A 106702-nucleotide genomic window follows, 5' to 3' on the forward strand; every position below is an offset into this window, starting at 1 on the left:
TTTTGGTCTTTCAGCTATGCTTACTGTGAAACGCAGAACTCAGTGCTGATTCTTCGGTAGGGTAGCGCCATCTCAGCAAAGAGAAGTGAATAGAAAACATGGATAGGCAACAGTGAAACGCAGCGTTTAAAGTCCAGATAGCAAACATTGCCAGGGTAAGGAAATAGAATGAGCTTGCATTCTTTTGCCCTTCTGGTCTGGGCACTGCCCAGGGATCTCTTGCCTAATTGTGTAAAAGTTCTAAGATACTACTGTTGCCTAGGGTGTCAACATGCTATGTTACTGATATACTTAATTGAACTTCGGGAGCAGAAAGATTGCGAGAAATCTGCTGTCTTCTCCAGTGCATTCAAGTTCACTTACAGTGCCTCCAAGTTTGCTTACAGTGCATCATCTCCTAGAAGCTGGAGGGGGTTTTGCTGCATCTGCAATACTGTAGTCATTTATGCTTTTACCAGATTAGAATTTCTATTTTAAATGTTGCCAAATTAGGTGGGTAACATATGTATGTCCTTGTTAATAATGTGTATAAAGTATTGCCTTGTTCTTGCATGGCATTTTCATCCATAGATGTTAAAGGAGATCCACATATATATATATATATATATACAATGGAATAACTGTTTCTGTTTTATCTTTTACTTTGTTACCATTTTACTCTGGAGGATCTAACCTTTCCCTAGTCCGTGCCTATTTGAATGAGTACATAGTATAACTCACTGGCCCTTTAGAAATGGTGCTGTAAAATATGTGTATTTCTACTGAAAGAGCCTACTGAGGTTTGCAATCCCAGTGCAGGATCCCAGCAGAGTCAGCGTGGTTAGCCAAAGAGCTGCCTGGCCAAGGTGCAGGGTTCACCATGTTTATCCTGAAGTAAAAACAAGTAGCTCCTTGTCTCACTGCTAATTTGCACAGATGTCTCAGTTTTGGATCCCTTTTTTTCCAGGGAAGCCTTGGCAAAGCAGATGGAAGCTCAGTGAGCTGCCACTACCAAGTCAGTCTTACCTATGCCATCAGCCTTGAAACCCCTGTCTATCTCCTTAGGGCTCAGAGTAGCCATAAATGCATACACATACTCCTGAGAACTGCCTCCAGCCCCTCTGTATGTGCCTGTTGCTACCTCGGCAAGGCCAAATCCACCTCACATCCTTTATGCGGTCCCCTGAGGGTGCTGATATGGTGTGTGCCTGACAAACAAGGAGTGGATTTTCCAAAATGAGTGGTGGTGGCTGTGTGCAAAGGCACCTCGTGAGGAGGAGTTCCCTTTGCTTATTGCTCTATGTGTGGGTAGTTAGTAGTTCACTGCAGTACACCAGTACCTCCTAGATACTGCCTTTGCCAAGAATGAGGGCAGGAGCTTCAGAGCCTTCCTTGGCCCAGGGGATTCAGGCATATGTATCTCAAGAGGGTGCTGCGGCTGGTGCGTTATAACATGGGGATTTAATTCACCTGCAACTATGTTAACTTGCCAAGGGGCCTGAAATGGAGTATTATTTGGGTGTGATAATCACGGCCCTTTCCTGGGAGGAGAAAGATCTGGGTTGCAGTCTATGGTTTGAGAGCTGTTACAGATGTCTGAAGAGCCCTCAGAGCCGGGAATGTTCCCCAGTCTCTTGTCTCTTAGCAAAGGGCCTTCACTGGTAGACTGCAATGTCACACTGCCTGCCTGGGAAGTGGATCTCAAATTCCCTCCTGCAGAATGGCACAACTTTCCCAGAAAGCATGACGGGGGCTGCTTTTCGTAATAGCCTACTCTCTGGTGGTGAGGGCGCTGCTGGCAGAGGAGAAATACAGGGCTCAAAGTCACTGCAATAAAAAGGGCAGGGAGCTTGGGTCTCCCTCTCATTACAGAATAAAATCTGAATTACTGGGTGGGGGGTTATTTATTTTCCCTTTCGGGCAGACCCATCGTTTCCCAGTATGTAGCATTTTTTGCACCACCTTGCAGAGGTGACAAAGCTTATGGTAAGGCTTCAGGGCATGCCGTTGAACCTCCTAAAGCACGCTGCTTGCGAAGCACAGCCCTGGGCGGATACAATGCAGATGAAGCCAGTCCACTGCTGGCCACATTTTTAAATGAAAGTGAGAGTTCTGCTCCATTTTCTGAAGGCTCAGTGTAGGCCGTTCGTCCTTTTGCAGTGCAGGATCAGTAACTTCAGTAACACAAGGAACGGGATTTCCAATATATGCTTTTCTTTAGCACTGCTTGTTCACTAGCTCGGATGGATCCCTCTTCCAGCGTATCGGCTAGCCTGGACCTCACTCTGAGACAGCCTTTCCTTCCCACTGTATGTATGTAACTCGGGCTATAAATTCCTTTCTGGGAGGCAATGCCTAAACACCAGGTGAGTAAAATGAAGTTTTACAATGCTAATTTCTTGCATGAACACAAAATTAATAATCCTCCACTTTAGCAAAACATTATGTATAAAAATTGAAGCTTGACAATTTCAGATTCAAGAGAGTTGTTTTCTCAAAGTGCAGGTAAGTAACCACTGAAATGATTTAGAGATGGTCCATCTCTGGGAAGTTTTTCTAACAAGTATTTTCTAGTGGAAAAATTAAATTATTGATGCAAATCCCATGGATGTCAAAGGAGAAGTTCATAATAAGCCAGTTTGGCTTTATAATTTGTGATCTTATTGTGTATTTATGCAAGATTTTTACTAAATACTCCCTTAACTGGTTGCTGAAAGGTGTCTTAGCAGGACGTCTATTCAGCTAAGGAACAGCACCAATGAAGGATTGCCACTCTCCAAGTCTTGTGCATTGCGGACCGCGCCAGAAGGCTCTCCTCCTCTCCACAGAGAGTTCATCTCTGTGTTCATTTATTCTCAGGTGAGTTCTTATGTGTGTTATTTCGGAATGAAAATTGAGAGAGCTGCTGGTAGGGCTGACTGATGAGTCACTGCTCCATTCATCCGGATTTTTACATTTTAAAGATTGTAATTTGCATAATGATTTAACTGTAAGTAACCTATACTTCCGAGATTGCTGCTTAACTACGCATCCTGCTAGGAGATTGTCTTTCCAGACGCTGATATTAAATAGCCTGAACTGTAATTCATGGAAGCATCCACGTCCAAGAAAGGTGATTATCATAATTCATACACACCTGCTTGAGGAGAATAGGCATTTCAGAGATATTTGTAAATTTTCGGCTACAGATACACATAGCTCATAGATGATAGGCTAGTCAATAACCTAGTGTTAGGGGACAGACTCCAAAAGGAGGGTTATTTTGACAATACATTTCCTTAGATACCTACAGGTACTGAGGTCTAATCTGAGCAGTTCAGTTGCCTGCCTCGTATCTAAGCTTGATCTGATCCTGAAAAAGAGCAATTCCTTTGCTATATGCTCTCATAGACCTGGCCTTTAGTGTGTGCTCAGGCAAAGCCTAACACCAGCAGGATCAAGCAGCATGCAGTCAAAACATTTAAGACTGCTTCATTTAAAAAGCTTGGCCAAAGGAAGTGGTAATGTCTTTTAACATCATGTCTCAAAGGCTAGAGCATGTACCAGTGTGAGATTGGATCCTGTGGTCTCCTCTCTGTGGCAAATAGGGGAGTGGGCTCAAGGCCACATCTCTGCCTTTCCAGAAACCACCGAGCAAAGGGCAATCTGAATGCCAAAGGTGGGTGGAGGGGGCACTCTTCACCTCCTGTGTGCAAGCTGTTCTATTATGCGAGGGAGAAATCATGATTTATGAAGGATTTGGGGGATGAGGGGAAGAGGAGGGAAGAAAAGAAAGAGCAAGTGAGTGCATGATTGTGTAATCTCCTGGCTAGTAGCCTGACGCTGGAGATGAGAGGGGAAGGCAGCAAGAACACTGGATCTGAAAGAAGTTTTGTATCATATCTAGGGAGTGTTTAACATCAGACTAATCCCCCACCAGGTTTAGCTGATCATTAACTAAAGGGAGCTGTGTTTGTGTAATCAGTTCGTGACACCGACATCTCACACAGATTCAACAACCACCATTGTCAAGCCTTTCTTTGACTTTTGACACAGCACAACCAAGAGGCAACCCCGTGTGCAACAGGGAAATCTGAGCTACTTGGCAACAGTCCCAGGCTGAGGCAGAGAAGTGCCCAGAAGACTTGTCCGCAGACCAGTTGGATCAGTATTTGAATCCATGCTTTGTATTTTACAGTGCTAAGAGGAAGGAAGGGCACCCAGCTAAAGAGATTACACAAGGACATGTGGGACTGGGCATGCGTGTTCCTCTGGAAAAGGCTCCAACAGCTGCAAAAAGCAAGTTGTACACCAGGCTTGGACACAGGCAGCCAAGTGCCTGAGCTCAGAGCCAACCATAACAGTTAACTGCGCAGAGCCAATGTTACGAGTTGTAAGAGGCATTTTCCACCTGGCATGTCCCTACTTACCTCCACGTCTCCAGCTCACCAGAACTCCGACTTTGCTGTTTGATCTGACAGTTTGCCCAAACAGCTTAGGATTAATATAATACAATATTTTGTTACTGACAACCAGCACCCCAAACTGCAATTATTGGCTAAATCTGTCCCAGTCACAGTGATTTCTGCTCAGGGTCAATGTGCCTGTTTGTACAGGGCCCATGACAATAATTTCAGCTGGACTTGTGGAAAATACTGCAATATAAATAAAAAACAAAAGCCATGCAGGATTAAAACAATGTTTAAAAATCAGAGGAAGGCCACCCTGAAACTGAGGAGACTGTCCTCTCAAACCCTATTCTTCCAGTTCCTGTTTTGTTTTCTGGTATATGACCTTCCTCTAATTAGATTATTTAAATCTCTCAGAATACACAGAAATTATTCACACTTTCCCCCAGGCATGATTACATTTGACAGCCCTATCTGGTGTTTAGTAAATACCTCTTTATTTTTTTTCCTTTTTTTCTCTTCCTCTTCTGATGTTCTTCTGGAAACCACACACATTACACCAGACATCAAAGCTGTTCCTTCAGAAGCAGTGCTATGGGCAGCAGCATTGCTTTTCTGAACAAAGAGCATGCTAAATCTCCCAACAGGAGAGCCATTTCAGGCAGAACAGCCATTTCAATAAAACAATAAGGAAGCCTTAAATGCTAAAACTAATGCAATGGAAGGAAGAACAGCCAGATAAGACACTGCTTTTTATCACAGCCCCACTGGAGACAAATCGTCTTGCAGCATGACTTCTTTGAAGGGTTTTACTCAGCTGAGCTGTCTCATTGCCTTCACAGTTGCTCACATAAAATAAGGTGAGGATTTGATCCACTGTTACAGTATAGATAAAGCAAATTTGGCGTAATCTCTTCTCCCCTACAACTGAAGCCCAACAGAAGCGTAGAGCCAGAGGGGGTGTCAGAGACAAGATAGACTTGTGATTCAAATCGCAAGCTAGTATTTGATGCAGGGGGGAAATTATTATTTGGATTTTCAATTTCATCCATATAAAACTGAGGATGGAAAACAAGGCTGTGGGAAATCACTAGGAGAGCTGAAGGAACTGAGTTTTACTCACTATCACCACAACAACAAAGCAGATTTTCATGTGTTACATGGAGTGCTTGGTGTGGTGTCCAGTCCTGGGAGGGCTTCTATGGATCATTTTCTTGCAATCATATTGTCATTTATTTCATCTACAAAGTCTCTCCCAAACTGACCTCCTACACCTTTTCTGAGGTTTGCTTTTTATATTGAAGCAATGGCTGTGACCTTCAGAATGTTGTACAATTGTGGGAGTTTTTGTTTGTCTGCTTAGGAAACATGTTTTCTCAGCTCTAATAGCTTCTCTTCCATTTTAAGGGTATTTTTTGAACCAGAAGAAATTCATACTCTTCAAGAATTTTAAAACAGGTATAAGTCTGAAAACTGCATAGTCACAGAAATTATTCTTCTGTTTCATCATTTATAGCTTAGAGGACATGACAACAAAACACATAAATGCAAAACTTTTTATTTTAAAGCTTGTTACTTGTGACCTTTGATTAGCAACTACTGCTGTATTTTCAATTACCACGGTATAAAACATTTTATAATATCACTTTCCATGCAAACAAGAAAAGTGAAACTTTTAAAAAGCTGGATATAAATGGTGAATTAATATTTATTGTGAATTAATATTTATTGTGAATTAATATTTATAATTAATATATGTATTGAAATATGTTTCAGACACCCTCTTTGACCAACACTCTGATCTATGGATATTAAAAAGGTAATGCAGAAACCAGATTCTTCTAGTTATTATATTTAACTTCAAAGTGCCTGCTACGGGAGTTGGCAATAATTTTGATAGAAGATCAAGTAACATAGGTTCAGTTGCTTTTCTTGTACGAAAAGAGACAAATTTCCATCTGATGTTGATGAGTGTAAATCCCTGGAAGCCAGTAAGAGTCATGCTGTTGTACAGGGAAGGATGTGGTTCATCTCACCTCTTCCCCCACTCCAAGGCCCACCTCTTTGCAATGAATTGCGCTGTAGGCTGGTGGCTGGTACTGAACAAGTAAGCAGTACTCAGTAGGCAGTGCTCAGCATTTCATGCTCTGATGCTGGAGGAAGAGTGCTGCGCTCCATGCGAACCGTGAGGAAGCAGCATCTTGCACAAAGACTTAGAAACAAAGACAAAAGGTTACTAATGATTGCTATTTATTTTGTTAAGTCAATAAAAAGTGCATAGTACAAGCCCTTTATCCCAATCCAAGTACTCAGTAAAAGATTACTAGGAAACCGCAAATGGCACAGATGATTTTTTGTTTGGCATAATTCAGACATTTTAAACCACCGATTTACATTAGGTACATCACACCATCACTCTTCCTTTTTCAATCATGAACATTACAAGGCTAAGTGATCTGCAGACAACACATGGATACATACGATTTCTCATTTCAGAGTATAATAATTGTGTTAAGCAGACTCTAAAAATGCTATTGTTTTAACAGAGTTCTAAGCTAAGGTATAATTGTAAACTTCCCTCCGTATTTCCCAAGTTGCTACAACTTGCATCTCTTACTAACCAAACTTAAAACCCTCATTACAGAATTAATCATATCCTGAAGCTTCATATACCACTAATCTCTTCCACACTTCTCAAAATTTACCGTTAACATCTGTAACCATGATACAATTATATCATTGCAAACTACATCACTAAAGGCCAGATTTCTGCCACCCTTATTAAAGCTGCTACTAGTACATTATCTCAGAGTAGTCCCACAAACTTCAGTGCAACTACTTGATGAGTAAGGCACTATTTAACATGAATAAGAGTGGCAAAATACAGTCCTACAATTAGTTACTTTTATTTTAATTGAGTGGTGATCTGAAGGTTATACCTTGGGGAGAGTATCTGAATTTAAAAGGCATTTATTTTGACATGGGATAGTGGCCTAGCTCTTTAGTAAAACATTTTACAATAAAATATTTCCAATTTTTTTTCTTTTACATAGAAAATTTAAAATAGCAATTTACATGAGGAAAGCATACATGTATAAAATCACTGGGACAATTACTTTGAGGAATTTCAAGCAAAGACAGTTCATTTAAACGTAAAACACAGCATTGCTCTGAACAAAAAGTTCATTTATCAAGACTGTTACTGCCGGCTGTACATGGTGAGTTTTATAAATACACACACAGACAGTAAAGTGAGACTGATCTGCTGTAAATCTCACCAACTTCCAACAGGATGAGGAGTGACACCATCTGAAATGAAGCCTGTTTCAGTTGGCTTTTTAATCAATTGGAAGCCTGTTTTATGCACCCGATACTGAAGAATTCTGGCCAAAAATCCTTGGAGAAAAGGTCAGTGTGGGAGATTATATATATTTCCTTGTTGGGTCAATAAAATGATGCTGTATTACTTGTTCTGTTCCAAACAGTATCCCAAACATAAACACACACAGAAGGCAAAAAGCAAACACATCAGACTGCTTGTCCCAGTGACATCTTTACACAGTGTTTGTGGCCTGTACACCATTAGACATAACAGGACAAATTCTCTCAGCGTCTCTGCTGCAGCTCCATTGCTGTACATGGCACTGCACTGATGTCACTGAGAGCACCTGCCCAGTCTTCTTTTTCTTTTAACTTTGTTTTTTTCACATGTGCCCCTGTGCTTGGGAGCACGCTATTCCACAGAAACTCAAAGGGCAGTTCCATCAAATTACAGAAGCCTTTCTTCAGGTCTATGCTGTACCTTTACAAGGAGGCTTGCCTGCCATTTACCCTGAGGAGGAAAACCCTGTGCCTGTCAACCATGGGATCTGATGTGAGATTTTTGTTAGAGCCCGTTAATACAAACCTTTGTGCATCTGAACAGTGAGTCCCTTCAGCTCCGTAACTAAAGTCCTCATGAAATAAAGGTTTGTAGGGTAAGGCTTTGAATTCCCATATGTCTGTTCTACTGACCTTTATGGAAAGAAGCTTCATCTTGGTAACATAAAAATGTTCTTTACAATTATTCTCATCAATTTTTCAAATTGATCAAGAAAAATATACAGTGTTGCTTTTCTGTACATCTTTAAAATGTTCTTAAGTTAATGTACATAAAAAAGTCATTCCCATTTGCCACAATGGGAGATGTGCACAGGTACGTGCACAGCCACACATATGCACACATAAACACCCCACACATACACACAGATAGGGAGAAGACATGCCATATGTAGTCACCTGCAAGTTTGTTATTCTACAATTACAACCAGTAGATAAGGATGAAATGTTAAGAATTGCTGATAACATACAGGTGAAAAAACCTGAATATCCAGTATATGCTGTATAACAAAAGTTGGTAACCTTGGTAACCTCTTGGTATTATTTCATTCTGCCCAATATACCTTACATCATGGCTAAAAACTTCAGATACCAATTATTATTAAAAGACTATACCAGGACAGAAAATTCTACCAAGTTCTTCTCACGAAATTTTTCTTTCATAAAGTCTGTAAGTAAACAAATCTCTTTTTGATATATATATATATTTTGACAACATATTGAATAAGATATATCATTTATTAATGAACAAGATTAAATTAATTTCTTTTTTGGTGGTGTAATCTTTTGCGTAAAGTTCCCAATATACGTGTCAAAGCTCTGACAGTGGCAATTATCACATTCACTTGTATGCGTGCGCCCACACACACACACAGAGTATAATTCTAGTGGACAATCCGTGCTTTTGCCAACAACCCTGAAAACTATGTTAGTGGTCCAAAGACCAGACTAAGAGCTGCTCTGAACCCAGGGCAAATATAAAATAATTGCAATTTTTCACCACAGAACTAAGCTAATAGTTGCAACCATAGTATAACTCTCAAAAGCATACTGGAGAAAAAATATGGGTTAATCTGAAGAAAGGCCAGTAACCTTCCATTATCATAGATGCGCAGGGATTTTTTTCCCTTTCTTTCAATGCATATCAGAAATCACTGCAAAGAAATTAAGATCATTGTAACAGAAAGAGACCGAGTGGAATGTCCACAGTAACAGTAACAACCAAAAAACCCCTGCAATGCCTTACCATTACTCAAATTACAATCTACTAGGAATTGTAATAACATACAAAGCAAAAATTAACTTAAAATTGAAGTCGCTAAAAGCAGTTTGTGAAGATAACTGCTGAATGGTAATTCTGCTCTATATAAATGAGAAAAGAAAACAGTATTGAATGGGGTTTAGGAGTAATCTGGTCACTTCGTTCATTTGGTCGTGCAAGGTTTTAGCTACTGAACTTTTCCAATATTGAATGCTCTAGTCCACTGGCGGGGCTGGTGGTTCTTGTCCCTAGGGGCGGAAGGAGGAAAAGAAAGAAAGAAAACATGCACAGGATTAGAAACAGTGCTTCACCCAAGAGAATTTAGCAATAAAAGAACTTGGAAGAGTTACATTGTGCTTTCCTTTAAGACCTTTCAATATCTCTTTCAATATTCTGAGTAAATGAGCATTAAAGAAAAATACTGTTTCCTGCATCAACAGGGATTTTTCCGTGATCCCACATCTAGGACAAAGACCACCTCCCCAGTTTCATGCTGTAATTTTGTTTACTGACTTCTCTTAAAGCTGTGATTTTCCCCTTGTACATAAGAAGGCAGGAAGCAGTTCCAACCAGGAACAGCCAGTGTCCAGAGGACATTATGACCCAAACTTCATCACCCGTGCTTGCTCCATCCCATGGCAGGCCTCGCTTGGCTTTCATGATTTTACTTTCACCTTGTTTTTACTCATTGTCATTGTTAATGGAGTTCCAAGAAAACACAGGGGGAAAAAAAGTAAGGAAAACCTGACTTTAAAATAGTCTGTATTAAAAGAAGATACAGTTAAGCTATTGTAGAGTCTCTCTGGAGGGCATTTGGAGATGTACTTACGTTATGTGGGCTGGTTGGCTTCCCAGCTGTGTTGGATCCTCTCAGATTACTAGGTCTCAGTAAGAACAAGACAAGTGCAATCACCACCCAGGCCATTATTATCATGGCAAAGCTGATGCCGTTGTCAGTGGAGGAATTTGGTCCTGGCACTGCAGACAAAGAAAACTCAAGTTATAACACAGAGTGACAGCAGAGTTCTTTCCCCAAAATGAAAAAATGAAAACACAAATGCACATATGGTTCACAAAAAAGCCCTGAAATGTTTTTCAGCTGACTTTTCTGATTAGTCCTTCCTTTTGGCTTTGAGACAAGTAATTCTTGGTTAGTGTTACATTGGGTTTTTATCACATATCTTCTGCCTTGAAAAAAGAATCTATTTCATAACATTTCACTGGAATTCTCAGAATTACCATGAATATTTCTTAGTTCACACTCATAATGAACTGGAGATGACAAACACACATTTTGTGTTTAAGAAATCAAACTCGATTTTTAAGAAATCAAAACTGATGCGAAATATATTTATGTGGGAAACCCCCCCATCTGTATGTTTGTTTTTTGCCTGTTTGAGGCAAAACCCTCAAAACCATTGTTTGAAATGAAGAATAAGACTAAAGAGACGAAAGCTTAGGCTCCATTGTTAGGCCCCACACAGAGAACATACTAATTCCAGCAAGAAGGGAGCAAACTAATGGTTGTAATTTTGTTGGCTACAGTAAGTTATTTATTGAGAGTTTGTCTGAACAAGTGTCAGTGTGAATATGCCAAATCTCCATGACTGATGATCCAGGTCATGTGGTATTTCTGATAGCATCAAAGAAAACCTATCTGTCAGGAGGGGAAAAAATGATGATGAGATACATGAAAAAGTGAAGCCAAAGAATACAGCATAAAACTTTTACACCTCATTTCCATATGAATGCCTGAGACATCAAAACATTGAAATAAAAATGAGAAAACTCCCTAAGACTAGAGATGGCTGGTTAGCCTTTTTGGATCCAGAAACTCTTGCTAATACCTGCAGATTTGAAAACAACAACTTTTCTCCTCTGAAGCATAATTCCAAATAATCAAACTAACTAATGTTGTCAGCCGAAGTGTAAGCCAATGTATAGTTAATGATCTGGTTATATGGCTCCATTGACAATAGTATCTAAAGACCTAACATCTTCATTAATGATATAGATGATCAATTAATACAGAGCAATTAATACAAAGCTATAATGAATAACTTCAGAAAGAGAAAAGCTGTTCTATTTTATTACTCAATTTGAAAACTAACATCTGGGAAAACTCCACAGAGACATTTATATTGTTCAGATTTTTCAGTTGTCCCAATTCATTTGGATCATCTCATCATGGAGTCAGGTCTGGATTCAGTACTGGCTGGAAGTTGGTCTTATTTAACATTTGCTAGGTAGCTTACACACAGTGAACTGCTGGAGTGATCTCCTTGAAGGTTAATGCTGATACCAAAGAACCACCCCGCCCTCTGTCATACTGGGCAGCATTTTTAACAGAGGCTCTTCTATGAAAATGGTTTGTTCGCAACACAGCAGAGGGGCACTGTGCAGAAGCTCGTGGTTATGACATTCACAACACTGCTGTTCTGTGAATAAGACTTCATGAGTTGGGGCTGTTCAACTGATGTCCTTTACTGACATCACATGCACCCAAAAATGTCAAAGAAAAAAATATTTATTACAGAAGTTCATGCTTCTCACAGCACAACCACCATTCACATGTATGAGCAAACAAAACTGCCATACAGCTCTTGCCTTTTAAATGCCCAAAATTCAGACATTTCAAAACTTGAGAGGTTGCTAACGTAGAGGAACTTTATGACTAGAAGTTTATACAAGTGACAATTCTTTTGGACATATGAGTGAATAAAGGGTGCTGTATATGAGGAGAAGGTATAGTGCAAAGAAAATAAATGAGAATGCTACAACCCTTAATTCATTAAACTCTAACATATAATTGATTCAGAGAGCATATGGAATTGTGCAGCTAAGAGTTTAGACATGCAACTGTGTTGAGGGAAAATATTACTGTTATCACCATTTGGCATGAAAAGAACAACTGCTTTATTCTGGGCCTTCCAGACAACATTAATAGCCACCTCAGACTACCTTCAGCAGCACACAGGACAGCTTTGGCACGTATGTTCAGTAGAACATGGAAAATTCTGATCACCTGTTAAGCTGGATTCCCCATACAATGCAGAGAAACAGGGTCAGACTGCCTTCTGGAATTTTTGCTGAAGGACAGTGCACTTAGGGTCTGTGGTTAAGCAAAAGTTGGGGTAAGTAAATGCTGCTAGGTCAGCTCATGCTGCAGGTCAAGGAAGGCAGCAGAAGGAACCACAGAGGGAAACCACACGCATTCGTGCAAGACAACTTCTTCCAGCCTGCATTGTAATACAGTTTAGATGTAACCAAATGAGCTGAAACATGTTCTGAACTAAGTTAAGCAAGACAACAGCTAATCTAGCACAGCTTGCCCCTGTACTACCTACTCAAAGCATGCCAGATACTAAAACAGCCACAACACTGTTTACACTATTCAAGAACCGTTAAACGGACACCTGTCACAAATGACCATGTGTTTTAATAAGGATGTGAGATATTTCAGAATCTGTTACTTTAATCTCTTAACAGAAGGAGATGAGCATAAGCAAAATTTCACATAAATGGGGAGAATCACACTTCTCAAAGCTTTGCACCACAAATCAAGAGAACAGAAAAGAAGCTGTTTCAGCTACTGGGAGCAATAATATGTAGAAGACAACAATCTTCTGCTACAAAGACCTCCATCACTAAGCTCAGAAAATAATCAGATAAGACCATCTTGTGGATAAAGAACAGTTGAATGAAGCTGAAACCAAGCAGAATGGAATTTATGTTGATAGGCAGAATAAAAAAAAAATCTTATTTTGAGAGCTCACAGCCACAGTGCTTTTACCTAGAATTGATATTTTGCGGGAAATTTAGAAGTGTTTTTTTGATTCCTTGAAGAATAAAGGCTATCCTCTAGGAGAACCTGTGAGTGATATTTTATAGTATTTCCAGATGGATAGAAGATCATCCTGTTCTGACCTCACAGATAAATGTTCCTGCCACAACCCATTTGGATGGATGGATCTGGTTATTAATCTCCAGTGCCTGGGAGACACCAACTAGTACAGAATGTAGCAGTACATATTTCTGAGCCACTGAGTGGCATTAAACTTATAGTCTCTAACGTGCCTTTCAACACAACACTGAATCCAGCCCAAGGTCTTTGTTTTCAGAGTATCTGGTCCCCTGGGCTCAGCACACCTATATATCCACACACTTCTGAATGAAGCCTCTGAACAGTTCTGCCCCTGTGGTTACCTGGAATTATTTTATACTATAACTGAATTAGCTTCAGGCAGAAAAAAGCATTATGAGGACCCGGTCTGAGATTGTGGGATGAACTCCCATGGGAGCTAATGACTGGCGAATCCCATCTGTTGCCCCATGTACAAGCCACAGTTCTTTGACTTGCTTTTTCCTGTAGAAACAGAGACAAGGCCACATAAACTAGTCTTTTCTTGGAGAGAAATGGGAAGAGGGGGAGGCGAAATCTTCTGTGACAGATGTTTGCCGCCTCATTCAACGTTCTACTCGAAGGCAGTCAAAGCTGCTAAAATGGTGAGTTTGGTAAAAATAATTTCTAAAGATTAAAGGTCAACCACCTCCTGATCGTGCAACTGAAATCTCGAGAATACAATATTAAAATTAATAAATGTCCTTGTTAAATACTCCTCACCTGAATCTAGTTCTTCTCTCGAAGTGCTATTTTTCATTCAGAGTGAGGTTGTACTCTAAAGAAAGAGAGGAAAGATTGCATTTCTTCTACTGTAAAAGTATGTTCTGTGTGGTGCTCTTTGTCTGCCCTCTCAGGGTAGAAGTATCTCCTTTTGGATCTTCAGCTTTTTACTGTTTAACACCTGCACGTGGAAAGGCAAGAGCAAGCTCTCTGACCTGTGCTGCCTGTTTTTTACAGTGTTTTTAGCCTTGCCTGTTCTCTGAAAGAAAGGCAGAAAACCGTATGAAGAGAAGTATCTTACAGATGAGTCATGAGGGAAGACAAAGAGCCTGTGGGACCTTCCCTGCAAGCCGACACTCTCAAAGGCAGGGATAAGGAAACTGAAGAAAGCCAAAAGGACTTGAGCAGAGGAAGGGAGAAGGGAATTACCAGAAAAGGGAGGGAAGAGTTGGCAGACATTTCAGGCTGCTGTGACTCCCCTAGATGAGTACAGCTCAAGATGAATCACAGATATGCATTCATTTTAAAATACATAAAAATTTGGAAGTAAAGTAGACAACATTTGAGACAGTCATCTCTGACCATATTACAAGGTAGCAGAGCATGAGAATAGTGTTGAAAATATGAATGTGGTAAATCCAGGTCACAACATCTGGGAGTTGCTAGAACACAGAGTAAAAACCGAGCCGGTACTCCCTCATTTCCTTTGACATGGAAGGCTGGCTGCAAAGGGCCATGAGCCATCAGAGCAGCTCAGTACCAAGTGTGATCCTCCCTGGGCTGGATGAACTGCTGATGTTGCAACTGCCACACACTCCAGAGAAATCTTCCCTGCCCCACCTGCATTAGACAGAATTCAGAAAAGAATTATCACTCTTATTCCTCATTTCGGGGGAAAATGTAAGATCTTCTGATTTGCTGAGCATAAACAATCCCAACAGAATATTAAATGTGCTGCGTATTCAAAACCTGCAGCCTTTTTTCTGCAAGGCAGCCACTGGAATGGAGGGAACAGCCATCAGGCTCTGATACATGCTTTATCGTCACAGCAGATATTTGGATAGAGAATCAGCAGAGAAAAAGCCATCAAGCAGAGTGCCCAAATGCTCTCTGAAGTGCTGCTCATATCCTCCTGGATGTAAGAGTACAAATCCATAAGCACTGGTTCTGACCGTGGCAGGAAACTCTCTGCAGGGCAGTCACTGCAATATAGTGGTGCCAGCAACGATAAATAAGAATTTAGAGCTAATAACATGAAAATGCAAATGAGGGAGCCTTGGAGTCACTGCTTTGATCTGGCTCTAAAAACCTAAAAAGATCTGAAATGAAGGGTTGAAAAAACAAACTGTGCTCAGGAAGACTCAAAGCAGGGTGTTTCTGAGAACTTCCAGCTGGTAGCAACAGCGTAACACATGACGCTGCTGTGACACTGGCTGAACCGCAGTCGCCAGTGCCGCCCAAAGCAAACCCACATACATCTCATCAGTTATTCCACAACCCTGCAACTTAAGAATTTGTGTATGACAACATTCCCAGCTGTGCTTCCAGATGGAAGACGAAATCCTGGGAATGAGCAAATGGGTGCTAGTGAAACAAGCTTCTCCATATTTAAGTCCTGAAATAAGGAATCAAAGTCAGCGAGTAACAGGAAATGAAGCTGTGGGACCTAGGGAAGAGGAGACCCACCTCAAACATAAGCTCATCAGAACAGGATGAAGCAATGGACAGAAGGCTGGCCCAGAATTGTTTTAATCTGTCTATCTCTGAAAACATCTCTAGAAGCTTCTCCAGGCTCAGACTGTTTATTTTTGCCTTTGACTCCTGAGAGTCTTACAGAGTTCATGTTGGCCCAACCACAAAATCACAGAAGCGTCACAAAATAATCTGACAAATAGGCAGTCAGTGTCATTGCATCAGCAGAAAAATACCTTTGCTGGAACTAAATTTAAGGCAATATAATAGCACAGGAAAGGATTTACTCTATAATTTTTGCTTTGGTTTTTGAAACAAACCACTGGTTTGGAACAATTGCTGCCAAATTGCTTGCATCTGCACAGACAGTTATAGCAAGGATCTCTTTCAGGATGGAAAGCTATTTGCCACAAACCATTGACATCCCCACTGTACTATAGCTTGGTAGCATGAAAGCTATCCCACAAGCTTTGTGCCCACACATAACAGAACTTACTCATTTATACAGTCGTTAGCCTAAGAGTTTTGCAAATGTTGATCATGAAGACTCCCAAGGCTTGAGTGAGAATGACCTGTCATCGCTTGGTTTTGACTGCAGACTAAAGCTCAGAAAGCTGCACAGCCCGTCTGTGCCTATTTCTAGTACAGAAAATATTCTGCCTCCTGTTACCTGCCTCTTTGCCTCTCCTACACGTCTCTGACTAAATAAACAAATAAACAAAACCCCCCAAAAACACCACTACCAAAAAAACCCCAAAACCCAACAACCCAGACAGAGAAGTCTAATGCTTGGGAGTCCAAGAAGTCTGCCCTAGGACAGGTGCATTTGGGAGAGAAGGGATGCTAGGAGTCGCAGACACACAGCATAACTTGGAAAGCCCATAAACAAAGAGTAAAGCCAGCAGCACTGAATGGCATATGTGCACCCCACCCTCTTTTTTTCAGGGTTTATGTGGGAAAGCTCATAGCTTTTCCCCTTCAACCCAGCCCAGCAATGAATCTGGGACTCTTTCACACTGGGAGGGCACAGTGTAAGCCCAAGCTAGATGCCCATTCCTAAACAGGTTTTACTGGGGAGGAACATGAGTGAACAAAGGCATGCTTTCTCCCCAGTATCCTAGAAACCTTGACTGCACTGCTCCTCGACCTGTAAAAGACACAGGCACCAGTGGCTGTTGCTTCCACAAACACTGCTTAGGTGATCCCTACTCCCTCTGAGCGTTACAGTAGTCCTAATGCAGGCTAATTGAGTGAATTCATATGCTCAATTGGTAAAGCAACATAGGAAAAACAGATCCACTTCATTTTTATTTATAAGCATTTGGCAACATTCCCCCTAGACTATGAAAAGTATAAACAGAGCACTCCAGGGCGAGCTTACATTACTGCATAAGCTCTGCTTCCCTGCAGATGCTGGTAACGTTTGACTGTCCTAGTAAATGCTCACAGTTCAGGAGAGGTTTTTTTGATGTATTTCATGGCAAATTAAAAGAAGTTTACACATCAGTCCTCTGCTTCATTAACTACACAGACACCAAGTCAACAGAAATGCTGTCACGCTGTATGTCAACTTACCAGTCAGAGCTGGGGGGGAATCTCCTCCCCCTCACAGTGGAGTAGAGGGTTCACAGTATTGACAGCAAGTCACTCAGCCCCAGTTGTGAGCACATGTACATGTCAGGTTTGTGCTGAATATCCAGTCTCCTGTGGTTAGGCTGCTATGACTGTAAGGAGGGCAAATACAGTCCCCTCCAAATTTTCTCCTTTGGGAAAAAATGAAATCATCCTATTTGGAGGCTAACGGTAAGATTCAGTAATGCTTGGGGCCCAATCAATGGTCATGCTGGTGTATTGATACCTCCAGCCTTCTCGCTGTTGCTGTTTCTAGACAATGCTTCCAATGTACAATGTTCACCTGCATCACACATTCTCAGAAATTACTTCCCACATGTAACAATTTTAGTGCTGTAGTATTTGATTTAATGTAATATGTTCCTATAATACTAAATCAACTGCTGCGTTTTAGAGACCAGTCGCACTGTATTTTAATTACTGTTTATTTTACTTCCATGCACCTGATCTCAATAGTTACTCACATTCCTGAAGGCATTCCGTGTCTGTGCAGTATGACTGGGATTGTCTCAGCTGAAAGAGAGAAAAAGAAAGGCACGACAGTTAGCAATGAGCCTTGGTCAGCTTTCACCGGTGCCATGATTTAGTATAATGTCAGAGCACAAGTTCAAGATAAGGAAGACTATAACTGCTCCTTTACTGCATCGCACTTAGGTTATGGTGCACGAAGGCAGCTTCTGAATGCTCTTTACATAACCTTTATTGCTTCCACACAGGTTGCAACCACCAAATGCCTTTTAAAGTTCAAGTTAAAAATCTACAGTGATACACACATTGTCATATACAGATGTACCCTCTACATGCGTTTTGGGATTTACAATAGATAGGTGTTACTACTATTATCCAGATCAAGTAACATTAAAATACTCTGTAATTACATAACAATAAATGATCAGACTGTGATAACGGTTATGCAACGAGAAGCTGAATTAAAATTTCATATTTAAACTTAGCACTTACTATTTTTGCCACTGAAGATCTTTTTTTAAAAGCAGATTTTAATATGTATTTTTCTGGTTTCCTTTCTCTTTACTGATGGGTAAAATTTAAAATGCTTTTAACAACTGCAATGACTATTTGCATTTCCAGGCTAGGTGAGCTTGCTAACGGCAAGAAAAGTCAGCACTGCAACCTGCAAACCAGTATTTTACAGATGACAGAGTCAAAAAAGAAAGACAAATATCATATTCTTTATCAGGCAAAGAGAGGTAAATGGATGGGATTTAATCTGCTGCATTATGAAAATAGGTTCTATCCTCTGCCTAGGTAGGTAAACCACGCAGCTTAATAATTACAGTACAGAATTGTTACAATGCCTTGGATAGAAATGACATTTGCGTTTTGGCAGGCTTTATGTCACAGTAGTGTCACAAATCCCAACACTTTGTCACAGCAGGCTAATCTGTTTATTGTTAGTGTAAATATACAAATGTAAAAAAGAAGAAAAGATGGTGTTTCTTCTGAAAGTAATACATGAATAATTTCTACAAACCAAATTTCCCCTTGTATTGGCATAACTGATTTGCTGTATGTAATCGTACTGTTACGCAAAGCACATCAAGGAAACAGAGGAGCAACCAAATGAGGAAGATGTTTGGAAGAGTCTAAGCTCCTACCTTTATCATGTAATGATAAATGATTTTCAATGACTGACATATTTAAGAACGAAAAAAAAAATGTAATTGGAGATTGATCACATTAATTCTTTCATTAATATATTAAGATCTGCTAGCAAATGTATTGAGACTACAAAGAAGTTCCTCAGGAAGTACTGGGAAGGCTGGATTTAACCTTTCAGCTATTTCTATAGTTAAAATCAGCAGCGGGGAAAATTCAAACAAAAGACTTCTACTTACCTTATTAAAAAAGAATTCAAAAAAGTCTATCAAACTACGCATATTTTCTGCCCTCCTTATATAAAAGTAAGAGCTCGTTTTATTTTCAAACTTTTGAAGTCATTCTCAATGGGGAGGTTTTATGTTAGCAGTAGCACCGATTTAGAATATCTGACACTGAGAGATACCTTAACTGGGGAAACTGGATATCACTATACTCACATTTTAAAGAGATTGGCAACATAATTATCTTCTGTTTGTATAAGGGTTTAATTCTGGAGAAGGCTTAGTTTATAATCCTTACTTTGTGAAACACAGTTCACAGGTATTCTTCAACACAGAATGATGCCCAGAATTAAAATGGGCTATAGGTATATAATCAGAAACATTATACAAACATCTAGTTATCCCTCTGTCCCTAGGATGGTTTGTACTCACAGAGTTTACCTAGTTTGCCCAAGACAGGCAACACCGCCTTGGGGTGTTCTACCCACAATATCAGCTATCTCCCATTGTACGTGTTACTCTCTGCCCAAATACAACTTTTTAAAACCATGCAATTTCTATAGAAGCCAACTCAAAAAGTGGTGCGTGTACTTCTTGTTGCTGTTAACATCCTGCTCTTTCACCTGCCTACCAGATGGGCTTCCACTGCCACCACAGCAAAAAAAATTATGGAGCTCCAGCTCTGATTGACACGGCTATGTTAACCACCAGAGAAGCTTGTTTAACAACAACAGAAAGGTATTCTGGCTACAGCTATGCTTTTCTTGAAGAGTGATCTCAGCCACCACCATGATCACACTGTGCTTTGTCATCTACCATCCCCTTGACCATTTCTTCATGAAGAGCCTACCCACTGTAGGAAGCCACCTGATTAAGACACAGTATGTATTAAATCCTAGAGATTCTGTGTGCCCAGAGCGTGCAACTCAGATACTGAGTTTTACCCTACAGGCATCCTTGGTTACTTCTCAAAAGACAGAATGGGCTCCAAGGCCTTAAAATTAAAAGTACTGCTAGAAACTCAATGATAGAAATATTACAGTAAGCAAGCAATCTTAAGAAAAATACCATTATGAGTTGATCTACAAACCTCTGCTGAAAAAAATGCTTATATGAGATTATATTCTGCCAATATGGAAAAAAGTCTTCTTATGTATGGAGGAACCATGTACAGAGGAACCTTTACAAAGTTGATAGCCATTTGTACTTTGTCTTATAGTGGGGCTGTGCTTTCCAAAGGGCTTGGACAACAAATATTCCACTTTTTTAATGGGGATTTAGAACCTAACTGTACAAGGTAGATTTAGAAACATCAAATGATGTGAAACAGTTACAAGAGAACAGCATAAACCCTGTATTTTTTATAATTTGTATAAAATTCCTCTAAATTGAAAACAATACATAACCATATAATCATGCTGATTTAAAGATCCCACCTAAAAATATTACACTTCATATTCTCTGCTACACTCATATCCAGCAAGACAAGTATTTCTTAGAAATATTTATCAGAAATATTCATCAACTACTCCAGGTAATACGATTTTTTTTAATAAAAACTACTTGTGCTGGAGAAGATTTGGTCAGAACAGGGCCACCCACAGACTCAAACAGGTTTTAAGAAAACATAGATTGCATGGTAAAAACCACACTCAAATACCTCCTCATGCTCACTTCCCCTCCTGACTACAGGCACATGCAAAATCTCAGTAACCCATGAGCAGAAGCTCTAGGTCAGCTCTGTAAACCATGGAGCCACGTAACAAATCTGTTTTTAAAAGCTCAGTGACAGGCTACATATTGTTCTCTTGGGATGAAACATGGCAGATGATGGAAAATGAGCAGCAGTGGAAACAGGTTTTTCTCAATTCACACAGATGAACTAGTTCATAACTCTGAAACCCAATACAAATCTGATCCCTCGTGGTCACTCAATTAGTCAAAAGATAAGAAATGATCCTGGCACGAGCATGAAATGCTCACCTAAGTTGAATGGTTGGGAAAAGTACTGCCTTTTGCTGAAACAAGAATGCTGCTTCTACCAATTAGCTCTCTCTTGATAACTATACCCTTAAGGAACATAGCAACTGTTGGAAAAAACCTGAATGTGAGACATTTCAATCGCCAGGTAATTGAAAAAAGAGCTGTTATCGGGGACTTGAAATAAACAGTCCTTTGTTTTCAGATTTTCTATTCCAATGTGAAGGGGGAGTTTGGATGAAAGTTTGTGGAATAATGGTAAAAAGTTGAACCAGACATTCCCTCTTCTCAATGAAACCCTCAAAAAGACTTTTCAAATACATTCAATATTTTTCAGACTGGGGACAGAGTTGATGAGAAAAATCTCAATAGAGAAGTCACTCTTAGAATACGTTGGCTCTTACATACTTAAAGGCAACATTATTAATGGTGATTTTGGTTTTATTCATCTTTCTGAGATCCTTGTGTTGTCAGAAATGCAAATTTAGTGGAAGATTAATAGTTGACTGCCTGATCTGACACCTGCTAACAGCATCAGCCTTTTCATGTTTTTCAATATATTCTGGAACAGGCCCTTAAGAAGAACACAGAAATTAGGTGAGTGAAGCATTGGGGCTTATTCAATAAAAGAGAGTGAAACATGTTGCAAAACTAAATATTTACAGAAATTATTATTTTCTTCTATTTAAATGAAGAGGATTATATCTGAATTTTAACATTCTCTGTGCAGTTTGTCATCCAAATACAGTAAATGGCTTAGTGTATGTGAGCCAAAAATTAACTAATTTATCTTTTATTGTCCAAAATGAAGCAAACACAAATTGCAAACATCATGGCAGCTAAAAGGGAGCTAACAAGGCTCAAAAAATTTCAGTTTTAATACAGTGCAAACTTACAGGCAATACAAGTAAAAATACTAATTATAAATGCACATTATTTAAAACACAACCATGAACTTTTAATTCCCTCCAAGTACATTTAAAACCTTGAATAGCTTAACTTAAAATAATTTAAATTAATAATCACCAAACCACAAGAACTCCTGGTTAATATGAGTGCTTGGTTTCTACGAAGCCCCTCATAAGTTCATGGAACCAGGAAGCACCAGTGGCTGAATTAGGGCAAATCAGTGTCCACTCACTGGCATATTTTGAATGTAAACCCAACACAATGCCAAGAAAAAAAAGAAATCGAGTAACTTCTAGTGGTAAGAGAGAAAAGGGTTTTTCTTCAGTCTTTCCCCACAGCACTCACACTTTGCACCGCAAAAATAAAAATAGCACATTTCAAATGGCTGCTAGTTCCAATTTGAAATAGCTTTTTTTTTTTTTAGGTTTGGGTTTTTTTTTTCCTTTTTTGAAAAGACACAGCTTTTAGCCTCAGTTCACACTAACAAACACTGTTGAGATCCTACTCCTTTGACACCATATATAAAGTACAGCTTTAACATGCCATCTTGTGGATCAACACTATCGACCCATCAAGCATACCTGAAACCTGACCGTGTTCTGCTGCTACTCTTACAACAGATGCCATGTTCTGACAGAAGCCTGCAGTTTTTAGCAATGACAGCCACCACTTTTCACAATCCCAGCTGTGGACAAAATGGGAACAGTCACAGTAAAGGGATGCTGCTATTGCGCTCTGGAAACTTTCTTTGTGAAGTCGCTATATTAAAGTAAAGTCTCTATTTTTTTCATGTGCAAACCTACTGTGGGCACACAAACATACCACTGTGTGGTGAAAACAAGGCGTGAACTTTAACTGCATGTTAGCTGCTCCACAAAATCACTGAAGTCCAACTGAAATAGTAAACCCTGTGAAACAGCTTCATCTAGCTAAACAGAGAACTTGTTTTTCCAATATAGTGACCTCAGCCACTGGGATCGTTTCAGTCTTCCCATGAAAGAAGTGAAGCTACTTTGCATTTACTGCTCATCACAGATAGCTACTGTGGAGAAGGAAATTCAGACTTCTGCCTACCTTCACAGTAACTCATGCTGGTGTCAATTCCCTTGCTTCCTCTTCAGAGTTTTCTGAAACTCTTCAGAGGAGTTTTCAGGATTTGCTGCCCCAGAGTCCAACAGCCTCACAAACCCTGGGGCTGGTCCCACAATCTCTGCTCAGACTTCCTTTTATTTTTTCAATTCAAATAAATAGCATCTTGTCTAAAACCAGATTAAGAGTTCCTACTCAGTATGAACACTTTTTAAGACTTAAATGTATTATTTAAGAGTTGAAAAGAAAAAAAAAAAAAAACCAAAAAAACCCACAAAGCATACAAATATCAGAAAGATACCAGTGATCAGACAGGTCACCAGTTTGTCATTTTTCAGAAGAAATAATGGCATAATCCCTACTCAAAAGCACTTTCTAACTCCAGAAATGGTGCAACAAAGAGGTAGCAAAACAAGAAGAGGACTAGTGGCAGGAACACAGTGCAGTAATCAATGAAGTCTAGTGTGAATGGTAGATGAGATGAAAGTAAATTATTTATACAGGGATAATTAAAATAATTGCCCTTTAGAGTAACTTTTGAGACAGCTCAAAGCAGAAATAAGTCCTCAGAAGAGACATGAATGAAAAATTAGTGAGTTCATGAGCCAGGTCAGGGAAAGATCTCCATACAAGAAACTGTGATGGAAGAAAGCCCAGAGAGATGTGTGAAAGAAAGAGATAAGTTAGGTATAGAGATAAGAGAGCAGAAATCGATAATGGTGGCAATGAAAATAAAACGATAGATAAGTAGGAAAGCAAGAATAAACACCTAACTTGATATGGTCATTTATCCCATGAATAAAAGTAAATTTAAAATGGAATCATAGACTGTTTATAGAAAATTTTATGTGATAAAAAGGGCAAAATATCATCACTTGTGAAAATAATTTTTTTCACTTTAGACCAGTTGTAAGCTCTGCTTTTTTTCTCCAACGATGCCAGAAGATGACACCATCATGGCACACTCCTGGTTGTGTTCTCATGCTTCTGGGTAATGAAATCATTGTTTAAGCCTTGCTGGCAGTCACGTCTGTTCTGTCCAAAGTATATAAACGATTTAGTAAACAACATAAATTGCTGTGGTAGGTTAGGCCAGTCCTGAACACAAGCCAGGTTGCAAATTGAATTGTAGCATTATCTGTAGAGCTCAAATTTAAAGACGCAAAAAATGACACCTACATGCTTTATTCTGCTACAAGCTGGCAAAAAGAAATAAAAGAAAAGTAACAGGGAAAGAGGAACATACTGATGGAATTAAATTGTCCCTTAAACAACATGAGCTTCTCTTGGAGGAACAAACAAGGAAAAAGTGAACACTGCCTTCCCCACTCCTACATTTTCTATCAGCATATGCAGAATTACAATAAAATAAGCGATTGTTCATATGACGACAGACTAAGAGTCTGCAATAAAAATCTGGAGTTTGGTCCTGTGAGGTGAAACGTAATTTTTTCTCAGGCAAATGGGAGAGAAGGATGGTTGGTACCTTTCAGAACGATATTATTAGATTACAAACCAACTCTTTAAGAAACAGAACAATCAGCCTGTTATGACAGAGGGAGAACATCAACTTTCATACTGAAAGACATGGAATTTTATGGAGGAAAATGCAGCAGATAAACAAGTCAGAGAGACCACTGCACAAACAGGAGCCCTGATTTGTGCAAGAACACATTCTTCCCTTTATTTTCTCATTTCTCCTGTTTCACCTCAGTATCATATAGATCCCCCTTTTCCGTACTTCCCTCACTTTCCTAGAATTGCATGACTGTTTTATAATCTTGCTGGCCTTGAGGACCTGGGATATCACTGACATCCTACTTTTAGTGAATGCAAAGCAAAACAGGGAGAGTCAGGGTAAAGAAGCAGTGTGATAGTCAGGATCATTACAAGGAACTCACAGCACCTCTGCATGAAATACTAGACAGCAAACGGATGAGACAGAGATTTACACAGTATTATTACAGAGGCATCTGAAAACATTCATGAACAACGTACACAGATCTCCCAGGAGTTCATAAACAAACTTATACCTAAAATACAAAACCAGAATACATGTGGGGGTTTTGACCAAACAGAGAGTATCTTCTGCAAAATGACGTATATTAGCAAATGAAAAGGGTACTCCCACATAGACAGCCTTGAGGAAAAGACTGAGAACTAGCAGTTCTAACACAACAGTACAGTTTGCTCTAAGTATTGACTACATCCACATGTGGCCTGAGAGAAAAAGCACAATTTTCTCCCTTTTCCTCAAATGAGATGGCTACAACACAGCTTTGATCATCAGAGTTCAGCCATTCATAATACGGGTTATAGCTATTAATTACTTCTGGAATATCAAGCTGACAGAATTTTCAATGCATAATTTTTCCCACTGCTTGCAATACTGTCACAATATGCATGCTTTGAGATGGTCAGGTGTGACTGACATTTCAATATATATATTACTATTTTTTTATATATATATACTGGTTAAGAAGCAGGCACTTCCAGCATACTACAAAGCTCAGGAATGGGAAATGCAAAGAATGACAGGCACCTTCAACTTTTGGTTAAGTCCTGATACCCAACCCCTGACTGGTCAAACTGGTCTCCAGGGGACATGGACCCGAGTGGATACCACTTTTCATGGCTTTTTTTTTTTTTTTTTTACATCCCCTTAACTCTCTAGAAAAGGGTCTCCACTTCCACAGCTCGATCTAGAACTAGTTCCTAGATTAAAAACCATTAGCAGTACATGAATTCTGTGATAGAGTTTTGGGGCCTTAACCTGAGCAGCACCAGCACCTTGAGCACCAGCTGAAGGAGGGGAAATGGAAGTCAGTGGAGCAAGAGTACCTCAGGAACAGGCTCATGCCCTGCCACTCCAACCTTGTGTTTTATTCTTTGGGTCCAGTGCCTTAGGAGGTGCATCAAGTCTTTTCCCCTGCATTTCAGAGGGATAATAGCTTCTTTGTCCTAATGAGCAACCTAAAGTTCAGCTGTTGGGAAAGGTCCTTTTTGAACCAGCTTGAACACCAAGGGAAAAAAGGGGCAAATGAGAGCAAAATGCAACTTCCTGCTCTTGGGGTGGTTGGCTAGGAAGGGCTAGAGAAGCAGTAGCAACTGCTATTAAAAAAAATAGTTAGAAGGCAAATAAATGAAACACTAAGAAGTCTTGAGGGCAACCTCCATATTTAGAAGGTCACTTTAATTTATCGCAAATACATTCAGTATAGTTCTACTATGCTTTCTGTAGAAGGCCAAAAGTGAGCTTAACTCACTTTTTCTGGTTCCCTGAAGGACTATTTAAGTTGGGCTTAGCTGTGCTGGCATCTTGAGAGCTTTTCAACCATTTGTGGCACACAACACTGATCTATTTTAGTCATCTGTGTTTATTCTGTGCTGTTCGCACAAAGTCGCCCTCAGCCAAGATCCATGGCTGTGCTGGATTCTATTTCAGACTATGCCAGTTTATAGCAGTAAAACTCTAAAATGACCTGGCCAAGAGAATTATGTGGAAACTTGGTTGACAAAAGAGTGTTTGAAGCAATTGTGTTGAAATAGCTTGAGAATTTGCAACTTTTGCTATAAAAGATCTAGTGACACCTCAAAAGACAAGAGAGATTAAAATAAACAATGTTTTGTTTTGTATCCCCCAGAGTTTCTGAGACATTCAAGCCTTCTGATATAGAAACATAACTAGACACGGGCCATTACTTTGCAATTAGCTACAGAAGAACAAAACACAAGGTTGTAATTCCCACAGAGGTTTGTAAGGCCATTAAATCTCTACAGTAGAACTGCTGGCAGTTCATCAAAACGGGTCCTTTTGTATTACACAATTAGAAATGCTTTGGGTTCAAGAACATACTGCTCATTTTCAGAGAAACTAGTATGAGAGAATTCTGAAGTCACAGTTTCTGTAAAGCAAATAATACTGTATCAACGGAGGAAAAAAAAGGACATTTACATCATACAAAGCTATGTGTGTTACTGGCTTGCTTTGATATTTCTGGCCACCAAGTGGTCACAGAAATAGTCTCAGGCTTCATGGAAGGTGCTCTATGCATGATTATCCCCCTCCCCTAGATACACAGTGTTTTCAGTTTAGTTTTCAGACTTGAGCTGAGCCTTGAGCTAAGATATTCCATGGATCAGCCATGCTTACTCAGAGAACATGGAAGTCCAGAGGAGTAACATCGTGGAGTCAGATTTTTATTTTACAAAAGAAGTGAAAAAAAGGGAAATAAAAATGTTTAAATATACCATCATTCTTATCTGGAGATTTGCTATTTTCTGCCACAACTAAAATAGGCACCATTTCCTGTGGATACCACAGAATGTCTTTCACTGTGACCCTTTCAAACAGCTGTCCCCTTGTCTGACAGAGTCCCCCATTAACGTACTTGATGTTGTTTGTTGTTCTTCATTCTTGAACTCTGGCTCTACTTGCCAAAATAAGTTTTGCAGATAGAGGAGACTGAACAGGAGATAAAGTCATACAAGCTAACAGACCTGTCATTGTCTTTTGACAACTCTTGTGTATCTGCAGAGGATGGAAAGTCTTGTGATATTTTTCTTCTATGCTTACTTCCTCTTATGGAAGTTCCCAATTATCTGCTATGCCATAGAGTAAAAAGCAAGCCCAACATACAATAGTCAAATTGTTACACAACAACAACAAATCATAACAGATGTTTCCACGGGTATTACACACTTGAAATTATATTTATGAAGTTACAGCCAAAGACTTTAGATTTCTATTGTTTCCCAGGAATATTTGGAAATCATAATATTTGCTTATTATTTACAGTGGCCATACTACAGAAGTTTACATGTGTGAAGTTTTCATATTTTGACACCAAGGAGAACCCTGAAAAATCCACTTCAGTAAAAGGATAGAACATTCAGCGTAAGAGAATTTAATGCTGCCTAAGTATGTATATGTAAGTTCTAAGAACTGTGAGTATGAACAGTATCTCCCAGATAACCTCATAAGCAGCAAAAAAATCTTTAAAAAATACCATGCCATTATAGATATACAGTTCACTTCTGTAAAATCTTCATGTATTATGAATTAAGAAGAAAAAAAACCCCACAACAAAACAATTAAGTAGGTATAGGGAGCCATTATGTGTATACAGCATGTTTGGATTTCCACACACACACACACCCCCGTAGGGGTTCTGTAGGCTGAACAACTATTGATTGCCATTCTTGTGTCACAATGGTTTTGGAGTAAAGGTTTTGAGGATCCAACTTTTAGAGGTAGTGGGCTCCCAGTCTCCACTGAGATTTGTGGGGTTCAGCAACTTTGAGAACTGATGTTCAAGGGTTCCTTTTAAAACAAATAGTAAAATTCCTGTTTGTTTATGTTGTGTAAGACTGAGTGAAAACAGCAGCTCAGAAAGCAAACTCTTACTGAAGCATAGAAATTACAGATGCAATAATGAAGCCTCCTACTAAAATCATGCAACAGGTTACTTGAGGATAGTCTGGCTGCTGACTGAGACTTTTGAGACTTTTCCTTTCTAGATTCTATTGAATTATTGCAGCTAGGGATTTGCTCTCATAAATATTTAGGAGCATCTGTTTTGCTTTTTAGAATAGATGAAATCTGGCATTTCCCCTTACTTCTCACAACTTCCAGTGCTAATTGCTATGATCTTTTTGGAAGCTGGACACTGAGCAATAAATTCCATTCGTGGAACTACACAGGAACACTATTAGACTGGTCTTGGTGACTGCCCAAGAGTGTGCACCTGTAATGTGCTCTGTTTACATTCACAATGCAGGAACTAGTGTGCCTCCAGATGATCCATCTGCACCCACCTTATACTGTATGGAGCAACCTGGGAACTAAACCTCACAGACCTTTGTGGCACTTCTGACTTTGGACACAACTCGCACCATTCATACCTAGAATCCTCCAGTCACAACACAAAAAGAACTGGCTGACTGGTTCCATTGCCTGTCAGTATCTTCTATCAAAAAAAAGGAAAAGATCAAAAAATGCTGGATGGGGGTCAAAAGTCTGAACCGTACTGGTTCAGAGTTGCATCTGACAAGCCTTAGAGGAAAGGGTAGGCATCACCCCCCTTCCTTTCTCCCTCCCAACTTCCTGGAACTTGGTCCTGGGGGTTCCTTTGTCACCATTTTATCATGTACCCAGAAACCTCACAGTCCAGAATCAACACAGCTGTGGGATATGGCACAAATGTCATGTTGAGGACAAGAGGAAAACACTTCCTGTGAAAGAATACGCGTATGAGCATCCATATGGGGGTAGCAGGGAGAGCTCAGAAGATTTTGAAATTGTGCCTCAAACTGGGAAGCATGAGTTAGGATGGCTGGGCCCTGACGTAAAGGCTCCACAGAAGCCTCAATTTTCTACGCCCTTGTGCCAACAGCACTGACCTTTAAACAGTGCATAAGCAGATTGAAGGATGCGATTACACCCCTGTACTCAGCACTTTAAACCCATATCTGGAATACTGCATTCAGTCTTGAGCTCCCCTGCACAAGACATTGACAGACTGAAGTGAATTCAGTAGGGGTCACCAGGGGCTGGAGCACTCAGCCCAGAGAAGAGATGGTTTTGGGTAGATCTAGCAGAAGTGCCCCACTACTTACAGGGAGGTTACTGAGAGGACAGAGACAGGCTCTTCACAGCGCTGTATGGCAGAGGGTATGATACATTCAACTAAAACAGTGGATGGAAAAAATTCTCTACCACAAGGACTGTCAAACATAGGAGCAGGTTGTCCCAAGAGGCTATGGAATTGCTATCCTTAAAGGTTTTCAAGACTCAGCTAGAATAAAAGCCCTGAATGACCTGGTCCGAATTCACTGTTGATCCTGCTTTGAGCAAGAGGTTGGCATAGATGACTTCCTGAAGCTCCTTCCATGCTAAACAATTCTGGTAATACCAGCAAATGGGCACACATCCCTTTCACTTCTTGCACCTCCATATCCCAAACAAGTCTGCTGCCTGTCCAGCAGTAAGTGAATCTATTTCTACTTGTGAGTACCAGGAGAGCACTGGCTGTGCCACACCAAAGGGAAATAGTATTAAGCCCATAAAGCACATGGAATTGTCTACGCAAACATGCTCTATTTCTCTGGTGTCATTTTGGACTTTGGTGCAGGTGGCCACTACACGATGTGGGCTGCTTGGCAGCTCTAGCTTTGATGCCTAGCTCAAGGGTCTCATGGTATACGAGACGACAAGCACTGGTCACTTCTCCTTGTGGGGATCATTTTGCCTTCTGCCACAGTCACTGATGTAGCCCTCCCACCATGAGAACGTAGTCTGGGGTATTTTGGCTCCCAGTGTGGCCTGTGTCTTTCTGGGGAGGCATTCTATATGCACAGGCCCAGGAGTGCAATGCGAGACCACTATGGCACAGGTTCTGCACTGCTGTGTTACAGGCACATGTGGAGAACTCTGCCTGTTCTGACCAGAGTCACTCTGGAAAATGGGGCCAGCCAAGCTCCCTGAGAGCACGCACAGGTACAGCATCTGCCTCACTTTAGGTTCTTCCCCTGGCACTCTAGATGAAATAGTGTAATGATGCACTCCAATGCCAACACCGTGTGGACACTTAGGACTTTATGTTTAGGGTGAAGCAGGGTTGTGTGAGTGCAACCCACGCATTTGCAAGAACAAGCTATATATATTTCTTGCAAAGTGCTGTTTAAAACAAGTTTGTTCTTTTGGGGATATATGCACGTGGAAGAGGTTTTATTTTAAGGGCAAGCACACAAATTGATTCCTTATTGCCAGACATACATACTTTGGGGACTTAAACATTGCCACTACTCTCAGTGTCAGCCAGTGGATGCCATATTTTCCTAATAACCTTCCTAAAATACTGATATGAAACCTCTTGGAAAAGGGCCTGATCCTAGAGAGGATGCTCTTCACACATACTGCCTTGAGCTGTTGATGTACTCAGTAACTTAAAAGGACGTTAATTTAGGCCCTAAGAAAGAAAATGGAATAAAATCAAATTTATGAAAATCTACAAGGGGAAGTACATCAACTGAAGCTGATGTACAATGTGATCTTAAAAAACAGTTCAACCAAATTAGAGTTGTCATCAAGTTCACTTAATTGCTCACAATTCACAATCGTTACAGTTATTTTTAAAATGTACATACTTTTACTTAGGAAAAAAAAATAGCACTTTGTAGCTTTTTCTTCAATGGGCAGTGAACTAAGTTCCATACGGAGGCAAAGAATCATTACTATTTTACAGGTCACAGTTACAGCAATGTAAAATAACTTGCTTGAAGTTGCTCAACCATATCAATGACATAGCAAGAAACAGAACTCAAAACTCAAAATCACTGGATTCTCAACTTCAGAATTTTTTAAAGGTTAGCTTTAAAAATTTAGACATTGTTATCTTGACATATAGGTAGCGGAACTTCATGTGTGATAGATATTACCTTGAACTCAAAGAGTTTGCGGGGTAGCTTTGGTTTTATGCAGACTGAAAAAGGGTTACAAAGAAACATTTCAATAGAAACACTGCCAACAGTGTCCTGGGAAATAACCGGAAAGCTATCATTTGTATTAACTATTCAAAAGCTCATTATGAAGTCAGATACACAGATTCTAACTGTACGCACAACTGAATAAGCAGAATCAAAAGCATCAGTAACTGCAAATCTGCATAGAGCTGAAGTAATGTCTGAATATCCACCCTTCCAAATATCCTCATGTTATCCTTACCAGATTAATCAGTCTTCTCATTGCATGTTCATGCGAGCAAATGCATTCACAAGGATCAAATCCACCTTCTGCCATGGTTCTCTGGATAAACCTGAACTTGTCTGTGAACACCTAAGAAGAATAAGAATAAAAGGACAATGAACTCTTTTTCAACTGACCTTATTTTCCAGAGACTCTCACCTCAAGTTTCAGTTTATTTAATGCAGGGCAAAAAAGAAAAACAAAGCAGGGTAATCCTATTATTCCTTTGGCAGCATGAATGAAGAAGTCTGGTATGTGCAGTTAAATTTTGATGTTGCTGAAAGCAGTGTCTCACATGGGCTTCCTTAGAGAGCCAAATATCTTTTTTTGCAAGAATTTGCGTCTCCTCTGGGTTTTCCCACATACCACAATGAATTACACCCTAACAAACAAGAACCACGAAGATTAAATTCTGGTCTCCCATCTGCATAGTGGGACTCTTAAGTGTACGAATACTATTTGAAAAGTCAGGGGAACTTGTACTCCTAAACCCTAACAAACTGCTGTCATTCTCCCTCTGGATCAATGTACAGGAAAGTAATTTAAAACCTAGTAAGTTCTCTTCTAAAGGGAGAAACAATCACCCTTGTTGTATAATGAAAGCAAGCAGCAGGGGTGCGAAAGTGGATGCACCTGGAAACACTTTAAAAATGGAGCTACACACACTAATTTTAGATCAAAGAAGTAGGTTATTCACTTAGCAATACAGCAAGTTCAAAGAAGCTGTAATGGACATGATAGGGAATCAATTCTAGGTTACTAACCTGCTAAAACCACTTATACCAGACATGTCAAGCGTATACAAGCATATCTTTACTATTTACCAATAGCTTCCTCAGTGACTTAATTGATGGTCAAAATGGGTAGCAAATTGCAAGGCATTTCTACTTTTGTGGTCAAATCAGAGATTTATTTCTCTCAAATAAGGACTCTTACAATGTATTAGATCAGTTCTGTGTAATGATAGTTTCAAAACATTTTTGTTCATTTGGCATCAATAGAGCTGGATTCAGATTTTGTTTGTGTTGTACGCACTGGGGCCCTACTGTAAGATAACTGGCAAGCTTAACAAATGCAGCAGAACAGATCAGATACAACCTCTTAATTTCCTTAAACAAGTAATTTATGAAGGTGCAAGCCATTTGTTAAGGGTGTGCTGAATCAACAGATGTGCTCTGCAGTCATCATCTATAAAAACTTACAGCCTTGATCACACATAAGCATGTTTGAACCTTACTAGGTGAAAGAGGAATAACCCATATGGCTATAAGATATCTTCATTCAACAGAATGTATCACCACAATAGTTCTTCCCCCTTGGGGAAGAAAGAGGTGGAAAAAAGAAAATGCACTTCAGAAGTCCTTCCAATGCCCACTACTCTTCTGTATTACCCTCTGCCATTGTGGAGAGAGCCAGGTAGCAAAAAAAGCTTAAGAGATAACCGTATCTTCATTATAGAATCTGAACATCAGTATCCTTTATCTGCTAGGGCCTCCACTTTTTAAAAAGAATACTGAAAACTGAAAAAGAGCAAAAAGAAAAACATTGATGGGAGGAAGGAAAGGCTTTTTGCCTAGATACTAAGGAAGAGTAATCTGGCAATGTAACAAGAAGACAACTGAGAGATAACTTGATTATGTAGCATACAAGTACCTCTGCATAGAAAAATAAACCCAAGTTTTGAGAAGTTCTTCAGTGAAGAGGTGATCAAGAACCAATAACTGAAAGCTGTAATCAACCAAACTTAAAAGAGAAGCAAGGCATATATTTTTACCACCACAGTAACTTACTGGTGCAACAAACTGCAAAAGAAGGGGTGGATTTCCCATCTTCCAGTGCATTCAGATGTGCTTCAGCCAAATACAGGTTACTGAGTAAAGTACGGAAGCACCCAACTTCAGATATAATGTGCTCCAATATACAGGAGATCACAGCAGATGATCTAATGATTCTTTTTGTGAGTTAGTTATAAAGGTACTACACTAACTTTTACAAAAGCATCTCAGAACCACTAGAACTGCACGTAGCAGTAGAAGAAAGTTTTTAAGTACACAAGCTCGCTGGATGGTATGGCACAACAACCAGAATAGCTTTTCTAAAACTATGTTAGCATGAGGAACAGGTAAAAGCTCTGATTGCTAAATAGTACAAAACGGTTTCTCTAGCCATAATGCTGACAGCGAAAAGAAGGTATTTGAACCAGTAAAGTTGCAAAACAATATTTAATTGTAACTTGAAAGAATTTAGGAGTCAGTAACATATAGTAATGTCACAGCAATTAATAAGAGGATTATTTATATACGACTACAAGAAATCGAATCATCAGATACGAGTCATGACCAATGACACCAGGCTAACACTCTCTGCAGAACATACAACTGAAAAAGATTAGAGAATAAATGGGGAAAATTAATCTGTCATACAACATCATAAATTTAAGTGGAGGTGCTCTAGAAGGAATTTAACCCGAGGCATTTGAATTTTACATGACAAATTACCTTAATGAGCTAAAATAAAGCAGAACACATGACACCAAGTAAAATACCATCCAAGCTTTCAACAAAAGATCCCTTACAAGCTTTCTCATCTTCACATGATGCTGAAAGGAATCATCCTTTATCTTTCCTTCCTCCAAGCCTGTAGCAAGCTCTTTCATCAACAAAGGAACGAAGAGAGACCATCTATTTTGGGATCAGCACTATGTTTTCCCCTGATAAAGATACTAAACTTGGGTTGCTTTATTACTTAAAACAAACAAATAAACAAAAAAAAAAAAAAAAAACCCAACAAAAAACTCCAAACAAAAAAAAAAAAAAATCAAAACCAAACCAACAAAAAAATAAACCAAAGCAAACACAAACCAAAACCCCCCATGAGGTAAGTGATCCCCCTTATGCAATTATTTTTTGGCTGCGAACTAGAGGAAGTGGAAATTTTATGGTTGATCAGTTATAAAGAAGAGAGAATTGCTCTGTACTGTGTCATGATTTTCACTTGTAAAATGACACTCTCATGTCTGTATTCCTCATTAAAACATTCTTGGCTTAATAATTGTATTATTTTTAACACATGTTGAATGCATAAAGTATGAAATATCAGCTAAGCTCTGTAATAAAATCCTTAAGTTTACGATGTTTTGTGACTGTGTGTATGATTTGGTAGTAAGAGACCAGTATTTTTATATATCATGGAGCAGGATTCTTTGGCTCCATTGCGTGCTCTTAGGCAGCCCGTTCGCATCAAAATCCTGTTCCAGAACTGCAGTGTGCTTCCTGCCTGCCTCCCAGTACTTGCGATTGTCTGATCTCACGTCAGCAGTTAACTTGTTCTGCCCAGCTCTGACCTCTTTGCTGTGAGTCACACCAGCTCTCCACCTTTTGCAAATACAGTTGTTCTCCATGCAATCTATCACAGAAAATGCTCTGTTCTTTTCTTCACGACCCAGAGAAAGAAAAAAACCAACTTGTAGTTTTATTTTACGTATTTTTCTGTGTGTTTTCCTGTTTATTGTTACCTTGTTTTTCTTGGAATTTATTATAGAGAACTGCTAAGATCACAGCAATTGGCCAGGCTATGATGTCAAATACCTGCAAGTACTCCGACTGAGAGTTAGTTTTCCTCTACTTTAAATTACAGTATTTTGGTTTGGCTATATTACTGCTAGCACAATATTTAATTCAAAGGGTTTAAAAACAGCTGGAAGATACATTCTGTAAATATAACAAAGCTCTCACTGATAATAGCTGAGAAGGTAAATATTATGGCCTCTAGACTAAGCAAACTGATGAAGAGCATAATAAAGGAGAGAATTAGAAAATGTGGACAAATATGGTGTACCATCAAAGAGGAGTCGATATGACCTTTTCAGTGTAAAGAGGCCCATAGAGGCAATCACAAACAGCACTACTGAAATTAAAATAATGTAGTCAAAGCAGGAATTACTACAATTTGGGAGCAAAGTGGAGGATGGTCTCCGATGATTTAAGACAGAAATAAAAGCCCACCATTACCTTTTGACTTGAGCATCTATTCAGAATTGCAGGCAATGAAACCATATTGAAAAATATTTCTAGTCTCTCACGATTTAAAAAATAGCATTCTCACTTATAGTAATTATTGCAAATTGTTTCTTCTTTTATTATCTTCCTCAATCCCAGCCCTACAGCTGCGTATTATATTTTATACACCCTACTATCAAAAAAGCAATCTTTATGGCTACAATCTGATTGTATTTGTGTACCTGGAGACTCTTCTATTTTAAATGATTGCAATGACTATACATTATTTCCCAATTCAGTAACACTTCTCCTGAGTAAATAGTATGCAGCTGGTGAGCTTTGGAAGACAGAAATTATACTCTGCCTCTCTCCACCCTCATCATTACAAAACTGAATTCCTTCTAGCACAAAGGCAAACAAGAAGTTTTGTCAATTTTCCATGTGCTGGATGCTCTCCAATGGGACTCCAATACGATGTTGATTAGCAATCTTCTTAAAGCACACATATTGGCGATCTCTACACCTTGGAATACAGGAGCATGTAAAAATATTTATAATTCCAGTACTCAAAGAAACACTCACTCTATGTGATACATACATGAGAGTCCATGCAGATTTATCATGGACTAAACCTGGCATCTTCAGCATCATAACTCTAAGTCCATTAAGTTTTATCTTTCCTGGATACAAGCACTTTTGAAATGTAGACTATTACACACACGATACATAGAATGGCTGAAGATTACCTCTGCTAAGAACTATTTTTGCTGTGTTGCTGTTTTCTTGAAGATTGAAGGTAAGAAAGCCTTGGGAGCAAAATATACCTTTTGGTACAGCAGACAAGTAACAGTTTGCACATTACTTTCAAGAGAAACAAAACCCTCTTCAGCTCCTCGTTACTGTTTTTCAGCCAACTGTGATAACTGAAAGCACAATTGTCAAATATTTCTAACAAGCCATTAAGTTAATTTTGCTTCTGAGTTCAGTTTGAGAGAAGTGTGGCAGAACAAATGAAAATACATATAAAAAAATTAAAATGTAGGAAGAAAGCAAATGACTTGTTATGCCTCTGCAGGCATTCTGAAAAATGATAAAGGGCTAAAGCAGCGAAAGCCATACGCAAAGCATGAGCAATCCAGTGACCCAAAGATAAAATATTCATTTTAATCTTACTGTCAGAGGCAGAAACCCTCTCTCCTATACTCTTCCATGATCTCCTGAAGGATCCAGGTTTCCATAAAAAGGATTTGTTCTCTTGCCTTTTTACCTGCACTTAAGCCGTCTTAGTATGCATGTTTTCTTACAATACCTGACCCTTCCTGTAATTATTTTCTTCACAGCATGCCCCAAGTTTGGTTCTTCTGCGTAATCTTACCCATCTCCAAATGATCTCCAAGCATTCTCTTCTAGCATTTAAAACATCCTGAACATTGGCCTCGCATAACATAACACCCTTGCAATCCTGCACATGAAGTCCTATCCCAGTGAAACTACCAGGCACTGGGGCTGTGTGACTGTAGAATCCATTAACTCCAGGGGTGGAAACTTGCTTCAGTTATAGCAAGAAGAGATTGCTGCAATCAGTTCCTCATAAAGCTCTTGATCACTGCTTTTATAGGAGTCTTTCTTCTCCTCCTTGGCTACTCTGTTCCCTCACTACCATTAGCGCTCCAGGGGCAACTGTTACCTCAGCCAACTCATTACTGGGCACTTCAAAATACCTCTGGTACAAGTGGTTACTCCAAAATCTGTTCTAATCCTGTCTCTTCTAGAGACTGGACTCACTGAACCCTGCCTGGCCACAGGGTTCAATTCAACATCAATTAGGTATACAGCAAAAAAATTCATACAGGTATCTGCTGTAGGGCAATATTGCTTATTAATGCCCTGCCAACCAAGAGGAGCATAAACATTCAAATCCAGTGAATCCTAGCCAAGCTCTGAATTTTCTGTGTTATGTAATGCCTTTTCCTGTTGATTTCCATCTTCTACAATATTTGTGCTTCATGCACATCCACCCTCCCACAGAATCCCGACTGTTTTGTTAGTCTTTTGCTGAACTACTCACATCCAACTCACTAGCCTATTCTTCAACTTCCTATTATTTCAGTTGTACAGCTAAACTTTGTGAGTAAGTCAGGCCAGGGAATTTTATCTGTTGATTTCTGCATCAAGTTTCTCTTCAGACTGGATTAGAGCACAGAGAGGAAAATAATATGCACGGATTTGGGGTTTTTCTCTTAAAAAAACAAACCAGAGATATGAGGAGATAGGACTGACAGATTTTACCTGCAAAGATCTTTGTGAAATTTCTATTTTTTTCAGTTGCTACTCACAAAAATGCAGCACATTTCATCCTGAAGTTAATGGATGCATGATTCTAAGGGAATAGGGAAGGACACTGCATTAAACCAAAATTAATCCAGAAGCCAAAGGCCTAAGTAACCAGTGGAGGTGGTCTGCATTTTTTATGCAAGAATTTTAAATCACAGGGGTTACAGAATTGGGAAAAATAAGCTTGAAGATTTCTAAGGCAACTTCCTTTACAAAGCAACTTTCTCTATACAAACAAGGCTAAAAATAGGTTCTACAAAAAAGAACAACTTTGTATATAAACTAAAACATTCCAAGGATCAGTTATCTTCTATTGTATTAATTTAAATAATTAAGTAAATATTCCCTCATAGAACTGAAGTCTGAAACACTGCAATGTTATACTTGGCTTTTTTACAATGGTAATTTTTAATCCCTTTTATTGACAATGCAAGAGAAGCATCTCTCCCATCATTTCTTTCACTCTTACAGCTCCATCCTACTTTTGCTGAAACACATACCAGCACTCGCACTGGCTTCAGTAAACCAGGATCTGGTCAGCAGTTCTGCAAGGTCACAGATCTCTAGAGCACTAATGATGATCTTTTTCCACTCGGCCTCCTCCTGGGCATAAACCTGAGTTTTCAGGACAAAAGAAAATCAACTGGCTGACTGGGCAGCAAAACCAAACCAGCAGGATATAAATGTGGGTCTTGCCAGGAGGAGCACTGCCACAGTAAAGTGTGGCTCCAATTACAGCTTTCTTCAACTAATTGTCCCAGTTCAGATCATCCATTTGGCTTTTCTAGGGAAAAGAGCTGCAATGATTTTGATGGCTGATACAATACCCAAGGAGGGTTCGAGATATAGCAACAGTTTCAGAGTATAAAGCAATCCTCCCCACTCACATTATAATTCCAGGGGATGGGGGGAGGAAAGCAGCTGATTTTGTGCTTGAAAGCAGCAGCACGTCTCCCTGGACTTCCAGCTGTAGCCTAATGAGCTGGCAAGTGTATTTTTGCACTACAAGTTTTCTCAGGATAATTAACAAGATCTAAGATGAACTTTTCAGTGTAGATTAAGCTAAGCCAGCTCCTTTCCTCATGTAAAAGTCAGTACTTAACCATGCACACAGATGTATGCAACTGGTGATGTTCTTGTTGGCTTCAATAGAGACATCAAGACCAGTAGGAGCTCCACAAGAGAACTGCCCACCCAGCCACATCCTGCTCAAGGCATGCTGGTGGGTAACTTTGCTACTGTCTCACAAATCATTTGTTAAATTATGAATTAATTTTTCAGTGTCATCCATCTGCTGCTTCTTACAAATGCTAATTTAATACAAAACAACTCCTTAAAAATAGGAGCAAAGCCAAAGAAATGCTGAGCCAGTCACTGAAGGAAACTACAGTGACATGCCAAAATCAGGGAAGTTTTTGAGCAGGGACAGGCTCAGAACTGAGAAGTATGTGCTAAGGAATCTTCCTGATGTTTTTTGGGTTTTTTTATGGTCTCACAAGACTACATCCCTTGTCCCCACAGTACAAGTCCACCACTGTGTGACCACCACAGCACTGTGAGCACTGCTGGGCCAATAGCACTTTCACCCTGATGGGGACATTCGGACTTGCTCTGAGTGGGTCAGAAAACTCTGCTGCCAACTGTGCCACCAGCACTAGCACCTAGAGCAGTGTGAAGCAGGAGCCAGAGCATGACAACTTAAAAAAGACTTACGATTATGGTAAAAGCCCTTTCACAGCCTCGCATCACAGCTCTTCTTTCACTAAGTATATGAAAAAGTTGACACTGCTTTAAAGGGTGGAAGGATCTAGTAGCAACCTGGTAGGAAACTTAATACTGTGGGCAAGGCTAACCAAGGTTACAGGTATGCTGAGGTGCATCAGTTCAGCACAGAATGGTGTATCAGGCAAATACAGAAGATTACACAGATGCTTCTTTCAGTCTAATTAAGGCTTGCCAGTGTCAAGTACAACTCTCAAAGGACAAGAATCCACACATTAAAACCCTGCGCTTACCAGTACCATTTCCCACCTTCCTTTTCATGGCCAGTTGCCAATATGTGAGGAGAGAGATTTCAGGCTTTACGGCTATAAGGCTGATGCCAGTGATCCAAACTGAACTCCCCAAGGGAGCTAAATAAGATCCACCAAGGCTAAAAAAAGCTTTTTCACTTATTCCCATGCAGGTGGCTTAACATTTTTACTGGGCAACACACTTGAAAAGGAGCTAATTATGCACATCCAGTCATGGACCAAAAAAGCAGTCCAGCTATTTTAGAATTCATTTACTGATATTTGATACAGAATGTTATTGCCAAACTTCAGCTGCCAGCGTTTGGTCATCCTTTTGTTAAAATGATGACATTTTTATGGAAGAAATCTTTTGGAATATGAAAACTAATTAAGAGAAGATGTCAATGACAGAGAACATTGTCCAAGAATAATACCCTCTTTCTGCTAAGTAAATGCTTCAGCTTCACTTTAACATTTATTTGTAGCATAGGAGACTGTGATAATGGTCTAGGACAGCAGAGTTATTCCTATTGCACTGAATGTCTAATGGCAATTCAATCATTTCGTTTGACACATTAATGCAAAATGGAGGCTATCCTCTGTAAAATTACTAACACATTGTATTTCAGCCAGTTTACCAAACAAGCCAGGAGGCCCCTCCTGTGGTTTTCAGTAAGGCGAGAACTCTCACTGACTGTAACACGATTTTCCACTGAAGCAGCAAGTAGAAGAGCCAGCTCCTAGGCAAATGTGCTTACCCTCCTGCCCTTGGTTAGTGTGTCTGGTACTACAGACTGCCCCACTGCTTGTGTTGACATTCCTCTTCTCATTCCGCAGCCACAATCACCAACCTCCCAAGTTCAGCACTCCTGCAGCCATACAAGTGATGCATTGCTGCTGGAAGGAACGCCCGTGGAATCTGAGCACTTTTGCACCAGCACTGCGAGGACATCCATGCTGTGCCATGCTGACCGGGCACCGCTTGGCAGGCCTGATTCTGAGCAAGTGGCTACACGTGAAAGAGGGACTGGCCTTCCAGGAGATAGACTTTTGCAAGGAAACAAGAAAAAAGTGTGCTCCCTGCAGATGGAAAACAGCAGAGACAAGCATCTCGCACCAGCCTCCCCATGGGAGTAGAACAGAGAAACCAACTTGCTGTTGGTTACCCTGGCCAAGAAATGTTTTGCACTTAAATTTTGAGCTTTATAATACAAAACCAATAATTTACTTTAAAAGACTAAGTATGGAAAAAGAGTATGTTGCTATAACAAACTATGCAACCAATCCATAAAACATCTCTGTCCTTCTTCCAAGATTTATGAATCAAGGTTGTGATTAATATGTGACAATGGTCCACACACATGCTCTTGCCCCATGGGAACAGTGAGCGAGCACAACTTTGCTTAGTTCGTAAGAGAAAAAGGTTAAGCTGAGACACTCCAGAGCTGCCCTGAGCTAGTCATGAGCACCCAGGCAGCTGCCACCGCTCAGGTGACCTGCAATAACTCATTATTTTGCAGAATCTTTTTTTTGGAGGGTCAATCATTCAGAAGTTTTCAGACATTTCATCTCTTTGCAAAAATAAAGATTAAAAAATTTCTATTATTCGCTCCTTCAGAAAAAGGTACAGTTTCAAAACAAATAAAAATTAAAGCTTTTCCACCATATTGAGCCAGCAAATGCAGCCCTCAACTATGAGCTATGAAGTTTTTTGAGACCTGTTTATCAAGAGTACAATTGTTGAGGTTACAAAATACCTTACTAAACCCTTAAAACTGTAAAAATACATTTAATGTTACTCCAATAACATACAAACACAAAACTATACTGAAATTCTTGGGAATATTTTAATTATTTTTTTTCTCCAGGGACGACATACGTTTCTAATAACTTGCCACTGAGCTAACAGATTTAGCAGGGTAGCAGCATGCTGAGAAAGATAGGACGATTTTCAATTTTCAGATGAAAGCAGCTCTATTCCCTGGCAGCCCTACTCCCAACCCCTTTAGGCCAGATCAAATTTTTTCTGAAGCTAGCGGGTGCCTGTCTTCAACTTCAATGGAAGTTGAATTAGGGTTTCTACATACCTGCAGTAAACAATTTGCAGCTTATCAATTAGAATATTTTTAATCAGTACTTATTCCCGAGGGAATCTGTAGCAATTAACAGGATTTCTGGGCTTGGTTATTTACATATGTTTAGCTAAAAGATGACCCAGTTTTTACCAGAGAATAACATTCATCTCATTCAGCAGACTCACAGGGTAGATTATCAAAAGGAAAGTGCTATGCACATTATACAATCTCCCCTGCATCTACTAGCAACAGATTTTTAAATTTGTTACATTAATTTGCAAAAGGAAAATCTACGGCACTATTTCACAAGATCAGGATGCAACATGTATCTCACCTTCAGCTCCACCGTTTTCCCACAGGAAGAAGGTATTTTTCATCTTGAGACACTTTTGTTCTATGTACTAATTTGAAACTGAAGCATCCGACTATCTCCATGGCTCAAGAAAAGTCTATGCATAAGAATATTCCTGTATTTCATGGAGCTCTCTGATAAAAGCTTTACGTAGTATTTTTAATAGGGGTGCTTAAAGACAGGTGCCATGTAATGAGTCTCACCTAGATATGAAAGTGATGAGCCCCTAAGGACACTGTAACCACTTGCACAAGAATTCTTGTTAAAGTAAGGCCACTCACACCAGAAAGCTTTGTTTCACACTTGATTTAGTCTAACTATTTGAAGAGCTAACCCCCAACTTTTCTTTACATCTTCGTGTAATTTCATTTGGACAGCTGTTTTTTTCCTAAACTAACTTTTTAGTGTATGAAAACTGATATAAGCTGTTTTATCATGTTCTCTAAAAATATTGCCTTGCTAAAAAAATAAAGCTTTTATGATTAAGTAACAGGAAATATATGAATATGTACATGTGAATATATGAACAAAAAAGACCGAAGCTCTATTATTAGAGGTCCTTATTTAACAAATTTGTTGAATCTATTTAACAAAGATTCAGCAAATAAAGCATCGCAGCTGCTTGTATCATATGAATGGTTGGTGCTACATTTTTGTACAGCTTTTCTGTTCTTTCTGATAAAAATCTTTTCTTTTGCAGAAAAGCTCGTTGCCCTGAATCTGACCTTTGTCTAGCAGTTTTATAAAGTAAGAATAAAACTATATTTAGATCCAGAAAGCCATGGTTTTCAATGCATGCAAGGCTGCAGAAGAATCAGAACTAATCTTAATGAAGAAAACTTTTATCAAGCGTAATTCTATCTGTTCCCACCCAAATGGGACTAATTTGTTCCATTATCTGTAAAAATACCAGCTAAACACTTTGACTAAAGCCTCTGAAGCATATTTGTTCAATTAATAACCATGCAAACGTACAACCACTCAATCATGCCAGAGGCTGCTCCCCGAGCATCTTCAAATCTTTCATGAAAAGCTGTACTGATAATCACTAAGGGACCTTATTCTTGCCCCAACCAATCCTGTGGAATAGGTGATGGGATGAAAAGAGGACGACAGGACCACTCTCCTCCGCTGTCCTGCTACTAAAGTCCCACAGAAGTAAGACTAAGACAGCTAACACAGACTGATCCTTCTCATATCCCTGACTCTATTCCTTCACAATGGGGAGCTAAGGGACCTTTTTTCAAACGAGGCTCCTTGGGAACTGGGGAAGCTACTTGTTGGTGAGTCAAGGCATACAAGCAGATAGAAGCTATTCTGGGAAAATAATTCCTTTTTCTGTTTTCTTTTTTTTTTACCTGAACCAGGACTGCAAGACTTGGCTCTGTGGTATAACCTTACAAAGCTTTCTTAGCTTCCACTGTACTTATTTATAGAGGACTTGGGAGCACTGGGATCTTCCAAGAAGCACTCGGCATCTTGCAGAATCAGGTGCCTCATGAACAACTAGATAGATTTTTAGGTATTAATAAATTGAATCTATAACCTTAGAAGTTAAAATGGAAAGCATGCTTAACATCAAGTATAATAGCATGTATGCAAAGCACATACATAATAGTATGTATGCAAAGCAGGCTCACAGGCTCTCTTGATTTGTTTCCCAAGCAGAATACAGGCAGATGACATCCATTTTTCCATATATAAATGCACCTGCCAAAATATTTTTCTATTTGTTACGATAAGTAATCTGATAAATGTTCAAAACATAAGGGTGAGAGTGTGATACTTGGTCTTGTCGGGGCACTGTACACCTTTTCCATTCATACGTGCTTGTAAGAAGAGAAAGAAGATCTTGCTCCTTTCATTGTACTGGCTCTGTGAAGACTCACAATGTTGTTAGGCTCAATTTTGCTATGATGAACTCCAGCATAGACAAAATTGTATGTCAAGTACCTAAAATATCTAGGACGGAAAATTCTGAAACACTAATATAGACTTTGTTTTATTACGTATCTGTTATGCAAATAACAGTTACACATCACTAATTCTTAAGTCTAAATATATGAAAGTAGAAAATGAGAAGTTAATAACAAAACAAGAAGTCAGTTAGAAACAAACTTTCTCTAAAACCAAAACCTGATCTTTTGAAAGCAAGTACGATAGTTACAAAGTGATTAAAACCATACTGCATTTTGAAACTTTTTATGTAGACTACTTCTTTAACAAGTCTATTATTTTTATTTTCCCCTTAGAACAAGGTAAGAACCTGAACTGCAGAACATTGCCCATGTAACCGGGCTGTGCACGTCAGCCTTGCTGGATTTGAACCTTATTTTGCACCTTATGCAAAACCATCACAACATGCATGGTATAAGGCTAACATAAAATCAACCCAGAGCTCCAGAACGGCTTCTACCACCACCTCAGTTCTAAAGCAGACCTTCCTGACTTGTGGTCCTGAGCGGGCCAGGGACATCCCTGCCCGCCAGAGAAGCACACACAACAGTACTTCATGGAACGACCAATAACATGTTCAGTAGGGCTTTGCACTTGTTTAGCTCCTTATACAGAATGATATTAAACTACTTAAAATACAGAACTTTACACCACTCTTGAGTTAGGCACCAGTTGTAAATCTTATATTTTACAAAATGGGGTAAAAAGAAGCAAAGAGGCTGGACTCAGCCACCTCAGTGGCAGGGGAAGGAAGAGCGCTCAGGACTGAATCGACTAATCTACTGCCAACGTTACACTCACTTCTGTTTTGCCAAGTGCTTCTACAATTTCAAGCTACGTTGTCAGTGACAGGGTCACATTTTTAAATCGATGATTGACAACAATAGCTTGATTTCTTTCACCTCAACAGGTCACAAGAATTAGATGGAATTATGAGGGACTTATTCTCTCTCACTCTGTATAGGAAGAAATCAAAAGTAAGATTGATTTTTTTTTTTCTTCTCACTTTGATTTTTCTGAGCTGATACCTGCTTTTGGAAAGTAACAGAAATGAGTAAAGGTGGATAGTACTCTAACAGCTAGGCATGTAAAGGCTTCTAAGACATAATCCATTAATGCTCACTGCAGATACGCACCTTCCCCAGCAAGCACACTAACATTAACGTAATAGGCTATTAAGACCAAAAAAGTCAGTCGTCCTCAGCTCTACAAACTGGAGATGGTTTTCAAGATTCATCTGCATGCATAGACATGGATGTTCAGCCCGTGAACAACACAAACAGTCCCTACACCGACAGATCTATCATCTAGTCCTGAAGACAAACAGGTGTTTGCCAAGAAACTAAAGTTTTTGATGCAGGTCACACGCCACGTTCACGTAGCAGCAGTGGTTAGCTGAGGCCTCAGAGCTGACATGGACACAGTGGCTGAGCTGCTGGGCAGGACACCTGAGCAACCCGGAGTGGTGACAGCTGCGGAGGAGTGACCGCGGATGATATTTTGTGGTGTCCAAGGCAGACATACCCCTTCCCCACTGTAATCTTCTACGAATCACATCTGGGAGCACCCACATGAAGAGTTCCTGGCAGGAATCCTATCTTTAATCAATTAATGGCAGTGTGACGTAGTCCTTTTCCTGAGATTATCTTTCACGAGACATTGTTCAATTTCTCCTACTTCTCAAAAAGCAGGGAGCAGTTTGGGAGCACATACCCCGGTGTCAGCATGCCACTTTCAGCTTCTTTACAGACACAAAGCTAAAACCCTTTGGCTCAAAGTATTGGACTGAAATCCTTAAAAAACGAACCCACAAAGAGTGCCACTTCGCAGTAAAAATCCACCAACCAGAAAACCCCGAGTCAGATCAGCTGTAAAGCAGCCGAGCGGCGTTTCACCGGTTCCAAGAAGAGAGCGGAACGGCTCCGACTCTGCCGGTGTTTACCTTCCCGGGCTCCCGGCGAGGCGCCCGCCGGGCAGCGGGGACGTTTCTGTATTTCGGCAGGTTCGCAGTTACCCCCGCCCCCCTCCGCGGACACCCCCGGGCCGGGCCGGGCCGGGCCGGGCCGGGCCGCGCCGCTCCGCTCCGCGCCCTGCGGACGGAGGGACGGGCGGGGGTGTGCGCGGACACCCGCCCGGCTCTGCCCGGCCACGGCCGGCCCTGCCCTCCCGCTTCCCGCCGCGGCGCCCCCGCTCACCGTGCCGTGGCCGCCGTCGCTGCGGTGGCTGCGCGGCTCGGGCGGGGACGGGGGCAGCGCGGCCGGGCTGGCAGAGGCGGCCCCGCGGCTCGGCCCCGTGCTTCGGGCCGGCTCACACGTCAGCCCGCGCCACGAGACCCGGATCTGCCGGCTCCCGGCGGCAGCGGCGGGGCCGGGGCGGTGCCGCGCGGCTCCCGCCCCCCGCGCACGCCCCTGCGCGGCGCGGCTGCCGCCCGCACGGGAGCCCGGGGCCGCCCGCGCCGCCCCCGGCACGGCTGCCGGGCAGGAACCGCCGGGGCAGGAGCCGCGGGGGCAGGCTGGGGCGCTCCGCGGCAGCGCGGCGTGCCGGGACGGCTCGTTTCGGGGCAACGCGTGGGCCTTAAAATAAAGCCCCAGTAAGTCAGAGCTGAGGAGGTGCAGGAAAAGTAGCTCTTATGGAGCCTGGTGCGCTTGTGGGTCTGCCGCAGCCCCGCGGTCAGGGCTCTGCGCCCTGCCACTTCGGTGGCTTGGCCCCCAGCCATCACCTTCAAAGTATGAGGGAATTTACGGTGCGGTTTCTCACCTAGAAGTCTAAAGCCTGTTCAGGAGCTCATGACTCACAAGGCTTCTCAGCAATTAAAGCATCTTTCAAAGTATGCAGTTAGATGTTGTGGCATGAAGTTAGAAAGGAAGATTTCAGATCATGACTTCTCATGTCAGGGTTTACCTGTGCCAAGCCAAGGAGCTGGGGTGTCATGCTCCCATATGGAAAGATGGACCCCATTGTGGCGTGGGGGCAGTGATACCATGTCATAATGCACTGGGGATTGCATAGGGAAGAAAATCTTGTCCTCTAGTGTTTCCAAGGGTAGCTTACCTCCTTCAAGCCAGAAAACAAGGATGATACTACAATTACAGTGAGAAAGGAAGATTGGATGGAAGTTGAGTTCTCACCAGTCAGTACCTCCTCATGGCACCAGTGCCTCCTACAGTCTGATGTGGCCCATCTAGGGGAACAAGCTTGGCTGTTCTCATCCCTCTTTGCCATTGTCATGGGGCTTTTGAGCCTCCTTTCATGGCTACAGTTTTTCCCTGGAAGTTTTTTCTAGTCTTGGGCGTCAAGCCTACGTTACTCTGCCAAGTCCTGGGTGCATTGCCAGTTGGCAGCCTTGCACGTCCAGCCATCCATCGTTGGTGTGCACAGCCACCTCTTGCTGTAAGACACGGGTAGGCTAACTCTGCTCATTTAGGGCTGGCCTGAACAGAACCATTCCACTTTCTGAGAGGCAGCAGGCAGGCTGCCTTTGCCTAGCCATGCCACGCAGTCCTGTCTTGCTGAGAATCTTGCCTCTCCTCTCCCATGTTTCAGCCCTTTCTCTTGTGTTAGTGCCCAACTGAACAGTGGCAATACTGACAAGTGAATCAAAGCACTGACACAAAGCCAGGCCATCACACAGAAAATCTAAGTTATGCAGACCTCCTAGCGTCTTGTCTTCCTCAATCTAGGGAACTGAACCTCTGGTAAGGCACTAAGGATGCTACAATTTACCTTTAATTTGGAAATATGAAACTACGTCTCTACAATGTTTCCTGAGAGAACAGGTTTCTCGACAGTCTGTCTAGGAGTTTATAGTGCAACAGTACCCATGAACATCAGTGACACCAAGGTACGCCTGGCTTGAAGTACACTTCAGCTGTCCTGGCCAAGCACAAAGCTATGCAAGACAATGGCGTCAGAGAGTGGTCATAAGCAGTTGAATGATCAACTGTTAGCTGCCTCCTTCCTCCCACTTCTCCCTCAGCCATCCTAACCCTTCGTCAGGGAACAAGCCATCCTAGAAGCAAGCAGAGACAGCTTTCCAACACCATTAAGCAGCCTTACCTACCTGTCTCCCACACCTAGCACATGGGGCTAGTCATTGTTCTAGAAAATGGATTTGAGATCCTGAAATCTCCAAAACAGGCACAGCTTACCACCAGTCCCGGCTCAAACAAGAGAGGAGAGTAACGGCAACTACACAGTAGTAGAGAGGAAGGTTCTTCCTATCAAGCTGAGGCAGGAGCACTGATCACTTCTATTTTCTTGCCTGTGGGTAAGGCCAAACAGCCGCTGTTGGTAAAAGGGTGGCAAACATACTTGGGATTCAGAAGGGAGTCTCATAGTGATTGACTGGACAATTCTAGAACCAGAAGGACAAGAATAAGTGAGCTGAGAGAAAGTCTCAGATGCCTTGTCAGAAATAATATGAACGTGCAAAAAGTCTGTGAAGGAGAGGCAGGAGTTGATGGGGATGATGACTGAGAGATCTACAAGAAAGCAAGTATGCAATAATGGCACTTACAGCTAGAGCTGTGACCTCTTCCTCTCTTGCTTTGAATCAAATAATGCATAAGCTTATCGCTTTCAAATCAGCAAGCACATATATATAAGCAGAAAGTAGCTAGGTATTTTGCATAAAACATTCTGCCAGAGCATCCCTCAGATTTTGGCCCTCCTGGTTCCCACGGGCAAATGAACAAGCCATAGCAGGCACTGATTCCATCTCATCTTCCTACTCCCAGGCTTCAGCCATCTGCTCACCCTTACACTCGCAAATTTAGTGCACGATACAGCAGTAGAATGAGATCCTGATGCAGAGGCTGTTTTCAGAATCACTCTATGAAGCCTCCTTTCTGGCAGTCAAACTATGATGAAAGCGGTGATGACTTAGGCTACTTCATGAACAAAGGCATGAAATGCATTGAGGATCAGCTAGTAACAAGGACAGAATAGTAAATCCATTGATTTTGTCACACTAAGAGAATTGTGCTGCCCACCACCAAGCTAAAACTATGAAAACAACTCTGCTTGAAGGGCAGAAGATGGTAATGTTCCACCAATAACCCTGTGCAATGGAGGAGGGTGAGAGCTGAGCAAAACTTACTATGACATTCTCTACATCTATCATCTGACAGTAATGTGCATTGGGCACTTTGTAAAGCAACAGGCAGGTGACACATTCTACATCACAGCGCTAGCTTTCAGGTTTTCTGCCCTGATAGGCAATGGAAAAGCAGGAGTTATGCTGGTGATCTAACTTGCCAGATTCTATGATAATGGATGAGCTTGTTTACAGATACCCAAGAACATTTACCATTCTGAAGTTCTCTTTCTGCTGACATTCTTCTCATCTTTGCTGCATAACTCATGCCACTAGGCATTGTAACACTCACATCCAGATACTCTGTGGAGTGGAAACTCTTCATCTGCAATTCATGCATTTTCATGAAATCTGAAAAATTACTTAGAAATGGGGCAAATCCTCTAATGTAACTCCTTTTCTGTCTGCTCCCTCTTGTCTTGTATGCAGTCTCTAATGAGTAGACAATGCTATTTCCAGAAGGAATCTACATGAAACTCTACTGCAAATGTTGATACTGAAGAGCCACTTGGAAGACATTTGCAGCATGGTCTGAAAGAGGCATCCAGGAAGTGAAAAGATTATGAAGTACCCTGGCAATAGCGAGGTAGGAGTGGCCTTTTGGCAGCAACACTGGGTTTTTGGAAAGACGGATCTAATTTTGGAAAAAGAAGCCAACTCCTTAGAAATGTTGCTCCCAAACATTCCTAGAATTCAGCTGGGCTGGCATCTCATGAAGCACCGGAGAATTGTAAAGCACTTTAGTGCTCTACACCGACAGCAAGCTGGTGAATTAGCTTGCACAAATGCTATATTGTGTACTTAGGTTAATTTAACAGAAATTCAGGTGTGTGATCACCACCAAACCAAATTTATACTGTCAGATCTTTTGTGAATGTACAGATGCAAGCTTAATGAACATCCAACCACAATCTTAGCTGTCAGGACTCACAGCAAAAATATGGCTTGGTGGAAAGAAGAAACTCAACTGAAATTGTCATAGGCTCTATGGAGGTCTTTTGTGCTCCTGAAGCAGCAACACACCAACACAGACTTTGAGATAAATTAGCCACGGTCTAGGGGAAATGATCACAGAGGATTGTTGTAATGTTGCCAGATCACAGCTGCCAATGAAGTTTTCCAAACTAGGAAATGGAGGAAGGAAATCTGAAGTCGAGGGAATTACAAGGATTATTTTACACTTAACTAGAATATCAACTAGCAACTTAGAGTAACTATAAAATGCAAGCAGGCCAACTGGGACACTAACAAGATCAGGCTTGCAAAAAACATTTCAAAATAGAGGATAAAGATGTGAACCACCAAAGTGTTAATGATAACACTCGCTGGTTAAGATATACCATCTGAACTAGGCTGAAATGGACCTGTAGAATTAGAACAATAAGTTCTCAGTAACCATGCAAGTTAATGAGACGAAGGTCCACTAAATTTCATTGTGATTAGTAATTATGCAATCAGTGTCAGGAACGTATTTTGCAAATACTTTGGGAAATCCCATCTAAAAATGTGGTCTATGTGAACCAACACTTGTATAACCTTAACAAATTGTTTTTCCTTTGGAGCAGAAACCATAATAGCAGCTGCATGATTGTGTGGTGGCTTTCTTGCAAAGAAAAGATGAGAAACAGTGTGAACTGCTTCTTAAGCAACTGCAGTTCACAGCCATAAGGTATCTGCAGCCATAAACTTACCAGCAACTAACACTGCTATATTCATCTGAAAATTGCTGCCACTCGGGAAAAACACATCTCATGTCACCCTCTCTCTATGTTCAGAGCCATTTCAGCATTCAGTCTGAAACTGCCTCTGAACATGAGTCAGAGCCCTCAACTGTTATGGTCCTCACAGACTTGAAATAAAAAATGAATCCCTGTTCGTTTTCCAAGTGAACATCTAATAGAAGCCACCATATCTAACAATGAACCAGGCACAAAATGCAAGCCAGTAGATTTGATGACTGTTAGAGCAGGAGAAAATGTGAAAGAAGGAAATGAAAATAAGGTCCCAAAGGATTTTTTTTTTTGGGAACACTACTACATCTAACTAAGAAGCAGCAAGGAGTTAAAATTTTCTGGTCAGGAGCTGGGAATTACTCTGATCTGAAACGGATATATGCAGTTTTGCAGTACCCAGTAAATGACTGAAATTTCAGAGTAACCATCCATTTAAAAGGCAAGGCATTGTTTACCAAGAAAAAAGAGAACAAAGAGAGAAGACATTTCATGCATCACTGAGGAGGTGTATCAAAAGGCATAACTCTGCCAGTCAGTCCTTGGAGATCAGTATTCCATCACATAAAATGTAGCAGCATCTCTGTATGGACTACAGAGAATTAAATCAAATTGTTGGAAAAGAATCTGATCTGTTATCACTTTAAGTGATACTCTGGTTTCTGTAGCACATTCAACCATGCTTTTCATTTTGGATCTTAGGGCATGAGTATTGACAAGTGAACTAGAAATGACTGCTCCTTCAGCTGGCCAAGATCTGTGTGAACATAATGCTAGGGTTTGAGCTTGTGCACGTCAGCTGGATGTTTGCTGCAGTCTGTCAAACCTATTGAACAGGAGCTGTAAACACTACAAGTGGTTTGATATAAGAAAAATATTAGGATTTACAGAACTTGATAACACTGTCAGGTCAGAAAAAAAATCTGTAGTATTCAGCTTACACTTCACAGCTTACAAATTTTGCAAAAACACTGCACAGATTCAGTGTTCAAGGGTGTGAATTTACATTTTCAGCATTTAAATGGGTTCTTGTGGTTACTTTGTGTTAAGCTACTAAGGTCAAAATTGGACATAGATGTTGTCTCTAAAACTGGAGGTTATTACTGAAAAAGCCAGTGCCACATTACAGCAGAAGTCCAACTCCTCCCCAGAGAAACTATGGAGGGAGCCAGACTCTTCTCAGTGGCACCCAGTGAGAGGGGAAGAGCACTCTGCACAAACTGAAACACATGACATTCCAGCTTAACATAAGAAAACATTTCTTTTCTGTGATGGTGGTTAAACACTGGCAGAGGTTGCCCAGAAAGGCTGTGGTGTCTCCATCCTTAGAGATATTCAGAACCCAAATGAACATGGTCCTGCTGGGCAACCTGCTCTGGCTGACCCTGCATTAACAGGAAGAGTGGACTAGATGATCTTGAGAGGTCCGTTCCAACCTCAACTATGCCGTGGTTCTATGGTATCGTGCCACTCCAGAGGGAACTCGGGAGTAGGTACATCTGCGGAGCACTTTCTCCATAATTTCAGTGGGAGTAGAATTATTTGGGATGGGTGATATTAAAATAGAAAAAGAGATAGTAAGACACCTAGAAATATCTGTGCAGGAAGACACTATATATACACACACTATTCGGTATTAATATCTTTTATGTCTGCTGAATATTTGAGGAAGGGACCAACAATGTAACATTACAGGATTCCTAGGACTAAGAGTTAGGATCTGCAAAATCCTGTGAGACAGTCAAAGAGCATGACTGAATATTTCCCAGCACGACTAACCTCTAATTGGGGAAAGATAGATACAGTCTAGAATACTGCCTTTTAAAAAGTGATGACTTCCAATTTATGGTATTATCTTTTTGCACCCTGTCAGGAAGATGGGAAAATTGTTACAGGGAATTTTATGAGATGGTCTATATTGCACTGAAACTGCTAAAATTGCTACCCCTTATTCGATAAAAATGTACAAGACAAGAAACTCTTTACATCTAAACTCAATTTTTCACCTAAACAAAGGCACATGCTACTACTGAAAAGACAGACACACAGAATAGTAGGGGTTTTCTAGATACTGTTCTATGAAACACTGTGTGCCTGATACGGATGCAAAGACCATAGAAATTGCTTAGTTCTGCTGTGTTCAGGGAAACTGTATATTACTCAATACATTAACAGAACGCTATTTGAACCTTGTTTGTTTAACCTGACTTTATCCTCAATGTTCTCCTCTAATAACTTGCCACATCCTATGTTCTTGCTAGCCCCATGGCCAAACTGGAGACAATGAGGTCAAAAAAACAACAAAAGCAGCTTGTCTTAATTTGTATTCTTGAATTGGTCCTTACTGGTTTCTATGACTTCAAATGTAGTTCAATTAACTGTGGTCAAAATGGTGCCTAGCGATTTAGACTTAATGATTTAGCCCTAAATTATTATTCTACTGTAGTAAGATCAATAGAAAAGTTTGGATTTTTTCCTAACACAAAATTGTTCTAGTCTCCAAAATGCAGATATTTTAGGATGCTATCAATGGCAATACAGCTTGATAAATTACCCATCTGTCACAGTTCAGTTCTTTCTGGATGATCTCTGACAAACTTCACTATTTTGTAAAATTTTATTGTAGACAGTTCCAAAAGACTTCCATCAGTTGTGGATTTGATGCCCATTATGACAGATTATCCTGTAGTTTAGCAAGATGGTCATCAACAGAAATAAGTTCAAATTCGAGTTAGAATTTTCAAAAAGCCTCAGAATCCCAAAATTGCTACATCAAGCAATAATAGCTGAATTCAAGAGCTCCAGAATTCTTTTTTATTAAAAGGATTTATATTTTCCTACCTTCCCGCATCCCTAAAAAGTCTTGTGCTTTACAAAACAGAGAGACCATTGAAGGGATTCATAACATTTGATGCAAAGTATGCTGGAGTATGTTCTCTCTGTAGTTTGGCTGCTATTAGGTTTTCAATTTTACCGCATATATTCTTGTATTATACTGTGGTTATTAATACATCCTTAATCCATATTCTCTTACAGCTGGAAACCTTTTTTGAGTTGGGAGCACATATACCGTAGAACACTACTGCCTGCAGGAGCTTGATCCTGCATATACCTCCCTGCAGCCTGCATTGATGGCTCTAGGTCTCAGGTTACATACGTGAAGAGGAGAAAGTCTCTAGTCTCATCCTTTTCTCCTGAGAAGACATGGCAATGATGTAGAAGGACAGTTTGCAACATACACTCCCTGAATAAGTGTTGTCTGTCTCCTCAAAGGAAAAGGCAGGAAGCCAGATGGAAGTATCCTGGAGACACAAATTTTATCTACATGCTGTCAGTTGAACCACTCTGTACAGAAGGAGCTTTCCAGCAGTTAGCTTAACTACACTGTCAGGAATATGAAAATATTTTAGCAATTAAAGACCACTAGCAATGCTGTGCAATTAGGCTGTGACTGAGTTTGCTTTTCCTCTAAAGGAAGGTGGTTTAATTTTTTATTTATTCTGGATTTCCATATTATTCAATTAATGCTTCATAATAATTTGTTGTTCCACTTCTAATTCTAAACTCAACTGTCCTAATGAGAGAATAATTCCACCCCAGAGCAATCATTCCAAAATATTAATGCCACTTTATCTCTCTCTTACTTACTTGCCGCATGTAGGTGCTTCCCTGGCTACCACTTCAGTGAACAACCAATTTAAGCTTCCAGCTTCAAGGTCCTACATACTTCAGTCCTGATGACATTTACAAAATCGAGGTTTTCTGAGCATCATCCTGAATCTGATTTCAGCCCCTACAGTCATTAAAATAGCAGGGATTTTTATTTAGTCACAAATCCTACAGACATGAGGAGAAGATGTCATCCAGCTGGCCAGAAAAAGCTGTTCAGCTGCCCTTTTAAGGCGCCTGAAGACTGTCATTTATGAAGACTGTCATATTTTGGCTAAACAAAGTTACATAGGTTTGATAATGTACTGTAAGTTATTATATTAATAGGTGGCAATACAAAATGCTTAAAATGGTACAAATACTTCATTCAGGGCAGAAAATGTTTCTGAGTAGAAAACAATCTACCAGCAATGTACCACAGCGACTATATGCTTTATATTATTGGCTAAATCCTCTCTTCCCTTACAACTGTAATTCTCATAAAACTAATAATAACAGCCATGTTAGGCTGTGAAAAATTTTTCTGTATTCCCATCTTACTTTCATTTTGAAAGGACCCTCAAAAAGATCACTATTTTCTTTTTGTAAGAAGAAGAAAGAAGCATAGCTTTACACCTTTTCCTTTATAAGAAATGTGTTTAGTTTCCTTTAGTCAACTTGTCAGTCTGCTGATGCCAGATTTTGCAAGGTAGATGCTCATTAAGGATATTAATAAACTTGGGGCCTCCTGCAGAATTACAAGAACTATCTCACAGCTGAACCTGTGCATTTTTTTACTGCCTTTTTTTTTTGCTTTTCACGAACCACAAGACACAGCCTCTAGGCCCCCAGGTGTATGGGGCATCAGTTGAAAACCACTCCTCCACAAAGAAGAGGAAGTTTAAAAAAGCAGTAATTTTGCTAACAGACTTAAAAGCATTGGGGCTGTTTGTATCTAGGTTCTCCTACCAAAAACATCAGGTTCAGATGTAACATGAACTTAGGAGTTATTGCCAGGCCACCAAATCAATGAAAAGTCCAGGGTGTCCTGTCAGTTTCTAATAAAAGCCCTTACAAGTGAAGAACAATAGGATGTTGTTGTTATTAAACTACCAACAAACTTCTGCACATGCATTATTTAATGAAAACTTTGCCAAATCTTGTTTAAGCCATGGATTGATTGATGTAAAATCAATAGCTGAATTAATTTCTGATCTAACTCTACTAAATCAGATGAATTGCATCATATGAATTCAAACTGAATGACTTCAGATGACTGATGTTTAGTAGATGACTGATGTTTAGTCGGTACATTTACTGCCCTTTTAAGCATATATATGTAAGTTGTTAACAACATGAAAAATACAATTTGGAAAGTGGGGACATCATGAGTGAATACCTCCTCTCTCTGCCAGGAACACCGAACAATTTCTGTTCTACTGTTTCAAGCACTTCTGCCTGCTCGTCCTCCAAGTTCTTCCTCAACACCGTTACAGGGAAGGCCGGACAAGGCAGCAGCCGCGCCATGAGCTCTTCGGAAGGCAAAGAGCTCCCAGCAGCAAGATCCCTCTCACGGGAGCAAGCCCTGTTCTGCCCAGGAGAGGGCACTCTTACACCTGGCCTCACAACCGGACGTGGACACGTATAGGAGGAACAGGAAAGGTAAGATGACAACTCATACTCGGTCAACTTGCACAACCAGTTAGTTATTTTTATGATAAAGCTAATCTTCGGCATGAGTTGAGTCATCCAGACGCTGCCACAACAGGAACACAAGATGACAGACAATAAACGTGCAGCCTAAATTTTTTTTTTGTAGTCTCTGAAATGTGCTAAATGATATGCAGATAAAAAAGGACAACTTCTGGTATGTATGCGCCTCTGTTAAATACTGGAATGAAAGAAAAAGGAGTACCTTTGGGTGAAAATGAGGGTTAAATTTAAAAATAACTTGGTTTATGAATATTATTTGTTGCTGATTTTTTAAATAAAGCATTATTATAAATGGGCATATGAACATTTAAATGCAAACTGCATACCAGCTAATACTAATATAGCCTGCAAAATAAATCCTTATATGGATGCCTCATGTGAAAAACAAAATAAGAATCAAAAATATGTTACGGGTTAACCCCCTGAAATCAATATACAGATCTCCTGAGACAGCTCTCCTCTACAGTAAGAAATCCTCCAGCAACAATGAAAGAAGATCAAGCCTGACATTTTTGTTTTTTCTAAACTAAAGATGCCAAGGTGAGGAGGGGAAGAGTCTTTTTATGCAAGGGACAAAGCAGCAAAAGAGGATCAGAATGTTGCGTGCTGGAAAGTTACAGTTTCAAGAACGGCATTTTCTCCTCATCACAGAGAGCGATCTCAACAATTCCAAATTCCCTCTTCTCAGTAATTCCGATAGAAACATATCCTATTGATATGAACAGGATACAATTAGGAAAATATATAAATGAGAAAAAGATCATGAAGAATCTTAACAGAAATATAATCATACCTCGTGCTGTCATAAGCCTCTTGGGGTCCCCAGGCAGTGTACTGGGGTTGGGGGACACCCCTAGTCTCAGACATGAACCATGCACATGGTGACTGTACTGTATGGACAGCGAGTCCAACATGCACGATTTGTGCATGAACAAGTGCCACTTTTCCATTAGAATGAGGAGAACTCCCTCTATATAGGTTGCAGGATAGATAATATATCCCATATTACATGGGAGATAATACATTATTTAGGATTTTTGGTTATCCTAGCTTCGGCTAATGAATATTTACAGCCTTTCTATATTGAGAGCTTGGGCTGAGGTCCTACAATCACTGATCTTACTTTATAGGCACTGATCCCGTAAACTTTCCTCCTGCAGTAATCTTATATAGTTTGAACTTCATTATTAATTAGATTTGCTTTTTGCAGTAACAGACACCATATTTCCTGCTCCCACTTCCCAAAGTATTTCAAAGCAGCATGCCAAACACACTAAACAATGCGTGGATAACCAGAATTGTATCTCCCACTCTACTAGTTATGATGAATACCAACAGGCAAAAGTAGAGAACAATTTGCAGCCAGTTTGTGAAAGCTGCTGTTGAAAGAACTGCTTGGTAGAAGGCTGAATTGATGATGGGATCAATGAAAGAACTATCTCCTGAAATCAAATATACTACAAAATTCTGTAATTCAAAAAGTGAGCTGACTATATTCAAAGGACTACAGTTTTACATTTTGTGTTTGGATTTTTCTAAGGGTGAAAGACTAATGAGAACTTAATTCAGAGAATAGACACAGGACTATAATAAAACCCAAACCCCTCAACACCTATTCAAAGACAGCTAGACTATGGTCCAGTACTGGCCTAAAACTCTGTAAAGTCAGTCTTCTGTAAAATAATAAACTGTAGTAAAGCATAAAACAGCATAAGAAATATATGAGAATAACCCCAGCACGATGATTACGTAAGGTACTGATTTTTATGCAGTGTTTTCATCCTGGCAAAACTCACCACTACTCTGTTCTATCCCCCAAAAGCCTTTCTGTAGCTATCTTTTACCAAAGATAAAATTAACACAATACACGGTGAATATGAAACAGCTGTGAGATAAGTGAAAGATGCCTATTTAAGGACAAGGGAAAGGAGTGGGGTGCACTAAGGAAAAGAGATGCAGTAATTCCTATTAATTTGATTTGCTTTTTGCAGTAACAGACTCTGACATTTGTAATCCAAATGAGCACATGAAAATGAACCTAGATACAAACCAGGCAAAATCACTGCCCTTTACTGTGGCAGTTACTGGATGTCTACTACCTAAAACATACAAGCATACTCAACAGGAACACAAAGGATTCTGACACTTGATAAAGGTCATGTTTTCCACTCCATTCAGAGCATAATCTAAATATTAGAAGCTCAGCTTCTTTCTATGAGCTGTCTGAAAAGACAAGAGGCATTTAACCCAGAGATTTTATGTAATACCTTTATAATTTTTGTCTATAGTACTCAATAGGAGCTCATCACACCATGAACCTAACTTCCGTCTACGAGCTCTAAGAGGCTAAGTTATTACCCTTATTTTACAAGAGAGAGCCAGAGAAGACACAGAGAAGCCAAGGCCTACCTCCTCAAAAGGAACTTAAGATGTTCCTTTTAGATGTTCTAAATCAGTGGGATTTAGATGTCTAAATTATTCTAAAGATGAAGGCCCAAGATCACACTACAAGTCATTAAAAAGAAATCAGGCCTAATGAAAAATGGTCCTTCTCAAAAAAGTACTGAAAACCTCAGCTGAAAAACTGCACTGTGTATTGCATAAAAGACAAATATTGGCCTGAAGAAGACCTAATTCAATGAACAGATGCCTTTGGTACAACAATTTTGCAGGAAAATGGACTTTTTGCAGCCAAACCACAGAGGAAGAGCAAACACACACAATAAAAGGACTATATACTATATACATGTATATATAGTTGACAGGTATTTTATCAGTTGGGCTTTCTTTGCTGTGTATATAATAGTCAAAATGTTGTGTGTACTAATGGAGATAAATAAACAGCATTTGCAGATGACAGTCATACGAGAAGCAGACATTTGTTGAGATAAATGTCCATGTTGTACATTTTCCTCCTGCACTGCACCATTAAGAGGAGGCATCATAAAATCTTTCTATAGACCTTAATGTCTTGAAAGCCTCTAGTTCCTGAATAAACAACAGTTGTAAAAGCAATCTCATGTTCCCCTCTGAAAAATCTCTCTACAGTTTTCCATAGCATACTGTATTTTGTGCACCTCGGGCTAGCAGGGACGGTTACTGGTCCCCTATTTCAGTTTTCTAGACAGAGCAACATCTGTGGATTGCCGTTTGCTTCTGCAATAAAATGTAACAGCCCATTAGACAGGACCGACATCACCTTTTACTCTACTTCTAAAATCTTGTAACAGAATCCATAAAAAGTTCCTTATGCTGCCTCCTCAGACGTGCCTGCTCCTGGGCCTGCGGGGCCTGTATGTTCCCCCTGTCCCGTGTGAGGAGGTAGCCGCGTCTCCAAGGGAAAGGCGAGGCTGGGAAGAGAGCAAGAAGCCGGGCCGGGAGAGATGTGCGAGAAGCTGCAGTTTTCTCCAGCGAGCAGAAAAAAATGGGTGAGTACTGCTGCCGGGGCAGGTTGAGCGGATTCTCAAGGCATGTGAACCCCCCAGTGGTTATTTTTGCTCAGGACTTCACCAGAAGACATGACAGCTGCTCCTTGAGCCAGCTGTTTCCTCAGGGACACCTCACACTTCTTCCCTGCTACCTCAGGACCCCCCGGCCGCCGGCTCAGCCCTCCCCAAGGCGCCGCTTCACCCTTTTCCCCGGTCCGGTGCCTCAGGGCTCCCCGCTGCTGCGCGCTGGGCCACGATGCCGGGCGGGCGCAAGCGGGGAACACAAGCGCCTGAGCTCTGCTCCGGGGCTGGCCGCAGCCGCCGCCGGCGGGGCTCTGCCCGTAGACTTTTCTCCTCACGCTTTTGCCGGGCGCCGCCGGGAACCCGCCGGGCCCGTGACACGGCGAGCGGCGGCAAGAAGGCAGGCAGGCAGGCAGGCGTCTCCCGGGGCGGGCAGCGAGCGACGCGAACCCCCCACACCTCCTGAGGAGGAGGAGGCAGCATCCTTCCCTCGGGGGGAAGGCAGCAGTGGGGGGCAGGCCAAGCGCGCCTGCAGCCGCCCCGCCGGCCAGCGCCCGGCCCCCCCCACCGCGGAGCCCCGGTGCCCGCTCCGCTCCGCGCACACACGGCAGCCCCTCCTGAGCGGCGGCGGCAGAGCCGCCTGCCCTAGCGCGCATGCTCGGCGCGGGCGCCATTTTGGTTGGGGCCGGGAGTTATCCAGCGGGAGCGGCGGTGGAGCTCGCTGGGCCCGGCTCGGACGCGGCGAGTGGGTGCCCGCTGCGGAGATGGCTAACATCGCGGTGCAGAGGATCAAGCGGGAGTTCAAGGAGGTGCTGAAGAGCGAGGAGGTCAGAGCCTCTCCCCCTGCGCGCCGCCGCCACCCTTCCCCGTGTGCGTGTATGTGCATGAGTGTGGGCAGCGGGGGAAGGTGCGGGGGCCCCGCTTCCCCCTCGGCCCCACCTCCCCACGCTGGGGGTGGGCCCGTCCCACGGCCTCGGGGAGGGGTATGGCGATTCCCGGGGAGACGGGACCCGACAGCCGCTGGCGGGGGGGGAGAGGAGGGGGCCGCGGAGCCCCTCCCCCAGCGGGCAGCGGGAGCCGCCGGCGGCCCGAGGGGGAAGCGGGGCTGGCGGGCCGGGCCCAGGAAGTGTGGTGGTAGCGGTGGCGGCGGCAGCGGGGGACACTGCCCGAGGCGGCCGGTCAAGCAGGCAGGGCCCCCGCGAGGGTCCCCGCCAACCGGGAGCGCGGTGCCAGGCCGGAGGCTGCGGGGCGGGGCGGGGCCGGCCGGGCGCGGGGCGCCCCCGGCCCGCGGTCTCCTGCGTCCCTCCGCACGCGCGTGAGTGCCGCCGCCCGCGCGCGGCCGGGCCCACGCGCCTCTCCGTCGGGGGGGGGGGTGGTGCGGAAAGGGGGATGGCGCGTGCTCCCCGTGCAGGGCGGGGGGCTGGAGCGGGGTTCGTGGTCTCACACATCCCCTGTAGCTCGTCCCTCCGGCCAGGGCCGGAGGCTGCAGAACGTGGGTTTAGTTTTTTTACAGGGTTGCAAGGAGATCCCTATTTATTTAGGTTACTTTAATACAGAACTTCCTTTATCCCACTGCAGGCTTACTCACCCTCAGGTGGCTGCTTTTAGTGCCTCCCTCATTTCAGTCATGTTACCTCGTTTCCTGAACAGTGTGTTCTGAGGTATGTGTGGTCAGTGAGAGAAGCTGACTACTTCCAGGGGGACATGAAAGAAGTTCTGGTCAGTTTGGGGGATTATATATCGGCGTTTGCAGGGTTACATCAGTACAGATTCTGCTGTGTCTGTGTCTGAGTTGGTGGACGTCAGCCAGATAGGTTTTAATGGTTGTGTCGTCATTGTCGTCCTACTTGGGATGATGTTGCAGGTTAGATGCTTGTGAAATATTAATGGGAATATGCAACTCCTAAAGCTAGTGTTTTAGAAATCTAGACATATTCACAGAGGAGAAGTCGAGAGGATAATTTCTGAAGGATGCTAATGACCTAAGGAAAACATGTTCAGGGTAGCAGTAGTTGATGTGCTTTTAAATTGAGTGTGCTAACAGCATTGTTGCTATGCAGCTTGAACTAGCCCCTAGAAAAATGTAAGGGCCTTGTTTTACAGCTGCCTTCAGAGCCCAGGCTGATTGAGCCAAGCTATTCCACGGCGAATACAGAATTGCCTGTAAACTAGGAGAAGTTTCTAGGTGGACACCTTTATACCAAAGCTAGAAAATCTAGACCTTGTATCTTGTACGACAAGCTGGTGTTGTGGGAACAAAGGAGTCTTTATTTGAAAGTGCTGTCTGAAGGCTTCAAGACCCTTTCCCTTTGCTTTATGTAGAAAAAAAGAAACCTTGACTGGCATAGGTTTTGGGGGCGATCTATGCTAAATTTTGTTACTGTAAAGGTTGGATCTAGTGATCTTCAGTGCATAGACTAAACCATTTGTTTAGTCTATGCATTGAAGGGCTCGGTACAGAATGTTGGAAATTAATATTATGAAGTAGCCTTTAAGCTGCCCAAAGCTTCCCAGAAATAAGGCCACAATTCTTATGAAATGAAAATGATGGCATTTTAAAATTACAATGCTGAAGAGTTTGATACTTCCTTTTTCTGCCATCAGCAAGCTAAATATGTGTTGTACTGATATGGCAGTATGTATAAAATTGATGTTTACAGACTACACTAATTCCCCTGTCTTGAATGCAAAATTTCAGTGTCACTCAATCGTTGTCCAAGTTGCAAGCAAAGTTTTTTGTGAATGTTTGTACGTTCAAAGGCAGTCAAACTATGGTGTCAGTATCACTGAGCATGAAAGCATATGGAGTGAGGTGGTGAATAGGGGTGTAACTAAATACTACATATCGTAGAGGAGAAGTGGTTTTCTATGTGTTTTGTGTACTTAAATGATTGTTAAACCTTGTTTCTTAAAGAATTAAAGACAACTTTTTCATAAATGGTGATGCTGAATCTATTATTTGGAAGTTCTGAGTCCCTCTCTGAAGGCAAAGTGGCTCACATTATCTGCACTTAAATTATTCTTGATTTGATGCTTGGAGCTACGTCTGAACATGAAGAGCAACCCCCTCTGTTTCCTTGTAGGTGCAGTATGAGCACAAATGCCTGGGGAAGGGGCAGGCATGCTTGGAAATAGTATGTAGGAAGTTTATCATTTGGCTTCTTCCAGTGCTCATCTTTGGGCTGAAATAGAGTGGTGGAACCAGAAATGTTTTTGAAAGGGAGCAGCTGGATGGCGATTAATTCCTTCTGCGTTTGAAGTACGTATTAGAAGCACCAAATTTCAGTTCTAAATATCAGTGAAGAAAGAGTTCTGAAAAGTGTGCTTATCTTTGCTGTGGATAAGGATCTGCAGATTCTTGGTCAAGGATGCTGTGGATCCTTGCTGTTCATCTGACTAAGTATACTTTTCACATGACTTAGCTCTTTCTATTTCCTTGACTTACATTTTGGCCATTTCCCAGAAATGCCATTTGAGTTTTAGACTATCTTGTTCTTTGGTTTACAGATAAGCTATGAAGGACTTTTATTTATTTTTTTAAGTTGAATCTGGTGCTTCTTGCATGGTTTGGAAAAGCATTCTTTTCACACTTAATCAAGAGAAATGTATTTGCTCTGCTTGCTTTATTATTTCTAGTTTTATTATAAGCCCTACACATTAATTTAAGGAGTGGGATATTGTGTATTTAGGAGAGTTCCTTGTAACTTTGCATCTCTTTAATATTTTCATTAAGTAGATCAAACTAACAATGATTTCTTTGTCAGGAATGCTCTACAAAGTATAATTTAAATAAAACTCTTTACCTTTGTGTGTGGAAAAAGCTTTAAAATTTGAAGGTAGATGAGGTCCTGCATCTTTAACAAAGATGAAGCTGTTTAGTGAGTCTAGATAATAACTCAACTGGTTAAATATGTGTTAAGGTTACTGTACTGTGCTTGTATTAAAATTCTAAAATGAGTAGGCAGTACGTTAGATCATACTTCAAATCCTAGTCGAGGCAAGGCATCAGTTGGTCAACTTTATTCTCTTCTTCTGTCATTTCATTCATCTGTTATCTCGTTGATTTTATGGGCTGAAATTCTAAAGCTGCGGAACATACTTTGAACAAAAGTATGAGGCTGTAGTGTTTCGGAGAAACCATAAATAGGTGGAGGGAGAATAGTATCCCACTTCTGATAAGTGGGAGAATGCTTTGGTGAAGATTAGCTGATACTATTTCAAAACAGAGTTACTGGAATGCTGCAGTGGGTAGCCAAATCCTTACCTGCTCTCTGTTTATAAGCAGCTATCTTATGAGAGGAGGAGTCTGGCACTTAACAATGAATAGAAGTGTGTTGAAACATCTTGTTGCCACTTAAACACTGATGCTGAGAAGTAGTTGTAGTTTACCAGGTGTTAAACAATGTGTGACTTGTTTTCATATTTTAATAGCGCATTAGTGTTATGCTTTAAGGAAATTATATTATGCTAGCATCGAAGGACTCAATATTTAATTGGCTGTCCAGTTTCTTTTATCATGTAGGAATGTAAGGTGTTCTCTGGCCATCTGTAAGAGGCTAATAGATATCTTACAGTGAAACCACTACTCTGGTACTGAAGGTAACACATTGGGAAACATAGCTTCCTCCTAGCAAGAAGAGAGTTGGTATCTCTACCACAAAATGTTCTTTTCTTACAAATATCAAGAGGCAGGGGTTTATCTGCATGGGAGGTGAACCCAGATAGAGCTGAGAGTAAATTAAACTTGACTGCAGTTATGGAATATGAATATCTGCATGAACAGGTATCTGAATTAGCAGTTAAAATTTGTAACTTGCTTGAATCCAAAATAGCATTCAAGTGGAGACAGTAGGTTAATGGCAAGATTGAAGGAAGCGGGTATTTGTTTTGGGGTCCGCTGTGTGCTTTTGTGATTTAGAGGAGGAAGGGAGAAGGAGAAGGTAACAGTAGTCTGCCATAGTGAGTAGCTCTGGTGTTTGCTATTATCATTGCGTGTAGTGGGCTTGTGGTTTGTGTCAGTCTATAGTAAGATGCTAAGGGGCATCTCTGAAATTTTCTTGCTATTTGGAAAAGCTATAAACATTTAATCTTTAGGCTTAGAAAAACTTACTTTGGCTTGTTTATATTTGGGCAGTCTTGGGTACTAGAAGTTGAATTCACCAAGATGGAAACTTTTAGTAGTAATTGTGCTTTAGTATTACTAGAAGGGCCTGTTGGAAATTGTGGATGCTTGTTTTTCTTCCTATTTATCATATAGAACCAATGCAGATGTATAAGAATGAGATGTCTTTTGTTATGGCTCCTGAATCAGTGACAGATTTTGTTAAACAGTATCTATTTTCTGCTAATACATATGCTTAACTTTTGATCTGTAAGAGTAGTCATGCTGAAGTCAGTAGAAGTTTAGTGAGTGCTGTGGGACTGTTGTTGTGGTTTGACCCCAGCCAACAACTTAAGTACCACACGGTGGCTCGCTCATTCTCTGCCATCCCTGTGCGGGACAGGGAGGAGAATTGAGTTGGGATAAGAACAGTTTAATAATTGAAATAAAGTAAATTATAATAATAATTACAACAATAGTAATGAAAAGGGAGGTAACAAAAAGGGAGAGTGAAGAATAAAACCCAAGAAAAACAACTGATGCACAGTACAATTGCTCACTATCCACTGGCTGATACCCAGCCTGTCCCCAAGCAGGGATCGGTGCCTCCTGGCCAACTGCCCCCAGTGTATATACTGAGCATGATGCTTTATGGTCTGGAATATTCCTTTGGCTAGTTTGGGTCAGCTGTCTTGTCTCTGCTCCCTCACGGCTTCTTGTGCCCCTCCTCACTGGCAGAGCATAAGAGGCTTAAAAGTCCTTGATCAGGGTAAGTGCTACTTAGCAACAACTAGAACATCAGTGTGTTATCAGCGTTGTTCTTAAACCAAAGCCAAAACACAGCACTGTACCAGCTACTAGGAATAAAATTACCTCTATCCCAGCTGAAATCAGGACAACTGTTTGTGTGAATAAAGCTAGAGTGTGCCTAGTTAATTAAAAAGTGTAAAGTTGAAAAAGGCGTAAAGATGAGAACTTTTAAACTGTTATTATGTCGGTACCAATCTCTGTTCAGCCTCTTGGAAGGCTTGCATACAATACAAAAGTGGAGGGAGTGTCAGTGCATTGGAGTGCAGTGCAGGGCTGCTGTGCAAAGGGATCTTAGTAGGCTGGAGAAATGAATGGGCTGATGGGAACCTTTTGAAGTTCAGCAGAAGTAGGAGCCAAGTCCTGCTTCTGGGAGGAAAAAGCACTATGCATCAATACATACAGACTGGAGACTGACTGGAAACAAAGCAGGCTAGCAGAAGACTGCTTGCATGACCTAGTGGAGAGCAAGTTGAACGTGTTTCAGCAGTGCTCTTGTGACAAAGAAGCCCTGCCACATACTAGGTTGCATTAGCAAGAATGTAGTCAGCGGGTTGCGAGAAGTGATTCTTCACCTCTGTTCCATGCTTATGAGGTCATATCTGGTGTACTCTGTCCGGTTTGGGACTTTCCAGCGTAGGACATTGATATGCTGGAGTGAGCCCAGTAGAACACCAAGGTGGTTAAGGGGCTGGAGGACATGTGTGAAGAGAGGGTGAGAGAACTGATGTTGAGAGAACTGTTCGAAGGGACATCTTCCTGTCACCCACAAATACCTACATGGATAGGATGAGAGGCAACAGACACAAGCTGGAACATGGGAAATTCTGATTAGACAGTGGGAAAAAGAATTACAATGGTAGTAGTCAAACATTTAAATAGATTGACCAGCAAGATTGTGGCATCTATTCTTGAAGATATTCAAAATCCAACAAGTTCTTGAGCAACCAGCTCTCACTGGGCCCGCTTTGAGCAGGAGGTAGACTAGAGGCCATACAGGTGTTTCTTCCTACATGATTATACATTTCCAGTATGTTTGTTTTTTAATTACTGTTTTTTCTGTTTGTGAAATAAAACATACAGAGACAGGCTCCATGACTGTGGCCACACCTGGTAAAACTTTCCCCTGTAAACAAATTGAAAACTTTTAAAGTTGAGTGTTCCTTTTAGTTCGGAATAGTTTCCTCTATTGTAAGACAATAACGAAGCATCTTCCTTTTCAAATTAGAGGCTGCATTTTTCAGGTAGATGCAAAGTTGTCAGGGCTTTTAGGCAAGTTCTGGGTTGGAACCCTGAAGGTAGAACAGATGAGAGATCTGTAATGCCTCTTTAAGCTGCGTTTCTCTGAAATGTGAAGATCATCTCAGCTTTGAAATAGTTGTTTGTGAGATCCTTTGTACAGTGCCAGAAAGAGTTTTGTCTCCTGTGTGTTTTAAGCCATGCCTATGATTTTAGGCAAGACATTTAGACCAGTTTCCTATAATTATATATAAAAGATACTGAAATACCATTACTATACATCTTTGGTTTTCCTAATTCCATCTATAGTGTGTTTGGTTATATCTTCCAGTTTGTACTGGAAAATAATGAAGAAGGGATCTGTAGATCTTCGTTTTCAAATGAGTTTGTCTGTAAGTCACTTTTTTGGTAACTAAAGAATAGTTGGCTCAAAACAAAATGTATTTACTAGGAAGTTTTTAAGAAAACTTTATTATTCTCACTTCTGTTATTTTACTTGTAGTTTTATACCTGTTTAGCTGAACCATGTATCAGTTTTTCAAGTTCTATGAATACAATACCATTGCACTTTTAAGATCAGTATTATGTAGATACTGATAAGCGCTAGTATTCATAATACTACTTAAATCTGTGATTCAAAATACTTAACATATCATGTTAGTAATCATTTGACCAGACCTATGAGTTGGCCAAGTATTGGTAGTGGGAATATTCATGAAGAGAAGGCAGTATCTGTTGCTCATCCTTGCATTCCATTAGTGACTTTTTTTCATGTTAATGTGTATCCATTTGAGACCCAAATATAGTAAATGGTCTACGTATCAGTTGACAGAATCCGAAATATTTTGGGAGTACGTGGAAAACAGAAAAAAGACTTGGGTTCCATTTGAGTCAGGGTCATCTGGTTGTCTCTGGTAATCTCTTAAAAACCTGGGGAAAGAGAGCAGTGACTGGTGACAGGACTGGGTTAGTCAGGTTAGGATTAGAGGCTAGGATGCAGCTACCAGATGGTACCCTCTGACCACATCTCTTTGTGGACTTAAGGAATAGTAGGAATGAGCCCATCTTTTCACCTTCCCAGTCTCCCATTCATTCTTCTGTGTTTGTTTCCAGGAGTTTGGCTTTAATAGGAAAGAAGTGTACGAGTCCTAAGGTTAGTTCACTTTACTTAGTATGAACTTTAAATAGAGTTAATGTTTTATCATACTAAATTTGCGTAACTATAAACTGCAAGAAAGTGCTGGTTAACAGTCTGATTCCGAGTTGTCTGATGTTTTTTGTTTGCATTAAACTTTTTAAGCTAGTGCAGATACCTAGTGTAGTTCTTAAATTATTCACCTTTTAAGTGGTTTCTAGCTTGTTTCATAATCCTAGTAAGGATTGTTGTCATTACTGTACTTCATCACTTTTACACTAGTAATTGGTGCTGGTATTAAATTGAGAAAACACTTCTTGGCTAAACTTAATTGCAGACTATCTTTTGTCTCTAACAAACTAGGTAAAACTTTGCTGCAATTTAGATAAGAAAAATAAGCAATTTAATTCTTCTATGGCAAAAAGTGTGAATTTTGAGAAAGAGTATTTTGTAAGACACTCTAGGGATGTAGTCCACTTTTGTGCTCCTGACTTATCTGGCATTTTCCCTTCGGGTTTTATCAGTGTTAATACTTGCAATATTTGAATTGGGAGCACTTGAATATGCTTGCCATGAGTGCTTAATAAAATAGTATCTGCATAATAAATTAAGTACCTCTGTAAGCAGCAAGAGTAACCTTGTTTGAGGACCAGATCTGTGTCTGTTGTTCTAGCATGTTGTAACAGAATTGTACTAAGCTATGGATTGTTCCTCTTTAGTCAGAATTCTAAGTGTCTGCACAGGAGAGCGATGTTGTGAATATTCCTGGCTACAGAAGGAGTTTCATTTAGCGTGTGGCTTTATTGGACACACTAAACCACAGTCGGTCATATGGTATGACTCCAATTTGGCTATGCTTACATATAAGAGAGCTGAGCTGCTACTGTATCATTCTTCTGTTGGAATGCTCATAGGGGCTATCCTGTCTACCTTTGTTGTCACAAGACACTAGGAAACTAATTTGTGTTCATTATTTAATTATTTCTATTCGTTATTAGCCAGTAAGATCAACAGACTCTAGAACATGTTTGTACAGTGTTCTATGAAGTGTGTGTGTGTGGGGGGGAAATACCAAATCCACAAATGCAGTAGTTCATGCTTTACTTAAATACATAGTTTAGTTCAAGCGAAATAGATATTGATTTTTATTTTTAGCTGAAAGTTAACTGTGAGAAAGTATTTTCAAGTTTTTGCTGTGTTAGGATGTATTTAATTACAGGAGGTTATTGCGAAATAAGGCAGCACGTACAAATGGAAATCATGGTAGCTGTGTTGTATTTGCTCCCTTTCTGGAAACTCGTGGGCCTTCATGGTGTTTAGGTAAGCCCCTCCACTTTGGAATCAGGGTGTCCATATGGGAAGCTAGTACAGAAAAACTGTTCTGAGCTATTTCTGCAAGTCTTCAAGCTCTGGGACTGTGAGTGAATTAGCATAATCAATTTAAAATGAGCTGAATCTTGTGATTCCTTTATATGTAGAATTACTAGCAACCTCAGTAGGGTTGCCTTACAGAATTGACTGCAGAGTCTGCATCAAATGGTTTTGTGTGTTTATAGAATGACTGATTCTAAGTATAGTTCAAACTGATCATTAAAGCATACTTCTATCTGCAGGGTTTTCAGTTGTTTTGCATCAAAGACAGAACTGTGCATAAAAGCTAAGAAAAACGCATCTTGCATTCCTGCAGAATTGCTTGTTCATTGGGGCTTTCCTGGACAGGGTTACCCAGAGCAGGAGTCTCTTGCACTGTGCCCATTCTGATACTGAGTATCTCAGTGGCACTCACTGGGTTCATTCAGCTCCTGCCCATGGTTAGTGCTCCTAGGCACTATAAGAATCTTGCATAGTTAGATGTAGCTTATGACTGTGTAAGGGCCCTTATCTAGTATGGGAGTGCAGGTTATGCTGGTATGTACGCAGCTTTTATGGCATAGCTTTACCAGTTTAGCCACACTATCTCTTAGTGAGACAAGCCACGATTGTATAACTGCGCTTAGGGCTTATGCCAGCATAGCTGTGTCAGTTATACCTCTGTGTATCCCTGGCTGATGCAACAATTTTGTTAGAAATAGTTTAGACAGCCACCTAGAGCTGAAGTTTCAAAATTCTTCTAAGTTGTCCTGAAGCAGTGCCAAGAAGCAGCATCACGTTCCTGCTGCAGCCTGGTCTTCTCTTCTCGCTTTTGTGCTCCTTCTCTTACTGGCAGTGCTTGTGGTGAACCAAATCAGGGAGTTGGGTTAAAATGAAAGATAGTTTTAATTCAGATGTTTGCTGTTCAGTTGTATGAACACTTGCACAAAATCCTGCCCCCGCCTTAACATTAGTTCTACCAGGACCAGAAGGAAAGTAGGACCATGTCAGCTGTTAGACTGGCTTAAGTTACCGTGGAAGTGCAGTCTCCTGCGTTCTTTTTGTAGAGTCATGTTCTAACAGCTGGATGTTAGTGAGAGTAGGTATTTAGAAACCTTAAATTGCACTAAAACTGGGAGATTCTCCAGGACCAACTCTTGCAAAATGAAGATGTTTTTAATATTTGAGATGTTTTTTGTGCTGACAGGAAGAAAAAACCCAACCCCTCTTTGTTCTTGTTTATAAACGTGTAATAATACAGAATTTTAAGGTTGATGCAGGTTTAGTCTTTAGTTAAGACAGTTTGTTGAAGAATCTGATTAGGATGCATTTAGTAAGTGAAACTGTGATAAATATGGAAATTCTCGTTTGCCTATTACCAGTACTACAGAATTCACACAGTATCCGTGTTTTTAGCTCCTTAGATATCTTAAAATACAAGAAGTACAAGTTATGTGTTAGTAACATAGTATATTGTTTAGTAAATGAAAAAAAATTAATATGCAGAAATAATCTCACATTTTTACTAAAACAGGCGTAATTGCAGAAAATACATGTGAATACAGTGATATGAAATGGAATGTGAAATGTGAGAACTTCAAGACTGAAATTGATAGTAGGGTCAAAGAACATAGGAGTGTTTTAAGAAAATGCATTTCTTTGCGTTGGCCTTTTCTTATCTAGGAAAACTGCTCTTTAACATGCTTCAGACAGACTTGTTTTCTTTCTTCTCCTTGCCCTGCCCCAAACATTGGATTGTTTCACAGATGAGCGTTGCTCTGTGTTTTGAAGGTCAGCAAGAGCGATCTCTGAGAATGTAAATGTGATCTGCTGATCTCAACTGGTAGTGCAGTGCATACTATACTTCATAGCCATGACTGGGGTAATTATGTGACGTTTCTACTTCTTCATAACAACAAGCTCAGGCTCTGGAAATGCACTTGATTCCGTCATTTAAGCTTAAGTGAGTCTGGAGGAACACAAGGTATTGAACTATTCCCTCTTGCTTTGGTAGCTCTTCGTGACTACTAAATTTCCCATTTTGCTGCAGGACAGCATTCTGCACTTTGCTTCCTAGGAGGGTGATATATCCAGCTTTTTTGCTGTTTTCCCATTTCTTGCAAAGGAGTGAGCTAAGCAGATGCAACATACTTAACTTTAGCTACTCTGGAGTAAGAGAGGATTAAGAAGGTAGAGTGTTGGTTTGTAAGGCCAAGGAGATGAGAGGGAGAGGCTGGTAGTTGACTTCTGAGACAGCAGCCTAAGAAGTGAGCTTTTGTTAGGATCTTTCTGGCATACCAGTGAAGGGGGGAGATCCCAATCGTTTGGACTAAGTTGGAAGAGTTACTGGTATTGTCGCAAAAGAGTGTAAGAAATGTCAGTTATGGCAAAACAAAATTACTTTGAGTATTTATCCACAGATTTGCAAGGGGTTGGTAAATAGATTAAGAATTAACTTTGTTTTGGTTTTTACATTATTAATCTAAATAATTTTTAATGGTGTAAACTGCTACTGAAGAATTGCAGTTTTCTGCTCAACATTTATGTTGACTTGGAATACTCATGGGTTTTTGCAAAAATAGTGTTACATGGATTTCATTATGATAGTAATCAGGTGATCTTTTTCTATCACTCTCTTGACATATGTGCATGCCAGATTTTGGTGTAGAGTAAGATGGTTGTGGTAGAATATAAAATGGGGGGAGGGTAAGAAGAGTTTTATAGGGCACTAGTAACCTTATAGTACCATAGATTAATTTTGCTAGCATGGCTTCAGAGTAGGGTAAAGTATTTGTTACTTAATTTGGCTTATCAAATATTGATCCTTATAGCATCAGTATAAAATGTTTGGATGTTCAGAAGTACCTACTTTGCATTTGTAAATCCCAGCTGTGTTAAAGAAGTACTGAAATTATGATTAGATTTTAGGTAGATTAAAAAGTCTTTATTGCCCATTTACCGCATAGAGGAATCAAAAAATAATTTAAAATATCTGCCTGAAAGATAAATAAAAAGGACTTTTTTTGTTGGCATGATTGGGAAATAAGTAGTTGTAGAAAACATTTCGTTTTCAATGGGTGCCGTCACAAGCTAGTGGACTTTGTCCTTGGTTGAGAAAATTCTGGAGAAGTTTTTCAAATTTATTCCTTAATCTTTGCTGAAATCTTGGCATGTACGTTCTTTAATACTTTTCCTTAGTATGTGAGCTTCTAGTCTTAAAGCACTAAATGGTTACAGAGTTTTAATACTAAGCTGCTTGTATTGCAACTAGACTTGTTTGTTTACAGACATCACGTATCATTTATATGTGTGTCTTTTCAGATTAGGGTTTTTCTGTTGGTTTGGGGAGGGATTTAATATACATACGTTTCTAGACTTTTCTGTTAGTTATTTTCTGTAAAAAGAAAGTAGATTAACAGAAAATAGTAGTACTTTATCCATTATGGAGTATGTTCTGCTTAAAATGGAGGAAAATCATATTGCAGGACCTATGAAATCACAGGTTGGAGATAGTGAATTGCTGTATGGAATAGTGGGATTTTGTGGTTTAGCTTTTTTCCTTTTTTAATGCACAGAGTTATTCAGAAGTAACCACTGGGCTTTAAACTCCAAATCTAATTCTTTTAAAAGTAGGGTGGATTTTTTTTGTTCGTGTGTTTTTTGCTTTTATAAATCCTTATTTACCATCTTGGCATTTATACCCAGTGATACTTGATGTGAATTTTGCATGTGGTATATGAATATTTAAGGTGAGACATACACTTAGGACGTACAAGTAATAATTAATTTTGACACTACTTTATTCTTTTTAAGAAAGTAATGTGCAGAATTGAAGCTATTAATACTGCTAATAAATGTAATTTCCTTTCCTTTTTCGTTCTAATCACAACAGTTTAAAATGTAGTATGTATGCTAATGGGTGCATAGTGGAGAATTTGGCCTGTTAACATTTCTTTAGAGTAATTGTGTTATGCAGGGATCAAAGGTCTAATGTTAAGGTAATGTCATGGGGAAGTAGAGCTAGTTGGTTCTAGAATAACTTGGAATGGATAATTTATTTTATTTTTGCAAATGTAGTAATAGTATTTTGTATGTGGGAAAGAAATGTTGAGAACAGTACAGTTTTTATCACCTTGTCTTAATGTGCCTTTGTGATGTCGATATGTTGTGGTTTTGTCTTGGCTCTCTTCTAGCTCTTTATCTTCAGAAGGAAAACTTTGATTTTTAAGAGTGGAGGTATTGGACTAGTGAAGAGGCTAATAGGCCATGAATAACATGTGAATTAAAGAGGTTTTTAAAGGCAGATTGGAGAAGAGAGGAGGAGGTGGTATGGAAGGCTCAGGAGAAGGGGTAGCTTAACTGTGGAAAGAAGGCGAGCCCCTCTAATGAGGAACTCCTTGTTGAGGCCTGTAGACTATAGTGAATAAAAAGAGCAGAAGAGCTCGTTGTCAACTGAGAGGAATACTACAAGGTCCAGAGCTGCTCTCTGAAAGTGTTTTAGTAGAAATGGAGAAAATGTATGTGATGAAGTCTTCACAGTGGCAGAACTTACTCTTCAAAGTTTCTGCTGGACTGGATTGTGTGTTCTGTACAAGGAACATACTCAGACATAACACCAGACAGTCTAATTCTGGATTATCTTTTTTAAAGAGGAGGCAGGCAAAGACAAGTCAAAATATTATCGATCAATAGCTACTGTGAAAAATGTGATTGAGTGTCCAGTCTTTGGGAGATGCTCACAGAATGATTCTTGAAGGATTGATTCCTTTGGGCGTCTTTATAGACATAAGGCTTTTGTGATGCATGAGAATGCCTTATATGACTCTTTCACAACTTTTCTGGCTCATGCTTTTAGTTTAATCTCCACAAGGCAGAATAAAATTGGGTAAGCATGGCTATAGCAATGCATAAAGAGTCTCAGCAGTTGGGATGGTCTAGAAGACAACAAATCTTTTGACTAGAGCCCTAGTGTGAAGCAGGGGTGCATTTAAGAGGAAGAAGAGGTTTTGCATAATCTGACTAGAATACGAAGAAAAAAGATGAGAGAGTGGCATCACACATTATGTGATATGTTGCATTAACACTCCTTTCTCTTTTTTTTTTTTTTCACTCTTGATCAAAATCGTTTTCAGGTGTGATGATGGGGAGTGCTGCTGGCGTAGTGTTGGGCCTGTAGATTCCTAGAAAAGTATGGGCTTCTTTTGCTGTCGGTGGAGTGTTTTCATGTTGGCAAGAAATACCAGTGGGAATTGTATGGTTATAGAATTTTAACTCTGAGATTATGGAAAGAAATGCTGCTGGTGATGGCGTGGCTCGTATTTCAGGAATTGCTAGCCCAGTGGTCTAGTCACCAAATTGTTGTTGAATCAACAGGAGGTGATGATGTTTATGATGGTATGGAAGCATATTGAGGCCTTTGTAGAAGAGCTGCTTCTGGAAAGGAACTTGTTTTGTGAGAGCACAAGTTGATACATAAACTCTGTGCTGAGATCATTGGTGTCAGAGACACTTCTGGAGAGCTGTGCTGTTGGTAACATTTTAGAGACAGCTCAGATGATTATGGTCGAGGCCAGGGATTTATTCTGTTTGAGCTGCTAAAATGATTTTATCCTATGTGATCCTTATTAAAGGAAAATATTGTAGGAAAATACTCCAGATTTAATTGGATGAATACTCACTTCAGTACAGTTAAATATTAGTTACTGCTCCAGGGATGAGGGAAAAGCAGGAATTGGCAAGGTCAAGCTGAGTTGCACCTCAAAAAGTCTATCAGAGTAGCATGAAAAAGGTTCTTGAGTTATGTAAATGAAAAACTGCATTTGTTATATAGAAGGCATGGTAGAATTTAAGCAAAATTAAGTTAATCCTTACACTGAAACAGTGTAATACAGCCTGACATTTTTCCTAAAAGCAGATAAGGGTAGGGGGGATAGCTACAGCTGTAGCAATAAAATCAGTTGTCTCAAATGGTAGAACCATGATCATTGACTCTTGAAAGAAGCTGAGTTTAGCAATAGGAGTTTTGTTTGTTTGTTTTTCCACCAAGTTTATGAAGTCACAAAGGATTTGTTGTGGAAAACCAGCTAGTGTGATACTAATTGAAATTGAATATGAAGGTGACCATCCACGCTGTTACAGCAGTGTGCAGGGCACTGAGAAAAAGTAAAATACAAAGTAGAAAATTAAGCAAGCTGTGGCGTGGGTTAACCATAGATTGTATCCTTTAAATTTATCCCTTTTGCTATTGCTTCAGTCCTCAAGCTGGAAAGTTGCGGGTTTACTTGCAAAGAACAAAAACTGCTGGCAACTTTGAGCCTACCAGGTGATGTTGACAGGGGGAGAACAGGAGAACCTGAATAGGTTTAACAATTGTGAGGCTGTGGAGTGAGCTGTGAATTGGAATAGTGAGAGCAAAAAACTTGAAAGGGTGATTGGAAAGCTTGCAAGAGGAGTGCGATTGCCTGTGATTGAGTTTGAATTCGGAGAGTTTCTTATAGTGCCTGGCTCTTGGGAAGGGCTGTCTTGCTGGGACAGTCTTTCCTGCTGCTGCTCAGTATTATGGAAACAAAGCTTTGAAAGAAAACTCTTCAGTTACTTTCTGGTCAGGTAACTTACATGAACAGTTGCAGGAAAGAAAATAAATCTGAGATATGTTTAGAAACATAATTTCATCAGTTCCTTTAACTTCCTTTCTTTGATGTCTTAGCTAAGGTCATGAAAGACAACACAAGATCTTTGATGCTAAGCTTTAAATGAAAGGCTAGTTTATGGATACAAATTCGTAAATCTACTACTACATTTAATATTTAACTGGCTTTTGATTTTGGAAGTGCATGGTGCATTCTTCACTTGCCATGTGGCTGGAATCTGTTTTTTGAAGTGCAATACTTAGACTCAACTGTGCAGTTACAGGTGCTGCCTCATTTGTGGGGATTGAAGCCTTTTTACTCAAGTTTTAAAAACAAATATGTGGAACTATAAATGTAAAAAGCTCCCAAATCACCATTGGATTAATGTAGTGAAACTTTTAATTAGGGTCTTTTACATGGTGAAACTTTAATTTTGATTTTTCTTTGTGAGCATCTCTGGTCAGAGGAGCCCCCTCTTCGGTTGGGGGGACTGAATCTATAGAATATTTACAGGAAGGAAATAGAGGTAATCTCACAGCTGTTGTTCAGTGAATACTGCATCCTTGATGGTTCACATAGTTGGTAGATCGAAGAACCAGTTGATGGCAGCCATCAGCTTTATCTGACTTAACTCTTTTTTCATAGCTGTCAGCAGCCGAGTTTACTCTGAGGGAGAAGAGAAGCACAGCTGCATGGGGCTTTTTGGTGTAGAATGAGTTGGAACAATTTTAAAGGATCTGGGAAGATGCCTTGAGTTCTTGGAAAAAGTAACAGTGGGTTCAGGAAATCCGCATTGCAGTCAGTGAGCATGGTCTACAGAAGCAGCAGAATGGACAAACCAGTAATTACTTACCACTTAAAAACTTCATGGTGTATCTTTATGAAAGGAGATTCTGTTTTGCATCCCCCCAAAAATGTTACTGGCTGGAAGATTTGTATGAATTCCGCTAATGCTGCTCACTGGATCTGGAAAGCAGATTCAGTGGAATGAGTAGCTCTGGCTAAACACTTCCGAGAATCAACTTCTGGAAAACATATGGTTTTTTTCAGTATCAAAACACAGTGTTTTTATTTTGTAGGCAAGTTGATACGGGGTGTGAAAATGTTGAGGAGGTGACAATGAAATGCAAGTGTATAAATAAATTGTACCTTACGCCTAAATATTAAAGATAAACATGATCTTGAGCAAGACTACAGTATTCTGTTTAGATCATTGTATTGTTTAAAAATAGCAACACTCTATTTGGGGAAATCTTTCCGTATTCCAGTAAAACTGACAGTCATGTCAATTATTAATAAAATGGCTCTAAACAAAAAAAGCCCATGTGTAACTTGGTCAATTCAATTTTACAGTTTAAGATGTGTAGAATTAATAGCTGATTGGAAAGATCACAGTTGTCTTAAAATGTAATGAACTTAAAACTATGTTAGTAGATATTGTTGGGTTTCTTTGCTTATTGTAGTGACAGTATAAATAATACTGAAATTTCTACTGCTTCACAAATAGTCTTTTTAATGAAGTAAATTTCTAACTGGAATATAGCTACTTACTTTAGGTTACTATATTTTTAAATTTTTAAATTTTATATATATATATTTTTTAAAAAAATACTGTTCTAAAAATTTAAAATACCATATTTGGGGGAAAATCTGTATGTAAAATGCTTACTTATGATTCTTTGTTTCTCTGTTTATTTTTAAGACGAGCAAAAATCAAATTAAAGTAGATCTTGTAGATGAGAATTTTACAGAATTAAGAGGAGAAATAGCAGGACCTCCGGACACACCATATGAAGGCAAGTAATGTTTTTGTGTATGCAATCATTATACACTTCAAATCATGTGTCTTGAGATGCTTTATTTGTAAAATTAATTTATGACATAAAAATGTAGAGCTGCGTGTTTTAACATAGTCTGATTAAAAAAAAAATACAGATTTTAAGCTTGGAAAGTATTTCAGTTCACCTTTTGTCTTGCCTGAGGACAGATCTGTTCTATAGTAGGATAGACTATCCCATATCAAAAGTTAATTTACAGGTATAAGCTGTGCAGTGTAACTGGTATAATTCTGACTTTTAGTTGTTTGTATACTGTCTTGACATGACTGTTCTTAGCCATGAAGCATCAAGAAACTGAGCTTCAGAATGTAATCTAATTGTACATCTATTTCTGTGATCTAATGTAGTGGTCATTCAAAAGCATGCTGCATTTTTCTATCTCAAGGAGAGATGCCATTGCGAGTTGAATTTGGGATTTATCTCATGCATTCATGGGTCCCAATACTGGAGTGGAGGACTCCAAAGTAGAACTTCATGTTTTCAAAAATTACACCTTATTGACTTTCTCGTTTATTAAAGCTGGTGTGATGCATCTCTTCAGTCTGGAAAAAAGCAATATAATTTACTACATATAGAAGTTTTAACCAGTAGCTAATATAGCATACTTCATTAGAGCTACCAAATTACTCAGTAGTGCTGGTACCTGTAAACTTTCTATTTGTGTATAATATATAATGGAGCTGGCAGGCGCACCTTCTATTTAAGTTCCTTGATTATAAATGAGAATTTTTGGTTGTAAATTTTCTCTCTATAATTTCTTTTTTAATGATGTTTTATTCAGATTTTCCATGCCAGGTATCTACTTCGACCTGAACTTGAACTTCCAGTAAAAAAAAATTCTCAAAGAATGTTACAAGCAAATAAATTGTTTTGTTGGAAATTAAAACAATTTTCCAAGTTTTCAGTTGCTCTCGTTGCTCCATGCCTTGGAGCTAGGATGGGACTTGAGTATTCTCCAGAAATCAGACCTATGCCTATAGGTATAGGTGTATATGTGTTTGGTGGCTACTGATAGTAGTCTGGTTGTTGCATCTTCACTCAGGAGGACAGCCCTTGTGAGTGGTTCTCCAGGCTAGGAGTTGCTAGTGCACCAGCATTGGACTTGGGAACAGGGAGAGTCTCCCCACTGCCCACCACCCAGTCTCCCCTGCTGGGACCTCACAGCAGATAAAGGATGAGGAAACAGCCTAACAGAGGTTGAGCAAATTGGGATGTGTAGAAGGTGTTAGAAGTTGAGGAGAAAGGAAATGGGCCTGGAAGGGAGAGAACAGCAAAGCAGGAGCATCTGTAATGGTGAGGATGCTCCTCTCCAGAACTTGAGCCTCAGAGTTCCTCTGCTCCCTAGCATATAATGGCAGTTTTCTCCCCCCCCGCCTCCCATCCCTTCCACTCTCTCCTCTATCCTCATCTCATCAGCCTCTAGCATTTAGTTGGCAGAAAATGTTGTCTTGAAAGATGATAATTTCTTCTGGTTATAACATGTGCCATCGATTTAAAAATATGCTGTGTACCTAAAATATGTAGTCCTGCTTGTGACCTATTTGAGCGTGGACCATTCTGTATTAGTGTAATAGTTCTGTTGCAAATATAGTTGGTCTTGTAAAACCAAGTCTTAGATACAGATGTTAAGATGTTGTAAAATTAAGTAATTGGGTACTAGGAAACATCTGAATGGGGTGGGGAGGGTGTCGTTTTGGGGGGGGGTTGTGTTTGGTTTTTTTCCATTCAGAGTTAATCCTCCTTGGCTGAGTTGGTCTGTCACGGCTTGCCTTTTTTTTTTTTCCCCACCTCCAGGTCAGCATTACCTCGGCTAATAAAATGGTTTTTTTTTTTTTTTTTTTTTTTTTTTTTTTTTTTTTTGGAACATGTATTGAGAGTTTTTTGAAATGGAAGATGTATCCATGTGTCACAAAAGTTCATGAAGAGGGTTAAAAAAAAGATTTGAATGCCTGTCTGCAGAACTAGGTTCTGTGTAATGCTGGATAGTTCAGCTAGACCAAAATTTCAAAAGCCAAGCACTGTGTATTCACATATTCAGCATATCCTGCTAATGAAAATCAGCATTATGTGTTCAGTGCGGAATTTGTTGATGTGAAATGCAAGCATGCATACTTGCCTACATATGAGTACATTTAATGATGAGGATGTAGTAAATAGCCCTTTTGGGGGGGCTAAAACTATCATGTATTCTGATTATGGCAGGGATCTCATGGAAAAATAGTGCAATCATATGCTTACTTTAATCTGGAGGGCATATGCACCAAGGAGCAAAATGAAAGTTACTGGCAGCCCAGTTTCTGGTGTTTCCTGACACTTGAATAATTTACATTGGAACATTAATATTTCTGTAACATAATTTTATGCATTTATTCCCTGATGTAATTATGACGGGCTTGCCAGTGTGTGCAGTTTACATTTTATGACAAACGCAGTAATGCATGCTGCATATTACTGACTGATCCCTGTCATCTGTAGTCTGAACAATGACACAGCAAGAAGTGCTTTATGAAGGAAAGCTAATTAATGTGGTAGTTCAGGTCAGACAATTCTGTAATACAGGAGAGAATTCTAGGGCCATTGTGAAGTGACCACAGTTAGTAAGGTATCTGAAAACAAGCTGTTGTTGCAAAGTTCTTTTATAGGTGATGTCAGGACATTGGTTAAGTGTGACTGAGAGGAAGAATGCCATCTGTTGTTGACAAATTGTGCAGCTTTTATTTTTCTGTCAGTTGTGGCAACTCATATTGATCAATTATCAGAGTATTTTGCAAGACAACTTCAATTGAAATATGTTTGCATCCCACATTAAAACATATATGTTTGGAGTGAGGACCTTTGGAAGTCTAGATTAATGGCTGCTGGGTTTTACTTGATTCAAGAGCTTTTCAATAGATAGATTTTTATTAGTTGTTTTTTGAACCCTGTATAACCATGGTATTAATTTCAAGCCAAGCTCGCATGTGAGCCACAGTAACTGCAAAGTTTATAATAGAGCAAGTTTTAACTGGTTTTCTTGAAGAAATACCCTAACTCTGAGATGTGTGTTCCAGTAGGAGTATGGAAGGAATGTTCTGCCATTACTGTTTAATTCAATCTCAAGTATTAAATAGCCATGGAAGAGCAACACATATGCATACTCCTTGTTAATAAAATTCTGCAGAAATATTGGCATGCAGAAGGCAGTGTGTTAGTAACTTGCTTTCTAAATGTAGTATTAAGGAAATTAATATCCAGATTTTTTCAGTCTATGTCTTGAAGCCTATATTTTTAACTGCAAACTTCACTGCACTACAACAATATTGTATAAATAATATTACCAATTCATTGGTCCCTGCAATTTTAAAATCTTTTGGACTTGTACATTCCAGGTGGAAAAAAATTGGTGGCTGAATAGTGATCAACTTGGACCTTAACTATTATAATTTTGTATTTATTGGGCTTTCTTCTGTTGTATTTTCTGTTAAATATTCTCAATTGCTGTAGTATTGAGGAAAACCAGCTGTAGAAGGTAGTGTAAAAATACCAAACTGATATTAACCGGTTTCAGGTGTAGTATATTAGTCTGAATTACATCTTAAAAGTGAGAGGTGGTGGTAGCTGCTGCATTTTGGCACAGATAAAAAGGTGGCATAGACTGTAACTGTTCAGAGTATTCCTTTGAGGGTTTTTTTTTCCTTGCATGTGAATCTTGCAACCTATATTGGGACTGCTTGAGAGATAGTTTTGAATACAGTCATTTGCAATAGAGTAAATCACTCTTGAAATCCCAAAGGAAACAGTTTGCAGATACTTCAACATCAATTCAGGGAAATTTATGGATTGTAACAAAGCATATTAAAAGGTTTCTTTCTGAAAGAATAGCAAATGGAGAGAAATACTTTTAGTTTTTATAAAAACTAAATGTCTAAATTGGTGTGTAAGTTTTGTTATGCTCTGTTCTTTTTGTCATTAAACTGCTGCCTGGCAAATGATCTTCAGTGGACAGGCAGTCTGAGATTGCTGTATAAGATGGAATTATTGATAGTAAACTTGAATGTTAACAAAACTATAGTTGAAATAGACATAAGTAATGATATTATAACAGGGAGAGAAAACTGAGAAATGTTTAGGAAAGGGCAGTAGAAGGTGGTTCTGTCCGCCAAGCCCATACTATCCTTTATTGCTTGCTGTAATCCTGCAGACTGCATTGTTAGTACTAGTGTGTCAAAGCCTTTGCAGAATGGGAACAGAAGTAACTACTTCAGACAATAATATAGAACATAGTCAAAGTAACATTGGTGCCTCTGTTTGTTTGTTTGGTTTTTTTCTTGTCGTTTCCCCCCCCCCCAAAATTGTGGGAGCTTTTCTTAACTGACTTAGTTGAATGTTCTTGAGTTCTAGAAAGCTTAAAATGAAACACAGTTATTTTCAACTGTAATTTCAAATGTAATTTGAAGATTTATTGGTGTAAGGTATCAGAAAAGAGTCACAATAATGTAGTATCTCATGTTCAGCCTGAATGTTCCTGTGGCCTATTGTTATATCTGTTTGGGGGATACTTGGTTCATATTTTAGTATATTACTAAAATAGAGCATGGAAATTACAACGTTGGAAGTTAGAAGCTACAGGAGAATATACACATTAAATATACGTAAGAAATACAGATTCCGATTTGCATAAGCAAATATTACTTTATTATATTGACTTAAATGCACTTGTTTATAAAATATATGGAATTTAGAAGTATCTTCTAGCTAATGCATCTGAGTAAATTTGAATTCCTTGAAAACCTGTCCATTTAGAAATGTAAGCTTTACTGTCGTATTCTTTTGTTTTGATTTCTAACTTGTTCTTTTGCAGGTGGAAGGTATCAATTAGAGATAAAAATTCCAGAAACGTATCCATTTAATCCTCCTAAGGTACTGTAAACAGTTTTTTGGATATGTAATTCAGCTAACAAGTTGGTTTTGAGTATTCTTATTTGCTTATGTGTGTAGTCTCTTTGTAGTACCCATCTGTTTTTTTAGTTCTCCTCTAGGTAAGCACGTATCTAGAGCTGCCATATTTAGGTAGAAATAATGCAGGGTGCATAACTGTATCTAATCAGAAATCCATTCTCATTATTCCTTAAAGTACAAATGGGCAAATTCTGGGAGGAGCTTGTGCCTTATTATTGACCCTCATGTAATTTCTTAGTTTTCAGATAGTTTTACTTGATGTAGAGAGTATGGCTGTCGTTCTCCTTTCCGCCTCCCACCCCCATCATTGAAGAAATGCTGTCATAGATAATTATTGGTTCTTTTAATTTCTTGGGCTCCATAAGGTATATTTAGTAGAGTGTTGGGTCTAACCTACCAAGTTTCTAGTAGTAATTAAATAGTGAGGTGTACAGTTGTGTGACTTGAAGACCCAATAGAGAAATGTAGTGGTCTTACTGCAGCTTTATTGAGGGAATGCATAAAACATGCACATGGATGAGAGACAGAGAGATGAATGTGGTAAAGTTGCTCATATTTTTTTGCAACTTCCTGCCCTTTCAACTTTACTATATCTTTCTAGCACTTTAAATTTGCGATTCCACTTTCCTCCTAAATGGATCAATCTGAATAAGTGTTCTCCCCAGCCATGTGCAGCTGTAACTGTGCATTTCTGTGCCCGATTTAGTCCTTTCTTCGCTGGCTTCAGACATATCGGTAGACTCCTGAGTTGTCTTGACTCAGCTTCTTGATTGGTTTTCTGTTTGTCTGAAAGGTGTCTTTGAACTAAGAATGTGTCCTAGATCTTGATAATTTTCACTCTAATATTTAATACTGGGAGGGAACTGGGGAAGAAAAGGAAGGGAGACATGCCTGTAGCTCCTTGGCTCTGTCCTTTGAATGATTTCCTTGAGGCTGGAGTGAAAGACACAGAAAATCTTAATGAAATGTCTGTTGGTTTCAGTTCTTTCATCTGCATGTGTTCTGTTGGGTGCTAAAATAAGGAGAGCTGAAGTGGGTCGTAGACACTGAAAGATGGGTCTACGTACCATGGTTTTAAATTGCTGCTTTAGGGCTTGCTGGCTTCCATTTCCAAAGTTTATAGGCAGCTGTTACAAGCTCAGTGCACTGTAGCATAGTAGTGCTTATTCTGGAATCTGTAGTCTTGAATGGGAGGCCTTTTTGCTTGGGTCTAGCCCTGCCTTTCATCTAAAAGATTTCTTTATCTCGTTCAGTATGTGCTTTGACAGCCATTGTTAGCAGTCATTCACTGTGAGAAATTACCTAGCATTTACATGGCTTTTTACATTTTCAAAGTGATTTAGAGAGTTGGGCTAGTTAATAAGTGGCTCAGCTGACATGATCTCTTATTTTCTGTCCTGGAGAGCAGAACTGTTATGGTCTTACCTATTTATACACCATGATTGCACTGATGTTACTATAGCCCTGTATGTACAGTCTTTTGCTGTAGTGTCTGAAAAATAACATGTTCTCTGCACTGATTTGCTTGCAGATCAGGGGCAAAATTTGAAAGGTACATATAAAAGGAGTTTGGAGTGAGGAGGTAGAGATGAGAAAGACAGGTCAGAGTCACTAGAAGGTAGTTAAAGTGCAACCTGAAATAAGGGCTTTGAAGAAAATGAAGGAGAAATTTCTAAAGGCACATATATAATCCTTTCAGAGGGCAGCTTTGGGTTGTGAGACTTTCAGAAGAAAATGTTGCTTTTAACTTTCTTAGCATCTTTAAAAAATAAAAAACCAAAACCCAAACAAGCAAACCCCCAAAGAAACGGAAAAACCCCAACCCAAACTGATTTTATTAGTGCTTTGTGAGCATGAATACACTTTATTTTAGTGTAAAAATATGGACAGGATCAGTGAATGCATGCTGGGACTAGATTCTTTCAACAGTTAAGAAAAAGAATTGTAATCTAGTTAAGTTCTGGTTTCTTGAAAAGCTTTCTGCATATGGGTAATGAGACTGGATGGTTGTAGAAGTAGTAGCACCCACCAAGGAATCAGGCTTTGTGTGATGCAGGGATATACACATGTGACAGCGTATGAGAAGGCAGTTAGGGATGAGTTTGGTGTCCTCAGTTGAGTTCTGTTCTTGAGTAAAGCAAGGCTCTGTCTAACAAACAGCCTTGCAAACTTGAAGCCTCCTGAAATAAGTGATATCACATGTCTAAAGTTCCGGTTTTAGCTTGATGTTTCCTAAATTAGTATTTCTGTATTGTATTATTTAAAATGTTTACTTAATACATGGCATTTAATAACTGGTTTTGTTTCTAAAAATTATCTTCTAGGTGCGGTTTATCACCAAAATATGGCATCCTAATATTAGCTCAGTCACTGGGGCCATTTGTTTGGATATTCTGAAAGATCAATGGTAAGATTCCATATGGATTTAAGTGTGCAGAATCAAATACACTGGTGTTCTGGGTAGGTGGCAACAGCTCATGTTGCTTTTCGCTTTGCATTTGTAATTCGAGATGTCCTTAAAGCTTACAATATTTCAGTACAGTATTGTGAGTTGAAAAGATGCAGATGAAATGATTGGGTGGTAATTTGGAAAGCACTAAGTAGATATTACATGCATAGAGAGCTTTTCCAAAAAGTTTGACACAAGGGTTATGATGAGTGTTTCATTGTTGTTGATGTTTTGGGTGGGTTTGTAGGTCTTAAAATTTTTAGTTGGCATTTGTTAATGGAAAAGAACTATCTATTGCCTCCTAAATTTTGTCCTTTCAGCCTCCTGAAGTGTAAGCAGAAAAAACCCCAAGTGCTTATCTTCACTCTGATTCTTGACTTCTACTTCAAATAAAAATTAGTTCTGGTAGAGCTAAAACAATGTATGAAGTAAGTCTGGGAGTATAAAATGTAACAGGTCAGCAGGTGGAAAGGGAGAAGAAGAGACTGACTGTACTGATTCTGTCTCATTGTTGATTATATTGATGATTTGCACCTCTGTAAACCATTTGTGTTTTAGTTGCTGACTTTTGATTAACATTACTGAAAAGGTGTTAATGGCCCAAGTCTGTGGAATAGACCTGTAAGTGTGCAACCTGTAACAGCTGAACTCATTGTTCATTTGTTTTGCCAAGTAATACATTTAATGTGGTTTGAAAATTATATGCACCAGTTGTATGATAGACATGATACCTAACATGAGTGGAATAAGCTTTGTTATTTTCCTCCGTGTCTGCCCTAAAAGAATAGGACTGTAATTCCCCAGCAGATAATGTCTAATCCGTACAAGCTTCAAATGTTTGTAAAGTCAACAACTTCATCAAGACTGCTGTTGGGCAAGCAGAAGTCAGTTGGGTTTGAAAGAGCAGAAAGCTTGAGTTGAGGTCTTGAAGGTTATACATAGAGTGTATTCATCTCTTACAGTGAGAAGATTATGCAAATCGTGTGGCACAGGATACTGTAAATTACTAAAATGAAATAATGATCATGTTGTCTTTTTCATTTCTGGAACCGTGTGTTTTTTCTTACAGTCTCTGAGCACTTGATGTTCTTAGAGGCAGTAGAATCTTTCAACATAAGTGCCGTGGCACATGGTATAATTTTCCTATCAGTAAAGCCAGTGCCTGCACCTAGTTACTCATACCACCCTGTAATTATACTGCAGATTAATGACTCTTTAGCTGTGCAAGTTACAGTTTCCTGAGGTATTGAACTCTAAACCAGATGGGCATGAATGACCTGAGGGTGAATGGGCAGGAGGTTGGCTGGTTGGTTTGTGTGTTGGGATTTTTTTTATTTTTGTTTGTTTGGGCTTGGGTTGTCTTGGGTGTTTTTTTTGTTTGTTTTTTGGTGGTTTTTTTTTTTTTTTAGGGAAACAAATTTTGGAGGGTGTTTTTAATATGGATCACTTCACTGATTTGCCCTATAGCACAAAAGCCTAGCTGGGAAAGCAGGTTTATTTCACTCGAGACAAGGTTTATGTAGTGAGCATATGGGGCGGCAAAATTCTTTATTTCTGGAAGCAAAGGTGGTTAACATGGAACTCCCTCTCGGTGTCGTTAATACTCTCCTAGGAAGAATTTATCCAAAGTTTTTAAGCTCAGGGTTTGGTTTGGGTTTTGTTTTGGGGTTTTTTTTCTTCCATCTTTTGGTACTCTTTTATGCACTGTCTATATGATTTACTCATAGTATCAAAGTTTGTGACTTTCAACACATATCTCCAAGGCTAATCTTTCCATATTGAAGCCCCTAAACATCACGTTTCTCAAAAACAACACTTCTTTAACATTCTTCCCTAGAAGCTTTGAGGAAGGACAGTCTGTAGCAGAAGTCATGCTTATTTAGCTCATTTATCAGATTCTGAATTAAAACTGAAGTAATGGCTTTTTTTTTCTTTCACGTTTTCTTGTTATCTTCATATTACTTTAATACATTCCCTAATTAGTGTTTTCTGTGGAGAAGGATGGATAATCTTGCTTATGTAGCAAAGGAGTGGAATTCAGGATTCCACATTTTGGTTTCCAGCCCTGGAACAGGTCTTCTGTTGTCTTTTCAGAATTGCCAAACATTGTGACATTTTGTGAGAGTCTCACAAAATTCAGTCTTAACCTGAAACTGCTGCTTTAAGAGTGAAGCAGTTAATAGCTTTAAAAGGAAAGTTTCTGGCCTTTTCAGTGGCTGATTAGGCTCAAAAATACCAAAAGGCAACAAAGACCTGGAATCACGAGTTTCAACTGATTATTTTTTTTTCTTGTCAAAACTATTGAGATTTGGAAAGGAAGAATAGGAGAGAGGATTTGACTTGTGTTCTTGTAGTCTTTGAAAGTTAGGTCTTGCACAGAAAACTTAATCTGTGTTTCAGTTCTGCTTGATGGGGGTTGGGGGGAAGGGAAACCAAACCACGAAAGACATTAATCATCTTTCACCAAGATGTAGACGAAATAGGAGTATTGGAGCAAGAACTTGCCTTCTGTGTATTTAAACTGGCTGGCACAGGGAGCACCAATATTATGCCATGTATGTATTTTTAAACTCTTCCTTTGAAACACTTTCTTTACTTGGAAGCACTAAGGAAAGAATTTCACAGAACTTGGCGAAGAGGAGGCTTATTTCTTAATTCTTAATGTATTATAGGAGGAGGCTTAATTCTGTAATTCTTAATGTAGTGATCCCTTCACTTTCTAGTGGTGCTCTTTCTAAGTTTTGTTTCTTTATCATGGAATGGTAAATGAAAATTACTCGAGCATTGTTGAAGTGTTTGTCAAGGTCTCTGGTCCTTTGGAATAGAGGAAACTTGTGGCTACCTCCATCCTTTCTTGTTTGAAGGATTTCAGTATTGTGATAGAGAGTTTTTTTGTGGGGGGGGTTTCTGGGTAGCTTCCTAAAACTTCCTAAGCCATATAAATGGTTAATATTGTTAAAGTTAATTGCGTATTGTTCTTCAGTATATGCTGGTTTAGTTATTTAAACTGAGAAATGCACATATCACCATGTTAAAGATTTCTGCATGTGTCAGTAGAACAATGGTTTGAATAAAATGATAGATTCATTAGAAAGCAAACAAACAAACTCAAGCAATATCTGCCCAACCTTCATATTTAATTGATTTCCCAGGTATTCAAAGGTAAATGGGACAAACGAAATTCCAAAATACTCTGTTGGCTGTGTTCTAGAAAATATATTTAGTTCCACAGTCTGTCTTGCCAAATCTGTTAGTAACAAGCTCTGTTTCTGAAGTGCCACTTCATTGACTTGTAATGCTCTTAACTGAATAATGCTGCTCTTGTTACTGTGTTGAAATGTAAGTCTCAAATTCCAGTGCATAGCTGTGTTTTTCAGTGAGGTCAGTGGGAGCTGGAGGACAGAATTTGGGCCTGTATGAGTTACTAGGGTTTCTTAGAGTCAATAAACTAATAAAATACTCATTTATATATGGTGAATACACATACCCAGACTTTAATGTGTTTATATAGTTAAAAAAAGTCTCTTTGCTACTCACCTATCCCATGATAATGACTTTTGTATTGAGCATAGTTGAGGTATTCTTCTGCATATTGGCAGGAGGTTTTATCAGTTTGCAAAGTATAGACTTGAAATGATTTTTAATGAGTTCAATGAAATCCTTTCTCCACAGTATATGGTTGATGCTGAAATTCTTTGCAGCTGTGGATTTTCATCATGTTTAGATTTGTAAATACCTGTTACACCAGTTTCTCTGCAAAGCAGCTACTATTTGCTGGTAGAATTAAAATAGGTGTATGATTTTGTAAAAGGAATACTGTTTATTCTGATCTGATACGACTTTTGTTATGTAGTTTCGCTTACCGTGGCCTATATTTATCTTCCAGGCTAGTATTCTATCTCAGTGTTTTATTCTCAAATATAAAATGTATTGAATACTGTTCACTGAAACCCAATAGCTAAATTACTTGAAAGCTGCTCTGTAAATCCTTTGAGCAGTGATTATCAAGTGAATGTATTGTGGCTGCCTGTATGGCTACAAAAACCTCTTGGCTGTTGTGGGTTTGACAGTTGAAATAAAAATGAATAATCAGAGTATTTCTTTTTCATAGTGGCTCTACTGGAGGATTCACACTTCAATTTTCGTTGAGATGCAGAAATCATTACTGTAAGAGATAATAAAATTTTAATAGATACATGAGCAACAGCCAGCTTGTAGTAACCATCTTCTTGGACTCATTTATGTATGGTGGCACCTAAAACTGCTGGGTTTTGTTCAGGGTGTTTGAGGAGCACTGAGCCTCCTTACAGCTCTGAGAAAAGTGCAGAGAATATTAACATTGTTTGAGGGAACTGTTCAGCAAGCAGGCAGGCTTTTCCCCCTTGCACTATGTCAAAGCTATTCTATTATTCTCTTTTTTTCTTTCCCTAACAGGTGTCCAGTCTTGTATTTCTCCTGTAAATAGTGACTATACAACGGGTTTCCACTCAAAGGCCTTATTCATTTCCTCCCTCCTTCCAGATTCCATAAGCCCTTGGTACAAGTTCCCAGAGCTTTTCTCTTGGATTAACAAACTTGGTTATTTCACAAATAGAATAAATATAGCAGATTATTTTTTAAAATAATAAAAATAGACGTTGCCAGTAGCCATGTTTGGTTGACAGAGTGGGGCAGCAATCTGCTGGCTGCAGCTGTTCGTGTGTTCTGCTGGGTTACCTCTCAGAGTAACTAGAGATTGTGTCCAGGGAAGAATGTACAGAACATAAGTAAAAACTTCCTAAATGGAAAATTACTTACCCTTTAAAAATGAGGAAGAGAAACTGGCAGTGTTTCATAATCCTCTTAGGACTCTTTCAGCTCATCAAAAGGTAAGAGATTTCTTACCTCAGGCATGCTGGGCACAACTGGCTTGCCGTGCTTTTTAATATCACTATATTCACCCAAACTAGGGGTGCTCTTTTCTAATGGAAATGCCCCAAGATACTACCGAAAAAAATTATAAATTGTAAGTGAACAAAATACATATGCTCTCAGAGGGGCAGTGCTTCCCTGTAGTGAGCTCTCTGCATCTCACTGATAGATGTTACTGGCCTTTCCTCTCATTTTGGAGGTATCAAACTTGCAAGCCTGCATAGTAGCTAGGCAGCATTTTGGGATGGGAGTGGAAGTTAAGGGTTATTGGAAACTTTAGGAGAAAGCAGGAACCAGTAATGTCATGGGACAAAGGCAGTGTAATGTCACATGCAAGGCAAATAGGATGCTGGGATGTTGGAAGTTCTACCTGCAAAACTCATGATATTAGCTGCCTGTTTTTTTATTTTCCATTGGTCAGGCTTCCATTGTAGTCATGTACCCACTCTGAGCATTGTATTCCAAGAAAGATGGGAACCATAGGAAAAATCCAAAGTAAAGTAAAAAGCAAATAAGACATAAGCAAATATGACCTATAATGAAAGATCGGAAAGCCATTTTAGCATGCAGAATATCAAGCATGGTGAAGCATTAAAATAGATTTTCCAAGAAACTTGTGAGGCTCCAGTTAAGAACAGATTAGGCAGAAGTCTGTCAGGAATGATACAAGACCTTGCCTTTGACACAGAGGAGAGAAAAAACTTAAGACCCAAGTCTGCAGCTAGCTGGAGTTAGCAAAGGGAATTGCTTGAACTCCATGAGATGTTTCTCATAAACCCACACCTAGAAGTAAACTTCACATGCAAAAAGAGTTGGAAATCTTTCTGGTTTTTTCAGGATTCTATTCTGGAAAAATAAACCCTTGACGAGCACTGGAAAATGCAGAAGACCTGTATCTTTCCACTGGAAGTTTGTTTTAAGGAAAATACAACTTTTTTTGCAGCATATTCTTCTCTAGCTTGTGGGGATGCTGTGTGTGGGGTGTGTGTTTGGTTTTCTAGTTTTGTGCCACTGTTGGCATAGATTTTCCTCCAGAACTGGTGATGAGAATTGGTTGTGCTCTTTGCTAATGAGGAACAGGTCCTGCCTTACTAGTGTCTGTAAATGTAGTTCTGGGCAGTCATCTCCATTCACTTTATTCTGTCAAAAGAAGATAATGGGAAGGAAGAAGAGCTTCTTAAGGTACTTGGGAAGCGAGAATCTATTTTTAGATGCCCCTCCGGTTTCTTCTGAGAATCTTTGTGTCTGAAAAATTAAGACAAAGCTACATAGAAAATAACAAGCCTTTCTTTCTTACTTTGATCAGGAAAGCTAATTGCTGTCCTAAATGTAGGAAATGTTACACGAGTATACAATAGTTACACAAAATACATCAGATTTTCATTACCATTAATCACAACTTTAATTTTTTCTTTTTAATACAAACAGCAGCTGAAGCAGTAACAGGTTTTCTTTTAAGGATACTTCTTTAAACATTTGTGTCCAATGAAGACTTTCTTATGTGTGAGATGTGAAAGCCATTTTGAGACATGAGACTTGAAAATAAGTTGTAAGCTATGTTTTTAAACCTTTTTTCATATGTAGCTAAACTAGTCTTGTCTATAAAGTTATTACTTCAGAGTTTGAGTTCTCTGAGCACATATCCATCTGTATATCCAAATGGATGAGGTATTTATTTTTATTACTTACTTTGAAATTGGAATGTCAGAACAGAAGTTCAAGTCTCAGTATGCTTTATATAAAAATCTACAAACATAACATAAGAAAAGACCGAAGGGGCCTAGAAGTCTTGAAAGCCAGCGACGGCTGGCACAGGCCCTTGTTCTGGGCATCCATGGCACCTTTGGTCCTTAGTAATGCTCCCTGCTCACCAAGGTATACTTTCCACTCCTAAAAGGTACAGTATGAATGGAAGTAAATTGCATGAAATGCAATTGGAATGCAAATGGAAGTAAAAGTGGCACAACTAGCTGTGACCCGTTTTGTGTCTTCTCTACGTGAAATAATTGTAGTGCTTTCAGGTGTCTAAAATAGAAGGATTTCTGTAAAGGCAAGTGCAGAACAGCTTTTGTTTGGTGAAAGTAACTGTAGTATCAGTTACAGTTGATAGATACTTCATGTTAAGTCTGTCTTTTTTTAACTACACTAAGTAGTGTAATTAAAATATTTAACTGGGAAAAAAGACTTTAGGTTTTATAGTGTGTGTGTGTGTGTGTGGTGGATGAGGTAGTTCCTGAAATTCACTGCATAAAAATAAAAACAGTTACATCCATTCAAGAATAATAAGGTCTGAAAGACTCAGCATTCAGTGACACCTGAATGCTGGAATAGTCAACCTGTTGCATTACATTGATTTATTTCTAGCAGATACCACTGTGAATGAAGTAATCAATGCGTACATTGAATAGATTAATTTCAAGACAGTATAAACAAGTAGGCATCACAAAGAACAGGAAATAACAGTAAAATAGCATAGGTACATGTAAAGAAAAATATTTCTATGTTCTTTCACTGAGGTTTTGGGGGGGTGATTCCAGCTTGACCAAGATGCTTTGTACGCTTGAGTTTACTATGTTAGCTGGGCTCCTGTAACGCAACTGAGGACATGTTTCAGTAACCAGGCATTCTTTATCAGATTAAATATAATCTTACTAGTTAATCACCAGCTTTGTTTGTAATTTAAAGAAATGTTCTTTGGCCTGGAAGAAGCATTCAGCTTGGAATCTGAAGTACTTAAATTTAGCTGGAAGAGAATCTGAAATTCTGGGAAGAAAATAAAAGTTTAGTTACTAAGGAATAAAAAGATAATTATATGTTGTTAGGGTTTTGTGATTTGTCAGAATTTGGATCTAGAAGCACAAGGGTTTTTCTAAGATTTAAGTCTGCAAAGTTCAGCTTGAGGGACTTCAAGCTGATGCGGCAGTTGGAATGAGACAATATGTGCTAATTAAAATCTCTCTCGCTTGGGATGTTTCTCACTTGCGTTCTGATGTAGAACACTGCACTGTGAAAGCTCAGTGATGATTATCAAGCTAAAAGAAAATAAAAGTTTCTAGGAAAAATCTTCTAGAATTAGAAAGAATAAGGGAAGAATGCTGTATTTGGATGGCTTGTGACGTAGCAGGAGAGCTGTAAATGTAAGCAACAAAGATGACCAAAGGGCTGGAGCACCTCTCCATGAAAACAGGCTGAGAGAGTTGGGGTTGTTCAGCGTGGAGAAGAGAAGGCTGCGTGGTGACCTTAGAGCAGCATCCAGTGCCTAAAGAGGGCCTACAAGAAATCTGGAGAGAGACTCTTTGCGGGGGCATGTAGCTATGGGACATGGGGTAGTGGCTTTAAACCAAAAGAGGATAGATGCAGATGAGAGATTAGGAAAAAATTCTTTAGTGTGAGGGTGCTGAGGCGCTGGCACAGGTTGCCCAGAGAAGCTGTGTCTGCCCCATCCCCGGCAGTGTTCAAGGCCAGGTTGGATGGGGCTTGGAGCAACCTGGTCTAGTGGAAGGTGTCCCTGCCCATGGCAGGGGGGTTGGAACTACATGATTGTGAAAGGTCCCTTCCAAGTCAACCCATTCTATGATTCTGTGATCTAGGAATATAATATTTGGGTGTCATGAATGTACCTCAAGCGTTTTACCAGCATCTGTTCTCTGTTCATCAGTGTATGCTGCTGGAGTACCTCAATACTGGTGCCCAAGCACTGGAAAAAACAAATTTCTGAAATCTGAGGCTGGAAATAGATTTGCAAACTGTTTCCTAAGTATCTGGACTATCAGGTCAGACTCTTCTAACAGACTGTCTCCATTTCCTTTCAGTCTTCTGAAAGAAGAAACTATTGTCTGTTGATTGAAAATGGAGCAGTTTGTGTGTAAGAAATTGGATGCGTGTGTTTCACAACTTGCCTCTGATGTTTCGTGTGCCATAACAATTTCACTCAAATCCAAGATGGCACATTTTCCCGCACTTACCTTTCTACTAGTTCTTAAGAAGAGTAAGCAGTTTTGTGCATTGGTTTGAGCGTCTGTTTCTGTCTTTACCACAGCAATGAGGAGCCTGCTTAACACTTCAAGTCAGCTGAAATACTGAACTTCCACAAATTCTGTGGGGTCCTTATTTGGCTTCCAGCATGTGCCATGGTGAAATGGTAGATCAGAGATGGTATTCATGACCAAAACCTAACTGTATATTTAATAAGTTACTACTTTCTGAATTGACAATGTGTAACAATCTTATACTTTCCTGGGTGTTTATTGATTTTTATGAGCATACTTGGTTTTCCCTTAGTAAATCATTGAGGTCTCTTGTTCTGGATATGGTTTGAGATCAAGATTAATTATGAGAAGTTAGGACCATAGAAGCTCTGACTCAAGATCTATGCTACCTTCAGCAGTGTTCTTTCACAGGGGCAAAAGAGTGACTTTACAGCACTATCATGACTACAGAATGTTTTCTTGCTTCTCACAGTCATGTCAGGTTGAAATGAGGGGGAACTGAAATAATATATTTTCAGTTGCACGTTCTGTAATACACAGACCTTTTTATTACTATCGTATTAATTCACTATGTAAATTGTTAACATTTTCTTGCAAAATGTCATCTTAAAACTGATGCAATGCTAAAGATACCTAATGTATAAAGTTCCTAATCTGTTACAAGTATTTAAAATACAGGTCACTAGTTCTGTATATGCTGTTCTGCTATGCAGAGTGCCAGCAGAGGGAGCACACGGGGGCTCCCAGCTCAGTACCTAGACCTTACAGAAGGTGCTGTTGCTGGTAGTAATGAAGGATGACACAAACTTCAAAGTGGCATTTTTATTTTTCAGATGGATTGAATTCTGTGAAGTAGGCATGGTCAAATCTGTAGGTCAAGGACTTTATTTTCCAAAAGCTTAAGCTAGCAATGTTAATAAGAAAGTCCACATTTAAAACCCTATTTAAATATATAGAATGGTATTCTAATACCTATTCTAATACCTATTAAGATGCAACAGTTTAAAATTATGATTCTTAGACTTAAAATATGTACATGTCCTCATACCTTCTGTGATACTTGTACAGCAGCAAAGGTGAGTACAAGCATGGGATTTGGTAGTCATTTTCAAATGTTTAATTTTAGGGCAGCAGCAATGACTCTAAGAACGGTGTTGTTATCACTGCAAGCGTTGTTGGCAGCTGCAGAACCAGATGATCCACAAGATGCAGTAGTGGCAAACCAGGTAAGATACTCAGTTGACTGTGAATTTGTAACACTTCTGTAATCTTTGCTAACTTGGATTAGGTCCGAAATCTTGGGGGAGAGAAAGATTTTTAAAGAATTTATTGAAAAGTTGCCTTAAAGTAAGTGCAAGTTATTACAGTGGTTTTTTACTCTTTGGATTCCAGTGTAAGTAGCAGTTATTTGCCAGTCTTCGGAGATTTATTTTGTTCATTTTCTTCTTTATTTAGCTTGTCAGAAATGTCAGAAGATAACAGCATAGTAAAATGAATTCCAGTATAACTTGGCTTTTAAAATCTAAGGCTTCTAGTATAAGAAAAGCAATGTTGTATTGGTTTAGAGTTTTAACTTCGCAGGGTTCATTGGATTTGGCTTGGTATGTAGCTCCTTTTCCCCATGAATATGAATATTGGTGAGCATTTTGTTTATTTAATGACAAAATTTTGTGAAGTGACTTCAGGTGAATTACTGGTGTGTTTAATCCTGAGGAGCAATTTATCTGAATGAAGCATTCTATGTATTTTTGCCTTTGTAAGTACTTGGGATAACCGGTTTAGTCACTGGTTGAATTTGCATTAGTAGAATTCTGTGATCGACAGGGTTTGTTACTTTTCAGACAGTAGCAGTAACTTATAAATACCAATAAAATGTCAGTTGGATCTGATGCCATACCAGGACTGATGTCATTCTATTTAAAGTGTTGTCGAAAGATGAGAACAGTCATTCCATAAATTAATAGTCTGACAATTTTCAACAAAGTCCCAGGAATGTGTGTGGTGTTTTCCTTTTTACTCGGGGGGGGGAGAGAGAGAAGGCCTGGCTTCCCCACCGACTGGTACTAGCGTGTATTTCAGTAGCGGAAGAACAAAGCAATTACAAGGTTCTTCCAGCATCAGTCTCATCTGTATTTGGTATAAGTCAGAACCTTCCAAGATAGGGTGACGAAGCGTGCACTCCTTCCATCTAAAATCTATGTAGGATGATAAATTAGCAGCTTATCAAACCTGACAGGATTTGGAGGGAAACTTGGAGATCAGAGGTAGGCCCTTGCACCGCTGGGTGGGGAGAGCTGTTTGCTGCTGCTACACTCAGTAGTACAGAAGGTTTGCTTGTGGGATTCCGCGTTACTTCTCAGGCTGCTCTGAACAAATGTCCCTGAACAGTTCTGTCAGACTGAATTCCTCTGTGCAGGGAGGATTGTTGCAGAGGCCAGTGAGGCCACCAGGCATGTCCCTGCACTGTTCTTTCTTGCTGGATGTGCGCCTGTGCTGTCAGCCTCTCTTTATTAAGCAAACGCACTTTTTCCTTTTTTCAAAAAACAAGAATAGTGTTTTCCATTCTGACCGCAATGGTAGAATTTTGTGTGGGAATCCTAACAGACTTGTAGAAGCTTTTGGGCTGGAAAGAGTATGTTCTCAGGCAGAAAACTTCATGAAACTTCTTGGATTCAGAAGAGCAGTTTTCCAAGCTGCCTCATCAGGTGCTTGTGGGGATGTGTCCAGTGGGACTGTGGCATGGCTGATGTGGGGAGGATTCAATTTCTCCTTTTTCCCTGCAGTTACCTGCATGGAAACTATACTTGGGCTTGGTCTTGAGTTACAAGCATGTCTGTGTAAATAAAAAGTGATTATAACATCTTTGAGAGATGCAGTGGTAAACACCCAGTTCCTTCATGTGTTTTATTTGGTGCTGGGGTCTTTTTTAGTTTGTGTGGGGGTTTTGTTGCTTGGGGTTTTTTTCTCCAAAACCAAAAATTCACAAGGTTATTCTTGTTATCCTCCACACTCATTTTTCATTATGTTTATTTACTAAACTATGTGTTAAGACTGCTAAGCTGTCCAGGTAAATGGCAGTGTTCTACATGGTCGGAGCTGAATCCCAGGGAGAACTCCTGTTGGAATAACGGCAATATTTTCAGACACCAGCTGTCTGTTGTCAGAACTACTTCAACTAGTTGCTGGGTTTTTTTAAGTACAGCAGCATTAACTGCCTCAGATTCCTTATATAGAGACATCAGTAAGAGGTGCCTTTAGGCTTTTCTCAATTCAGTGAGAAGCTAGAGTATTTACGGATACCTAAGTAAAGGAATTTTATTTATAGGACACTGGAAGCTGGTTCTGAATAAAATGCAGTTATGCAGATATGACTAATCCTTTGCACTTCAGTTAGTTGCTTTCTAGGCTTGGCAGTGTTCTCAAATACATATAAAAAAAGTAATTGGGGGAAGATCTCTTAAGAGCAGAACATAGTACTTCAGGATGCTACTAATGCATAACTTAATCTTTCCTCTTTTCTAGTCATTACAACCAAAGACATTTATTACAGACCACTGTATTTGCAACACAGCGAGTTATTTCCAACAATAGATTGTCTCCCATGTTTGTTTTAATGCTATTAATAACCAGATAGTAAATATACAAATTACTTCATGTGGAGCAGAATGAGTGGGAGGTGTACAAAGCACACAATGCAGTGTAGTTGATGTGCTTGGCTGTAAGAGAGGTAAAGTTAAAAGTACTGCAGTAGAAGTATTGTATTCACTTTGACAGTGCTTTATAGATTAAATGATTGTTTTTATGTATGAATAAGATGCTTGGAATGATAATCAGCCACATTTGTCTTTAAAATGCATCTAAATATTTGAATAATGTATTTCCTAATATCTTGGTTTGTTATTAAGGGCTAGAATTTATTATATATCTAAAGATGGGAATACCTACTTTTTAATGATTAAGGGGAAGAGGGTTTTTTTAAATACAAAAAAACCCTTGAACTTGATATTACATACAGAAGTTGCTAAAATAGGAAACTCTTCTTGCTTTTCTGAGTACAATTTATGACAGATGACCCACTTTCTTGGCTTTTGAGTTCTGAAAACTGTGTGATGAAGTTCATTCTGTTGTTTATTAGAAAACTTATTAATGATGAGATTGGTGTAAAATAGCATTTACATCTCTGCATGGTGTTTTTTTCCAGTAATTAATAGCTTACATGAAAAGAGTTACAGCTTCCTGGCTTTTTTGCACATGCTCACCTGTTTTTCAGCCCTTCGTTTGCCGTGTACAATATCCTTACTTTCAGGAGGAAGTCTGGTAGTAAAATGTCAGCCCTGACAGAAAAACTGCCTACTTGCAGTGTATAAAACCAGGCGTATTTGAAGTGATTACAGAAATACTTTAGAGTAGTATGCATATGTACATTCAGGAGATATTAACATAGGGATAATTTTTGCTCTACCACACTGAATATAAATTTTCAGTAGCTGTACTAAATATAGCTACTTCTGATCACTGCAATTGAGAGCAGTATGTGCTTATACATACAGAACACCCACAGTGCGTAATTTAACCTAGAGCCAAACGCATTAAATGAAGTGCTTGCTTAGGTTTACCCTATGTGTAAACCTCACCTCCAAATTTCATCTCAAAACTAGCAGTTTGATCACTGTGAAACACTTGATGATGTTGTAGAAAGAATGATGGATTGGAATCTGCCATATCATCTTGCTTTTTGGTTGGATTGCTGAGTTGATTTAACTTTCCCCTTCTCCCCTCCTCTCTCTTTTGTGTAGTACAAACAAAATCCAGAAATGTTTAAACAGACAGCTCGACTTTGGGCACATGTGTATGCTGGAGCACCAGTTTCTAGTCCAGAATACACCAAAAAAATAGAAAACCTTTGTGCTATGGGCTTTGATAGGGTAAGTATATATAACTTACATATTTTTAAGTAGGGGCAGGGCAATTACATGTGTTTAAATACAGGAAGCCCTTAGTATACTGAAGTAGACTTGCTACATCCATGACCCTTTGTAGGTCTAATCATTGCTTTGTTAATTATTTTTAAGAATCAGACTTTTAAACTACAACAGTATTAATAATCTTGTGAGCTACACCTGCCTTTTTGAGACAGTTTTTCTGTAAACTATTAGGATTTAACAAATGGTAAACTAATGTGTTTTGATTAATCTGTGAACTTTTCATTCCACTTCGCAGAGCTGCAGGTTCACACACTGAAAATATTATTGCCTTTTTTTTCTTTCTCATTGCAGAATGCAGTAATAGTGGCCTTGTCTTCAAAATCATGGGATGTAGAGACTGCAACAGAATTACTCCTGAGTAACTGAGCCATGTAGAGAGAGCTGCTTCAGTAGTCCAGCTTGCCCCTTCTGGAGGAGCATCACCATCTGTTATTTTTAGGATTCTATATAGATTCTCTTTTAAAACTGGCACTCTTACCTGATGATGCTATCTAGGCACTATTGGAGACTGAAAAAAACGCTCTGTAAATAAAGCTAATTAAACGTCTGTGTAAATTTAAAAAGGGGAAATACTTTAATTTTTTTTCTTACTAAATATTGTAAAAATTCTTTGAGCTCAGCTAAGATAATGGGAAAAAAAACCATGCCTACTTTAGTGTTTAGCAGTGTGACGAAGACTAGCAGGAACTTGCTTCAGGATTTTGATTTAGTAATTCAGAAAGCAACATTTTTGAGTGTTAGTCATCAAAATTGTTGGTGCCACTCATCACAGCTATCTTACTGTTTTTAACATGGATCCTATGTGCCTGTGGATTGACCTATATTTGCATGCTTGTACTTAATAGACATATTAGGTAGGGTCGCTGAAGAGAGCACCATTGAAATACTCGATTGTTCTTGTAACTTTTTTTTCCTGAAAGACTTTGAAGACTTACCCAAAGTTCCAAATGGTGACCTATTCAGAACTGGTTTCTTTCTAGCTGATTAATTGGGAAACCTGATTCTCCTCTCCCTTACATCATACAGCTGAAAATCCTCACTAGATCATGTTTCATCATCTCTGGTTATTATGTGTGCCATTTACAGTAGTCTAGGCTCCCATTTAAAAATACATTTTGAATTATCAGTAATGATTTCCATCCATCATGTTTTCTACACGCTCTCATAAGGAGTATGCCTCAATATAGCACAAAAAGATGGAGCTGGTTTTCTTTCTTTTCTTTTTTTTTTTTTTAATTTTTCTTAAATAGATGTAAAATGTTCTTCAGTACATTCTGGATAATATGATTTCACTGGGTCTGAAGGAGGAAAAATCTGGTTCTCTAGTGTACTGAGAATTAAAGAATATTTTCTTTGAGTACTTGATATGATGCAATCAGCTGTTTTTTGCAGCAGTTTTCTAGCTTTATTTTGGGCTTCAATTTAAGGATTGCTTACCAGGTACTTTAAAATTCATCCTTGCTTGCGTTTTTCTCTACTTGACACATGGAGGCTGTGTTGGTGTTTTTCTGTACATACTTCAAATGCACATAGAAGTAGAAGTGTGTTCTCGGTTTAGCTTTCTTTTGGATTGATGTTTCTGATAAATGAGAACTGAAATCTTACCTTGGCTTGTACATACAGTCAGTCTTTTTATTCGTATTAAAATGACATTTCATCCTGAGTGCAAAAGCTTGAAAATTATTAGTTTTGCAACTTCAAACACTAGTACATCTATTTAAAGAGAGCTGTAATGTCTTTGTGAATATGATGCTAAGTTTTAAGAATATATCTGACAAGGAAGCTCAGAGAAATCCTGAGACTAGAGAGAGGGGATTGTGGATGATGGAGTACTGTGTAAGTAATCTTTTCCACGCCTGGTTTGTTCTTTTTTTCTCCTAAACTCTGGATTAATGGGGTGGGGAAATACATGTCTGGGGGTTTTCTGGAGCTATGAAGTACAAGTTGAAATAGTTCCATGCTTCATAGACACTCTTTTTATAAATCATGCTAGAGGAAATAGGAACATTATTGTATCCGTTAAATATCTAGAGCATAGTGGGAACAGAACCAGAAAATAGAGCTGTAGAGATGTAGCTAGTTCAGGGATGTTCCTTGTACTGCTCTGTGCGATGTGTCCAAACCTAAAATATTTCAGGACACAGACAGTAAATACTTTGAACTCATATCAGTGCAATACTAAATGCATTTGCTTAGTCTTTATACATACTGCTTTTTAAGGTATAGTCAGTGATCAGTTTTCTTGAGTTAGTGTAAATCATTTGCAATGATGCCAAAGGAAATGAGTTGTTTTCTTCTTTCCTTATATTTATTTATTTTTTTAACAAGAAGCTACTACTGTTCAGCTGGTTTGGTAGGTGAAAACCAGGGACAGTAGGAAACTATGGCAGAATGCCGCTTGTGTTAATCTCAAGTTGCTGTCTTTTCTGTTATACAGGCTAAGAACTTCTTGAATACATCAACACCATTTGTTTGTTTTTTTTTTACCCTGGTGGTAATTGTAAATTGCTGACTACTTTCCCTTGTTCTTCACTGCTGTTTATCAAAAGAAAGAACTTGGAAATCATTGTTGGGGACATAAAACATGTCAGTTCTGAACGTGTCTTTTGATAAGATTAGTCTCCTAAAGACAGCGAGTTTTCCAACAGTATGTAAAGGGATAAAGGAAGCAAGGGGAAGGGGGGAAAAAGGATAATGGTTCTTACGTGAGCATGGTCACCTCTGAAATAATGCTGTTAGGTTTTCCTTCTGTCATGAAGTTACCTCATTTTCTTTTCTACTGCAAAACACTCATCTTCCCTTTCCCCCTTATGTATAGATGTTGGCTACTGGGTTTCAGCCTCCATTCATGCGCTTGGTAGCAAAAATACCTTGATGCTAGCTCAGGTGCTGGCAGGAGGGAAGCTTCTTCGGAAGTGAGCGGGGAAGGCAACACAACCCAGCATTAAGGAGACATCTGCAGTCTGAAGTCCCTCTGAATTTAACATGCGAGTCCTTTATAAGGAATGTTTTTGTATTCTTGGTAGTTATCAGAGTTGAATATAGGGATAATGTTGTTCGGGGTTAGTTTAACTGCAGCTGGGGCTGAGCCCTGGGAATTTTGCTGTTAATGTTCAGTTTATCATTATGAGTTTGTACATACAAAATGGTAGTTCTGTTTTCTGTATGACTGAACTATGTTCAGGGCCCTGTGCTCTCTCAGACATGGAGTTGCCACAGAATCCACTCCAGCTGTGGTCTTGGGCTGCACGTTCACTGCCTTCTTACAAGAACATAACACATTGGGTGCAGTTGGTTTCAAAGTACAAATAAATCCTGCATTGTCTTCCTCTATCATGTAAGAAGATGGCTTGAAACTTAATTTTGAAGTCTAAATGGTCCCATTTTTCTGAACAAGGTATTGGCAATGGTGCTGATTGCTAGACCATCAATTGAATTTCACTGCTGAACGTTCTAATGTGCATCCAGCAAAGTGGTTTATCCCCTCTTTGTTTTGTTGGTGGGGAACGAGAAACTCATCTCGTCCTGTTCCTCAGGGTGGAGTACAGCTTTGTTCAAAGGCAGAGAAATGCCCTTTCCTCTTGCCAAAAGCCTCATCTTCCAGTGAGTGCCAAAAGCCCTGACTGTATCCCACCCCCACCCACCGAGTCACAGCTCCCTCCTGTCGCTGCTGCGAACAAGCTGTGTTCTCAGTGTGACAAACGGGTACATTTTGGAGATGCAAACTTAGGAACATATCCTTCTGAAAGATGTGGCGCATATGCTCTGCATTCTGCATATCCCAAACTGTAATTCTTGTTTTTTCTTTTAGTAATCTTGCCACAGAGTACATGGGGCCTTGACTATAATTGGTTCGGTGTTATTTATCTGAGCAATTGGGTACTCATGGTGTAGGAATGTCTTGGGTTTTTAATTATCATTGTATTTAATTATCATTGTATTTAACTGTTTTCCAAGTGAATTAGTGTTGGAACACTGACAAGGAATAGAGGATCTTTTCTGTTGTCTGAAAGGAGGAGTTAAATAGCCAGACAGAAGCTTACCTTGTAACGTCAAATCTGCGTTTTATGCGGTGGGTAACAGAAACATTTAAACTATGCAAATTGAAGCTTAACAGCTGTGAATCAGACTAGGCACTGCGGAGCATATGGATTGCTTATTTAATTGGGAAAGGGAAATGGAGGGGGGAATCAACACACGGTTTCCAGCAGGAGTTCTTGTTTATTGCATTGGTCCTGCACTGTGAAGGTGGAGCATTCCATTTTCAGAGCAAAGGGAAAGCTCATGGTGTGCATCTCCCTCGCTTCCTTCCTGAAGACCAACACAAGCCAGCTTGGCCTTGGAGGCTTGCCCAGAGGGAGAAATGTTAAATACTTTAGCGGTGAAAGGTAGTTTAACATCGCATTTGCTGGTGAGCAGATGCAATGAGAAGATGAGGTGTCAGCTCCTGCTGTGTTGTGTTGATGAGGGGGGCACCTCGGTGAGTGTGGCCGTTGGGGTGGGGTTGGGTTTCTGTGGCTTTGATGGGCAATCAGCCCAGCAACAGGTAGTGAAAGCGCATTCATCGTACACTCTTGCATTGCGGAGCTAAAGTGTGAAAGTAAAGGTGCTCGTTGGGTGCCTAAAGCTTTTTCTGGGAAGACCATACAGATGTTTTTGCTGTTCCTGTCCTCATTTTCCAGGCACAGCTTTCCCCTATGGCTAAACAAAGGGGCAGTCACTTCTTTCTTGACAGTTTCCTGATCTATTCCAAACCCATCAGTAAGTCATGTAGCTTGCTCTTCCTGTTTGTGGTGTTAGTGTCATCAGCAGACTCATCACTAGACTTACAAGACCAACTGTTCTGCTTCTTGCTTGGGTGTTCCAGCTCCAGTGCTCTGTAGGTAGCAACTTGACTTCAGATTTGTTCTCACTGGCCAAACTCTTGCAAATCATTTGCACTGTACTGTGATGTGATGTTCCTTCTCTGCTGTTACCTGCTTTGTAGGCATCAAAATAGCTAGCTGGTCGCTTATGGTGCTGAGCCATCCGTCAGTAATGTGAGTTAAGATAATGACTCAACAGACAAGGAAACGTACTGTGAAAATGCTGTACTTGTCCGTTTTATGGCAGCTGCTGGTGCTCTGTTGTGCTGTCTGAAGGAGGCTGCCATCATACGAATGCTGATGTCAACTGCTGAAGCGCCCTGCTTTCACTTACCTCTTCCATCCGCAACTCTGACTTTTCTAATTAAAAATATGAAATAAAGACCAATACAACCTATGGCAGGAGGTTGGTTCCCGAGGCTCAGACTTCCTGTACAGGAGGAGCGGGTGGGCTGGAATGCAGCATCAGTGCATTTTGTCTTGAAAATAAAAGCTACACAAACACTTTTGTACGCAAATGATTTTTTCAATAAACACATTTTAAAAGATGTTGATTTTCACTGGGAATGCTTAACAATAAATGCATGTTTCCCTGAAAACAGCTTTCATTTGGTTTCTGGTAATTCCAGTTGTTCTGAGGTTACAGGGTCTACTGCCTCCATGTCTGTGATAAGAGAGAAAGGGGTGATTGCTTTTGTGATACATATGAAAAAGTTGTGGAGATGATGATGTAAATACAAGGTGTGTAATGGTGTGCATTACTTCAACTGACTGCCTCATGGTAGCCTGAGAAATCCATGTACAGATGCAGCACCTCTGTCTCCTTTCAAAGGCTGTTTCTGGGGAAACAGTCAACTCACAGGGGAAGGAGTTTTCTTTGGATTTTCCAGCACTGCTCTTGTTCATCTCATCTTTGTGCATTTTAAACTATGGACTTCATCTAAACTACAGCTCTTGCATGGGGAGGTGACAGCACTGTCTCCTAGCTGTAGTAGAATCTTGTAGGGATGACGACTATGGGTGTGTTTGCCACCAATACATACTATCCACTACTTCTGGCATTTGTCAACATTTGTTAAATGGAGTAAAGTGGTTTGAAAGATAGAATCTGCCCAGCTGAAGCCATGGGCTGGGAGTAATGCTGGCTGTAATGCTTTGTTTCAGGCCTATGTCTCATCTTCAGGTGTGTGTATGTGTGGGTTCTGCGGGTTTCTGGGCAGGTTCTACCAGTTGGGGTAGTGCTGCCCAATTTACGGTGTTCAGACAGTGGTGTGAGGCAGTTTTTGTTTGTTTCTTTAAACTTGCTGCCATCAGGAGCTATGGTGTATTGTGGTGCCTTGTTCATTAAGAGGGAGCGGGAGCACTCTCCAGCCCCTGTGCTGCAGCTGGGGCTGCCCATTAATTGAGAAGAACATTGCTTAAATCCATATTCTGTTGTTGTTGTAATTAGACACTGCTGTGACAAGATAACTGAGAGCTGCTTTATACTGAAATACTTGCAACGTTGTCCAACAGCCTGGTCATTTCTTCCAGCACCCCAAAGCTGGAAGCGAGTTCACAGTTGCCATGGACTGACAGTGCTTTACTAGCTCAACTTCTCCTGTACTTAATTCTCTGTTTCAGTAGCTGTCATATGGACATGTTTAGCTCTCGGGCAGGTAACTCTGACACTGCCAATGCAGCAAATCCAGGATTTTAAATTGTTTTAAGGTCAAGTCTGGATCTGGAGCACCCGTGTCTGGTATAATGTCAAATAAATTACGTTGCTTCACTTGGTGGCTGCTTTGTGTTGAAATACATGAAGTCTTAAGGTGGGTTTGTGACAGCCTGGTGTAAAATAAAGGGTAATTGCCTGGGATGGTGAGGAAAAAAGGAGTCTGGTGTTGCTGGGAGGAAGGTGGGAGAGAAATGGTTTAGTGCTGATGGTACCTGAGCCACCAGATCCTAGAGCAACCCAGGTCCGCAGCCCTCTGCTCTCACAGCAGGTAGGACAGGGACTGTGCGCAGCCAGCACCTTGGGTTCCCTGCCCTGGGCTCTGCCCTTCCTCAGTCTTGCCCAAAGTGACTCTTCTCCCAGCCAGTGT

The 106702-nt window shown here is 39.9% G+C and overlaps 2 protein-coding genes across 11 annotated transcripts; one reads left to right on the top strand and one right to left on the bottom strand.

Moving 5' to 3' along the window:
* Positions 1-6595: 6595 nt before the first annotated feature.
* Positions 6596-47113, bottom strand: SMIM14 (small integral membrane protein 14). The gene is made up of 5 exons (XM_030493417.1): positions 46943-47113; positions 32000-32110; positions 17920-17968; positions 10337-10485; positions 6596-9755 (listed from the first exon to the last, which is right to left on the bottom strand). The coding sequence occupies exons 2-5, from the start codon at positions 32072-32074 to the stop codon at positions 9723-9725; spliced, it is 306 nt and encodes a 101-aa protein (XP_030349277.1). The 5' UTR covers positions 32075-32110; positions 46943-47113; the 3' UTR covers positions 6596-9722.
* Positions 47114-60614: 13501 nt separating this feature from the next.
* Positions 60615-106389, top strand: UBE2K (ubiquitin conjugating enzyme E2 K). 10 transcript variants are annotated; one of them, XM_030493423.1, is made up of 8 exons: positions 61144-61209; positions 68643-68682; positions 78346-78439; positions 83322-83380; positions 85744-85826; positions 95895-95994; positions 99565-99693; positions 100045-106389. In XM_030493423.1, the coding sequence occupies exons 6-8, from the start codon at positions 95905-95907 to the stop codon at positions 100117-100119; spliced, it is 294 nt and encodes a 97-aa protein (XP_030349283.1). In that variant the 5' UTR covers positions 61144-61209; positions 68643-68682; positions 78346-78439; positions 83322-83380; positions 85744-85826; positions 95895-95904; the 3' UTR covers positions 100120-106389. The 10 variants fall into 10 exon arrangements, with proteins under 10 accessions (XP_030349278.1, XP_030349287.1, XP_030349285.1 ...); XM_030493418.1 differs by lacking the exon at positions 68643-68682 and having other exon boundaries at positions 60615-61209; XM_030493424.1 differs by lacking the exons at positions 61144-61209; positions 68643-68682 and adding an exon at positions 72734-77445.
* The last annotated feature ends 313 nt before the right edge of the window (positions 106390-106702 follow it).

Source organism: Strigops habroptila, chromosome 7, assembly GCF_004027225.2.
Source record: "Strigops habroptila isolate Jane chromosome 7, bStrHab1.2.pri, whole genome shotgun sequence".
NCBI lineage: Eukaryota > Metazoa > Chordata > Aves > Psittaciformes > Psittacidae > Strigops > Strigops habroptila.

Bases quoted from the DNA above. Each gene is read 5' to 3' on its own strand.
- SMIM14 (XM_030493417.1), bottom strand. From the start codon at position 32,074: ATGGCAGAAGGTGGATTTGATCCTTGTGAATGCATTTGCTCGCATGAA. The intron at 17,969-31,999 runs GTAAGGATAACA...TCTCTCTTTCAG, and splicing joins TGAGAAGACTGATTAATCTG to CTGAGACAATCCCAGTCATA. The intron at 9,756-10,336 runs GTAAGTACATCT...TTCCGCCCCTAG, and splicing joins AGCCAACCAGCCCACATAAC to GGACAAGAACCACCAGCCCC.
- UBE2K (XM_030493418.1), top strand. From the start codon at position 61,147: ATGGCTAACATCGCGGTGCAGAGGATCAAGCGGGAGTTCAAGGAGGTG. The intron at 83,381-85,743 runs GTACTGTAAACA...ATTATCTTCTAG, and splicing joins ATCCATTTAATCCTCCTAAG to GTGCGGTTTATCACCAAAAT. The intron at 95,995-99,564 runs GTAAGATACTCA...TCTTTTGTGTAG, and splicing joins ATGCAGTAGTGGCAAACCAG to TACAAACAAAATCCAGAAAT.